This window comes from Myripristis murdjan, chromosome 8 (genome assembly GCF_902150065.1).
Source record: "Myripristis murdjan chromosome 8, fMyrMur1.1, whole genome shotgun sequence".
NCBI lineage: Eukaryota > Metazoa > Chordata > Actinopteri > Holocentriformes > Holocentridae > Myripristis > Myripristis murdjan.
The window spans coordinates 12,272,503-12,400,227 of record NC_043987.1 but is presented as its reverse complement, the minus strand read 5'-3'; the positions used below and the strand labels follow the sequence as shown (position 1 = coordinate 12,400,227).

Here is a 127,725-nt window from a genome sequence, read left to right as displayed (position 1 = left end):
GGGAGGGAGGTGGGGGACCCCGCGATTACAGACATCTGGCATATTTCCAAGGTGACAAACTAGAAGCCACAAACACATTTCTGGGGCAGGATCCAGGATGCCTCTGAGGCCAGGTCAGACTCAGGTAATAGGGCCACCAGGCTGCAGAATTTCCCTGCCTCCATATAACACAGCAGGTCTGACTCATAAAACGTGAATTTACCTACACCCCTTTTCCACTGACCAAAAAAATCATCTGCGACTTGAGCTCAGTGCAAACAAGTTTACTTGGCATTTCAGTCCCGTGTTCTGAACCCTGCAACAGTCCTGCTGCACAAATGACTGGCCCCATCTCTCTGTGGTCCATCTCAACATTTCTTCCCTTTTTTCCTATTATCTGTATGTTTATATATATATATATGTGTGTGTGTGTGTGTGTGTGTGTTAACAGCTATGAGGGTTAAGTCGGGGGTGTCATCCTGTTTGTTGTAAACTTGTGGGCTTGTAAACAGTGATTTAGGGTTGTAACTTGAACCTGACCCACATAAGGCGCGATGATTCAGGACACGATCTCCATTTTGCATTCCTAACTTCAGTGCAACTTTAACCTATTTAGTATGATAAAATACCGATGATTCACCGTCTTTCGCATTGGACCCTGGCTTGTGTTCATGGTGCAGTTATAACAAAAGAAAGCCAGAGCAGAACACTGAAGAAAATGCTGCATTTCAGCAGGGTTTGGAAGATTGCCAAAACAAGTTAACCTGGAGGTGAAAAAACAAGGGCCAGGACCTGTGCTAATGTAAACGGTGTTGCTCGCTTTTGTTAGCGAGTAGTTCCAGGAAAAAAAAAAAAAAAAAAGTCGACGAGTGGTATTATTCTGACAGATGTGTCACGACACAGCCAAATGAATGCACACTGACCTACACTGCATGCAAATAATGAGCAAACGCAGACGTGCATGGAGCGTACCTGTTGATGCTGCACTGTATATGTAAATGTTAGAGGGATGAACTTCGGTTTACACACCTGTAGGTATAACCAGCCCCATGCTAACATATGACAAACGTTAACTGTACATGCTTTTCAAATAAAATCTACAATAACTAAACAAACACACCTGTGCATATAGACATGTTTTGCGCACACACACGCACGCACACATGCAGTATGTACAGTGTGCAATGATGCATGTTCTTCCACTGTACTGCTGCTGACATGACCCAATTAACTAACATGCACAACGCCAGAGGTACAATTCCCCACTGACCACTATGGACTCTGGTACGTACACTATCAGTACAGGGGAGCTCTAGGTCAGAACTCACCATTTTCATTACACAAATTAAATGTAACATCATGGCCATCTCTTTAAATCAGGGGTGGGGAACCTCTGGCCTCCCTGCCCTATATGGCCAGCAAGACTGATTTAGTTTGCAAGGTAATTCATGCAAAATACTACAATACAAAATAAAGCATACAAAATATATTATTTTTAAAATCCAATGAGAAAATGGTCAACACAGCAATAACTAATTTCTGAGATAAAAGAAAGTGCAAAATGCAGAATTGAGAGTAGTATACTTTGTGCTTTTTTTTTTTTTTTTTTTTTTGGCAGAAGCTAACAAGAAAACAACAGTTGGACCTGTGAGGTTTATATTAAAGGGCTTTTCCTTGTAATTTTATTTCTTTATATTTATTCATTTCTCTACTGGTTTAAAGTAATTATGACTACATACTGTGTGCTGTGTGAGATACTACCATAAAAGAGCACAGCATACTTGTGAGTGTATTTATTTATTTGGTATATATTTTATTTCATTTTATTTTATTTTGTTTTATTTTCACATGTTTACTTGTAGCCTTGTGATGGATTGATGTGCGATATGTCCAGGGGGTTTCCCTGCCTTCCACACAGTGCATGCGTGGGATACATGGGATAGGTTCCAGACCCTAATGACCCTGACTAGGAATAAGCGGATGGAAAATGGATGGATGGATGTTTATGTGGCAGTTTCTTTTTCTCTCATGTTTCTTATCTTCTTCCTATAATGTGTCCAAATAGTCCCTTGCAGGATGAGTCATGCTTGCATGATTGGGCATGGAAATGAAAGAATTCATTCACTGATTCATTGTACAAGACAATGAAGTTTTCTTTATTCTTCAAAATGGTCACAAGAAGTTCAAATTTGCCTTGGCATATTTTTAGCAAATAATAGAAACAAACTCAAGTGTACTAAAAACATACACATATAAACTTTAGGTTACACTTCTATAAAACTAAAAAGTGGGTCAATTTGGTCCCAACAAGAAACAAAACTGTACAATTCAACATGAACTATTTACCAAAGTCACCCAAGTTATTCACTTCTTATACTTAAGGAAACTTTAAGAAATACATTTCAGCTTCACTTTTTCTTTTGGTAAGAGTAGGAATGACAGAGATAAACAGGTGAGAAAAGAGATGCCAGTCATTTTGACAGTCAGTCCAAATGTATTGCAACGTCAGCCTCTTAGGTTTCACAAATGGATTAGAGATCAGTTTAGGTTTGTCATCAGCTTGTCGGGAAAAAACTGTGAAACTCTTAAGCCGAGCAGCGTGGCCAGAAAGTAACAACAAGAGATGAGGGGATAAATGTACACCAATCAAATTCTCTCCATTACTGCAGTTGCTCAACCACAGCCAAACTGGTCTGAAGCGGCTGGCTGAGTGAATAGGGGCAGGGAGTGGCCTGGCCCCGATTCAGCTATGGGCCCACTCTAGCCCCCCTCTTCACTCCACTCCCTCCCTGCTTCTATCAGGCCTCTCTGGATCATGCACACACACACACACATACACACACACACACACACACACACACACACACATAGGAGTCCTTGTTGACCTGCAGCCCAAACTGCATCGCCTCTCCAAACAGCAGGTTGACTTACAAAAATGATGTAAGAGGCGTGGGCTTGACATAAATACCACGAATTCTGCTGTCTGGGCATTCATTTCTGCTGTCACACTGAAACATCTGAATAAGCTGATGAGTTAATTTTCCAGAATGATCTGTAACTGCCCTGTAGCATTTATAACATGATGACAGCCTATGTGAAAGCCCAACAGATTCCTAATCTCGGATGGTCTCTGTGCAACACTAGGCGACAGGAAATGGGGGCAACCTGAGGAAAAATGTAGAACAAAAACTAATTAATCCAACAAGGTTCTATCTCCCACTGAAAGTAAGTTAATCCTTCAACCCCTGACCCACCTATCACTACATAACCTTTTTTTTTTTTTTTTTTACTTTTTTTCCACAGCAGTCCTACATTGTGATATGTTATGTGAAAAATCTACAGTAAGATGCCTCAGATGATCTCTCCCCACCTACACTGCAGTGCAGGGGGATCCCCAGTGCAAGTCCTCCTTCTCCCTCTCAGCAAAACAGAAATGCAAATGCAGCAGTGAACCTGCTGCTGACTGGCACAGACAGCCAACCTGGTCTAGGGTGTATTATCCGCAATGCCAGGCTCTCGCCGTTATGTAACGATGGCTCTTATTAGAAAGTAGGTCAGCGGAGAAGAGAACAGGGTGAGCGAGAGAGAGGGAGGGAGGGAGAGAGAGAGATAGAGAGAGGTGCATAGGTGAGAATAATCAGGGTGAGGGAGTCAGAGAGCGAAATTGTCAAAAGAGAGCCCGGGAGGAGAGGGAATGAGAGATGAGGGAGGCCCAGAGGGCGCAGGGAGGGAGTAGGAAAACATGGCAGGGAGTAAAAACAAAGAGCTGCCTGTGTCATTCCCCCATGGGTTTCCTTCCTGTTGGGCCAGAAGGCCATCCACCAACTCCGAAAAACAGGCAAAAATCTGCTTCGTGCACCACCCCGCTGTGGCCCCACCCAAACATACACACATACACACACACACACACACACGCCCCACCTGCACCTCCCTTATGGCTGTACAGAAGTGATGTAAGAGGTGGGGGAGCAGGTTTGACACAAATACCACAAATTCTGTTGTTTGTGCATTCATCGCAGCTCTGGCAGAGCCCACTGCAGCTCCACCCAAACAATGCAGAGCCATCAAACACACTCACCCCCACACATACACACACACACACACACACAGCATCAACCCACACAGACACTTTCTCAGGTGGTGATCCTCTGGTTTAGACCTCCAAGGACTCCCAGGGGTGCGCAGCAAAATGAGGAATAGTTTAATTTCAGTATAGCTTGAGGCTGTGTTCTTTTACCAGCATTCAACAGCAGAAATCTGATGTGATACTTAAATATATTATTTTAATAGCTGTAAATATAGTTTTTTTTTTTTTTTTTTTGTCTTTTTTTTTCTTTTTGGGGTAATTTTCTGGTATTAGTTCTGCTAATTTTCTGGTAATTTTCTTTTTTTTTCTTGCAAGTGCTATTTTTTTTTTCTTACTTAAATTACAGTCGCCTCTTTCCCATGTTCTTGAAAGAAAGAAAGTGAATTTGCTCAGGTTTCAAAGTGGTTAATTTAAAAAACATTGATACGACACAAAAATATTTATGAGTGCTTATTCTGACATTATGTTTTAATCTCACCTCTATGAATTTATTGAATGTGACACCTAGACAATTCCATAATTAACACAAACCAAAGTATCTTTTTTTTTTTTAATCACAGTCCTGAAGGCAAAATCACTTCTCAAGAAGCGATAGAACATCAAAGTTTGAAAACCCCCGGTCAAGTCCAGAGAGACACAGTCTGGAGTTCACTTGTCTGGTCTAAATTTAGTGGTATATTTACATATCAACACATCCAGTTATGGGGCAACAGTTTTTTTTCTAAGGTTACCAAACTGTAGTTACAGACAGCCATCACCTCCTTCTTTTTGGTATGCTATGTTCCCATTCTTACAACAGTCAGTTGCATAATTTCAAAGAATTCTCAGTCGCGGTTTCATTATGATAAGATGATCTGCCACGCACCAGTAAGAATCTCTGTTGTAGCTTCTGGGGGATGATAAAGATAAAGATATGCTTGTAGTTTCAGTTTTATTAAGCCATGGACTGTAGTGCTCTGCTATATGGTGATTTTTAGTGTGCATTCAAGACTGCGGTTCTAACTTGATGTGATGTTTAGGGCAAAAAAAAAAAAAAAAAAAAAAAAAGAAAACGTGGTTATATATTTTGCTCTTTATTACTTTATGGTTTAATGGTTTACCATGAGGAACAAAGAGCGCTGAAGTCACTGGAGAGGAATGTGTTTACAGTGTGACGATAAGCCCTAATGCAATCATTGCAACATTCTGCTAAGGACAACAATAACAACGTGCAACGTGAGCTCTGAGGGAAGTGTGCCGCCACCGCCACTGCTGCTGCTGCTGCTGCTGCTGCATTGGAGTCATAAACACAACTGTGATAATCTCATTCAAATATTGACTTTATGACTATCAAAGGCTTTATGATACACATCATAATGAAGCATTTACTGGTAATGCACGGTGAGTAATTCAAAATCACATGGAGCTACGTGCAAGCGCTCAGATATGAAGTGGTTTTGTGTGTGTGTGTGTGTGTGTGTGTGTGTATTCATCAAGGCCACATCCGTACTTCTAATTGTCATAGATCTGTGAAATTGGAAATTCCTTCTACAAGATTTGTTTAAGAGCAACATAGTGCTACTGTGGCATGAAAAACTTCTATTTCAACATTTTCCTTTCTGTGTTTTGTATGTGAATTGCAACACTGCATGATCCCAGAGTCCTGAGCATACTTCATCACACAAAGAGGCATAAAAGCTATTCAAAATCTAGCTTAATACCTAAGCATCAATAATAAAATCAGCCGGGTGCCATCAACTCTTTAGTAAAGATACAAGGGCTTTCAGCTAGAGGCGCCTTACACTGTTTTTATTTCAACTTTGGCTGGTACCATGAACGCATCGCATTCCTATAGGCAGGCATATCTCAAGGCATCAGAGCTGTGGAGTGGGTTGAAAAGCACTGGGGAAGGTATTACACAATAACAGGCAACCTGCTGCCTTTAGTTATAGTTGAGTAATACACGGCTGCCTGTGTTACTGTGGGAGCTGGGCGGGTTTGTTTTCTTTTCAGACGGCTCAGTCAGGGGGCCCAGGGCAGTATAGATCCATGCACAAGACACATCGTGTACCTTGGCTGTGTGTGTGTGTGTGTGTGTGTGTGTGTACGTGTGTTTGCCCATGTGTGTGGTATGTATGTCTCAGTGTGTGCGAGTGAGGGGTGGGTTCACTCACGGCAAATTACCCTCCCTTGCTTTAGCTCTGTTTTTGTTTTCAATTCCTCATCCGTAGCTAAAAATTAGGTCAGTAGTCACATGTGATGTGTTTGAACAAGAGGAGCAAGGACACACAGATGCGGAAAAAAACACACACACAAGACAGAGGCAGAAATTGTTAACCTTTACAGCAGCATACTTCTACCTGCCATACCACAGGCAGCCCACAACGTTGAAAACCAAAGCCTCACCCTTTATTTGTGGATTTTTTTTTTTTTTTTTTTAGGACAGATCATCACCTAATGCAAACATCAATGATCTTTTGTCTTTTCAGTCAGTGCCTAATGGCAGTTAGCTATGAGTTATGTGCAATGTTGACTTTGGAAGGACTCCAGCCTCTCTGACCTTTCAGTACGTCTCAATCCCAGGTGTTGTTGCTGCTTGGCAGACTAAACCTCTGATATCAGTGTTTACAGACAATGGTAGTGACGGGAACTAGGAAACGACAAGCAAGCGAACAAACAGAAACAGAGATAAAATATCCTAATGGTCTTATTTAGCACAAAATCTATTGAAGAAAAAGTTCACCATTTAAAAAAAAAAAATACTCAGCGGTGACTCCTGCCTTAGTCACCGTTGCTCTGCAACAAGCCAAAGAAATATGATCAAATAGGAGCAACGCCAGGCCACCTCACAACGGTCCTGACACAGAAGACCTCACTGAAAAGTGCTGTGCAGTGCAATGCTTTCACATGCAATCATCTGGGGTAACCTTATGCCTCATGATGTCTAAGAGCCATTATTTAAACCAAAAATAGGAATTAGTCAATCAGCCCTTTGTGGGTTTCCACACAGTGCTTAAAGGCTGCACGTTGCATGCAGCGGGCAAAATGTAGGTCAGCTCCTCCTCTCTCTCCGACACGGCCCCGCCTCGCTCCTGTGCCTCCACAAAATGCGTTTTCAGGCAGCAGAACCTCGGGTGAACCCGCGCGACATGGCAGAGCAGCTGCAGCCTGTTGGGCTGTGGGGTAAAGAAAAAAATAGGGGGTAAGGAGGTACAGTAGGGGTAGTTGTTCAGGGGTAAAAGTGAGGCTCCGGCAAAGTAGGGCATGCCAAAAATCCTGGCTTGGCCCTCCTACCACGTCTCCGTCTCTTGCCCTCCCTCTGGAAACAACCTCCCCCCTCCCTCCCCACCTCCTGTCCTCCCTGACTTCTGAGGAAATCTGCACTCTGCTCCAGGAATCCTGACCATATACAGCAGCCTGTGGGATCACACACTGACAGACCAAACTGTAGTCACGTTTCTCGCGCTGGCTCTCTTAAACGGCTGGCTGCAGGAATGCGCTGTCGCCGTGGTGACACCTCTTAAGAGCGGCCGTTATCTTTCAACGGGCGCCGATTTAGTTTCCACCTTACGTTGATGCAGCGTTGATGACTGTCTTTAGGAGGGATATGAGTGAGAGAGAGAGAGAGTAAGAGAGAGAGAGGGAGGGAGAGGGAAGGAAATAGAGAGAGGGCTTAAGAAACAAGGCCACCTTTTAAGGAGACAAAAAACAAAGGGGGTATTTGATATCTGTTTCAGGAGTGGGATGGGGTGAGAAAGAGAGAGAGAGAGAGAGAGAGAGAGAGAGAGAGGGAGAGAGAGAGAGAGGTTGATGGGGTGATTTTTATTTTCAACTCGGACAGGAATGTGAGCGGAGCCTCTCTTTGGGGGCCCCTGGCAGCAGCTGACTATGTGAGGGCGTGGGCGGGTGACTGCAGCCTTCCGTTATGAGTCTGCTGTCCGGGGCAGTGTGTCACTCTGCCTGCTGGGGAAAGCACACACACTCGCTCCATCACATCACATCACCGGCGGATCACACTCAGGCCGTTAGACTATGAGCTGGATGCCTGACAATGATATTCACATAACAGAGGACGTTCAGTCATCGCTGACGCCTCGACAGTTCAGCCGTATGAAAACACAGAGCGAGAGGAGGCTGGGCATGGCTCGGAGGGCAGCTTGATGAGTCACTGTCTTTAAGACAGTGACAAACCTACAAACCAAATCCAGCTTCTCGGTTTGGGATAATAATGATGTCCTAAAGACATAAAATGACACTTTCTTAAGCTAATGTTAAATAACGGTTAAGTTATGTTATGTTAAGTTAGTGGTCTGGGCTCTTTGTTGCATGTCATGTCGCTCTCCACTGAAGCTGTCAAATAAAGCAGAAATGCCTAAAGAACTGTCTTAGAAAAAAAAAAAAAAACATGCACTAAGCAATGTTTCCAAGCGCCCATTAGATTCAAATGACAAAAATCATGGGACAAGTGTTTAATTTTTAATAACTGTGAACCATGCAGAGTCAGATCATTAAATTAAATGCTTATTCAGTGTTGTGCCAGTTGGGCCTAAAGATCCTCTTGTAAAATGGACATAATGCACCTTTAAATGCAACTGCAATTATATGCTAGGGTGTCAAATATAGCTGTGTAAAGAAATAATCGATGCGGTGTCACAGTATTATTGTTCACAATGCTGTAATATTGTAGACTTTTGTATATGCCTATGAAACGCTGATGCATTTCATTTTCATATGACAGCTACATTTCAGTGCACTGCATTAAATATCTGCTTTGTGCTAATTTTGGTTTGATAAATTAGAATGGGAATTTTAAATGACATTGAATTGTCTTATAGCGTGTTTTACATTTTAACAGTCAATCCAGGTGTTATTGCGATGTATCGTGATACAAATCGTATTGTAACCCGTGTATCGTGATACGTACAGCATCACAGGCTCCTTGCCAGCGCCCGGCCCTAGCAATGAGACCGTCTCTCTGACATTTAAGTGGCTATTTCCCAGGCTGATGTTTGGAAACAAGGCCAAGTCAACACTGGGGCACTTTACTGTCCCACCGAGATTCAAAACACAACACACAGCCTCCCGTTTCAACCTGAAACTTGACCCGTGCAGCAATAAAACAGGCATTAATCACACATTGGGAGCGATGACAGAAGTGTCACACACAGCAGCAGGGCGTCAGCATCGCCGCGGTTTACAGAGGAAAGCAGATACGGTGGGAGGACAGAGCAGATAAACCTCAGAGAAGGGTCTCCCCGTGAGACAAGTGAGATATGATATGGAACCAGAGAAGTTAAAATGCATTCAGCGTCCCGTTATGCAACTCCTTATAAAAAGACCCTATTGTATGTGAGTGACTGCACAGAACAGTGCTATCTAATCCACAGTGGCCTTTGCAAATAAAGAGAGCTTGTCATTGGGGCTCAGTCACAAATAAATGCAAGCATTCAAAAAGAAAGTACAGGGCCCAGTCAAATCTGGTTTCTTTTTTTTTTTCTTTTTTTAATTCTGTGTTTCACAATTTAAGCACATTTTGTCTTCAGAAATTTTTTTTTCCTGCTCATTCGGCCACATGGGTATGTTCCTTTAAATCACTTTTGAAAACTTATTATTATCATAAGGCCTTCTTATAATTTTTCTGTCTTATAAATTTTCTGTTCTGTTTTATGCTTATTTTTAATCTTAACTACTGTGCCAATCTGCACTTTATTATTATTTTTGACATTGCACTTGAGTTTTTGCACTGCTGGTTTTGATTAGTGCTATCCAAATAGCGTTTATTATCATTATCATTATTATTATTATTATTATTGTTGTTGTTGTGCTGTGAAATGCTGAAATGCTAATAATGGGAGGGAAAATCCTGATTTTTAAAAATTGCTTGTGCTTTTTGGTAAATTCCGCAATAATGCACATTTGACAGTTAATTCCATTGTCATCATCAAATTCTGCAATTCTGTTTTCTGCATGACAGAAATCACAGGGCCCCGGCTGCAGAAATCTTGCGTGACAGCTTGTGCTTTATGTATATCATGTGACAAACAGGCAGGCTCCTGAAGCATCGCATTTAGTGTTTTTATTTCATTTCATGCTCTCATATACAGATGCTATTGCTCCCTCCATCAAGGTGCTACAAATACACAAACGCCGCTACACACACTGAAGCACATTATAGGCGTCCTCACATACATCCTCTGCTCACGCTGTCTCTTTGCCTGTCTTGCTTTCTTTCTCCCTCTCTCTCTCTCTCTCACACACACACACACACACACACACACACATACACACACAGACCTACAGAGTGTGTCACAGTGTAACTGACTCTTCTTTGTGCACAAAGCAGTTCAACCTAGTTTCTTATCCAGTTCTATCCAGTTTATCACAAAGTAGGAAACACCAGGCCTCAGGTGAGTGAGACCTGAGAGGCCCGTGAGCTGAGCGTTGACATTCCAGAGTGCCTTGTGTAAGAGCGCTGCTGGAGATCAGGTGTCAGAAGAAAGACTCAGGGACCTCTACCATTTCCTAACAGGGTCACAGGTCAAAGCTCTGGACAAACATCACTGTCCAGGGAGGTCCCACTTCAGCCACGGCCAAACTCAAGTCCAAAACCATGCACATTTTAATAAAGTCAAACCTGTGTAACCTCCTTCCCAAGTCACGCTGTACCAGTGCCAAGCGGAGACCGTGCAGTTTTAAAGGACAGATTCAGCAATTTTCAACCCAGACTGTGTTAAAATATTTATTCACATCATTTATAACCATACATAACCTAACCTCACTACTAGCTTCAGTGACAACACACTTGCCGCTCTGCTGCAGCTTCTCTCTAGCCTTCAGCACCATCCAACAGAGCTCTGGTTTTCAGCTTCAGAAAACATTATAAATGTTATTTATAAAAATCATTGCAAACAGGGCTTTTCAACAAGTTTTATTTAACCTCAGAACTTCTGACTTCTGAACTCACATCACCTCAGAGTTTCTGCCTTGCAAGTTTCTAATCTGTAACAGGAGGACGAGAGGCTGTGTGTTATCGTAAATAACATCACGGCTGTGATGATCTACGTCAATCTGCTCACCTTCAGCTCATCCCTGAGACCAAATCACAACAACGTTATTTACTATAAAACAAAGCCTCTTGTGTTCTATTTCTTAATTATGCACTGATATAAAAACTCAAGATATTGGTATCATATGAAACTAGACGACCTAATAAAATCCATTGGTACCATGTATGTCATGTTTGGCACCAATGCATTGTCATACTGGTGCAATACTGGTACCCAATCCACATGGAATATGTTTATTTTTACTCCAGCTTCACCACATCGGCTGTCATACCAATAATCAGTGAATTTTGCCCTTCTAAAATCAATATTGGTTTCAATAATCTCATACCGGTCAGGCACTGATCAGAAAGCACCATTTGCAACCTTTTTTGTTGAGGGTGAAGAATTTCAAGATGTATTTGACTGGCATGTCAGTTTCACGTTTTCAAAAGAACATTTGCAATGCGTTTCAAAGCTGAAAATGAGTGCCCTGTTGTGATTGTGTTGGAGGCTAGCCGGAGCTGCAGCTGAGACCCAAGTTTCTTGTCACTAAAGCTGACAGTGAGGTTGTGCTATGTACCGTTATAAATGATGGCACACAGCATTTCCGGTAACATGACCTGGGTTGAAAAGTACTGAATCTATCATTTAAATTCACTGACTCGGATTATATATCAGAGGAGCAACTTGTTATAAAAAGGCCTGGAATTGGAGATTCTTTGGAGTTATTTTTGTGCCCACTGGAGCTGAAGGCATCCCTGTGCAGGTGCACAGCCAGTCCTGTTGACTGACATGCTGCAGGATATGTTATCCCTCCCAAAGCAAAGATGGCTTCCTGCCACAGACAAAAGAGCGGGCCCAGAGCCTGGATTCCACGTAGGATCTGGTTTATTGTGCCAACCGGTCATCAGCCCTCGCACAATGACAGGCCTTGTATCTCCGTCCATTTCTCCTTAGCTCGCCCTATCTCTCTCTCTCACTTACTGCTCTTGTGCTCCTCTCTCTTGCTCCCTCTCTTTTTCTGTGTTTGCTGCTCTCTCTCTCTCTCTCTCTTCCTTGCTCACATAAACTGCCCCTCGCTAGACTCAGTCATGATCTCTTCAATTACCTCTCTCCCCTCACTGATTACACAGGAGAGGAGGGAAGAAAAAAAAGCACACAGGCAAATGAATTGGAGTGAAAATGAATGAGGCACCCCATTGAGGAAACTCTTTCAAGAAATTAAAGGGGAATTAATTGTGATAATAACTCTCCTGTCCTGGCTGTACTTCTCAGGGCGCAGTTAGCGTACTCAGCAGACCCCTGAACAGTCATCAAGGCCTCGGGAGGAGCAGTGAGGAGGGAGAGTCGTATCAGGGTCACTGTTTGGCTGATCCATCCAGACGAGAGCTCACAGGCTCAAGGCCGATGACATGAAGTAAGCACGGATGACATTCATAGCCTATGTACTGTAAGGATAAAGTTCTGTTTACACCAAAAATATGGTGAGAGGAGAGGGGGGGGATTGGGCCTCACACTCATGCACATGTCCATCGAGGTCAGAGAGTTCCTCACCAGCCTCCACACAGCCAGGGCGAGAGCTAAAGACTATCTAAGGACTACCACCTGCTAAGAGACAAACACAAACACACATAACACACACACACACACATGTAACACACACCGGTGGCTTCTATGTTTAGCCGTGCACTTACACTTCAGCACTTGTTGTAATGACCGAGCCGCGTACCACTGAACCTTTGGTCTACTCCATAAATGTCTCTGATGCAACCTTTACTTTAAAAAACAAATTATTTTGCTTTTACTTTCACTTTAGTTACATGACAGCGTGTATTAACTGGTAACCATAACCACAATGATTAGAGACTGCGGCTCACTTTTTTTTTCTCAGTAAAAAACCCCAACAGGAACTGAAGTGATAATGCATGTCGACTCCTGCTGTTAATGCAAATGATCAAAAGTAAAGTATCACAAATGGGCTGCAGAATTGAAGCAAAAATTAGTAAGAAAATATGATTTTGATGCAGTCCAGTTGTGTTGAGTCTTGTCTTTTCACCTATGATGGTATAACACTGCTTCACAGGAGAAACACAGCTTCTCCTTGGGGAATAAATGATAACATTAACAAACTTTACATACATGGCACTTCTCAGAACTACAAAGCACTTCACAATTACAAAGTGCTTCACAAAGTGGTGATAAAACAAAGGGTATGCACAGTATTTCAAAGGGTTGTGATTAAAAAAAAAAAGAACACCAGTGGGACATACATTACAATACCAGCACATGGTACAATAATCACAGCCTGAAAGAGTCCTTTGGGCGGGCTACTAAAGGTTAGGCAAGTAAAACGAGGCGAGCGATAGGACATTACCTCTGCTGTCTAAGCTTTGTTAAATATGAACAAATGACCCGATGTGAACATGTGCACACACCCACCCACCCACACACACACACACCTAGGAGTCATTAATGATCAAGTCAAGATCTTATCTGCATTATGTGACAAACATACATTAACAGAGGGAGTGTAGATGGGATCAGTTCTCTCATAAAATCCCCCCCTTTCTCTCTCTCTCTTTCTCTTTCTCTCTCTCTCTCACACACACACACACACACACAGTCTTACACATCCCTTAAGCTTCTGGGAAAGACACACAGACTGTATGTGTGGCGTTTTGCTCCGGTGCCACGTGAGTTGGTGGTAAGTAGGCCAGTCAGTAAGTCAGGAGTGGCAGGGAAGGAGTGCACAAACACAGGCTAACTCCATTACCTCATACAGTGGATTAGTGTCAACAGGTCCATCCATCTGTCTAGGCAGGGCCGGCCTGGCTCAAGTGACTGTAAGGAGAGCAGCGAGGGCTGGTGTTCCTGTGCACCCTGGTAAAGCTGCCTCCACACACACACACACAAACACACACAGAAAAATCACACACACAACATGCGTACGCAGGGCACATGGACTCCAGGACAGTGAGTCAGGCCAGTAAGGTTACACCTGTAGCCTTCATTGCTGAATTAGTGCGAACAGCCTGGGGACAAAAGGAGCACTTCCTGTTCCTTGTATAGAGTGTCAAAGGACGAACTAGAAGACAACAACAAAAGGGGAAGGGGAGGGGGGGGGTTACTTCCTGGTGCAATAACCTTAAAAACAAGCCTTCAAGTGTCTGTTGACTGCTGACAAACAAACACATATACAGGAAATGAGCAGCAGCAGCATCTCTTGCATTAACTCAGCGAGACCCAAACATCACTGCAAACGGATTAAGAAATGCAGAGGTAGACCATCACCTTTGCAAATATGTTGCAAAAAAAAATGCAACAATGAGATAAGCGGCAGAACAAAAATGCATTAAAAACCATGTTTCAAAACATCAAATCAATTTTAGTTGTTTTTATTCCTTAAAATATGACCAGAAACCCTAGCCACACTAACTATGGCTGAGAGGACACTAAAAGGAATCTGATGCTGAGAGATATGATTATTTACCATTTTGCTTTCCAAGTATGAAATATTTTGCTGAGTATTCTCTTTATTCCCCTTTTTAATAGCTATGTTGTGAAAGTGCACCCGATCTTATTGCAACAGTTTGCTCTCTGTCTGATTGTAAATCTCTCGGATGATTTCGTGAGCCAAGAATAATGAACCTGCCTTTGACCCACTGCTTTTTTCACTCTTGCATAATTTGCTGACAAGGATTATGGCCGAGGATTGTCTGCCAAAATATGGCTGGGGTGCAAAGCCTAAAATTACTGCCTCCTGGAGTCAGATGTCTCATTTTTTTTTTCCTCAACATCCTCAACAATGTGTACTTTCTGGGGAATGTCATCCACACCTTGGACAAGATGAGAGAAATAAATCCCAACAATTTGGTTTGCATGATTTGAAACAAAGATTTCAGGAGGGTTCAGGTGGCTGGCGAGCAGATGGTTTCCTTATGTTTGGGATTCATGGCTGAAGCCTGTGAGCTGCCTGTGCTGACGTTTCTCAGCAGCAGCAAATGCAAACAACTCTGCTCGTTTATCGTAAAAAAAAAAAAAAAAGATGATGTGGGGAGGCAGAGTGTCAACAGCTGTTTGGCAAAAAAAAAAAAAAGTAACAGCACAATCAAGCTAGAGGGCCAACGTTGAATGTTGAGATAGACAGACTGGGAGAGAGAAGGAACTGAAGAGGCAGAAGTGGGCTATAAATGTACACTGTGACAGCAGAGGAGTCAGTTTACAGTAAGGGCCTCCACTCCTCCCCTCCACTCAATCCTTCCTCCTCTAATCCAAACACCTGGAGGGGGAGGGAGCACGGTGAACAGCAGGCCCCATGTGAGTGGTTGCTCACATGCAGTCGGCACGCAACGTGTTACAGTAACACCTTTACTGGGGCCAAGGCGGGCGGTTACGTAAAGCAGTCCTGGAGAATACATACACACACACACACACACACACACACACACACACACACACACACACTCTCTCTCTCTCGCTGTGCCCGTGCATACAGAACCACATCCTGCCAAGGGCACAGGACGGTGTGGTCGGGCGAGCAGGTGGGAGAGGAGAGAGAGCGCATCAGCTGTTGTTTGCATTTGGCGTTTCACTGCTTATATGCCGCACAAAAGTGTGCCGTCACAAGTTCCAGCACCAGTTGAATCACTCCAGTAAAGTCGGCTGCCAGCACGACATAATGTGTGAGCGGCTCACATTCAACAAGCTCATTTGGAAATGCATTCAGAGGAGGTGACTAATCCCATTGAAATTTTCACAAAGTGTGCAGAATAGGCTACATCGCAAAAGGCAGATGGTGCGTCGAGCGTGATTTAAAGTAACTTGTGGCAAAAATTGCTCCTGAAGCATTGGATTTTGCCGTCCCAAGCCAAGGTTGTGTTGTGATAGAGTTGCCCGGGGTTAGAGGGATCAGAGAGACAGACAAACAGAAAAAGAGACTAGACCAGAGATAAATACGCCCGGCTGCATTTCTCAAAGGCTTTACTAAGTCAGAGAGACGGGTTAAGCTGGGATTTCAGTCAGTCAGGGTATGTGGGTCACTGAACCTGCAACTCCAGGTTTGTCAGGACCACTCAAACCGCTGGTGATGACAATTAGCTGTAGAGCACCAGTTCAAACACTGCTGTGCACTGACCTTCAACCACAGGCGTGTGCAAACACACACTGGAAGAGCTCAACCAGTGAGCCTTTGTTACCGCCTGAGAACCTATGTGAAAATAATGTCGGGGGCCGTTCACTTTGTGTTGTGATGTGTTTTACATCAGCTGCTAATGTCCTGTGTGTGTGTGTGTGTGTGTGTGTGAACAAGATAACAGAGAAGCCTCGAAATGTGATTTGGCCTCACTCTCCCTGTTTTCCTAGAAGCCCTCCCTCTTCCAAAAAAAAAAAAAAAAAAAAAACTTACTGGGACTCGTGGCAGATTTTCTTTTTTTCCTCAAGTAACTCCTGCACAGACAGCTTCTTATTAATAGCAACTAAAACATGAACAGTTGGGACATGTTTAGACTGAGCTTGAAGAAGAATCTGCCATGCAAAGAAAAAAAAATTAAAGATTTCAGAGCGATGGAGTCAACAGGGATTCTCCTGCAAATGAACAGACTATGCAAATGTGCTGCATCTGGACTCAACGGCAGCAGCGAAATAACCAAAACGTGCAATTGTTTGCGTGAAATGGGAATTAAAATATGGTAGACAAGGGACAAAGGAGAGAGGCGAAATCTAAAAGTAAAAGCTGTTCCTCTTTTGCGCGCTCTGTTGTTGCACAAGTAGGTTATCAACATATATATATATGTCAGGGAGTAATAATGGTTGCCATTGTCCGTGGCGCAACAGGCAGAGCAAAGGATATGGGTGGGTTCTTGGTAAAATGGAAAAAAAGCAAAGCTCAGAGAAAGGAGAGAGAGAGAGAGAGAGAGAGAGAGAGAGGAAGGGGGAAGGCCAGCACGTGAAGGCAGGGAGTGTGTTGTCTGGGATCCATGTGCTTGGGCCAAGCGTGTGACTGATTGAAGCTGTACACGTCAGAGCATGACTCACACTCGAGGAGGGTTGCCCCCCCCCACTCAGCTCCATTCACTTACACAAACATACACACACATGCATGTATAAAAGGCAGCTAACACAGACACACATACAAAAGCGCACGCAGCTCCCTGCACACATACAGATGCACACATATTCACACACCTGTAGGCGCAAAAACAAACACACAACGCTTGACTTATTTGGCACATACGCACCGCAGAACCGGAGGAGCCAGGAAAGTACGGAAAAGACATTAACCTCTCCACCAAGTAAATGAGGAAATAATGGTAGGAAACATGCTGAAGTAACTATTCACTCCCTGGTAACCAAAATAGAGAAAATGTGTCACAGCCAGCAGTCAAATAGGTCACCGCAAAGCCTCCTCATCTCAAACCTGGTGCACCAAAGGACATCAAGCCGCCGCAGCACAAAAGAAAGTTAATTTGACAGGACCTATGGAAATTTTGTAATTGTTGCTCATGTTATTTGTTTTAATTGTACAGTCCTTTTGATGCAGGTTTCACGGGCTTTGATGTCATGACACTCACTCGCCACAAAAGTGTCCAAATGTAACTGCAGTTCAAGTAAAGAAAAGGAAACACACACAACTATGTGAGTTATGTGCTCTCCAGCTAACAGCAGCAATATACAGTGGCATGTAGTAAAACCAGTAGCAAGCGGAGCAGCAGCAGGGAGGGTCAAAGCTTAGCTTGCACAGATGGGACGGGAACCATGAATGAGCTGATGTCAGGCAGGAGCAGCCGTAAAACAAGGAAGAGAGAAACTGCACCGATTTATGATGACACACTTCTGTAAATAATGTGATTACAAATTCCTGTAACCATGTCACACTTAAGAGGAAAGAAACAGCACCAATTACGGGCCAGAGTTTTATAAATAGAGCAATAAAAAAAAAACTGTACCAGCTGTACACGTGAGCTTTCAGTATGTGGCAGGTGAGTGTTCCTGTGTGAAAGCATGAATAAAAAGGAAAAGGTTAAGGATAAAAAAGAATCCCTCTCCAGCATTGCCTTCAGAAACGAGGGAGAAAGCTGTGAATAACTTGTGTGGGCGGCAGAACATCTGTAAATTACTTTGAATCTGCATGCAAGCACGTAAGTGATCCCTTACGTTTTTCCTTAGATTGTCCATTAAAGGAAATTCAAAGTTAGAAAACCCATTTTCCACCACACCATGCAACACTGCTCATGTTTACATGGGCCCTAATATACCACTAATACCCAGAAAAATAGAAAAAGTGTGAAAAGGCAGCACATCCCAAATTTTCAAGTCAAGGAGGACAAAATACTCACACTTGACTTGACAATTTGCTACCTTTTCCCACTTATCGGGTTTAGCACTCCACTTTTGTTGGGGCGCAACCTTCTCTTCCAACAATCAGAATAATAGCCCAGTCAGAATAAAAATGCCTCATCTAACCACCTCAGCTGGAGGAGACTGGCCCGATCAGAAGGAATTTTCAATGGGGTTGAAAGGGGTGGTGTAAACCTCTGATAATCCATTCAACAGGTAAACAGCAGATAATAATAACCATGTAAACGCTTCATCTGATTGCTCTTTCTGTGCATGTTTGCCCCATGTGGGGGTGACGTGACGAGTCAGAAAGGGACAAGTGGCTCTGATCCAGCCAGTTTGTATTTTTACAGTCTTATGGACAACCTGATGGGAGAGCAACCACTGGCAAACATGACTTAGCCTGTAGTATGTTTAGATTTCTGGGAGACTGGATGCTTCCCTGCAGGCGGAACCGCTTTGCACATGTCAAAATGTTATATTCTGATTAATTGCTTTGGGGCATGTAAACACACATCTTATCAGATCACATTATTTAGCTCCTATGTAAACAGTTATCTGGAATCTCTAATCAGAATGATTTTAACTGGGTTGAGGAAATATTGCCAATGTAACCGCAGCTAATGTCGCAAACACGGATACGAGGATTGACACTGTTATATTTATAACTTACATTAAAACCACAAGGAACAAACTACAAGTTTCACATGATGCTTTGTCACATCACTCAATACCTAATTGCCATCTGGTGAATCTTTAAATAATCAGGTGCAGATAGGCAGGTTCATACTGCATTATATATCCAACACAGATGCACTTCAATAATAACAATAATAATGATAATAAATAATTACAATTCTAACATACAAAATTATGCATACTAAAGTTAACATTACCCTGCACCAGCTGGCACCCAGTAGAGAAGTGTTGCTGTGCGCGGCGTATTTTCATTTTCATTTTTTTTTTTTATGTCACAAACATATTCTATTGCAACACTTCATTGAAGCTACATCACACTTGTACATTCAGACGCTACACACCCTTGTTTTGTGGCTGCAAATAGAGAATGTTTAGATGTCTTGTGCATAATTTTGTACGCATTTCCCTTTAATTCAGCAGAACATTTGGTATCTTTGGAAACATTGGGATCTCCACTAGAATTTTCAAGTGTTGTGAGTTTGAACAAAACTTGGCCGCGCAGCAGTGATGAATCCACCAATACGACTGGCAGGGACGAAGAGGTTAAATTGAAGTAGAGAGTCACATTTAAACCATCATGCATAATATGCATGAGTGTGTGCACATTTAGCACAGGCTATCTGTGAGAAGATCTAGGTGTGCATGTGTGCAAACAGGCACGACTGCCACTTGCGGCATTTGCTGCTTATGCTCGACTGTGTCAATCTGAGTGTTTGTGTGTACACGGGGTCATTACGTGGACTATTCTCAACACAAGCAACCCCAGCTTCCTCTTCTGAGAATGGGGAAGGAGGTGGTGTTTATCAACAGCGTTCAGGGCCAACACTTGCAAACCGGGCTTTGAGCTGGCTTTGTTACAGGTTTTTACAGCCACTGGCACATCTATTTAGGATGTTGAAAACAGCGCAGCAACTCAGTGACCTCAACACGCATACACAGACTGTCGACACATGCCCGCATTCCTCTGGCTCTAAGCTGTAAAAACAATTGAATGCCATTCTCTTCCACAGAGGGAAAGAGCCTACCAGGTGAGGCAGGGGACAGTTGGCTGTCATTAGCTTTACAAGCCCGATCTTTGTTGCCTAACAGATCAGAGGAAAGTGTTGCCTAACAGATTCATGGCTTCCTCATCCCCCCCGTGGGCCTGCAGTCAGTGTGTGGTTATGAAACCACCAAATGATAAAATAGAGATGTTTCTGCTATGATGTGGCTTTTTCCAGTATATAAACTCTCAGGAAGATTGTAAAATTCCTCTAATTTCTGATGGTAACACCTTATTTGGGTAGTCCAGTGCTGATACTATAATAAAAAGAGACAAAAAGTAGATGCTCAGTAAAGTGCCACTTATCTGACCTTTAATCTGATCATTAATCTGACCTTAGAATTACCCCAATCTTAAACTTAACATCAGCCCTAAGATTGACCCAGACATATCAGCTTTTCACACTGCTGCATCATGTGAAACACAGCAGACTGTTTGGTCACATGTTATAATGTCTTGATAGTGATTCAGTGTGACCCCTTTAAGTCATCTCTATGCCAAGATGTTTGCCTAAGTCTGTTACACAGTGTTTGCCCTGCAGTTGTACAAGCTTGGAAGACCACCAGGCCAGCAAAATCCAGGTGAAACCGCAGGAACGGGCTACAAGAAGACCCCTTGGAGGCTTCCAGTAAATGGGCCTCTTGTGGCAAAAATTCCCCGTCATGATGCCATGGTGATTTTTTTCCTCCAAGCCCAGTAAGAAAACGTGCAATAATGAATCATGCAAGTTCATGGCGAGTAAAGTCAGAGGAAGGTTGGAATGTTTTTTAGCTTAGTTATTACAACCTATTTTTATGCATTCAACTCACTGAACATCCTCTCCTCTGTGATGAGTTTCAATGTTGAACACACAAGGCAAACAAAAAACTTTCAATGCAAATAAAACCAAATGACCAAAGCCAACCACACCCACATGCCAGTCTGCATGCTGCGTCAGTTTAGAGGAGTTTTGATGCGTAACACTTAGAGCCACATACTAAACTTAAGATTCTTTGATGGCACTAACCACATTATTTCAATACTATCGAGTATCAAAAAATTTGGAACCAAATGTCATTCAATATCAAATTTCAATACCTAAGGAGTAAATCCCATCAGTGTCATTAAGCCAATAAGCATGCAGCATGCTTGTACCAAGATCTAATAGTGCTGGTGATTGGCTGTCTAACATTACATGTCACAGAGGCATGAAGGACAAACACTACCTTACATGTTAAGTATTGTTGACGAAGTATCAAAGTCAAGGTACTGGCACCGCAATCAAAAAATTCTAGATGACACCTCACCCAGAAAACACTCCTCTATCTATGTCTATAAGCTGTCTATAAGTGTAACACTGACCTTGACTACTTGTCACACAACTGTACTGTACTTAGTTGCACATAATAGTGACTTGACTTTAAGTTGCATTAGCACTGAACTATCCAAACAAAGTGTGACCTCACTATGTCAAAGTCAGATTTATTGTATGAGCTGCACCAACGCATTGATATGGTTTTTCCTAGGAAAGCTTGGAGCATTCCAGGCACAGTGGAAACAAAGGAGAGATAACATCATACACCCTTGTTTTAGTATGCATGTGCACACACAGGATCTGATGAATTTATGCAGTGTGTTAATAAACAAGGGTGAGTGCTTATATTGAAGTGTGGCCTGTTCGCTAGAATAGGGGTGACTGTGTGAGTGCGGGCATATCTAAGGGGGTTATCAAGTGCACGCCTCCCGTCACGTTTCTCCTTTATCAAACATACACAACATCTGTAAATACAATGTAATGTTGCTTGTTAGACTTCAAGCTAGATTTAATGAGACAGCTGACCTTGCTTGCTTGACACACTCAGCAGAAATATTAATCTAAACACTACTAATAAGCTGTCAAGATCATCTTAAGATTGTGATATTATATTTCGGATGAGAAAAAGATTTCCAAAAACAAAGCCTTTGTGTGGAAGTGATGGAATGGAGAAACTGACATCACAAGCTGCTTAGTATTTAACTGAGGAGAGCCGTCTGCGACTTGCTCAAACACTCTGAGGTCAAGAGAGGCAAAGATCATCGATTTTATTGACATCTAAACCCCATGGCTCATCAATCCTCATTAGAGACCTGCTCACCGATTTCCTGCACAAATCCAGATAAGACCTTGAAGTTCTCATCTGGCCTGCAGAGCAGCGCTCCAGAGGTATGTTCCAAAGATAACACCATTTTGAATTTCTGAGTGCTCAGGGCAGCATCGACATTATGTGCACTTCCTCGGCTACATGCAGCTCACACACACACACACACACAGCCGAGCTTGTGGCTGGACATCACAGACATACATAATACATGAGAGAGTATGAAGAGGAGAGCGCAGCGTCCTGTTTCTCCTCCAGAACTGCTGACCTGTGCATCTCACCCACAGTAGTAGCAGGGAGCTGCGGCGTGGTGTGGTGAGACGAGGCCTACGCATCTAATGAATCCAAACCCGTATCCCTGTGCTGAGTATGCGTCTACTGCAGTCAAGTGCACTGAGTGGGTAGATGGGCCGGCAGCACTCAAAAGAGCACGCACTCCTCTTTTTTTAAAGGCTGTTGTGAAAGGAATCCTCTAATGCGCCAATCATTTGATCAAGTGAGCGTCTGCACCAGGTGATGGGCCTCATGGTCTGCTGTCATATTTCACCTATTTAACGAAATGACAAAGAACTAAAAAATTGAAAAGCATCAGTCGATCCCATTCTGACACAGAGGGAGAGGTGCTGGCAGAAAGTTGCACTGGGGGATCGACTGAGAGCACCCCAGGAGGCCAACACCTTCATACACCCTCTCCATTAAAAATCACTGACAACCTGAGGCTGTGGAGTTAATAGGAAGCAGGCAGCTGGTGCTGCACTGTATCGCTGCTCAAAAGGCCTCTTCAGGTGATACAGCTGCAGAGCCATTGTTGTAAACTCCATGTGGGAGGCCGGAGGTGTTAAAGAGCAGCTGCAACAGAGCCCTGCCAGTGAGGGACTGCTGCATCCATGAGGCCTGTGGGTGTCAATACACACGTCTGCTCACAATACGACTGAGCACAGCGAGCTGGCGCCATCTAGTGGTGACTCTTCATCTACCTCTGCTAAGCGAGCTTACTTTGAAGTAAATGGCATCATGTAGGGGCTGTTAGCTGCAGGTTCACAGGTAAGAGGAGTGCCCCAGTGTCAGTGTTGGTCATACACCTTCTTACCTTCAAGAAGCAGCCTTCAGCTCCGACTAGAGAGTGACTTTGAGGATGTCGGCGGGTGAGGAAGAGCTGGGCTCCCGGTGTTAGCAAACAGTTTCCTTTAAACGCTGATTTTATGAAGCCCTTAAGTCAGCAATTCAGTGTCTGCGAAAACCGGTTTTGTAGTTTGACACTTTGGGAAATGTCCACAATAAAGTAGCTGGTTGTTATTCATGAGCTGTGACTGTCCTCTTGTGTCTGCAGGTGTCAGCTGCTTCCTGCAAAACTTTCAGCTCTCCACTGCTGCCGCCAGAGGATGACTTCCGGTGCATTCAAACAACAACAGCAATAAGTAAACTAATTAAAAGTAATTAGTTAGGTACCTAGTTATCAGAGCAATTTCTTGAGTGGAATATCAAGGCTAGCTAGTTGAACCTGCAAATAAAATGCTATAAATATAATTTCTACATTTCTATAAATATCATTACCATATTGTTTTATTGTTAGTGTTTCATTCAGTCCCATTGCCACAGGTGTATAAAATCAAGCAGCTAGCCATGCAGTCTGCCTTTACAAACATTTGTGAAAGAATGGCTTGTTCTAAAGAGCAGATGGAGTGGTGTAAAGCACGCCGCCGCTGGACTCTGGAGCAGTGAAAATGTGTTCTGTGGAGTGACCAATCAGGCTTCTCTATCTGGCGGTCTGATGGACAGGTCTGGGTTTGGGGAAAGCCAGGAGAACGTTCCCTGCCTGACTGCATTGTGCCGACTGTAAGGTTTGCTGGAGGAGGGATAATGCTATGGGCCTGTTCTTCTGGGCTCGGCCTCGGCCCCTCAGTTCCAGTGAAGGGAAATCTTAATGCTTCAGCTCACAGAGACATTCTGGACAATTCTCTGCTTCCAACTTTGTGGGAACAGTTTGGGGAAGGCCAGCATGACTGAGCCCCAGTGCACAAAGCAGCTCCATAAAGGCGTGGCTGGCTGAGTTTGGTGTGGAAGAACTTGACTGGCCCACACCGAGCCCCGACCTCAACCCCATCCAACACCTTTGGGATGAACTAGAACAGAGACTGTGAGCCAGGGCCTCTCGTCCAACATCAGTGTCTGACCTCACAAATGCTCTTCTGGATGAATGTGCAAAAATTCCTACAGACACACTCCAAAATCTTGTAGAAAGCCTTCCCAGAGGAGTGGAGGCTGTTTTAGCTGCAAATGGGGACCAACTCCATATTAATGCCTATGGATTTAGAATGGGACGTCATAAAAGCTCCTGTGGGTGTAATGTGTGGATGGCCTGATATAGTGTCCATGTAGTGTATATATACTTTGTGTGTGCATGCATATATATATATATGTCTGACTGTAAATGGAGAAATCTGATTGGATGAACATTGTGGAGAAAATAGAAGGAAACACATATAGTTCATTGGACGTCAGTAGAGTGGAGGCGGGGGAGGGACCTGGTGATTGTGATGGCACCACTCATGGTGACATCATTACCAGCCACCTTAGACTTAAATGTTCAGGTCTATAGATAAATATGTGGAAATTACAGGCTTGAAAAATTGACTTTATTAGGAAGATATCAAACAGTGTGACAAGATATGACAGATCTCAAACACTGAATTAGTTTTTGCTGATCTTCAAAGCAGTATCTTTTGTTTAACAGCCACAGTATTCTCTTCACTGATCACAAGAAAAAGCAATCTTTAATGAGATCATAAAATCATATAGTATAATCAGGGCTGAGCTGCCAACAGACATGGTATGGGAGTTGAGAGAGTCAAGCACGTGGGATGGACTGCATCACATCACTGCTGCATCACAACCCCAGATCAGCTGGGACAGTCTGAGTACCGGAATGAATGAGACATCTATTCCCTGCTTCAGCTGATACCATACCCTTGAGCAAGACACCCAAAGGTTCTAACAATCGGCCGAATGAGAGTACAAGGCTGTGATTTTTTTACCAGGTGTTTGCATGCATTTGTGCAAAAGTAACCCTTCACTCTTTGCAACAACTCTTAGTGACAATGTGAAAAAAAAAAAAAAAAAAACTTGTCAGTGTTCAAGGACATCATTGAAATGATCACACTTAAGATCCACCTAAATCCTAAGATTTTAGCACCACTAACATTCAGGCCTCTTCAGTCTGAATAAAATACATTTTGGAAGAAAAGTAGTAAAAAAAAAAAAAAAAAAAAGTCTCAACATAGATATTTTAAATATTTTCATTTTCCATCAATCACAAAGATTTCTGAAATTACACCTACAATAGTCACAGATTTATGAAAATAAACTACAGTTTCATTTTTTATTTATACATTTTTCCTACCAGTCAAAAGACAACTCAAACCACAAAGTGAAGCAACAGATCATGTTAAACAGAATGTGCACAATTAATCACCAGTGGGAATAACAGGAACCGCAGTGAAACAGCAGTGGGAAATAAATTCAAAAACACAAAACCTAAAACGTGACAACTAGAATCACATATTGCCTCAAAGCTCTAACACTGAAACTCTACTCGTCGGCATCAATCTCATGCTGGATCGCTGCTCGCACATGTACGCCCGGCTGATTGTGTGTGTCCTCACCGAGCTGTCCATCAAAGTCACTTCTGCAACCATGGTTACGCAGGCTCAGGAATGCCATCCTTCCAGTCGGGGCTGCCGCCGTTCACATGATGACTATCACAGTGACACTGGCGGAGCGGAGCTGAAACTCCAAGGAACATTGTGATCCTGGTGAGAACGTTCCCACCCACGTCTCAGATGGCACTGGCACGCCAACGCACAAGTGGGCCAGGCTATCTCGTCTCAAGTGGCTAAAAACAGCAGTTCATTAGCTACTGCATGTCCTTCATACAGAATTTGACCTCATTCCCTTTTAAACACACATGGTATTAATGGTGCTCAAATGCATTGGGAAACTGTCAGTCATTTCTCAATGCCCTTGTATTAATAGGTAACTGCTTCTGGCATGCGTGCCTGTGTATGTGTGTGTGATTTAATATGAGATCTGATATCACTCTCAAAAGCTAAAAATCACTGATGATACCTCGACATGCATCCTTACTTCTGTCATGTGCTTCAATCCTGTGACCATTTCCAAGACACCCCAGGGAAATCGTTAAGGAATGTGTTCAGTTTTCAAGATTCAATAGTGGGATTCACAAAGAGTTTTTCCACCACCAGGAATTAAAAAGGCATTTCTGTTCAAAGTGTTTTTTAAACGCAGCTCTCTCAGTCTTGACTCAGAGCTTCTGACGTGTGCATTCTTCTTCATAAAGTGCCATTGCATCGTGTCATCAGTTATCACGGTTAGTTCACATTTTCATCTCTTCGGTATGCAAGAAGCATGGGGTCATTTTGGAGGACATGCTGAACTTGATATGCTTTCCCTCTTTGCTTATAACACGTGTTAAAAATAAACACTTTTTCTATTAAAATCCTTTCAGGTTAGTCCGTTTTACACGTGTAGACTTTGCTTGGAGTCCAGAGGCATTATTTTGTGTATTGTCCAAGACTGGAAGTGGCTCTCAGTGGTTTTTTCTGGATCTTTGAGAACTGACGCAGAACAAAGTCAAAGTTTGCTGTGGTGGACATGGCGTAGAAGACATTTGCTTTGTCCGGTATGAGCAACTCTGAAAAGAAGAACATGTGTCGATTAGTTGTCAAAAGTGAATACTGTCATTTATTGGTGGTATTTCAGCTATTCTTTTGATAGCAGCACGGCAAAAAAAACCCGTGAAACAAGTTTGTTTACTGACCTCTTCCCTGGGAGATGACCTGTGAGAGGGTGAATTCCTTGCAGCTCATGTGTTCAAGGTGATGCTTCTCCAATGCCCTCTGGATCACCTGGGCAGTTTTGTCCTGGCTGGTCAACTATGAAGGACAAAGAAAGTTACAAGCAAAATTAACACACAGACCTACAAGAAGCAGGAAGTCATTGACGTTGATCGTGTTTCCTTGTTCAACCTCTAAAGTTCATTCCAACCTTGTATTAAGATCTTAAAGGGAAACTCCTTGTTTGCACTACAGAGAATTATTGAGCGCAAATTTCGCCCCCAATCAAGGACTACAACTATCCATAAAAGATATACAAGGAAGGGTGCTCTTGAATTTAAAGTATTTTTTTTCACTATGTTCTCAACTAATACAAATCAAGGAGTGTCCCTTTAAAGAGTTAGAGCAAAGTGCATGATCCCCTAAGCCCATTCTAAATGGTCTAGTGCACATACGTGGACACAAATAATCGATTTAGTCACTCTTTTAGCTTACAAACACATCTCAAATACTTCCATTATTTATTTGCCCCATTTAAAATTTGTCTCTTTAGATACTTAAAAAAAGCATTTTCAAACCCTCGGTATAAACTCACCAGGATGCTCTTATACATGTTGCCATTGTTGCTGCCCAGGTCCACGCTGACTCTGACTATGCAGGAGTCAGCCACCTGGCGATTATAAACAGGTAGGGAGGTCATGGACACGGAGCGCTTGTGCTGGGAGGCCAGGGTTGGTTTTGGCCGAGCACCGCCGCAGGACGTAGCTGGAGAGCAAAGAATGAGCTGGGAGCTGGAGGAAGAGCTGGAGGGAGAGGAGGAGTCCGGAGAGGAGGCAGTGGATGAGCCACAGGAGGAGGACGATGAGGAGGAGAAGGAAGAAGAGGAGGACGAGAGGGCTTCTGATACGTTGTTGCAAGAGCTGGACAGGGACTGTAGAGAGACAAGAAAAAATAAGCGTTATAGAAGAGAGGGAGATGTGAAAAGACAGAGAAAAGGGGGGAGAAGCAATAAAGAAATGAGGTAAACAGAAAATTAGTGAGTGCCACTTGAAGCATGGCCAATTATAGCACTTTGGGAGCTTGTCCGTTCAAGAAATTGATTTTTCTGCAGGGAACGACTAAGGTATCGAGTCATGCTACAGCAGCAGGATCTGTGCCTCATCAAATAAACAAGGACCTGCTCAATGCAAAACCCACTTGTCTTGAACACGAGCTAGAGCTGATCCCATCGTGAGAACCTGTTCCGATGGGACATTATATAACTGTCCTGCATTTGAAATGAAGGCCATTCAGTGTATTTTGCTGCTCATTAGAAATGCTTCAGGGTTTGTTTGACTGCTTGAAGGGGATGTTTGTTTGTGAAGTGTAAATAGTGGATGTTTTGCTGAACACAGACATCCATTGGTGGAAGGCACGGCATGACAAAGCTTTGAACAAGGACACCACTGATGGCACAAATGAGGACAAGGGATGGACATGGAAAAAAAGGATATGACATAATGTGACACACACACACACATACACACACACCAGCTGGTTACCTGCAGTCTGATGGAACATGTCGAATTTGGTGAAGACATGTCCTCCATCTCAGACCCGCTGGATCCAGAAGACGACACGCTGATCTGGTCAGCAAGAAGCTTCTTAGATCCTTCGTTCCCTGTCAGAAGGCTGAAGACAGAGACACAGCTATAGTGTGTGCGGAAGGATCAAATACATTATGCTTAAGCTTTACTTATAATATTAAATCACAGGTTTATTACAATGCACCATTTTAAGGTGCACTATGGAAACTTTGATTGGATAGGAGACCATTTAAACTCAAACTGTAAAAAATGTGGAATAAGCACAGAATTAATCAGTCAGGCCGATGATGAGAAACCATCACATTTCATGCTTAGTCCACATTTTTTGTCAGCTCAGTCCGAGCAGTCCTGACATTCAGCAGTTTTGTTAAGTGCACCTTTAAATAATTAATTAAACAAACAAATAAGTGCATTAATGTCCTGGGAAGTCTGAGTGCACAACTGGAGCATGTGCTTGTCTCTTACTTTCTTGTGTGTTGCATAACAATGCCTCTAAACAAGGGGACAGCACATAGTACTCCAAAAAAACGGAGTCCTTTCAAGTGATGTCATAGGTAACTCAATTCAGACAGAGGCCTGCACAAATTGACAGCCACGGTCAGCTGTGACTTCAAAGTGTGTCTGTTGCTTTCAGGTGTGTCTAAGTGCATATAATGTACATCCTGTACTATGCTTGTGTCAACAGTATGTAGATTAGGCTATAGTACATTACTCACGAGGAGAGTTTCTTTGTGAGCGTGCGGTGGCTCCAGGACGTTGGAGAGGACAGATCCACCGGAGGCTCCAGTTTTCTTGACAGTTCGTAGCTGTAACCAAACCAAAGTAAATATTTGCTACCACAGCTTTACATTTAGCTTGCTCAGTCCTGGGGCACTTATAGAGATAATGCTTTTTTTGTTTGTTTGTTTTTTGATGACACCATTGGTGTTTACGCGCTCATTGCTGTGGTGTTTTTTTGAATTGCACTTCCCAGAGATCACTTGACAATCAAACTGTGTGGCCACTCAACCCAGTTGCATATCAACATTTAGACTTATAGCCAATGTGGTGGAGCCTGTGTCAACATCACGTGACATTACTTCAGCCACTTTGGTTTGTACGTCAGCCACCAAAACTACCTGGTAAAAGCTAGGAAAAGGTCATGGTTAAGGTTAGGAAAAGGTTTCTGGTCATGGTTAACGTTAGCTCGCTGGTTAAGGTTCACTAACTGGCTGCCACTGTTGCTTGTGCCATCTCCACGCAGCTACTAACGAGGTGTTTTTTGCTTGCTTTATACTACGCCATGAAACCTGGCAGTGATACTTCAACGTATCGTTGGTTTACAGAAACCTAAAATGCCGGTAGTTTTCGTGGCGACCAGGCTGGACAAGTACTATGACCACTTTTTTTTTTGGCAAATTGCTAGTTTCTTTGGTCTTTTCTGTGTGTTCAGGCATGATGACTGCAGCTGCCCAAAGCTACATTAACTACCCAGTTCTTCAATTTATTCCAAACAAACCACTTCCTTTGTGGCAGAGGATTCTAGCTGGGAAAATCTACCCAACCCCAGCAGGTGTTAATAATAGCAAATGTAGCTGAAGTAAAAGCCTTCATGTAATGGGGATAGGCTGAGTCACTCCAGTGTTTTATGAATCAGTGAAACAGAGAGGCAAAACATAAATTTTGTTGGATGACAATGTCACAGATTATTACTTTAAAAAATTAATGAGAAGCCACAATGGTTTCATATGACAAAGCTCTGACTCTGGCAGTATTATATCAAACATTCAAGCTGATAACAAGACAATAAATTATTAACTGCCACTGTTCTGCACCACAGCATGATGGCATATTGTGATGAATTTAAATGTTCCCTGGCTACGTCTAACAATGTCGATTTCAGCGGGACATTCATTATTCAGAGAGTGTTTTTCTTAGGAACCTACACACCTTTATTTGTCCAAAGCAGAAAATTCTCTTACAAAGCACATTTCAGATTATTCAACTACCTGTTACTAGGACTTAAGGAAGTTACATTCTATAACCTGTCACAAGTATCTCTCTGCTCATTGAATTACAAAAACAGGGAGATTTAAAAAAAAAAAAAAAAAAAAAAAGAGGTGCACTCCTGTGATGTTCGTCAAAAGAAAAGTACAAAGGGATGTGTCTTGGCATGTTGACACTTGCTCCACCTCACCTCTCCTGGTCAGTGAGCAGCTTGTGTCCCTGCAGCCAGGCAGCGATCCTGGGGTGATGGGGCAGGCTGTACTGGGAACAGGACGCTTGGAGCAGCCGAATCTGTGACAGAATCTCAAACTCCTGTAGGGAGAGAGAGGGCAATAAAAAAAGGTAAACCTGAGTGACAGATCACAGGTCACCTGTGTGGTTATATAATGTGCCTTGAGCAACAGAACACAGTGATGCTTTGAACAAACCCTGAAGCTGTAGTACAGGCTTTCAGAGAAGGAAAAATGTTTCAGAAAATAGGGCACAAACAGCGCTGAAGGTGCTGGCCTCTCCCGTTAAGCATGTCAAGTGCTAAAGAAAAGGTGTCAAAGAATGGACTGTGAGCTCTATTTAGTTGGCCAACACTAACATACACACCTAGCCACAGGACACCCACAGAAAAGAAAAAAAAAACAGTGGTGATAACATGACATGAACCATTTGTTGGACACCTTTATAATGTGTGCTTCTTGCTGTAAATAAAATGAATCAATAAAAGAAAATATGCAAGCTGACAAAAAGAGGAATTACTTACCCTCCTCCTCTTCTCAAAGTTTATGAGCCCTCCCTGTCAAAAGAGCACATAGTGAATATTTATTTATTTATTGAGACTACAAGATATCTGTGACACCAGACAGTGAAAAACACTGCACAGAGAACTTAGGCAAAATGGAAGCAACACTACTGTGAGGAGTCCTCAATTTGTACCAACTGAAACCTTATTTGACAGGGAAAATAACATTTACTCTAATATGTTCTTTGCTAAATGTCTGGTTTAATCCCAAAAAAACTGATTGGAAAGTGTTAATATCTACTTTAAAGGAGCACTTCAACCAAAAAACAAAGAAGGGAGAAAAACTTTTTTCCCCAGCCTGAGTGCAATCTATCCACCCAGAAGGTTTCTGTGTGGTTTAGTGAGGTTTCCGATCTGCTGCAATCTTCCCTGTCTCCCAGCACCCCAATACAATGGGACTGGATGGATATTGGTTTGTGGAGTTCAAATAATCAGAAATCCACCTTTAATTTCTTAAAGGAGGATAGATACAGTTTGCTGGTGTTCCTCAGCAAGATTGATTGCTCCCTTGCCCCCAAGGGCCGTAGATTAATTGTCAGGTATCTGTGTTGTCATTTTTGTAAAGAGCCAGAGCTGTTGAGTTTTTCACATTTTTCACACTTTGAGCTCCACAAATGAATACCCATGCAGCAAACCAGATAGAATGCAATAGGGGTTAGTCTTTTTTGTATTTCAGGTGAACTGTTCCTTTAATTTTACTTCAGTGGCAAACCAGTGCATTACACAGGAATTCAGGTGCAGTACGTACCTGTACAGTGTCTGACAAGGCGGTGTCCAGCATGGTGAGGACAGTCAGATACGTGCCCAGGTAGGGAACCACTCCACTAGACGTACTCTGCAGAGACACAATACACACACACACACACACACACACACACACACACACACACAGTTCATTGGCAGCAGAAGTAAAGCTTTGCAGGGAGCAGAAGTTTCCATAAGTAGCAGTGGCGTAACACTAGAACACCACAGAATCTGCTTAGCTGCACTTTTAGATTTTTTCTGGCTTCGAGTCACATTTGCAAGCAATCAATTTTCTGTGTTATTTTCTTCCATAAATATTCAGCTGCACCAAAAAGCATCAAGAACAACTGGGTTTGCATGAGAGAGTGGATTTATGTATCAGAGCAGCAGCACTGCAGGTTCATGTTACGGCCCAGGAGAATGTGCATATGACTCATAAAAGACCCCTGTCTAGTCTATTATTACTGTCCTTTAATCCTGGTAATCTGAGGCCATTTGAAACTGGTCAGAGACATTGGAGAGGGCTAAAGATAGGTTTGAGTCTCTGCCATGCCAGGGATCCTCCTCCCTCACTGGAGGAAAATCAGCGTCTCATGTGGTTTTACACAGTTGTATAATATGGCAGGATCGGGACTCTGCATGTGACTTCTTGAAAGCTAAATCTAAAACACGCCTTATGCAAACTATAGAGAATACCAGAATCCTCCCTTCCTTCCTTTTTCTTGAATAGTAAAGGATTACAAGATTAGCTGAACAGTTTTTCTATGATGGCCATGCAATTCCATTTTTTGTATTATTTCAGCTGTATATTAACCCATTTTTTTGTAACTGAAGATTACTGCTCAACATTTGGGCTGAACAAGACCTCAGAGACTTGTAGCAGGTTTCATCTCGTGTGCAAAACATCTCACCCTGAGGTACGACTTACCATCTGTCTAGGGATTGGACACCGCTTGGATATCTTCGGAGAAATGTTATCCACATTCGGTTGGCCTCCGTTCTATGAAAGTGGGTCATATAGAGCTATATTCAGCCGAAGGTTATGGGCACATACAGGGTCACGTTGTCAAATCAATGAATCAGTGTGTGTGTGTATGTGTGTGTGTGTGTGTGTGTGTGTGTGTGTGTGTTTGTGTATGCATACATGCAAGCACACCTGCCTCTGGAGGGCTTGACATAAAAAGGATCAGGTCTGGTTTTGGTACACAGTATGTGGGTATATGTGTATACACTGTTGTCTGTCTAAAGCAATACAAAGTAAGGGCTTAAGTATGTAAGTGAGTGATGTTGTTTACACAGATAAAAGCTTCCTTTACAAAAGGAGTGCCTGAAATCTACTACAATGCAAAGTGGAACAGAGGAGAACAATAAAATAAAAAGGTGCGAGACACTTGAAAGCATTGCCTGTGGGTAATATGTTTGAACATATTAGTGGAAGTTGCCTGGATATTGAGGACAAAATGTACTGTTGACGAATGAGTCCTTTCACTGTAACTAGACACAAGGCGCCTCTGATGCAACTTGGGAGGAGTCTAAAAAAATGGAACAACCTCTGTGTGCCTAAGGACACTAGCTTCCTATTAACACTGTTAAACCATTTCCCTATAAACATTAACTTGAAAGTAGAAAATCTATGCACACTGAAAACTTGGCAAGAGAATTGTTTCCAGACATTCAGTGTTTAACACGCAGAACATTCTTTGTATTGTGTTCCCAAACTATAGCTCCTGCTCTGGTTAAGTATTCTTAGAGATTAAACATTGATAATGTTAACACTGTAAAACACAGCATTAAAATTAATCTGTATTTTATGACACAGTATCTTATGACATTTATATAAAGGATATTAATCATATAGAATTACGATGGCAAAAATCTACAGTAATAGACATAAATATGTACATAATTTCATCTGAAATGCTTTATAAAAATAAGGTAATCAATCCCTTAAGCACGTGTTTATTCCATCTATTCGCCCTTCTCACCTCAACCAGGATCTCTCTGTTGGTCAAAACACAGTTCTCATCAGGGAAGGTCTCCCACAGGTTATCAAAGGTGGCCATGCTGTCCCTAAAACACAGTTTAAAGAAAAAAAAAAAAAAGAAAAAAAAACATCTGTTTTAAATATACAGCTTTTTAGGCCAAAACAGGCATTTTACAATTATGGTTAATTATTATGTACAGCAGCATGACTGAATTTTGACTCCAGCTACTTGGCCCAGTAACAAATGTTTACAACATCCAGAAAATTATATGAGGCTATATCTCAGACAGCCTTGACATTATAATTGTTCACTGGAATGTCATATATCAGATGAATTATGGGACATCCCAAAGAGACATTTTCTCACTTGCACCTTCAGTGACATTAAAATTTGACCTGATGAGGGTTCAATGCCCTCGTTAAAGGATGATTATGTAGAATTCAATAAAACAGCCGCAGAGACAGGCCAAATCATTGCCTTTTAAATGTCAATGACCCTGCCAGCTATGTTCTTGTGCCTACCTGCTAACAGCAGCCCAGGTCTTTCTCAGCCTGTAAACTGCATTAGACTGAAGGGCCGACAGGATTGCTCTGAGAGAAGAGAAGTTCTTCAGCTGGCGACACTCCTGTAGAGCAAACAACTGATCAATATTCATTTCTTTCTATTCATTTCAAGTGAAACATTTCCGTTACTCTGCTTTTTTGTGGTTCCGTTTAGATTCCTCCAAAGTGGTTTAATGATTCGAAGTCACAGTCACAGCATCTGGGCTTCCTTCAATTAGAAATGCTCAATGTTAAATGCTTATTTTTGTTGTTACAAATACTGGAATAAACTGAATTAGAAACAATTCTGACTGCAGGGGAATAAGACGACTTGCCAAAAGTTGCTGTTAAAGTATACCCACAATGACTCCCCAGCAAAGTGGTACACACCTCCACTCCCATATATGAGGTGTCAGTCATGGTTGTATAGCCATTAGCTGCCGCATTACATTACTCCCAAATGCATTTCTGTGTTTGCAAATCTTGCCAACAACAGCTGATGCCAAAGAAGCACAGCAATTTGCCCAGTCCAAATCAATTCTTGAAAGACTTCCAGTGGATGCATTTTCTGATGTGGCTATATTTCATGTACATGCTACAATAATACTAACTAACTTCCAGCTGATGGAAGTTAGTTAGTATTATTATTCACATTGTTTTAGCTCATTTTTGCATAACAGTTGAAAGGAAACACACCATGCCATGCAGAAATACAGTCAGTATTGGAATGGAGAGTAATTACTGGTCATTATATAGCATGGCTGACCTGTGCTACTCTGATCCATTTCTCAATGATGCGGGCCCTTTGCACCGGCGTGGTGGGCAGCCTGCGGGAGGGGCTCGGGCCTGGGCTACCAGCGGGAGGCTGGCACAGCAGGGAGGTGATGACCCGGTTAGTGACAGCATTGAACTGGGCAATGGTGGCCCGGATGGTGGGAGACATGTTTTCTTTCTTGTCTCTCTGGGACCACACACAGCCCATACACTGAAAGGGCACCACTTTGACAAAAAGAGCCTGGAGCAAAGAGACAATTAATCAATAAACTTTTGATTTTTTCAGCGAAGTGTCCAACTGCCGTAGCTCCAAGTCTGTTAGCACAACATGGGCAAGGAAGTGTTTTGTGTCACTTACAGAGTCCAGTCGGGTAAGCTGCTCTGCGATGGCTGAGACAGAGAAATCCATGATATCACCTTGATCTGGAGAGCTTTCACAATCTGAACCTTCGTCACCAGAACCCTCCTTGTCTTGTTCCAGATCTGCCTGGGCAGAGATACCATTTGTCTCGGCTTCTGAAAAAACAAAGATGGAGAGGTGAACAAGGAGAGGGCTGACGTTAATCATTGTTATCTACAATAATGCTGACGGTATGGTATGCAGACTACTTCAGCCAGATGGGGATACTGATGAATTAATCGACATCTGACACCAGCGAACAAAAGCAGCAGTAATTCATCATGCTTTTGTTTCAGAATATATTAAAGATATTAAAAACCAATAATACTGAACGCTAAATGTACTATATGTCTAAAAAAGAGGGAACTTTATACAACACCTTTCCTGAATGCTGATAATACTGTCTATCTCAACTGCACCCCCCGCCAAATATGAACACTCATGATTGGGTTTTGTGGTGGAGGTTCACCTTCTTTCTGGAACCTCTTGAGCAGCGTCTCAGCTTGCCCGGCCAGGGAGCAGAAATTGGGCTGGACGCGCATGTTGTCGGCCACAGCAGAGCTGATCCTCAGGTGGTCCAGCAGCAGCCTGAGCGACAGGTGCAGCGGAGGATCCCGGAAGTCCTCACTGTACTCATCCAACCATGTCTGGACAAAGGCCAACAGAGGGCTGGGAAGACAGAGGTACCATCAGTACATTTAACACTTTAGCCATTTAACCAACACCCTTGACCAGAATGAGTTACAATGAGTGAGCAGGTAGGGGATCAGTGTGTTGCTCAAGAACACCTCATCAGGACGCATCCCTGACCAAGAGGGATATTGTGTGGATTGAACTTGAGACCTGGTAAAGAGACTGAATCCAACCTCTAACCACACCTGTCCTGGCATGAGGAAGTAGATGACACCTGGATTAAATGACTGCTTGCAGTTTGCAAAAGAGTTTCCAAGCTGTTGCTACAAATAAGAACTGTTTTCTCAAATTGTTTTTTCCTGGTGAAATATACCTCAAAAGATGTTTAAATCAGGGACAATATTAGTTGTGTTTCAACTGTCTGACAAACTTGAACAACAGGCTAAGAATATAATGACAAGATGAATCGAGGTTTTACTGTTTATTGTTTATTCATTCTAAGCTGCTGTGTAATGTGTCATCAGTGCCTAAAATGTAAATGTTCATCATTTCATATAACTGATGAAAGTGTAAATGTCTTCATTAATGCAACTTAATATAAGATGACCATGGGAAAAGTAATCTACCCACCTCCTGTAGCATTCCGTGTTGTCCAGGTCTGAGGCAGCATTGTCCCTATAAGGAGTAAACAAAAACACAAGTCAGGCACAGGACAACAAAAATAGGCCACTCAGCTCTTGACTCTTCAGGCTGTTTTTTGACATTATCCCATGTCCCTGCCTTGCAGCTGTACTGAACCTCACCTCATGCTAACCACAATCTATAACCACTTTGTGCATAATTGTTGTTGTTGTTGAAAGACCCAAGGTAATGAGCACCTGCTAGGTACTTATTATTACATCAAAGATGGCTAGAGATTGTAGCTTTGTCAGGGAAACCAAGTACAGAAAGGCCATGACGCAACACGGTGACTTGGCATGTACAAAAGTTGTTTTTCCAAAGCTAGCAAATGAGAGATTCCCTGCCAGATACGCTCCAACAAATCAACATACATCAAATCTTACTTGATAGTGAGATTACCATGAATGTGTAGGAGAACTGTACTTTCAGAGATGGGGTAAGATAACCAGAAGAAAAGATGAAATTACACCAAAATGTCACCAATATCCGTGGTTGAAAGAGATACAGAAACCCAGAGTGAGAGAGAAACAAAGAATGCAGAAGAGAGTGTGAATGGTAGTGCAACTGTGAATTTGAATGTGAATGAGTGTTTCACTTTGAGCTAACAACAAGGGAAATACAGTGCCACAGCACAAATATTTAGCTCATTCATTTAACCATTAACTAGAAGAGCTAGAAACTAGAAAGAGAGTGTCATACATTGGTTCAAAAGAGTAACTTCTGAGTTGTACAACAAGGTGAAACACAGACATACAACTTGGCACCTATACTGTTGACTGACATCCAGGCCTATATTCAGTTCAAAGTGACACTGTGACAGGGATTTCTCCCATGCTGCTTTACCTCTGGAAGAGCAGCTCTATGAGCACTGAGCTGCTGGTGAAGGTTCTGTATGTGGAGAGGAAGATCTTGCTGTAGTCCTGCTCCTGGCAGCCGGGGTCCAGTAGCTGGCTCACCAGTAGGTCCAGAGGCGCGGCCTTCAGACGTCGCACCTTGCTGGTCCGGTACTGCACAAAACCGCTGCATGGTTTCGTCTCACCGGGGTTGGGGGAGGAGGAAATGGGCTCCCGACGCAGGGTGATCCCATACACTGCCCCATCCTCAAACTCCTCACCCCACTCCTGAACTGGGTTCTGGGTTGAGAATAATGTCCTTTAGAGTTTTATTCTACTTTACACCTCCACTAACACTAAGAAATGGGTGCTACCCACAGCCCGGAGTAGCCCTTGCCCTGGGAAAAGGTCAGCTCCACAAGATATAGTTATGTTACTGGTCACAACACAAGGGTCAGAGGCTGGACCATGAGCAGGCAAAAATAGCAGCAAGTCGCCATAACCAAACAGCAAGGCACACAAACAAGTGACACTACACCCCACTAAGCCTCTGGGGAATCTGACTCTGGGTGAATCTGGGTAATATGAGTCACAGCAACAATGTAATAAGTGTCCCATAGTCATAAGCATCATTTGAAGCCTACGATGACCACACAAACAGGTTAGCGTGTCATGATTAGCTGTTCAGGTGGAGCAAATCATCCACTTGTTATTTTTTAGTTTTACCTATTGAGCTGTAAACTCAGATTTCCCAGTATTTTGCACCCTGACATGAAATTTATGTTTATGGACAAATACGGGATTATCAAAGGTTACTGTCGCAAGCAAAATGTTCAAAGAAATGCAAAACATTGCCTAAATGTCAGCATGCTCTCACCGCCGCTGCTGTAGCTGAGCCGAGTGAAACTGTGGACTGAAAGCTGTCAAAAAGCCCTGTTAGTTTAGCGCAAAGTGTTATGATTTTGATAAAACATAATGATCCTCCAGCGCATTTTCAGACAAGAGATCAGACCTTGTTTGATCTCGGTAAGAGCCACCAGTGTTTTAGCTTCTCTGCAACACTCAACAGCACTTGACTCCATTATTATGTAGAGGAACAGGATTTATTGAGGACTTTGTTCAGGCTTTGCTGTTCAAAAACAGGATTATGTGCGGTATGATGAGACAGCAGCTGTGTTGCATAATTTTAAAGGCTGGTCAAAGACAGTCACTTGACCATATGTGATTGTAAATAAGCACTGAACTCTTCATCCTCTGTAAGGGCTCGCTTACTAAAGATCAAAACTAAAACTTAATTTGCAACCATTACATTCATCAAGTAACCCCCTCAATAATAATGATAGAACAACAATTTCTTTTGGAAATCTTTGTTCCCATTTTTAATTTGCCTTTTCATTATGCCAGTCAACCACCTTATGTAATCCTCTTTGTCCTTGTGTAGTCAGTCCTCCATTTCAATACACCCCCCCAATCCATCCCTCCTCACATCTCCATAGCAATCAAAGTACCGCTTGTTTAGCCCACTACAACACCACACTTTTCATCCACAGAGCACTGCACATCCCACTTACAGTCATAACTGCCTGCTTTATCATCCATAGACTGGTTTCTGTTACATTTCAGTAATAGTAATTGGTGTCAATGTCAGTTTTTGTGCTCCCCTTCTCTCTCTCTAAACTTCTGTATTTGGTTTTGCATGTATAAGTACACAAATGTTACAGAGCTGGTCGTTAGGAGAAGGATACAATACATTACAGAGAGTGGATGCAATAGGGGGCTGGGGATGAGTCTCACTATAGTTATTTACACCATATACAGGACGGGGAAAAAGGAGCATTAATTGCACTGTCTGCTACTGCTGCTCCATGTCACATAAACTCCATTGTCCTTCACAAAAACTAGAAGATCCTAATAGCTTATACACAGAGGGGGAAATTGTGCATTGTGTCCAACTGTGAGTTGTTCATTGTCAGCAGGGCCGCTAGTGGCACTAAGCACCGGTCACAGCCAAGCAAATCAAAAAATGTTAGATAAAGAAAAGTTAGAGTGCATTACTCTGTCACATGGTAATGCTGGAGGTTATATGTGTATGTTTATGTCATTCTGGTTGGATAGAGAAGTAACAGGGTTCTACAGTTTTAGGATGAATGAAAAACCAGATCTCATCTGTAAGATGACTCCTCTGCCCTCAGCCCACTGGACCAAGGTGCAAATAACACTGACAGATACTTAACTTGGGTACAGAAATGTAAATAAACACACAGGCACATAAATATATGCTGCAAAATGAGCTGCAGTTTCAGTATAGCCCATGCATACAAAATGTAATCCCATGCAAGTTACCGTGAATATGGTATATTGCAAATAGGACACCATATTAAGGTTATTCAAAGGGAGTAAAATGAGGCAATAAAAAGTTCAAAAGTCCTGTGAAGTGGAAGCTGTAGAAGTGGGACCTCTACAGTTATGGTCAGCTTATATACCACAAAGTGAACAAATGCAGCACTGGATACAGCACTTAAAATAATGTCAGCAACACACATAAATCTCATCTTTCACAAAATAGCTAGGTTTTGGCTTCTTGCACTTTGCATTTTTACTTCAATTCATCGACACAGACGCCCTGACTGAGTTTGTGGAAATACACTGAGCTACAGGTCAAGCTTATTGTAATATGTGGGTTAAATTTAAAACTAACACTTTATTCTTTAATCCATTTTTTCAATCTCTTACCATTGTCAGCTCCCATTTTCCCATCTCGTCTGGTCTTCTACGGTGCGATACTTTCCATCCTGGCAGGAATTACTGTAGTTAAACTGAAAATAAAGTCCAAGCTTGCGAGATAATGCATTTAAGGCTGCATCTTGATATAAAACAACTCCTTTTAACGTCGCTTACTTGGAACTACATTCATAAGTGTGTATTAAAAATTACAAAGACGGTTTAATCCGCTAAAACTATTCGTTACATTTTTACGTCCGCATAGAAATGAGCATTTTATCACTTGCAAGCTAGCTAATGTGCCTGCGTGCAAACGGCGACGGGGCGTCAATGGATGAAAATCGCCTCTCGGTGCAAGAAAATGTTTTTTAATCCGCCGATACTCCCTGCGGAGTTTCCACGCAGCGTGTGGAGCCACTTGACAGGCTGACTGAAACTCATACGGCTTTATAGTGGGTGGAGGCTGCCCGCTGGATGTGTTGTGGACCGGGAGGCGCAGTGAATGGGTGGGAACTGCGGTCAAGTGAGTGCGAAGCTGGCCGCCGTCTGAATTCCGCTGCGCCGACAGTAGCGTCATTACGGTAAGGACAAAACTCAATATAATCTCGTTCGTTTACTCCAGTTTTGCTCCTTAACTCACAATGGGTTTGCACTGTGCTTTTCAAGTTCAACCTGATGTAATTATTATTTTGCCAAGAGGTTATCAGATAACTCTAATATTTGCTGTTTGTTGCCCCCCTAACAGTATTAAAGTGGAACCATCTGCACCTGTTTGTGTAAAGTGCAGAATACATTAACCTGTTAGTTGTGTAGCCAGTCTGGTGGGTTTGTTTTATCTGTTTTTGGGCTTTGATTAACTATTTTTGCATTGTTTCGGAGACTCCTCCAATGCACTTCACTATATGGTGTCTTATTAGATTATGGATCAAGTTATAGAAGAAAAAGCCATTCCATCCACATTATTGGCTTAGCATTATCTTTGTCACTCATTTGATTGGATCAGTGCATTAATATATTGTGGTTGGATGATGGATAACTACTTGCATAACTGTTTAAATTGTACTATTTCACAATGTTATGAGAATTATTGTATCTGTAAATGATCAAATTTATAAGCAATGTAGCACAACTCAGTACACTCAATGTAGGATAGTGTGGGTAAGTTAAGTGTGACAGCAACAAATTTTTTAGTAGCTTCGTTAATAGTTATGGTTTCTAACTCCTAATCTTAGTATTAAATATAATAAAATATATTAATAAAATATTTTACATCCAATCTTTGAAGAATCTCAGTTCAAATTGGCCTCCAAGTCCAACAAAAAAGCACAGATCCATTTATCTGACTTTGACCTTTCACAGAAATTCCTTGATATTCCAAATTCCTCGATTGGTTCGTGCACCACTGTCACAGCATCCACCTAGCAAAGTCTTACTCTATCACCAATACAAACTTGGTCACATTTTCCTGCACCGACTTGGAGAAATCAAAATCAAAATCTCCAAGACCAAGATTATGAAGCGGATAAGACTTTACATTTTAGCACTAGCATTAGTATGTTGTTTCCATCATAATCCTAAAGGGATTACCATGGAATATCTTAATGATGATAATTAGGAGAGCAAATGGTCTCAATAATGTACAGCCACACAAACAAAAAAGCCACTTCAGAATATATATAAAAAATAAAGGCTAAGAAAAAATTCACTAGTGCAAACCAAGAGGATATCAGATTGGGAGAGAAACACAATTTTATTTGAAGGGACAGGTGGATGAGAGAGGATGTTGAAAGACTTGTGATGGTTTTATTGGTTTAAATTTCTAATGTACACCCACTAGTGCAGGATGATGTCACCATTTAAGACGGTCTGTTTCACAGGAGACAGAAGTCATGGAAGGTCACGTCATTGGGACTTTAGGTTAGAGTGGCTGCACCAGGTCATTAGACAATAAGCATGACCGGTTTCATTCATTTCTGCTGTACACACATTTTCCCTTCGTAAGCTATTGCACATGCTCATTTGCACATTTCCTATCCTCTCAGCAGCTCTGCATTGCATGTCTAGTCGCTCCGAGGGCTGAGATAAAAATCTGCAATTCACATGATCTCACTTATCAGCTGTACTGTCATGCTATCTGTGATATAGATCACAATAGGGGATGGTCATAGGATCCTGATGCATTAGCTAAATTCTTTGAGCAAGTCATGAGGCTTGTATTTCAGTAGGTTTACTAACGAGCCTAACCCTAACCCTAACTGCCTGGACTGCAGGGAAATCAATTACAAGCTGAAATTTAAGCTTTTCATTGATATTCACACCTATAACAGCTTTAAGCAATGTCCCTCATGCAGGCACTCCTTTGTCTGGTCAGTAACAAGATGCATCATCCCTCCTAGCTTCACCTACATCAAACCAGTCTTACAGCAGCAATGGTCTGCCAAACTTTCACATTTTGCCCTTTAATAATACACCCTGTAAACAGAACAGTGCCTAATTGATCAAGTTTGAAAAAGCACACCAGTGGTATCATTTATTTATCCTATTCGCCCGATGAGTACAACAACAGAAAATAAGCTAAATTTCCAAAATCACCCACAGGGCATATTGCTTGGAGACCCAGACCTTCAAGGGCCCTAGAATAAACATATGAATTAACTATAAATTTTAACTCTCATGCAAATTTATATGCAATATCTCAGCTATCTGTTGCGCTATTGTTTGCTCAAGCTGTCTGGCTGGGTGGGCTGGGGCAGATGCTCAGTGTGCAGGATCAAGTGGACAGATCACTGACTGTCCTGTAGTAGCAGATGCTTAATCAGGACATGGTCACCTACATTTTAATCAACTAATAAGCCATGGATTAATCTGTCCTTGTTTGTTGCCATGCCACCAGGCTTTGCAGATTCTCAAACACAGTTGTCCTCTGGGACGGTACATTCCAACCCAAACATAATTTAATAAATCACCAGTGAACAAAACCTCTTTCATATTTTTCTTAACCAGTCATGAACGTTAACCATGATGTCTGAGCTTTTTTGACTGTCTCTCTGAGTAGCCAAGACCCTTACCCAAGCCACCAGTGTGCCCTCGCCTGTCTGTGTCTTTGTTTTAGGCAACAACTTCCTGACCCACTCGGTGCCAGCTTTTCCCAGAAAGCGAGAGCGTTCTTAACTGGTCCATAAAACACTGCTGCTCTTTCCCAGTGTGGAGGATGTTGGTGTGTTGATATGCGTCACCGTCACGACAGATATGAGCTATAGCCCTGTCCTGTCCTTTCAGAAAGAAACAAACAGCCAAACATCACATGCTCTTATTTAGTCAGAAACACACAAGAGTGTATGAGAGCTTGTGGACAAGTTGCATAAACAGAATATAGGATTTCATTATTTGGAGCTTCAGCTCCTCATGACCCTCAGTAGGACTAAATAAGTATGGAAAATGGATGGATGGATTAATTAGCCAGAGCTATTTAAATGGTTTTCTCACCTAGTCAATTCCTAAACCAATCACTTTGACCCTGCACTGATGTGTAAAATGATGATTCTGTGTGTTATATCCCAAGGTCCATATTCACTGTTTTGTCATCACAGTGGGACAAAGCCTGAAATATGTGACAATGACACCGGAGCACTGACTTTAGATTTTCCTCTGAAGTCTTGGCACAGATTTAATTTATTTCCAGGCAGCAACTTACGCCATAGCTTTGAATCCACTGACGCCTTCAGGTGTGGCACTTCCTTTCAGTCTGTTGAATTGAGGGCATTATCTATTAAAACAGGCAATAAACACACATGTGAAAGCGTCATAGATAGATTTATATGACGTTCATAAAAAAAAATATATTTACAAACTGTCGAGGATTAAATTACACAGTAACAGACTTTTTTCCAACACGTGCAAATTCAAGACTGACATATGCAAATACATTTCCATCCAATCACATAACAGAAACATAACAGTAAAAAAAAAAAAATGTGCAGGGTTCCTGTTCTGAGAGACTATTTGCTATCCATTTCTTCAGCGCCCTCTTATAATTTCTCTCTGCTTGGGTGAGTCTCAGCGCTGCTGTTCACGATGATTCATGACCACACCTAGACCTACTATTAAAGAGTCATCTGTTAAAGGCATTTGTATCTGTACCAGGGGTTTTCAGATTTTTTTTCACAGTTCAGACTGCCAAGTTGACTTTATGTAAGCTTTGGGCCACCATTTGAAGAGATTTTGCCCCAGAGATCCTGATATGAAAGCTGTTTTTGGTTTCTGTTGAGTATTAAATGGTTTAGATGTCTACATTGACAAATAGACTTGAAGTGGTAAGACAAACATAAAGATAAAATACCCAGTCAATAAAGCAACAATTTCAAGTGAATTAAATGATAGTGAAATTAGATATTCCCCATTTTGCATAGGATAACATGGAAGCCCCTCAAACATCTTGCTTTGAAAACCACTGGCCTGAGGTTGAGTTGAGTGAACCTGTCATGATTACAGGATCTTGTGAGAAGCTTTTGTATTTGAGGATGGTCTGTTTTGATATATAACTTGTCAAAACTTTGAAGTCAGGTGGCGTACCATGAAGTCCTAAGACCGCAGCAGCCTTGGTTTGAATCCGGCCCAGACACATTACTGTGTGTCATCCCCCTCTCTGCCCTGTCCTTCAGTCTCCCTCCACTGTGACTGTCTAATAAAGCAGAAACACACTAATCCATCTTTAAAATCAGGTTAGAGACTGCTTCCAGTTATTTAGTATTGCCTCCTGTTATCATGAATCTTACCAAAAGTACATTATTTAAAAAATGCACATTCTGTTGGTAACACACACTTGCAACTGTGTTTTTGCACACACCAGCTTCAAAAGCTCTCCAAGTAGTGTAAGGCTCTCGAGCTGCAGTCCACTCAATGTTTTCAAGCCTTTTATTTACAACATGTTGGTGTTCTGCCATGGGGCTCCCATCAGGGCTTACACTCTCCATTTTTGCATTTATTAGACTAAAGCACTGGGTTTCTCATGTGATTGACACTAAAACCATCCGTTGTGTTTGCTTTTTAATCTTTTCTGTGTCATAAATATTTCTTTCGTCTGAGTGGTATGAGGCTTCATGACATGATGTCCTATCAACATTATATCCTTTATTATCATTTACATATTACATTATAGGAACAAAAGTGTAACTACCTGAATCTTAGCACCAGCCCTGGAGGAGCACACATAAAGTCTTTAATAGTTAAAAAAAAAAAAAAAAAAGTATCCTTGGCTTGGACAGAGAACCTGTCTGTTATAATTTCAAAAAAGAAGTGTGCATTTTAGAATAATGAATAGGTTATTAGGTGTAACTGTATCTTGTTGTCTTTAAAAAAAAAAAAAAAAAAAAAAAAAAAAAAAAAAAAAGTTTTATGATTGATTTGTATGGAGTAATGGGCATTAAGTTACCACAGCCCAAGGTTTAAATGCTATCTGACATCACATAGTGGTGGTTAACGAGAAAGTGTTTTCTGAAAAGGAGGATACAAGGAACTCACTGCACATGGCAGGAAAAAAAAAAAGAAGCTCCAAACGCTTGAGTCAGTGATCCGATGGAATGGAAGCGAGCCATACGAACTCGTCATAGAGATGTTTCACAGAATGCAGGCTGGAGATTTAAGAGAAAGGCAGAAGCACAAAGGTTACAGCTGTGGTGAGGAATGTAGACAGGCAGTTCTTTATCTACACAGAGTGAGAGACAAATACCTTTTTGAAAATCCTAGCATTCATGAGCCTCATGACTAGGGAAGACCTTCACTTCTGGAGATACATTTTATGTTCTTTGGTTTTCTGAATTTGGTTTATGCCTAGACTAAAAGTTAAACTGAATAGTGGTTTCATTCCATTATTCAGCATGTACATATATATAATTTATATTTTATCTTAGAGTCTTGCACAACTAAGCATGGTTTTGTCCTCCAAGCAGAGGAAAAAAAACAGTCCTTTTGATCCTATATCAGTATCAAGGAATTTATTTTATAAGCCATCGTGTGCTCCATTTCTTTTCATGGGTTCTCCTCAGACAAAAAAAAAAAAAAAATCATGAAAGATAAGACCATCTTAAAAAGTGGATGGGTTTGGAATAAAGTATGAGACTAAAACTATGCAGACTGTGGGCTCCAGTAAATTGGATGACTGAAAAGGCAACCTGAGGCTCTGAGAACCTCTGAATCCAGCACATTAATTTGAACAGTTTTACATTAATTTGAACAGTTTTTCCACAAATGGAAAAATAGAAAACAAAGAAATATTACTGCTAATAAAAATATTTGTGCTGAATTAGGTGGAATTCCTTGCGTTTAAGAGGTTGCATGAGCTGTGATTTACTCATCCCACTGACTGCCAGCCTCTTGGTTCAAGGGAACATTCCTCTTGCTCTGAGGGAAAGCCTCTTTCTTTTGCTTCACATAAACAGTTAGACTATGCCATTAACATACTCAGGTCTTTAAGTTATTTGCCCTATTCACACTTGACAAAAATCTTAAATATTCCTCTTAAATTATGGACAATGGTCCAAACTGATATTACAGTTGCTGGAAAATATTCCACAGTGATATTCCTAATAAGCTGGCCATCATTGTTAGGGTTGCCAGGGCCACAGTGGCACACATCAAGTGCATTCCATTCAGACTCAAGGACTACAGCAAGCACTCAGGCCACTCAGGCATTCTCCAGGGAATGAAAGGAAACCCTCACTAGCCAATGAACGTCATTACCCCTTGGGACTGCTGACGCAAAACCACTACTAAGCAAACAGCATCCTCTGTGATTTAACTCCTGAATTAACACTCGCTGTTTGATTGCAAATAACAGAAACTGAAGCCGCTCTGTGGGAACATTCATGATACTAATAAGTTAACTGTGTGTATTACTGTTATTTAGTCATTTGTACCGTGTTCTGTGTTCACACGAAATTTAAGGTGTGAGGCTGAGAAACTGTCATTGAGTCTATACGCTGAGAGAATAGGACCTCTGGCAGAGGTGCGGCATAATGAGATAAAAAGCAAAATGCAGGTCGATCCCATGATTACCCCTCAAGAGGTTTTGTATTTTGTGAACCACAAAAGGCTTGTTACCATGCCAAACAACACAATGACAGTGATGTTATACCAGTCACTGAGAGGCAAGATCACTGGGATTTTTTTTTTTTTTTTATACACACACCCTCAAAAATGAGATGATTCATCTCAGGGGGTTAATCTTAATGAATGAACTTATATTATTATTCGATTGATCACTGCTGTTGAAACTTATCCTGGTATTTCCTGTTTTGTGTCCCGCTGTGCACAGCATACAGAAATATGATTATAATGTAGCTAATAAAGAACAGGCCCTCTCTTTGTTGTAGGAATAAGTCCGCCTTGAATTGTCGTCACACAACCCCTGAACCCTGTGTAGTGGGACATTAAGGGATGTTTAGATATGGCGATTCGGGAGGATACAGAAGGTGTCTGACATAATTCTAGCGTTCGTAAAACCCTCCTTTAATTGGTTAAGCAGTGTCCATGGATCACTGACATGTTGGAATATAGGAACATTGTGAGGGAACAGGATTTGAACAGGGTGCGCCCAATCCTGTGAAATTGCATCATATATTTGGCTATTATACCCATCCCGCTACAGATAGAGCACCATGTCAGACACTGCAAGCTGAAGACATCCAGTCAGCTCTAGGAAACCAAACCCATCAAAGCGAAGAGTAGTATTTTTTTTTTTCCATCACCCAGGGGTATTGTGGTCTTTACACCAGGTTATGCATCTTTGTGTGTTTGGCTTGTTCACAGACAGCTTCTGAATGGGAGCCCTGCCACGTAATGGAGAAAGGGTTTACAGCCACTACTTCACCTGTCACCTTGGTGCTTGTATGGCTGAGTGTAAGGTGTGCTCTCATTCACTTGGTAAATAACCCTGACGAAGGCTGAACACTGAAAATATGTTGGCTTAGCAAAGTTAGAATTCTTCCAGTGAATAAACTTTATTGAGTTTTTGTCACAGATGTGTTGGCTCGGCTCTGGTGAAGTCTGAGGCTGTAGTTGTTGGAGTTGTTGGTCCATCTATCCTTTGACTTGTCTGTGATACTTGCAACATTTAATAGTTTTGTAGCTTCTGTGACTGATGCACATTTAAAAATTTGCCCTCTTTGGAACTTAGTTGCCCCATTTCACTCAAGGCTGACTCAGATATATAACTGGTGACTAGGGATGAGGGGAAAAAAATAATTTCAGTTACAAATCACAACTTTTTTTTTTTTTGACAGTTTTCATATTGCGATGCTGAACCTGAATCAATACTCTGTCCTTGTTTTGGACATATTTTATTTTATTCAAAGAGGGAAAACCTATTGCCTCATAGTGCACAATGCTTAACCTGTATATTCGACTGACAGCCTCTAATAATGTCTGAAGATGAAGAATGATTCAGCTGTTCAGTGCAGTATTTCAAAACAAAGTAACCCAATACTGCAGAATATTGTAAAAGTGAATCACAATACTTACTTAATCACAGTATTTACTGAACTTATTGATTCGGCATCCAGGTACTGTGAATCATATCAAATGGTGTGTCCCTACTGATTCCTATCCCTAGGTGATGATATCAGTGAACCGTCACAGACAACATGCTGCCTCTTTGATGGTCTGCTGATATGAACAGTTCTTGGAAGGATCAGGGAGTGAAAATGCATTATGTGACCACACTGATCAATGTCAGATAGACCTTCCCTGCAACTGTCAGAAGACACATTAAGCCAGCACCACAACCTTCATGCACAGTAACAAAAGCTTCTGCTACCCACATGCAAAGAGACCTAAACTGAGCACTGGGTGGGGTGAACAAGACATAAATTACATTAGAGTAAGCACTCCATCTCATGGTCAAATGTAGAATAGCAGATATAGCATGAATGGATACAAGTTAAGGTGTTCAGGATAGATAATACAGTATAACTTATTGCACTCCAGATCTTTTAGCTTGCATTAGCTTAAGAGGAACAGTCACACACATTTTATGTACAAAACTATTTTTTATTTCAAAAAACAAACATGCTCAACATTAACACCAGCATCAAACAAGGACTGGACATCAACTGTCCCACTTAAGTCAATTACATAGTCAAGTTTAGCTTTAAATCCTCTTTCAATCCTCCACAGGTTTGCTGATAAGGTTCGACCATATTATGAGATGCTTAGGCTATTATCAGATACTTATCTTATGCAAGACTCTATAACTTTGTCTACAAGGCCTTGACAATGCATGACTGTGATGTAATGGCTTTGGTAACAATACGGTTAAATATTTATTCAAATGTTCCTTAGCTCTCATAAGATTACACATTTAAAACAAAATTACAGCAATAAAACAGAAAAGATCTTTGCATACAGTTACAACTTTAATAGATTAGTTTCTCACATTCATGTAACATACTCAAATACTAAAAATACAACATGCTCAAGTTAAAATGCTTCTGTGATAACCAAAACTTTACAACACACAGAGCATATTTAGATGTTTAGTGTGTTCAAAATACAAATGAGTTCTGTTCAAAAGTCTAAAATGCTAAAAACTGCATGGTTCTAAATTCAAGACCTGAACACATGAACGTTGGACTGAGCTTATGACACGTTTGCAGCAATGGATGACACTAACAATTGTCTTTTAAGGCACTTAATAACTGATGGTATAAAGTATTTGCTTGAGCCTGTTTTCTTTAAAAATAATAATAATAATAAAAAAAAAAGGTATATTTAACTGTAGAGTACCCATTCTATGGGTTTTAGCTCAAAGCCTCACCTCACTAACACACTGTTAGGAGCTGCTCAATCAGCAGGCTCTGCCTTGTTCTTCTTATTCAGGAGCTTTCGGAGGCTCTCTGGCATCAGGTAGGGCCTTTCTGGGCTGCCATCATTCCTCTCAAGATCTTCCACTAAAAAAGGGATGAAATGAAAAGGGAATCAAACTAAAGCAAACTTTAAACACATCAAAATAAAGTCTATGCATTTCTTAGCATAATAGAGGCATTCTGCAAAGCAAAAGCAAGGTCCAAAGGAGGCCATGTTAACATTACAGTCAAGCTTCACATTTAATGTTTATAAGTAAATTGTAAGTAGGACAGCATTACAAAGTTACCTTTGCTTGTTTCCAGTTCCACACATGTAGAACAGAGAAAAAGTCACACAGGAAGGTAACAGACACTTGTAGCTTTAATCAGTATCTTAGACTACGACTACAAACATGCACACACACACACACACACAAAAAAAAACAAAAATCAAAACTAAGAGCTACCATTTAGGCAGTTCAAACCCATTAGCTTCATGCAGTGGAGACTCACTGCCGACAATACTGTTTCAGAAACCATCTGCACCACCAGGCACATGTTTTATGGCAAAGAGGCACTGAATGCAAATGCTTTGCTCTACGGTCAAAGGGTCAGCGTATGATAGTACCAGGCTACTAGCCTAGAGAGAACCACAAGTATTCATATAAAATCACTTATGGCTTAGTAAGACCAGTGAATAGATAATAACAGTGCATTGATAATACAGTATAGTGAACACCTGGTTTTGAGTGCATCCACTGTAAACAATTCAATAACTTCAAGAATTTTAAGTTCAAGGTGCGAACATTAGACCAAGACTAACACTGTAAATTAGGCACATACTTGGCTTCGAGTTTCTATTGGCCAGTGGCAGTGATAGAAACTCCATGTTGAAAGGCAAAGTCTAAAAATGTCAGTGTACCCTAGTAAAGGCCAATAACCACTTCATGACATTTCCAGAATATTAACTGTAAAGTGGCAATTCAACAGTTTGGGAACGTGTCCAGCACTACCATCAACCAACTACAGACATCAGAAGCACAAAATCACCACAGGCGAGGACACGAAGTTGTCAACACGGTCAACTTTGTAAACTATACCCCTTGTAATAGGCCACCTTTGAGATTTGATGGCATTAATACTACATAATATCCACATATTTCTGTACACATTTGAAAGCCCTCATTACTGGAGACATGCTTTACATTCTGTCAAGCTACTTTAACAACTTTTTTCTACATTTCCTTGTAATGAAAGACAAGGGTGACAATGTTGTGATTGCACTGGACATTAATAGGCCTAGGCTTAATAGGATAGGATAATACTGTCACCATACAAAGGTAAGTACCATGATACCAAATTTGAGTCCTCTGTTTAAGTGCCTTTGGGCAACAACACTGAAGCCCAACCACACTAAGGGTTGCTGTTCTATAGCTAGTCCCTATGTGGAGAGGGAAAAGCAAAAAGAGACTTTCCTTGTAGGGATCAATCAAGTATCAGATTAATGCTGCCATTATTTCCTTTGTCTCCAGACAAGAGTCATCAGTGTTAACGTGCACTTGACAAAGTGGCACATTTGTAGTGCATTATGCCCATAACTTGGTGACAAATGTGCTGGAAATACAGTGTGCCAATGGTGTCTTTGCCCACACTATTCCCCCCAACTAAGTTGCTTCCTCCTTCTCCTGCATCTGAGTCTGCTGTTGCTTCAGCTGGACGTCTTCATCTTCTGGCTGATGAAGTGGATCAGAAGATGGAGATGGATCCTCAGCTTTGTTCTCCCACAAAATCTCATGGAGCGTCGAAGACATGTAATAAGGCCTCGCAGCCGACCCGTCATTGCGCTCCAGGTCCTCGCCTTATTGTGTGCATGTGTGTATGTGCATGTGCGTGTTAATGGATATAGCAAGAAATTATTTATTATTGAAATCATGACAATAACGTGTCAGAAGGACCAGCAGGAAGGGGAAGTGGAGATGGTGAATTGAAGGGAAGTGCAAGGGAGAGACAAAAGAGAGGGAAAAAGTCAAAACAGCAAGCAAAGGCACCCATACGCATTTCAGATTTTGCAAGTTGCAACAGTTCAAAACCCAGCACCAGTAAATAGCAAGATAACATAAGCCACAAGCCGCAGATTGTTAATATCAAAATGGTGCTTAAAATTTGAAGTGAGGCACGAGACTCATGCAATATAGAATTAGTGACAGCCCAACACCAAAAGTACAGTAATGAGGGAGTTCAAGTAGTGAGGAAAGTTTTGATTAATTGCATCATTGAGCAAGGCATTTGAGTCCTGAATGATACATCTTGCCAAAATTCATATTCCTTTCCTAAACACAACATCAGGTCATTTGTCTCTGTCTTGTATGCATGGATATACATCTGGCAGTATCAAATATGAGAAGTGGACTGAGGAGGAGCTACTTACAGAAGCAGAGGAAGAGTGTGTCCACACACATGGCATAAACACTGAAGAAACCATGGGCGATGAGATAGGAGCCAACCACCACAGTCTAGTGAGGGCAACAAGAACAATACATTTCACCCAGAATAAAAGATATAAATCTATTACAGAGATTAAAAAAAAAAAAAAAAAATGAACAGGACTGGTGATGGATATAAACAAAAAGCTGAAATCCCAAGAAAAACAGTAGAGGTGAAATAAAAATCCAAACACATCCCTCAACATTCAGGACAATAAATTACCCCATAAAAAGTTCCCCTGGATTATAATCTTTACATAGGGTCCAGGACAAAGCTTCATCATTCTTTCTGAGGTAACAGTCAGCTCATCCGTCCCTGATATGTTCAGTTGTCACGCTTGCAGTCTGATATTTCAACAGACTTACCAGGATGGGGACCCAGTAGTAGTGGAGACTGGGAGCTGTACTCTCAAAGGCTTTCACTCTCCCAGAGAAGAAAAAGAAAGCAAAGACTCCTGGTGTGGCAAAACAAAGACAAATCATAAATCATATTTTCTAAACAAAACTTAACTTCTAAACTTTCCCAACTCAAATAAAACATTCAAGCATGAAGGATAAAATGAATGGAACAGACAAAGTGACTCACCCACAAGCCCCACAATGAGCAGTTTGCCCAGGAACAAGAGGAAATCTGTCACCTTGTCCAGGACAGCTACCCTGTGAGAGCGAACAGAATCATCATTTTCTCATTTGCAAAAAAGATTACAGTTGTATAAATCATGAGTGAAAAGTAAATAAATAAAATAAAATCATTCATTAATGTCGCATTCATGCATTTACACTTACCTGATCATGTTCCTCATTAGGAGGAAGAAGGCATCTCTGGCTGAAGTGCAGAAGTTTTTACCATATATTGCCACCTACAGGTGAAAGGCACATTACATTAAGGACAAATACTTCAAAATGTAATGTGAAGTCATACAAGGGCAGAGCGGACAAAAGTTCAGCAACCCACACACCATAATGTAGGCATTTCTGTTGAGGAACTTGATGAATTTCTCCAGACACCAGAAGCAGCACTTTAGGCAGCAAAGCAGGAACTTGGCAAACTTATTTTGGGCTCCTGTAAGAACGAAATACAGAGACGTACAGAAATATTTGAATTATCCAAAACCAAAACATCCTGTTAGATATGCATGTTCAGAGCTTAAGCAAAACAGTTCAGAGTCAGGCAATATTAGTGGGTCAAACAGGTGCTAAACAGAGCAGGTTTGCTGCACAGGAGAAAACAACAAATGGCAGACAATTAAGAAGAAAGAGGTACTGGATCACAAATGTGGTATACTGTTTTGTGATTGACAATTTGCTTTCTACTAGGGATATCAATACTAAAATTGATATTGTGATATGTGACCAGATATCATCTAGGATTTTGGATATCATAATATTGTGATATGGCATTTGTGTTGTCTGTTCCTGATTTGAAAGCCTGCATTAAAGTAAAGTAGGGCTGGGCAATAATCAATATTATATCGATATTGTGACGTAAGACTAGAAATCATTTGAGATTTTGGAAATAAGACAAAAGCGTTTCTTGATTTTAAAGGCTGCATTATTGTACTAGATGAAGCTACAGTTGTAGCTGCTCTGTTATTTTCCTCTATCTGCTTGGTCATCATATTCACATTAGCAGTGATGGTGTATCAAAACTATCGTTGTGTGAAGACTTTGTGAAAGCAACAATAGTTATCCCAATGATACTGTCAGAATTTCTATAGAGGTATTTGGTATTTGATTTTGTCCATATCACCCTGCCCCACTTTCTACTGACTAACAAATAGTCAAAACAGAGGCGTATATGACTCTGTGATCAGCTTAGGTCCGTATGTTACGCTAAGTATGGACTGTAGTCTACAATATCTAACAAAATGCTACACCTAACAAAAGTAAAAGACCTTTAAGCTTGTGGTCCAGATATTCCAGCAGCACCCTGATGATCTGAATGATGGACAGGATGAGGGAGCCAAACGCCAGAGTTCCTGTGTGATACCTAACACAGAGAGAGATAATGGGTGTTAAATACATAGCAAATCATGATAGGATTTCATCAGTTACATTCATTTTTAAGATTTGGAAACATTTTTAGATAATCTGCCTGTGACCCAAATTAACAGATACCATTCAATTCCTGGTGTAACATCACTTATACTACCTTTTGTCTTTCTTTACCTCACTTTTATGCTGTGCTTTGTTATCTGTGTGTTTTGTTTTTTATTCTTACTGTCAGAAGTCAACAGATTCTCCTACTATGCTTTATTAGAAGCAGACAGTGATTGTATTTTGTCAGTTGTCTGACATTCTGTGTTGTTGAGTGATGTGTATTGCCCATTGTTGGGGGCTGTATCAACCATATTGTGCTCTTTTTATTACATTTAAAAAAGATGCCAAATTGCACATACTTACTGCATGTTGCATTACATGTTATACATAACTGAAAGAGAAACTATGCATAAAAAAACAACAAATCCCACACAACTGAATACAGCTTGTATAAAAACATCATTCAAGATACTCGCAGCAGATTAACATGGCAAATCCTCCTTGAACAAAAGTAAACATACACACACACCTGAGAGATCTCCCCAAGGCAGAGAAGATTGGGAAGGCTGGCATGTCATCAGGCTTGACAAAGGCCCAGTAGTAGGAGGCAAAAGCCCCTGCCAGGGTCATCTGTCCCAGAGCCGTGACAAAATTGGCACACCAGAAGAAGAGGAAGACGTTGTAGAACTGCAGACCGATCAGGTACTTGTGGTAAACAGTTTCTCCACCGTAGAAGGCAAACAGGCACTCTGAGTCCGGGCACTCCGCTTTCATGTGAGAGGTTGTGAAGTTCTAAACACAGATATAGATTATATAGAGATGTGTACACAAATTATGATGATTTATACAAGGTGTTATCTTGGATTCTGGGGGAAATTGACAATTTGCTGACCAATAACATAAAATCAAAGAAAACTCACAGCTGGGTCACATGTTTTCCTCGAGTGCACACAGTCTGTTTCATTGAACACTTTGTAGATGGGCTCATTAGAGGTGGACAAGAAACTGATCAATATTGTCAAGGACTACAGTAAGAACTTCTAAAACTACATTCATGCAACATCCTGCCATTATTTGTTTTTGCTGACCCCAAATACTCTTTAACAGCAACACAATGTTTCACTCACATAATTAGACACATTCAAATCTGGAAGCTCCACTGCAGCAACTGGGGGTTAAATGCCTGGCTCTTGAACACCTCCACACTCACTGCTGAGCAGCAAGAAGCTGTTAATCATTCGATTTCCATGCCCATTATCCCTAAACATGCGATTGCATCCATCCAGTCCCAAGTCCATCTTCAAATGTTTTGCTCCAGTCAGCCCTTATAACAACATTCAAGTCTTGAACAAAGGAAAGTGCAACTCTAGGTTGAGAGAATAACAGACAGCAAAAACTGTCAAGATTAATTAAGAAAAGTCCTTGTTACACGGTAGAATCAAAAAGCCTGGGGCACTCTGATACAGTGAAAGTGCTTCATTTCTCCAAGAGTGAATAAAGCTTTAATTTTTCAGTTAAAAAAAAAAAAAAAAAATCAGTTCAAAAATTAAATAACTTTCAAGAGCACTGACTGTATTATGAAAGGATACACAGCAGTAACTGCCCAGTAGGCGATGACCATGGCCAACAGGACAAAAGTGAACAAAGGGTAGAAAAGGGAAGACATCACATGCCCAATGGCTCTATAAACAAAACAATAACAGGAGTGGTTACACACAGCTAAAGTCAAATTGGGAAAAATATCTATCATCATTATGAGTTAGATTTCAATTACCTCATCTGTGGCTGTGCCATTAACTTGACATTTCAATCCATTACTATGAGTCACACCAAAATTATTTTTAAATCATTCGGGTGATTTTTCCTGAGTCATTTAACATTTAATTTCCATTGATCTGTTTTTCCATCCCATCCAATCTCTCCTCTAAATGTCTCTCAGTACTACAGCTCTAATGTGAAGTCTAACCTGCTGGCCTCTTTGATAAGAGCAATGGCAATGAGGATCCTCTTCCTGAGGAAGATGAGCAGCAGGATGATTATGACTTCCACGATGGCCAGGATAATCACTGGGGTGGGCAAGAGAAAACAATGATGAGGTAACACTGTGCAGTACAGAGAGGATTCAAGTTCAGTTTGATTATGTGGGCAAGCTGGCCTAATTTTGTAGCAAAGCCATAAAGAATCTGAGTGTAAACATGTGGGAGTGTGTACAGATGTATGTGCTGTGTACTCACTGAAGGCAAGCCAGGTCTGTCTGATCTGCAGGTACACTGAGAAGTCTGTCTGGAAGCCCAGATCCTGCAGTGTCACATTAGCACCCGCCTGCCCCTTCAGGGCAGCATACTCCATGTAGCAGTGGAAGATACCTAACCAGCAACACACAAACCACAAAACAGAAATATATGTATTGTTAGAGTGGCAGTGATAGTATAGACAGGGATGCTCTGAGCACAAAAGTGGTGTGTGTAAAAACAGAAAAGGAAATGAAATAGTATTCTAAAGTAATTTTCTCTCAAGTATAGTTTTGCTTGAAAAGTGCAGCTTGAAAAGAGACACACAAGGGACACACATGGACACCTGTAAGATTTTCTCTGCCCAGTGTAAAATGCTTTCAACATGAAACAGCCTATGTTAGCTAAATGGCATTTAACAATTTTAGCAACTAATGTTTGACTATTATTAATTAATTAATTATTATTATTGTTTGACTTTTTAAGCTGCATTGATTTGGATGTGATTTACGGTTTTAAGATTATAAAATATATTAAAAGTAATGCTTTGTAACATTTAAAGTATATGCTGCCATGCTGATTTGATGTCAGATAGGAGTGGGCAGTCTATCAATGTTACATCAGTATCATAATATGAAATATGATATATGCTGTCTTTCTTTGGTTTAAAGCTACAATAATCAAACCTGATGAGGTAGGATTTAGGACTGTTTATATTCAGACAAAAAGTGTGGAAGGAAATTACTGCAGAATTAGAGGCTGAATAGCTTACAGTAAAAGTGATGAAATTTGACAAAACTGCCCGAGTTTCCTACTTAACACCAACTGGAAGAGAAAGTCTTTCTGTTCCATTTTCCCTACTAAGTAGCACACTCAACATTCAGACATTTCTGGGATGCAGCATCAATACTGCTCATTTGAGGAGAGAATGACAGACCCATGACCAAGTCTTGGGAAAACCTATTTCAGCCCTTACCGTATCCTATGACCAGTATCACCATGACGATCATGACCCAGACCATAATCCCTGCCAGGAAGCGCAGCAGGACAATGAAGAGCAGGCTGGTGAGCATAGCAATAACCAACCCTCTAGAGGGAGAGAATGGGGTGTGAAAAGAGAAGCTAAGCAAACAATGTGGGCAGTAAAAATGGGTGATATGATTTCATGCTTTGCTGACAAATTGCAGTGTTTTTTTAGTTTCACAGTTCTATAGGAAGTGAATGTACACATTGCAGGAGGTGGAGTTTGATGATCAGGGGCAGTGACTTACATGAGGATCCAGTACCAGGACTGTGTGTAATCCTCAAAGATTTTCATCACGACCTGACGGGCTTCCATCACCACAGTGGCATTCCTGTGGGAAAGATTTTAGTGTCTTTATACTGCAGTGCACAGTGGCAGTCAATTGGATTTATCTCCTGCAGGTAAAGTACAGAATAATACAGGACAGCCATTTTCTAATATCAGTTATTCAATATACTGCAGTATTTTGTCTTCATCAATCATCAAAATGTTGACAGTGACAGCATGAAAGCTTAATTTAGTCTTGTGTCACAGCAATGCCTTGATAGACTCACTTGACTCCATCCACTAGATCCTTGGCGTCTCTCATCCTCCCAGTTCCATCATCAAAGTGAGAGTTGTTTCCCACAGTAATTGCCCCTCCTTTCTGACCCAGGGCTGGGAAGCACCTACGAGTGACTGAGAGAAAGCGGAAGAAAAGCCAACTTGCTGAAAGAAGAGCTGGTCAGGGGTCAGTGGGCAAGCAGCATGCATGCTCAGCAAACCCTTCACTGGATAGTCATTTTAAAAAACAGCAAAAGTGACAGTTACAGTATGACAGGCTGTGCAATGAGTAATGTGGACAAACTAGAGCAAATATGCTCTGCTTCACGAACGTCCCTGTGATTTTTCGATTGAAATTTCATTCTCCAGACTTTAATTTCTTGACTGGATTTGAAAATTATGGCATGTTGAGCATAATGTACTGTGTGCAGATGATGCCCGGGCAATAGGCCTATGAATGTTGTGTAGGCCATACAATGAGTTGAAGATAATTCTTCTCAACAACATCACAATGTGAAACAACACAGTCAGAGTCTACCACTACCTAAAATATGTAGCCAAAGGTGATTGCAGATAATATATTGGGCCTATATTGTAATCTGACTTCTTAACCATTTTTGTTCAATTCCCAATATTACTAGAATATAAATTCTGAAGTTGAAAGTATAACTTAACTAAGTAAAATTCCATACTTTCCAGATTTTCCAACCTGAATAGGATCTAGGCAAGTAAATAATAATAATAATAATACAATTAAAAACAAACAAACAAACAAACAAACAAAAAAAACTATATGAATTATCTGTTTTGGTTTCATCATGCAGAATCAGACAGGAATAGTATACATGCAGCAACAAGGACTAAGTGATGAAGGATGGGGAGAATATTGCACAGATTAGCAGATAACTCACAGGGCTTGCTGGGGGTCAGCATGGCAGGACACAGACCTTGCCTCAGGATCTCTGGCACACTCTGAAAACACAGTATGTCCAAAGTTTGGATGAAATAAAAATGTATTATTTCAAAGCATTTTTGAAAACCTAAATAACTTAAGTCCAAGAGGTAGTCCACAGAAGGTTAAAACTCCAGGGTCACAACAACCCCAGATTCACAACATGGTACTGAACTCACCATTGTGTTCATCACACCTTCCTTGCAGAAGTTCTTGTAGTAGTCAAATTCCTTGCTAATGGCATGGGCCTTCAGCAGTGTCATGAACTTATCAGGACACTTCTCCACACACATCTGAGGTTGAGGCAAAAATTCCAGTATGACAGTTAAATCAAGGCCAGGAATCTTGCTGTATCAAAAGCAAGCACTGCTCGCAATTAACCAGCAAAAATGGTAGGACAAATGTAATGTTTTAGTCAACAGTGATAAAGGAGCCAACAACAAACAAACAAAGCACAGTTTACAAAGACATTAAAGGATGCGATTCGTTATATAGAGTGTGAGAGAGAGGTGAGATGTTCACACCTGTGTGGTGGGACACTGGAACTCCAGCAGCACCATGGGACTGGCACACTTCATGATGTTGAAGTAGAACAACAGGGGCTTTTTCCTGTTAAAGTAGGCAGAAACAAACACAGACAAAATTTAACAATGCAGGACACGTTGAATGAATGGGGCCTTACAAGAAGAGATGATGATGTTCAGATTTAAGTTTATTTAAAGTGCAAACTCACAAAGTTGTCTCAATATACATTACAGAAAGATAGCACATCGAATGTAAAAAGTGGTAAACCCTTGTGATAAAATGTACATGAAATAAAATGTAACCAGTTGAGTATGCAGTCACACACATAATAAAACCAAGGGAACAACAATCAAAAAATCTCTGGGGGAAAAACTTGCATGGCCAGTTACAGCTGATATGTGAGTGAAAAAGGGAGGGTACTGACTTGACTATTTCTTGACGATTTCAATTTTCCAGAGATATGGGGTGCAGTGTGAAAATGCTCTACTGCCGATTCACTGCCTGTTGACTTTTTAAATGTTGAGATATCTGGCTCAGTGGATCGAGGCACTTGCCGGTGTACATGAAACAATATCTGATAAATACTGTGTGGCCCATGTAATGATCATGTTAGTGTAAGGTAGTAACACTGAAATCTGTAACAGGAAGGCAACTTACTCCAGTGGGGTGCCAGCCTGCCCACAGAACTGGCCTCTGCTGTCTGTGGGGTAGATCACCTTCCTGGGGTCGCCCTGGGACCAAGCTGTGAGAAAATCATTAAACAAGGATATAAAACGGAAGTGTGATGTAGAGCCCGAGTGATACTGGAGTTTTAGGGCCAATGACAATACATAATATTGGAGTGTTAAAATAAAAAAGATAATAATATAGGCTATGTTTTTTTAGATACATAAACATACATTTGTAGCAAGGAATTCTCAAATTTGGCAGTCTTAGCTGTACTGTAACGGAGGTTTGATATAAAAAATAAACGTCTTAACACAATCTCCTCAGCTCCGATACCCTACTAAGTCAACTCCAGGACTCCAACTCCAACAATGGAGTCTGCTGGACAAATATCTAATAATAACACTATTTTTAAATTATCTGAAGTGCTATGCACTGCAATATGTACTGTTTTTTGACACAATGTCCATCATTTATATGCAGCAATTTGTAGTTCTGCTTTTGCTACATAAATAAAGGTATTATATATGCCAACACCGAGATTTGTGATTAGCTAATATCAACCAATAATATCGGCCAACCAATGTAAGCTCTAGTCTGGTGGTTTTGTTAAGTTTATCAGTGATCCACACAGTATAAATAAGTTACAGTTTTACTTATTCCTTTCAGGCTCCAGTGATTTTTTAATTTTACAAACCAAGTCACATTGCTGTTTCCTTACCAAGTATTCCCACTGCAATGTAACCCAATATGGCGATAATGAAGAGGATGCAGCACACAATGTCTGTGCAGCCCCTAGTAAAAAGAACAAAGAAAGGTTTGTCGGGATGCAAAATACTTTCTGTGTTTTCCTGCACATATTGAAAAACGATGGTGGTATCATACCTCTAACTCACCTGTTTTGAATTGGGCCCTTGAAGGTAGGATCATATTTCCGTGGCTCACCTACACACAGACACACACACACACGATAATCACTGAGTGAAATTAAGCAAATGAGTTTTAACGACAGAGAACATACTTGTGCTGTCACTGCTGATCATCATTTAATACAAAAATTCACCTTGACAGAGCTGCTGGATTACATAATTTTTTAATGGGAGAGTCTATTTGTAGGTTCGAGAAACAGTAACCTCCCTTTCCTCCCATTCTTCTGTCAGATAATTTCTCCCTCCGGGCAGACACGCCCAACAACCCAACAAATTCCTCCCTGGTGACTAGGCAAGCCCCATGTGAAATCAGGAACTGGAACACCATCCACTAGAGGGCGTCTTTACTGCTGCACATTTAATCATTTGAGGGTGAAATTTGAAACTGAAGTATTACCATGAACACTCATTCCTAAACCAAAGTACAATTTTATTATCACTTAAAATAATTTAGTATTTTGTAATTTATTATTTTTGATTTGCACTTGAGCATAAGGAATTCAGTTAATTTGAGTGCCATGATAGTCAGTTCACTCAAGCATTTTGTGTGTGTAGTGAGTTCACCCACACATACAAAACTACAAATCCAATTTCAGTACCTCATTTTCTGAGCTTAATTGCTCCCATGGCAAAATGGGTTTGGACACTACAATGTAGTACAAGTAGAACTGAGATATTTCAATGTCAATTCAAGAGTCCAGCAGGGTAAGGAGGAGTACAGTCTTGTGCTCTCAGATATATCTCAGTCAGCAGCAGGTTATCTAATGTCACTATTGCAAATTTCACACAGCAGCTGAAAGTGACCTAATTCTTTTTTTTTCTCTTGAATTTGATCTCTTTGCCTTTAGTCTTCACATTCATTTTTGCATGTGGACTATTTTTTACATCACTGTGCACAGATCTTTGCCATGACCCAGCATGCACACATTTACAACAAGCATGCTGCTGAACAACAAAAAAATGTGTTTGGCATGACAATCCATCTTCACAATGAAAAAAATAGTGGTGCAGGCATTCATTTCTTGAATTGTTTGTTGTGGTAACAGTGGTGTAGTGGCAGTCCGTCAGCTGTTCAGGCTGAGGGCAAGACAGCAAAAAAGGGCATGGAATGCAGCATATTCCAATATAGTTGTTAAATTTGCAACCTCAGTGTCTCCCTGTCATTGCTGCTGCTATACTCCATATTTTGTTTTGGGCCACCACTGCTGACAATGAATGAATAATAACACAGTGTGATGCGAGTGTGCTCAGTGGAGAAAAAAAACATGAATTCTGATCTGAGCATTCAGAGAGCTGTCACATCAGCAGGAGTCAGACAGGAATCTGATTCAGGACCACAAATAAAAATGTCAGATTCAGTGTGTTTTTTTTTTGTTTTTTTTTACTGTTCACACTGGTATAAAAAAAAAAATCAGAGCTATGTCACATTTGAGGAGAGGAAAAAAAACAAACAGATCTAGGCCACTTTTTACAGGCTGTCTGAAAGTAGCCTAAGTCATGCCTGAACAGACAGGCATCATTTAGGAAACAGTTAGGATATTTTTAAGTCAGCAAGTCAAAGATCTTCTACCTGAGGCCTGTATCACGAAGCAAGCTTAGTTTTCGCTGGATTAGCCAGACCTATCAGGATACACTAATCGAGATCATGGTGATCAGGGATAAGCGGTATCACGACGCTGGTTATCAACTCGCTCACTCGATCCAGGTTTGCCTCATCAGGAGCCGTGAACGCGCACGTATAAGGGGCGGGTGCCGAGGCAGCCGACCAATCACAAACATGAGCCACAAGGAAAAACGCACACCGTATTTCACGGCGGAGGTGCAGCGTATTATACTGGAAAAGTATGAGGTGGAAAAACAAGATTTACATAGTAAATCGAACACCGTGGCTGCCGCGAAGAGAAGGTAGAATGCTTGGCAACGAATTGCCGACTGCATAAATGCGCAAATTTCACATCAGTGGCTCAAGTTCACATCTGACACTGAAACCCATGCACTGCACTGCACAGATGTGCTGCGTGTATGACCGGTATAATTGAAATCCCCCATGTGTAACCCCTCAGCACAGGAATAATTTGCCCCCCCAAAATATTTAGAGCTAATTAATTGTGCCATTTTAAATGTCCCTAAAATCTAAGTCTAAAAATACTTTTGATTATCAAATTTCCTTTAATGATCTCGTGTGTTTTCCTCTCCTACTGAGTGTCAGCTGTGTATAGCAGGCAGCTGTTAGCCAGGCTGAAGGCTGCTTCACATTACATACATTACATTACATCCTTTCTCTCATACAGAGAGTCGTCGGCAAAATCTAACGGGTTTGATCGGTCAAGGAAAATCCTTTCACGCCGTAATGCTCTCCGGGATCCTGATTGGACAGGCCACGGTTTGGCAAACAGCTGATTGGCCAGGGGGCAGTGCTTTATGTAGGATTCAATCCTATCCTGAAAGTTAGCCTGCCCCGGAGCAGGCTAGCTTTCAGGATAGGATTAGGACAGGTTTTCTATCCCGATCAGAGGTGAACCAGCTTTGTGATACAGAAAATCCGGAGTTGAGCCTGAAGTTATCTCGCTAATCCCTAAATCCCGCTTCGTGATACAGGCCTCTGGACTGGAAAAAACAAACTGCACTACTATTGCTCAAGTACAGGCAAACAAAAAAACATTTTATTAAAAGTAACAAAGTCAGTGCTGCACAACCACAGTTCTAATGCAGAACTATAGATTTCACTTGAAAATACTAACATTTGGAAATGATAGCTGTCTTGGCAGGGCTGACAACCTCCCACAGACTAACAATGGACCCCATAACGGGGGAGGCAACCATTTGCCATGGAGAGCCGAAGAGTCTGCAGGTTTTCATTCCAACCAAAAACTCCAGCAGGTGATTTCACTGATTACCTCACTTTTAAGCAGAGAGGAGGAGCAAATCAGTGAATTCACCTGGTGGGGTTTTTGGTTAGAATGAAAACCTGCAGACTCTTCGGCTCTCTATGGCACATGGTTGCCTACCCCACCAGGTGAATTCACTGATTTGCTCCTCCTCTCTGCTTAAAAGTGAGGTAATCAGTGAAATCACCTGCTGAAGTTTTTGGTTGGAATGAAAACCTATGACTCTCGGCTCTCTATGGCACATGGTTGCCTACCACTGCAATATAAGGACATGCTACATACTGTATATGTACACATGTATGGCATCCTGTATAGCAGCATGTCCTGACACCTGAAGTCACTGAGTCTAGACAGAGGAGTATGATATTCTCTGTGGCGTCTTGGCACATTAATAATATATGTGTTCGACATGATAATGCTGCAGCAAGCATTTACCAGACAAGCTCTCAGAGATGCATAAGTCCTTCTAAGACAGCTTCCTCTTGGAAAAAGAAGCTAAGGGAGCATGAGTGTAGAATTTCATGAAGCCTGTGTTTATCACTCTTCATGATAAGGTAACAAAATCTAGCCGAGCCAAGGTCAGCTTTGTTTTCCAAATACAGTGCATAAGGGCCAAAGTGTGCAGGTTTTTATTCATGACTACACCAGGTGAATTCATTAGTTTTCACACTAATTAACACACCTTGTTAGAAATCACCTGTGCAGTTGTTTGAAATGAAAACCTGTGTGCATTCAACCCACTATGGCATAGGCTACCTCAGAAATACAATGACAAGAATGTATTTTTGTAGCTGAATACTCAAAAGAAAGAAACATATTATAGACTCAACATTTGAAGAGAAACGACAAAAGAAAAGGTGCCTTGTTAACCTTTATTTAGTTATAGAATCCCAAGCCAGAGATATGAAAAGCAGTCATTCAGTGATATTTTTCTATTTGAAGCCTATCCTCACAATGATTAGCTGGCAAACATTATCTGCCTTATCTATAGCATGGTTAACATTTGTGCAAGACAAACTGTTGATAAAGTGCTGCCTGCACTCCGGCACACCTGTATAATCATCAATGCTGCCAGCAGCAGCAGGTTGAACACACACCCATTCCCTCTATGCCATGTTGACAAGCTTATACTGCTGCACTAGTTTCACACAAAAACAAATCACTTCACACTTTAGCAGCCTTAGAAACTGATCCCTTTCATTCAGCAAGGAGAAAAGACAAACCTTAAGAAGAAGCAATACAGATACTTTGTAAAGAGCTATTCAGGAAACAACCCTCAAGGTAACAATGTTTCTCAGAAGAATACAAAGGTGGAAAAGGCTTGTAGTCAGAGTGAAACTAAAATCAATGTGAAGAACAGTAAGTAGTTACCATGCTTTCCAAAATACTCTCCGTCCTCAGTCATCCTTAAACTCCTCTCTGGGCCAAATGTTGAGATGAACACTCTCACTCTTTCCACCTTTTCCCCCCAGTCCTGTTTTCCGTTTCACTTCCTCCTCTTTCCAACCGGTGGTGTATATTTTTATAAATGGTGAGGAGAGAGGGAGAAACAGGTATTGTGTAGGGAAAAACCTGTTCAACCTGTCCCCGAATAACTGCAAACTGAGGCAGCAATGCTCCACCTCAGACTTCCCCCTGTGTTTTTCCTCCAACAGCTGCCTCTCTCTAGTCTCTGGTCCACCTGCCCATCTCTTTCTTATCTCCTCCTCCTTTCCCCCTCTCTCAACAGACTTCTTGCCTGTCTTTCCACTTTTATTTCTTGCTGCTATTCCTCTGCCTCTGTTCTTGTCTCTGGAGAGCCTTCGAAACAAGCAGGTATCTCATGTACAGGGAAGACTCGGAGTGCAGTTGAACGAGGCGTGGACACACAAATAGTTGTTATTTGACACACTGACCCCTCCCCCTACTGTTTAAAGGTGTGTGTGTGTGTGTGTGTGTGTGTGTGTGTGTGTGTGTGTGTGTGTGTGAGAGAGAGAGAGAGAGAGAGAGAGAGAGAGAGATGGCAGACCTGGTGTATATTAGGAGGAATACCAAGTAAAACTGCACAGATGTTATCAGAAACATGTGTTTGGGGAAAACAAGGAAGAATCTGCCTGCACGATTGCTTCCAGTGGTGAGTGGGATTTTAGAGTGCTGTATAACTGCGGTAGAGAAGGAATTTTGAGATTCAGGTTCGCAAGATCTTTTAATCTGAAAAACTGCAGTCAGCAAACAACATTACCTGCAGTGGCACACACTGAAAATTCACTCAGAAATGCATCTTTTTTGTAATGTTTTAGCCTATGTAGCACTAAATGCATACCTGTAACTACTATAGCTTAGGCTTCAGGCAGGTCTCTTCCTGAAGTAGTCAATTATACCTTCATTTGGGAGTAAAACAGTTTTAAAATATGGGTAAAAATTCAATTCAATTCTGAGCAGAGCTAAGTGTGTCATCTCACGCGTCCTCCCTCCCTCTTGTGGGGACACTGCAGTATTACACTGGATGGCTCACATTCACAGAGCCATAAAACACCCAAACCAAATCCAGCAAGTGAGCCCCTTTTTTTCTGCAAGAGCTGCTTTCAGAGTCGGTGTATGCGTGCAAGGGAGTTCTTGGATTGCCCTCTGTTGTCTACATTCAACAGTCAAACTCAATCGGGGAGTGTGTTAGCTCCTATTCATTTTAACAGAAGAAAACAAACACTCATACAGTACACAAATGGACTGAGTGTCCCAAATTCTTTGCACAGATGCAGACAGAAACATAAGATTCAGCTGAAATGACAGAAACTTTCCATCTGTTCTGTTCTTTCATAATGGCCTGCATTACAGCTCACAGGAAGGCTCTACAGGAGCTCTGGTTTGGCCATAACTAATTTTCCATGCACAAAAACAGTTGTTTATTTTCAGTGAGCAATTTGAAGCCAAGGGCTATTTTCTAGACATTTAAGTTGTTGCATAATGCTGGGCAAGACACAGGCACAGCTCATCACCTCGACAGCCATTCTTACTTCACTCTAATGTCCATTCATGTTGAACTGCAGCAGATGAAAACATTTGTTTTCATCTGCTATGGTCTGTCACACAGGCTAGCACAAAGACTGACATTAAGTTTAGACAGATGCAATAGCTGAATGACAATTTAGTGACAATGCAGTGAGCCCCACCCATCTGGTACTCTAAACTGGCTACAACAAATGCAACAAAGAATTACCTGCCAATACTATTTTACCCAGTCTATACCATTCATTTTAAAGAGAAGCAATTTCATGTTATTTTTGCTTATTTCTCGGCATCTATTGTTCTTTCTTGAAAATGATTAAGATCAGTGTGAGTGTGCCAGAGGAAGCGGAATGGGTGGCAGTGGGCAACAGTTTTTAATCTGTTAAAAGCATGCTTTCCAACGGATCTAATTCAATTCCAATGAAGCATCACCGTCATGTGGCCTAGATGCCCTTCTGAATTGACTAAAATAATTACAAAGACAAATAACATTTCCTACTAGGGTACGAGTTTTGATTGAATCATAAAATGTCACACTATTTTCCTAATGATTCTTTCCAAAGACACAAATTTTAAGAGACACAAACTCTATTGGCAGTGACAAATAAAGTGGATTTTACTGATAATTAATTATAAATCACCTTCAATCAGGAAAAATTACTTATTGGAAAGAATACAGATATCAGTAAGTTTGTATGGAGAAACCATTATCAGTGGGCTAGATTTAGTGCTGACAGTTACCATAATCATATAGACATGCTGAAGGTTTTATCAATGTTTTATCAAAAGGCAATATCACTTTAAGAAAAGCACATCGTGTATTATTTTTTTCTCTTTACTTTTCTTAAGGGACTGTATACTTTGGACCTTTTCTTGAGTTTCCCGAGCAGAGTTTCCCTGTATTATCTTCATGCCACTATCCTTCACCTCCCCTGTCCAGAAAAGTAAGCCATACTTCCTTCATCATAATATTAAAAGAATTTGTGTATTAAGTTGTATAGTACTGTTGTTTAGCACCAAGCTGAAGTTTGCAAATGGAGGAGGAGGAGTTATTTGATTGATGTGATTTCTAATTCAAAAAACACTCAAGCCTGACAATATTTTGCATCATGTATTGTCATGTAAAAACTTTGTAATTCCAGTTCAACCCCTAATGTATAAGTCTGACCTCTTGGGCTTTCGAGGCACTTTCAAAACCCACTGGATAGGCTCGGATATGCATTGTGGTCAAGCTCAAACCATGGCTGCTGTTTTAGCTCCTGGCAAGTTGGCATTTTGAAGATACAAGATTTTCACCGGACATCAATTATATGAGGCAAGACTATGATATCATGGCCAGGCAATGCATAAAGCAGACTTTAATACTATCTAAAAGCGGCAGCCTCCCTCCCTGCTCGTCTCCAGCGTCTTTCATTACAGTAAGTGGGTATGGAGTGGTGAGGTCCATGTTTAAATAAATTTAGTATATTTCACAAAGGAAGTAGTATCACTACACTACAACATCAACAAAAATAGTTCCCTTCCTTTGCTTTCACATTTAGACTAAAGAGCAGTCACACTATTTAAACTGTAAGGAGTTATTACATCATTTTACAGTGTACAAGAAATGTGACAGCATAGTCTGGGAGGAGCAGATCTCATAAGCCAGAGTGCTGACTATTAGAGAGAGAGATGGCAGTTGATGACTCATTCAACTGCTGCTGATAGTGTGGTGAGAATGAGAGAAAGGATAATGTTTGTCTTGTAATAATAATTGTCCTGCAATAAACAAGGTCTGTTTCCCAGTTGTCTCTGTGTCTGGTCAACAACATGAGCCTGTATTCATTGCAGATGAACCAAGGAGGTTGATAACACCAACAATAACCCAGTGAACTGCCACTGGGAGAAAAAATATGGGGTCAGATACACTCATAGGTTTTATAGTCTGACTTGCTAAGGTCTACCATTTTGAAAGGCAACCCCTTGAGTCGATGGTAAATTTGGTTCTTGCTGTCTCTGAGCTATGTATCACTAGGGTCCTAAGAAAATCTTACAAATCCAAATACACTGACTGTCATATTTTTAATATGAGGCGTTACATTGATTATCAAAAGATTGGGAAAATTCTGCCAATCTGAAGCCAATCAAATCCTCCCATAAATAAATAGGTAAACAGGAAAACATGATGGTCAAGCTAAAAGTGAGGCTGTATGACAAGCTGATATGCTGGAGATACAAGGCTTTCATGTGACAGCAACAATATTGCACAGTGTTTCATCAAAACGCAGTTGTAACACTTCATCTCAGTCCATCTGTCCTGCGCAATCCTCTTGACAAAAAATTAATCTTCACAGTGTGCGCTGCTGGTTGAGCCCTTCCTGACCTCAGATCAGTGTCTGGGTGAGACTTCCCCTCTTCTCCTGTCTTAAGAGATGATAAATGATGAGCTCCTAACATCCAGCCCTTATCTCACATGGTACACCTGGTGCAGCTAGTTCAGTCACTCAGACACAGATGACAGAAGGCACTACAGTACATTGAAACAGAGATCCCATTCATACATCATTTTGACTTTCCTATCCAGTGCAGATATACCATTCACCACCTGACAATTTCACAGAATCGATCTGATTAGAAAGGCTTTCTACTCACAAAAGCAACTAAACAGAAACCAAGCATAACAATTTGTAGTCTAAGCATTCTTGTTACATCGACCTAAATACTCAGAAGCAAAGTCCTCTTACACTCTTGACTCAAGTGCATGAGAAGATGTTGAGGAACATTTACATTAAATAAAGAGGTGGTCAAAGTGTGTGCTTTCCCATTAATAAGGAGTGAAATTTGTGTGAAGGAGGGTCAGCAACATCAGTCAGGTTCAACAAAAACAGCTACTGGCTCAGGAAGGAAGCATGATTGTCCTACTTCTATAACTATGCATCCCAATTACAGTACATTTTCCTCTGCAAATTCATTTTGCCTGCTCTTAACTTAATAACCATCCAGTCTCACTCCACTCTAAACATGCCTCTGTGCTCCGGACTGCAGGGTATAGTTGGCAGAATCACCAGCAAGTTAGCAAAGTCACATGACTGTGTTTGGGTTATATGGCTGAGATCAAGAATATTAAAGTGGAAAAAGTCTGGTTTAAACCACTAAGACTTTCCTTCTTCTGTAGGGTATGGCTGTTAGAGACTTGTCAGGAAAAACAAGACACTTTGCTTGGGCAAAAAGATAGATCTTGAAATACAGCTAAAAAGCCTGCAATTCAGCAAACTCGAAACAGAGATCAGAGAGACTCCAGATCAGGTTTCAAGCCACTCTGCTAAAAATGGCTTATAATTACACTTAATCTACAACAGGGCATGGCTGTGGACTGGTTTTGATCCTGTCATTAAGGTTTCTTGGTATATCTCAGCCTGAAATTACTAAAACATGGATTCTACAGTGAGTAAGGGGAGTATTCTACACAATGAAATGCTCTTATTGTGAGATAACATGTTAAGGACAAGCTTATGAATACAGCATTGGATGTTGTTAATACTGTCAAGTGCTGCTAAAGGAGAACAGCACAACACATTCCTCAGAACTGCAAAATGGACAAGTGGTAAACGGACAAAAGGCAAGATACATTATGATACACAACCCCTCTTATTATAACCCAGCAAAATTATTCTACAAGTCCTCTGACTGTGCCTTTCACTTCAAGCATTTACAACCTGCTATGAAATGAAGACACATGTTACTGATAACAGCAAAACCGCAATAGCAACATTAGTTTGGATCATCCATCACCTTAATGAATGTAAACAGAGAATCTCCAACCTCATCTCGTTTTTAGCTGCATTGCCTTAAGTCTGAGTATGCACTGATCATTTGAAAAATATTGGTACTTTATGTGAAGAGATGTTTTGCTGAATTTGAGGCTACTGGCATCCATGCTTCCTCATTCCATAGTTAGTCCTTCAGTGCAATTGCAGCCAAGTCACTATTAGTGACTCCCATGGGCCTAAATGCAATTATGTTCCTCCTGCCATTCTTATAATTTGTCATCTTGTCCTACGTTATACTGTCTCAGTCCCTGACATATCATAAGAACTTTGGCTATCACAAAAAGGGGTACATACAACACTGTAGTGCCAAGTGGGAAGGGTTAAAAGGACAGTTGCTAATGTAAATCAATTAGCCACCATAGGACAGAGAGAGAGGAAACGGGTGTATACAGCAGACAGGAGGAAAGCACTTTATTAAAGCCACATTATGACTGCCAGAGGATGGAGGAGAGAGGAAGACAGCCATCAAGTTGCCTCATCCTATTTTTCATACTTGCTTGACAGCAGCCTGCGCAAGCCAAATAAAGTCAACACAAAACAGTATACACAACAGTATAAAGACCTGTACAAAATATCTCCAGGTTTTTTTTTTTCAGGATTTTGTTGACTGGTGTGCATAAAGAAAAGGCTTATCAGAATTAAAATCACTACAATGTTCTTCGCTTTTTCTTTGAGTGAAAATTTTCTTAATTTAAATTCATTTGACTATTTGCTGCTTAAGAAAGGGAAATGTGCCATACTTATTATGTAACAGGGCGTGTCACTACTAAAATACATTTATAAAGGATATGTGGGGTAAGGAGGGCGTGTATAGCCTAAAATTACAACAGCACAGTATACACACTGGCAATCCCATGACAACTTGAGATAGGCCTACTGTTTTCAACAATACAGACAGACTCCACATGATAATACTTTAATGACTTTAAACTAGATGTATATATAGGCTATCCCTGGAATTGGATGATTTTTCAAAACATGAAAATAAAATGTATAATATATGACCAAGAAATAGTCTATGCTTATGAGGCTTATCTTATGAGGTATTTTCTAATTAGGCATGTTCTATACATAGCTGGCCATTCTTGCCTGCCATACCAATCTGAGGAATGTCGCAGCAACTGGACAAGCAAAATTTAAACTGAGACGTTGTCTACCCTACCAGTTTGTTGGCATTTGAAATAACAGCTTGCTTACTTTCCATTTCGTGACAGACAAAACGCTTTGCTAAGTTTCTGCCGTGTTCATATGTACCCACTAGACGGCACAACAAGTACAGGAACCGTTAACTGTTAAATGTTAAGATAACGTTACATTCTTCATGCAGTTGTTCAAGTCATTTTGAGGCGCGAAGGCAAAGCGGACCGCAGTGGGTAAAGTGCCATACTGGAACAATGAGACCAAAATAAGAGGCGTTAACATTTTCTATCTTTAACAGAAATACTCTGCTGAATTACTGTAGTGGCCACGCTAGCTATCAGTTTGCCCAAGGAAAAAAAAAAACGAAACTAATGTTGTGCCACTGTGACTCTCTCTCTCCTTCAGTGATAAACTACCGTTAGAACAGATGAAGTGCAGCATGTTAGTTTAGGGGCTTTAAATAATTACCATATTTCGGTTTCTCCTCCAGTTCCATGGTTAAGGAGATGTCTTCTGTTTCAAACAAGTTCAAAAACTGACGGCTAAATCATAGTCCCAAGTCCTCCCGGAGTCTGTGGTGTTGTGAGTCTGTCAGTTAAAACAGTTCGCAGAAGTCAGCTCCAAATCTCCAACTGTCCTCGTAACATTTACTGAGACATTCCTTGGAGAGGAGACTGCTGGCCAATGAAAGTGGAGGAAGCTGTGATTGACAAGGAAATCGACGAATCACTGACCGGAGGCGGGAGTTTGTATTCACAGAGCCTTTCTAACGGGACAATGTCTAATTTTCCATTTAGTCTAACAATAACGAACATAAGGATAGGGTGATGATAGATGATAATAACAGTTAAATTTATTTATTATCTCTCTATTCAACTTGCTCTAGTTGATCTAATAATGTATTATAACGAGGATACAGACAATATGTCATGCCCTAGTGTTTCCCTTGTGTTTTCCCTGTGATCCCTGCCTTCCTTGTGCTCCCTGACCGTTTCTCTGGTGTGTGTGCGTGTGTGTGTGTGTGTGTGTGTGTGTGTTGCGTGGGCGTGTCTGTCTCTCCCTTTAACCGTGGTTCTTCACTTTACCAGCACACCTGTCCTGCATCGGCAGCTCACCTGCCTCCTCAGTTCTACAGTATTTAACCCGGCCTTCACTCCCAGACGTCGCCGGGTCGTTTCCATCCTCCCTCCGCGTTTCCTTGTCTTCTCCATGCTACCCTCATTCACCTATTTCCAATTCATTTCCTTCTCAATAAACCTTCTTAAACTCACAATCTTGTTTGTTGGAGTCCTTCATTTTCTTCCATCTCTGTCAACACGTAAAATAATATCTGCAAATTCCAAAGAGGCTTTAGCCTAATAATAATAGCCTATATAACATAATAATATGAGTAAACAAATTTTTGTGGTGACATGCGGTTTCATAATCGAAAATGTGGGCGACTACCAGTGACTGTGCTGCATGGATTTTACCGAGTCAAAATATGTCTTCCCCGAAAAGCCTGTTTTTTTTTTTTTTTTTTTTTTTTTTAAGAGTCGGGCAACCCTAGCCTGCAAAGCAATGACAAAGCATTTTATTGAACTAATAAAGTACGAGACAACATTAATTTTAAATGCCATCTATTCATTCATTATTAAAGCAAAACAACTGCTTGCAGGCTGGCTGGTCTGACTGTGACTCCGCGTGACTCAAGGTGAGAGCTGGCAGGTGCTTGAGGGTGCCTATAGTAATAGGCTATGTACTACAAAGCTGTGTAACTCTAACTTCACATACGAGCTACAGAATTTGTTTGAATGTGCCAGAAAGACAGAAGAATAGAATAGGATATACTTGAAAAGTCTCAGACTGTGTTAATCTCAGCTAAACATTGGGTGTACTACACTCAACGTGAACTAATATACACCATAAGATGTAAAGCTGTGATGGAGATTTACTTCGTATGATCTGCTCTTACCTGGAAGACTTTTGGAAGTACATCATTAGAATAACCTTAGATAGGGCTACTATAAAACAAAAAACAAAACAAAAAAACAAACAAACAAACAAATAGGCTAGAGTCTGTTCCTAGGGTCTGGATTTTGGGAGATGTACAAGGACTTAATGTGGACAATAATAATAATAAAATACTTTACATTACAGCGGGCACAGCATTCTACAGAATTGGAAATCTGAGATCCCTCCTTCACAGACGCAATGGTTAAATGAGTTAACATCCTATAATACTCCTTAAAAGATCCTGTAGGGCCTGTAGTGTGAGGAGGAACCCAGCAACATATGAGAAAATATAGTGCTCTCTTCCATCATTACATCTCCTCGGCTAGTGAATTAGACCGAAAACCTGCCCTCCTGCCCCCTACTTAGTGTTGTACTTTATTAATATATAGAAGAACTTCATGCCTTACTTGGTTGTATATTATTTTCTTTATTCTTCAACAGTGAACGAGGGAGAGATTTCCAGCATAGCAGGGTTGTGGGTGGGGACTAGTAGGGATTGCTTATTTGTTTGTTTTTCTGTGTTTTTTTTTTTTTTTTAAAGTATTATTTACTTTCATCCTCATTATCCATGTGTGTCTGTCTCAAGAAATTTTGCTTCAATAAAAAAAAAAAAAAAGACTCGAAGACTTATTTATAGCCTGCCGAAACGGCATGGAAGTTGTACACTGATCAAATAGCATTTGGCATCCAGGGTGAGTGGTGGAATAAGACGCAATACAATACAGGACAAAACAGCTGAGACCACAAAGCTCCATCAAGACCACAAAGCTCTGCGTGGCACCGGCTTGGAGAGAGATGCAAGCCTCCCCACTGTCTTGTTGACAGACTGTTCTCACCAGCCTGCAGCCCGTAGCCTTGAACATCCTCATTAATTATAAACGTATTCAGTTTATTAATTCAGAGAACAAAATTGGGCTATCAAGAGTTTTAAATTGTGCAGTGTCGCAAGTGTGTTGATTCCTGTCCTACACCTGGTTATAATGACTTAACAAAAATGTTATTGAATGCCGCACTCTGCTGGTGCCGGTATGCCATGCTTACCATGATAGAAAAATGATAACAGTAGAAAAGGCATTTGGATATTTTGGGGTAGAAAGGTCAACCTTGATCATCCCATAAAAATGTTTTCTTTGTTAGCCCCACAATAATAACAGATCCGGTGATAAATCTGTATAATTTACAGGCTGCGTCATGATGCAGACAGGACAACTGGAGGAGGAAAGCAGGACTCTCTGGGATGACAGACTGGCCCATTGTCTGGGCAGGCTGGCCCAGATTTGGGGTTCAGTCCCAGGGGTCCTGCATGGAGAATGAAACACGAACCACAAACACTCACTGAACTTCACGCCCCTGCTAATGAACCAATCAGAAGCGCTTCTTTGGTTGCCAGCCTCAAGTTAGCTGAAGCGGTTTCCACCGGCGGCCATCTTTAGTGATGATGGAGGGACATAAATAAAGACTTCCCCATAGCAACTGTATCTAGTGCCATGAGAATGAGCACTCTCTTAACCCAAACAAAATAGTTTCTTTTTAAAAGTTTCGTCAGACGACCAAAATTTCATTACAGACGCATAGTTAAGCGGCGGTGGCACACTCAACATGGCGACAGCTCGCAGCCATTTTGGCTCGGTGTACGTCATGACGTGGTGCCTGTTTTGACGTTTGCTCCCTGTCAACCTGAGAGGCACAGAAGTGAAGCTAGGACACGGACTAATAATACGGTCAAGCACAGGTAAATATTTCCTTTAAGCAACACTTATTAACATATTTCCAGTATTTTCAAAAAGACAGTGCTCATACAGTGCCGTTATGGTCGTTCGGACATTATCTTTTTTCATACTCAAGTTACCAGCTAATGTGAGCTAATTGGAGTATTCTAACTACCGTAACATACTTGAAGCTACATAACTCAACATAGGTAACAGCTAGGTAGCTTAGCATGCCATTAAACCAGCACCAGTTGGTTCATCTCTCAAAGGTATTCCTTCCTGACAGGTTGCGTCAATGACAGCGAACAGCGCAACAAAGCAGTGCATTGAAAGTGAAGCCACTGCAACAGGACTTACTTTTTATAGTAACTCTTACGTTAGCTGTTTAGTTAGATAGTTGTAATTGTGAATGAGTGTGGAAGTGAGCAGTTGTTGTCATCACATTTATCCAGTTATTCAATTTGTATATGCTTCAGTGTTAGGTTGCTCCTGTCTTTTGGTTAGATTACTTTGAGATGACTTACTAAATTAATGTTTTCCTATTTTCTATTCATCTTCTACAGTATTTTTCGTCATGGCATTGAGAAGTGCTGCATGCCGTCTGCTGGTCAACCCTCAGAGATGTGCCATCATCTCAGCCTCCAGAGCACAGGGAACTGCAGCACCTGCTAGACTTGGTAATTACCATTACATGGCAGCCATCACATACAACCTTGTCTAACTATAACTAACAACTGGTTTTGGGCAGAAGAGAATTTAGTAATGGCATGTGCATTTTTTTTTTTAAGTGCTGGATTTTTAATTTGTGCTAATTGTATCTAGTGATGTCTAAATTGCTGCATTTGCTGGCATACATTATTGTGCAATATGGAAAACTGCCTCCACAGACTCAACAGAAAATTGTCTGAGCTAGATAATCTATCACAGTAAATATGAAGTATGAAATATGAATTTGGTGTTGTCACAGTTTCTGTTTTAATTTTCTCTCATTGGGCCCAAGTTGACGTTTTACACATCAGTGAGTGCATTGCCTTACATTGTGCTGACTGTCAAGCATCTGACATTCAAAGGGGAGAAATGGAAGACTGTGTTTGTCAACCCAGATTGCAGTTAACTAACTTCAGTTTATATGACACCATAAAGTTTAATTACAGATGCATTGCAAAACAATTGGGGGAAATGTGAAGAAGTAGAACTAGACAGTTGTAAATCGGCTTTAACTTTAAATGACATCGGTATTTTATTTTTAGCAATTTTAGATTTTTGTCAGGGTTTTAGTAATGTGCCATTCATATTCAATTTTAACAAGTTATTGCTAGAAATTGCAATTTTAGGCAATTAGGCAATACTGGCAAGTTCTGTAATAACTGGCCATTATCTGTGTTGTATTTCCACAGATGCAGAGAAGACTGAGCAGAAGTCCAAAGCACGTAGGTGTTGAAATAGGCTGCTAATGTTCAAAACTACAGTCTGACATTCTGAAATTGAAGTACAGACTGAAACATACTGTGAACTATGGGTTGACGGTTTTCTATCTAACTGTGTGACAGCCAAGGTCCAGTTCAACTGGCGTGATGCCCTGGAATTGGAGGGTCAGCTGACTGAGGAAGAGGTCATGATCAGAGACTCCTTCCGGACCTACTGCCAGGAGAAACTCATGCCCCGCATTCTGATGGCAAACAGAAATGAAGGTATGTCAGAGTTAGATTCTCATATTCACCCCCCTACACACATGATTTAATTCCTCACTTGAGTCTGCGATCAGTTTTATAGAGTCTATGAACTGTCAGCAGTTGAACTTTTAATGCATCTGACAGCTTGTTTTGCCATTTTCTTTCAGTGTTCCACAGAGAGATTGTGTCAGAGATGGGTGAGCTGGGTGTCTTGGGCCCAACCATCAAAGGTCAGGCTTATTCAAACTCAACCCCATTTACAGCCATGTCCTTTTGTTTTAACAAGTGCACTGCTCAGTGGTCATTACATGTATGTTACAGTGGCAATACCACCTCCTTTCGTATCCTTTTGATGAGCTAAACAAGATACACTACAGATCTGGGTTTATTGTGCCATGTTATTGTAGGCTATAAAGTTTAAACATAAGTCTCTTATGAAACAACCAAACTTGTCTAGAATTATGTAACACTGTGTGATGGACTTTGGTCATCAGCACACCATTGGCAAGAGGGTTGTTTGCTTTTGAGGAATATTTGTGTATACCTTGCTAAAACCATTAAAACATGAGGCTATAGTGTTTTACTGTATGACCAATTTACTCTCTGCTTTTGCTGACACTTTGGACTTGTCTCTCTTGTTCTGATATAAAGGTTATGGCTGTGCTGGGACAAGCTATGTGGCCTATGGCTTGATTGCAAGAGAAGTAGAGAGAGTGGACAGTGGCTACCGATCTGTCATGAGTGTGCAGTCCTCACTGGTCATGCACCCCATCAATGCATACGGCACAGAGGAGCAGAAACAGAAATACCTTCCCAGGCTGGGTAAGGAGAAACAGATTAGTAGTATACATGAAATTTACCATGAATGTAAACAGTGATAATAAACCATTTTGGTGACCTCAGTTCCTTACACTTGATTAATAAAAAGTGAGCATGGAGTAATTATTTAAGTAGAGGTCTTGGGTCAGGATGTTGTTGGGCACTAATACTCAAACTTTATAAACCTAATTAGCAGTGACTGACATCTCTGTGAAACATTGCCTGATTTGTCCAATGTTCTGACCCCCCTCTTAATCCCGTGTCACTCCCAGCTCGTGGGGAGATTCTGGGCTGCTTTGGCTTGACGGAGCCGAACCACGGTAGTGACCCCGGCGGCATGGAAACAAGAGCCAAGTACAATCCATCCAGTCGCACCTACACTCTCACTGGCTCAAAGACCTGGTAAGCAGACTGAGTTGAATTCTTGAAGTAGTGGGTATAATTAATGATAACAGAAATGGTTTCTGTGAAAGGCCTCATTGAAAAGCCTCTCAATGGAGGAAAAACTGTTTTGAAATTCAAAATTTACTCTAGTTTGTGCACCAGGACAGTATCAAGTTGTGCATAACATTGTTCGAAAGCAATAGAGACCTGGGAGAAGGGACTCAGTGGGAAATATCCTTTGATACCAGTGTAATAGCTCCCTATATATACCAAGTGGTTTGTATTGCAAATACACTCCAGACTTTGATGACAGATTTAATAATACAGTTTTCATAATAATACATTTTATGTATATTGTTTTGTAATACATAATAATACATTTTTCAAAGCTTGAAACCTAAAACAGTATGAATCAAGGTATTTCTCATGCGTTACTGCAAGAGAAGAAATGTGTATGCGCTCAGACCACTTTTATTTCAGGGCTATGTTTGAGCAGGGTCGAGGGGTGTCAAGAATGTAAACAAATTCATGGGAAGAGTGTGACCTGTTAGATGCAGCAGATTAACAGAGAGAGTTTCTGTTGATAGTTACATCAAGTGCCACTGTGGTTGTAAGTGTTTAGTCAGTTTAACAACCACAGTTGTAAAACTGACCGAAGGGGAAATGGTTATATTTGTCACCAGGTACTCATCAAGCTTATTTTTGGAAGCGCACATGACAACCACAAACAAAACCTTTTTATTTAATTACCTTTCTTTTAGAAAGGTTTTGTTGTTTTTTTTGCCATAAAATATATTTTGAATTCGAGTAGCGTCTCTATCTTCAAGGTCAAGGATTGTGTTGTTTCCTAGGACACCGCACAACTTGTTTACACCATGCCATTGTTTAGGCTAAGCCTTAGTTGTCCACTTGGTGGAGCTCCTCACAGTTTAATATCAAACTACATGAGACTTTGTCATTTGCCTAGAGTCTATATTCATGACCTTTAAGAGCTGATTTTCAGGGATTGACTTGTCTCTTTAATCCACCTCTGATTTGGTCCTCTGGCATCATAAAAAGATGTCTTTGACTTTGAACATAGTTTTAACACCTGACTTAACATTTGGAGGCTTGACATTTGGGAAAGGACTTGAAACATTATGAATCAAGACATTTATTATGCAAGAAGTGTGTGTGGGCTCAGAGTACTTTTATCTCAGGAGGGCTATTTAAGAGCAGGGTTTAGAGGTGTCAAGAATGTAAACAAATTCATGGGAACAGTGTGGCCTGTCAGATAGGGAGGAGTAACAGTGAGAGTTTCTGCTGATAGTCAAGTGCCACCAGGGCTGTAATTGTTGAGGAAGTGCATTGTTAACTAGAGTAGAGGTGAAATGGTTGCACTCATCACCAGTTAACTGGCAAGCTTGTTATTGACTCTCCTTGATTGTTACTGTTCACACGTGACTGAAATCGGTTTTAAAGTAGATGGGATTGCAGGGTACATCACAACCATAGAGAAACCCTTTTTTTATTTACTTACCTTGCTTTTGTATAACTTTTTTATGTATGTCATAAAATAAATCATTGGGCTTTTCAGCTGCCTCTATATTTTTAAGTTCAAAGATGTTGTTATTTCCCAGGACACCACAGTGCTCACCATGACATTGTTTAGACAGACCCTGCGTTCCAATACTCATACTATCATACTATTTAGTAGGGTAAAAAAAGATTTAGTGTGTCCCAATACATAGTATGTCAGATGCAGTATGCCAAGAGTACCAGGATGTTCTACTATATCCGGTCAGATTTCGCAGTATGGATTTCAGCATGCTGCTCTGGCCATTCTGACCCACAATCCTTTGTGCAGCGGACGTTACGTTGCACTGACTGAGCTGCGTGTACAAGCCATGCCCACATACGGACGACAACAAAACACACATATAGCACAAAACTCGCTCAGTGACAGCAGAAGCGACAGGAAGACAGAAGATAATAAATATGACAGAGGACAGCGCAGTATGAAACAGCAGTGGCATTTTGACAACAACATTCAAATTTGCCTAGCAATAACTTGTTAAATCTCGAAGTAAGCGAGAGGGCCGGACTTCAGGGATGATGTATGTAGTGTGTCCCAATAGTATGCATATGCATGCATATTTCATACTAAACTACATACTTTGTAAGGGCAGCTGCAGTACATACTAAAAGTAAAAAGTATAAGTATGCGATTTGGAACGCAGGGTAAGTGTTAAGGCTAAGCCATAGCTGTCCACAGGGTGGAGCTCTTCACAATTAAAATATAAAGCACTTGACATGTCATTTGCCTAGGGTGTTTGTTGCCATTAGGGATGGATTTTTTTTAGGGACTGAAGTTTTGTCTCTTTAATCAGCTTGTGAATTGGATCTCTGCCATCATGGAAGAGTGACACTGAGTATGCACATTTCAGCTGCTTATTCTGTTAAGTCTGAGAACATAAGATGTTTAACATGCACAAGTAAATGCAGGCTCAGCACGCTGTGTTGTGATAGTTTTTTGACATAGTCCTTATTTTTGGTGTAAGTAGACAGGCTTTCCATTGCATTCTCAGTTGATTCTTTTTTTACTGTTTAACCTTCAGGATTACCAATTCTCCAGTAGCGGATATTGCTGTAGTCTGGGCCAAATGTGAGGATGGGAAAGTTCGTGGCTTCATCCTGGAGCGTGGCATGAAGGGTCTCTCCACACCTAAGATTGAGGGAAAGTTCTCCCTGAGGGCGTCTGCCACTGGTATGATCCTCATGGATGAGGTGGAGGTTCCTGAGGAGAACCTGCTGCCTAAAGCAACAGGCCTAGGGGTGAGTGTAGTGGACTGTGAACACCGTAGAAGTAGCTTTGTGTTTGGAAGGATGCTCAAGTCACTGTCAAACTTAACTTACCATAAAATCTGAGTCATCTGTTCTACACAAAGTAGAATGCAGTCACAATCATCTATATGGTCACGTGTATGTGCTAGACAGAATTAAATACTGTGGAATATATACTGCACACAGAATCAATTGCTTTTGCCCCTGCCTTCCTGGGTTCCAGGGTCCTTTTGGCTGCTTGAACAACGCCCGGTACGGTATCGCATGGGGCGCTCTGGGTGCTGCAGAGTTCTGTTTCCACGCTGCTCGTCAGTACACACTAGACAGGTGAGAAGACAGGGACTGTGGAATGGCCTTTAGATCATGTCTGTGCTAATGTTATGACACCAGCTGAGTCATTCCTGTGTATTCAGTATCTTAGTAATGTCATTCTCATGGTAAGGATAAAATGAAATTGAATGTAGTCTGTCTGGACAAAACTTTTTAAAACTTTTAAATAATATTGACACCTGACATGCTAGTAGGCTCAGATAATTTAGTGGCTCAAGATTTTCCTCAATGCATTACATCACAATTACATGTCACAAATCTTAATTTACTGAAATTAAAATTTGTTAACCAGAAAGTACACAATTCTGGTTATACTATATGATTTTTTTCTAATGTTACAAGTACAACTTTTGTTGTAGTGGAATGAAGTATTTGATGATGAACTTGAAAATAAAGTTATTTTGGTGTCTTCTAACCCAGAATCCAGTTTGGTGTGCCACTGGCCAGGAATCAGCTGATGCAGAAGAAAATGGCTGACATGCTGACAGAGATCACCATTGGGCTACAGTCCTGTCTGCAACTGGGAAGACTCATCGATGAGAAGAAGTAAATAGAGCAGGAATTCCTAAATGAAATGTATTAGCTATGTCCATGAGATAAAATTAAGCACTGTTATCTAGTTGTGTGCAGCTACATCAAAATACTTTAGTGCAACATGGTGGTGTAGAGAGGAAGAGAGACCAACCCTCAGTAGGAAGGCTCAGGTTCAAGCCTTGGTGCTCAACAAGTGTCATACAAATGTTAAAAAATTACTAAGTCTACTTCAAAATCTTTTTGTAAGAATTTCCAGCAACTCTGTGATCATGCATATTCAGAGCACATGCAGTGAGAACGTACATCAACCAAAGTATCACAATTTGATAGACCTGTAACTGAGCATTGTTTTTCTCATTTGCCACACTTGTGTTTCTCAACAGAGCAGCCCCAGAAATGATCTCCATGCTGAAGAGGAACAGCTGTGGAAAAGCCCTGGACATCGCCAGGCAGGCCAGAGACATGCTGGGAGGAAACGGAATTGCTGATGAGTACCACATCATCCGTCATGTCATGAACCTGGAAGCTGTCAACACTTACGAAGGTGGGAATGAGTCAGTCTGGGCATGTTGAAACTCGGTGTGTGTACAGACACTGAAGAAGAAGGGACAGAGTTTTTATGATTTATTTTCAATATAAGATAAAAAAAAAAATACACACTGGTCTGGTGCTTTATAGTTTGTGACTTAGCACCAACTAGTAGCTGTATAAGAAATCTCCGGGAATAAGTGCTTGGTGGCATGGTGTCTTGATCGAAATTTGCCAAACTGAAAACATATCCTACATCCTCATACCCTACTCTGTTCTGTGTCAGAAAACACTTGTAATATAGTATAAAACTTCACTTTTATGTGGCTTGTACAGGTCTGTTTTTAAGCAGCTCGTGTTCTAAAGTATTACCAGTGCGCCAAGGCAGACAAGTGCTCATTGCTGCACCATCTTATACTGGTGTATTTCCACTGGCGGACCTAAGGGGCAGAAACAAGCACTCATCAACGGAGTTTATGTTTTATATTATATAGTTTATATTAATGGGAAACCATGAATGGGATGAATTATATTCAGGCAGCCGTTAATATTCCAGGGTGGGGCACCCAAGTATAAGTATGGGAAACACTGGCGCAGAGTATAGTGGGTGAAGGCTGGTAGATCTACAACAAAATATATTTCATAACTTTAATTCAACTAAATTGTTTTTTAGTTGAATATTATTGTGTAGGAATATTTTAATCCCACCAATGTCACACCTACACAGTAGTACATAGTATTAAGACCTGTTTGTGAATCATACTGTGTTATCTCCTTTTCCAGGTACCCATGATATCCATGCTTTGATCCTGGGCAGAGCCATCACCGGATTGCAGTCTTTCACCGTGGGCAAATAGATCCGGCCTCATATTGTGTTCCTGTTCCTGGCAGATATCCAGCTAACAGGAACCTCCTGTCAGAAATATCAGTCTCCTGTCATCTCTGTAATAAGGCACAGCCAGTTTTCAAATCACTTTGATGGATTGTCATCTGTATTATGGCAGTGTTTTTTTTTTCTCTCTTAGGATGGTAAAATATATATTTGAGAGAGAAATAACAAGTCTGTCACTGAACTTGTGGACTCTTGTGGAGTGTAATTATTCAAAAACAGATTTATCAACTGTAAAGAGGGCTATTTTTCTACTCTCAGTCCCCATACCGAAGCAGTAGTTTAAGTTTCCAATTTCCTAGAGTCGAACAGAGGTTAAATTCATTTAACAGAATGTCAGGGTCATTCACGCTTATGACAGTAAGTATAAACAGTTTTGAATGAGGTCATGATCTGTAGTTAGGTTTGAAAATGTAGAATCATTAGCTTACTGATGTGCTGTGGTTATTGACATAAGCACAGTAAACACAACACTACTGTAATTAGAGAGCAGCAGAAACTAAATACCCCAACTTGTTTGCTTGTGAAGCCTCTTTTTTTTTTCTTAAATATTTCATCTAACTATGCTGCCGTTTTCATTTCATAATTGGTGAAGGGTAATCTTACTCAGCTGACCCCTCAATTACTATGTTCAAGTACACAATTGTGGAAACTGTTAGCACTTTACTGACTCTATTCATCAGATGTCATCATTTTGCATGGTGTGTCAAAGGTCAAAATTGTTCATCAGCGCTTTTAATAAATAAAACTTATTTAAACACTGCAGTTGTCTGTAGGGACATATGGTGGAAGTTTAGCCTGTTGGTAAGGTGAGCCACACCTTGTTTCTAGGCAACCATACCCATAGTTGTTGTCATCACAGATTTAAGAATAATTTCCCTGAATTTGGGATGGCAGAGAGCACATGGAGAAAATGGTGAGAGAGCCTGGTCTAAAGCAAACATTTTTTTTAATCTAATGTTCATTTTTTTTAATGAACATTAGAGGTTTAAAATATAGTAGTATGGGGGTGTCTAAGGTCCAATTTAAGATCATTTTAGCATGTTTGAGTTGCAGTGTGAAGCAGTTTTGTCAAAATTGTGGTTATGGGGTAAAATATGCTGGCAGCCTCAGGGCATTTGAACTATTATACAGTCCCACATTTACACAGTTGGGGTCAGAAAGTTATGTTGACCCAAACTGTGTATTGTTATAACGCTGAAGGTGAGAAACTCAAAATGTTCCTCCAAGTCACACACACTGCACAGGTTAACAGCTGAGTTACACCAGCTTGTGCTTTCAAAAGGATTAATTATAACAATGTCATGTTGGAGTAATATTTCAAAGTGATAAAAGTTAACTTATAAAATTCTCAAAAATTGAACATTTTGGCACTGTTAAATTAGATGTGAAGCTAAAAGCTGTCAGTCTTCCAGTAAGTCTGTGTTGTAATGTTAATTAGGATCAAAGCAGGCTTGCTCTTTATCATGATCATAGACTGAACCACTACCACACCATCCTTAACATCAGTTCTCTAACACCAGTTGTCATTTATTTCCTCATCAAAATACAATGCTTTGTCAATTGCCATCTGGTGGTTTAGTGAGGATTTTACTATAAATCCTCATCTCACTCTAGTGTAGTTTGACCTTTGCTAGTCATATTAACTCTTACCATAATCACGAGTATTCAATAAAGTAGATGGGAATCAAGGCTTTAGTTACTAAAAATATCGCATAAAATGTTATCATTAGTGTGTTTTTCTGTGTTAGCCCTGTGATGGACTGGGAAACTGTCCAGGGTGTTTCCCTGACTTCCACCCACCCGCCCGCACCCAGCACTTTATAGTAATAAGCAGGTACAAAAAAGGATGGCTGTGTTAATGCTTTATTAATGAACAAAAGCTCTCTACACTGAGTTGGTGCACAAGCTAAGTCGGTTTGCCCTTATGATTCAAAAATAAGTTAAAATAAAACACTGAAGAGGGCCACAGATAAATGAGAACAAATAATAATTGTCATTCCATTGACTATTGTAAATATTCCAGTATTATCTTGCATCACAACTGTATAACACTTAGATATGAAATTAGATACTACCTTTTACATAACAATAAGCATGACTTATTCCACTGGAACGCAAACTACGGGTACACACACACACAAGCAACAAAGACCACATGAACTGATGCAACTGTTGTAACTGTGATGTAACAGTTGTGTGCCGTGATGATGGTGGTTACAGATCCGGTGTCTACGGGCTACAACAAGGGAAATAGAAGGAAAAAAATTCAACAGCAAAACACTCTCAACATTGATCCGCCCTCTTTGTTTCTCTGTCATGGCCCTGGTGTCTGCAGCAGACCTGTGTTGATGGCTGACAGTGTGTGGCTGACCTCCTGCAGGTCCGAGCTCAGCTGACTGCTCCTCTCTAGCACCTCTGACAGCTCCTGCAGACTGGCCTCCATCCCGCAGCTGTGCTCCTCATAGCTGGTGAACATCTGCTCCTTCACCTGCTGACACACTTCATTCACCTGGAGGAGGTGGACAAATCATATTTCATAGTCAGATTAACCATATCTCCATTAAAATTGAGGAAATCGTTGCCTGGCTGAAGGCTTTTTTTTTAGATATCCTGCTGAAACAAGCAGACAAACTAATTAATGTTTGAAAACATAGCCTCCTACTCATATGTCATCATCAGGCTGACTGCCTTATCACAACACCCCAACCATTACCTTACTAATCAGTTTGCTCTCAAAGTCGGCCATGATTTCTTGGTCCATAGCCCGGCTCTGGTTGATCCTCTCTATCAGGTCCTGTGCCCTTTTCCCAATTTCCTCAATACTCGAACTCACAGGAGAGGAGCACTGAGCCTCAGCGTCCCCCTCAGCTGGCATCTCACTCATCGGCACATTATCTCTCTCACTGATGCTGGAGACGTTCAGGAAGGCACTTGAGTCCACACTTCCAAGGAAGAGGAAATTTAGTATAACAGGTTTTCCCACCCCTTGCCCTTAGAGAGCATTGGTGAAAAAAACTGTAGTGTTTTTTTCTAGCTTTTCCCTTATGGATGGAACAACTTTAGCAACCCTGAGCGATCAACATACACTAAAACAGACACATTATGTAAGATCACCATATATTCCATGTAAAATATTTTGCCTAGTCATTTAAGTGGTTAGAAAAAGTGATCAACTGTCTCTGCTTGTGTAAAAATGTGCTAAACCACAAAACACCAGCAACACTCAGAGACAAGTCTACGGTAAACGCACCAAATATTCAAATGAACTTTTGTCAGTTTAGCAACAGAGCACATGGGTTTTTGTCTGCAAAATGTATGGAGCAGATGGCAGATGACTAGATGTTATACTTTGAGATTACATAACTGAGCACCTGTGCTGCCTGTGGCTGTCATCAGGGGTCACAAATGTCAGAGTGCCCTCGGCTGGGATACTCTGGTTCATGACATCCTGTCCTGTGGTGGGACGCTGAGAGCACAATTACAACACAAAGCTACTCTGTTTTATATCACCTTAAACCAAAAGCAGGACCGGAAATACACACTTTTAAGTCATTTTAGGGGGAATAGGAGTGTAGTCCTAATGAAAGCTACGTGTTAATAAAGAAATTACGGCAGTTTTCAGGGCTGAATCCCCAGTGTTACCTCAGCAGGTGTGAGCAGCAGGTGGTGCCCGGGTTTGGGGGTGGACTGGCAGCTTGGAGCAGATTTCCCTGGGAAACACAGTGCCATGGTCTACAAAACAGGGGAGGCTCAGTCACACTAGCTATCCAACACTAGTTGAAGTGTGGCTTTTCGCTGGAAAAATCCAAACGTTACAAATAAATCAGAGTAAAAAGAAGCGAGAAGAACTCCGTGTGCTTCGTAATAAACTTTTCTACTGCGCCAAGGGGAAAAATAAAATAAAAAATGAAATCTTTAACCGTTGGCTTCATTTCCAATCTTTACCTGTAAACGTTTTCAATGAAATAACGTTAAATAGCCTATATTTTTCAAATAAATTCTTCAAAGCTACCTACTAGCTAAAACAAAGGCTTAAGCGTCAGTCTGACTTTAGCTAGCTAGCACTGTTAGCTTGGTTTAACGGTAGTGACTGAGGCCAGGTAGTTATCTTCGTCATGAGCAGTTAGGCTAACAGAGTTTGAACAGTTTGTAACTAAGACACTTTAACCTCAGTTAACCTGTTCATAGACTGCTTATTTAATAACTATCATAAATTATTATCATTAATGATGTATTAAATACATTGTCTTTCACTGGTTCAGTGGCGTAGTTACCGATCAGGAAAGAGGAAGGGTCCGGCTGCTGCCTGTAGCGCTCCGCTACCCCGCGGTTTGTTGGTTTGTTTAAATTTTTAATTTATTTTGTTTTTGTTTATGAGTTAAAGTTAGGGTTAGGGTTAGGTTTAGGCCAGCTGGACCTTACTGTAACAGGATGCGGCTGTTCAGAGAAGTAGGCCCGCTGTGCTCATCTAAACACGCAGTTCGCTGTTTGCAGCTGCTGCGGAGAAGACTTAGAGCACCCCTGATTTAAAGGAGGAAAACGCATTTGCATGTAGTGTGTGGTGGCTCCGAAATGAATGTCTGGCCATTTCAAAGTTAAAGCCAGAGTGGGACTACCTCACTAACTGAATGATATGAAAGAAAGTCACAAATCTCTCTCTCTCTCTCTCTCTCTCTCTCTCTCTCTCTCTCTCTCTCTCTCTCTCTCTCTCTCTCTCTCTCTCTCTCTCTCTCTCTCTGTGTGTGTGTGTGTGTGTGTGTGTGTGTGTGTGTGTGTGTGTGTGTGTGTGTGTGTGTGTGTGTGTGTGTGTGTGTGTGTGTGTGTGCAAGAGAGAGAGAGAGTGAGAGAGTATAACTTTACCTGCTGCTACTGAGGAAAAATCCACCACCAGGCTGGTTTGCACAGGGTTTGTTTTGGGCAACAGGAGCACAGAGCACTGCCAGTGTCAGTCAGTGCAAAACCAGGTTATATGGGCTCATATGACATTTCTGATCTCTGTCAGTGCTGTTATCAGCTTATACTGACTTTGTCGCAGTGTCAGGGACAAGTGTGGTGTTGTATTACAATAACTCCATCAAAAACAGTGCAGACATGGTCTTTGCCAGGGCCATCCATGCACAGCGATAAGTCCTGACAGAGCCCAGATATATTCAATACAGTTGAATTCAGTTTTATTTGTATAGCATCAAATTATAACTATATCGGGCCCTCAGCTGAGCAACCTCATTGTTCCTTGAATTTTGAGATTTAATCAAAGTATGATAAAGAATTAATTTAAGGTGGAAGCTGCAGACAGCCAGTCAGATATATATACATATATATATATATATATATATATATATATATATATATATGTATACATGAACATAAAATGTTCATGTATCATGCAAAGTCATATTGCGTAGTATTCCAGTTAAAATGGGATCAGGTGCATAAATAAGCCACAGGAAAATGCACATACGTCATTGCAAAACAGCATGCATGAAAAACAGTGCATATCTATGTCTACTTGAGCTCCACACAAACACACTCACACTCACACACACACACTCACACACACACACACACACACACACACACACACACACACACACACACACACAATCAGGTCATCTTGTTTCAATGTAAATATGCATAAAAGTACACATCCGTTCCCTTTTTCCCCCTTCCTCTCTCTCCCTCCCTCTCTGCTCCAGTCAGTCCACCTTCCTGACAGTAAAAGAACACTGAACCCCTCAAAATGTCCTCAACGCTGAGCAGATAATCTCTGGGGGTTGTCTAACAGTTTTAAATCCATCAGGGCATGAGGGATATGGGGGTGGGCAGGCCACTGGATGGATAAAGACCTCCATCCTCTCCAGCCTCATTGCATGTCTGCCACCGCCGCTTTGAAGTGGGGGGATTTAAAGAGCCAGCAAATCCCACGTTGTACATGATGCCCAGGCGTGTTCTACATGGTCTTACATAAGGAAATTGCTTTTCTGTTTTTTTTTTTTTTTTTTTTGACCAATAGCTTTTCTTGTTTTGTCCATGTGTAGATCTGACTCGCTGTGACTAATTGTGTCCCAAATGAGTTGATGGGATGGTCTGTGTGTTTGGTCTTGTCTTTATGGGGTGATGGTGGCTGGGATGATGCTTCCCTTGTATGAAATGAACTGAATTCTGGACAGAAAGCCCTCCCGCCCACCTTGTCCCTTGGTTTCTCTCTCTCTCTCTCTCTCTCTCTCTCTCTCTCTCTCTCTCTCTCTCTCTCTCTCTCTCTCTCTCGCTCTCTCGCTCTCTCTCTCCCTCTCTCTCTCTCTCTCTCTCTCTCTCTCTGACACATCCAGACACAAACAGCAGCCATGGCACTCTAATACTCAGTTAATTAGGAGGCTTTTCATCTCAGTGATCATTTGGATTATAAACCACGAGTCATAAGTTTTGTCAAAATGATTCATTCACATGATGGGACTTCACGCCATCAAGTGACAATCTTTTTTATGCACTACATTTAACAGGGACAAACACACTAATCCTCTGGCAAATCTACCCGTAATATAAGATTAGGAAATATCTGGGATTTGTGGTGCAAAAAAACCCTCAGTAGGATAGGTTAAGGCACATTTTGGATATAACATGATGCAGCTGGACATGATGCTAATCTTTTTTGTCTCACATTCTGAATTCATATCTGTTGCTGTCAAAAGAGAATCTCCCTTTCTCATGACTTTAGTCCAGAGAGCCAAGGAGAAATGTTTTTGGGAGACATGTATGTGCTTTTAGCAGGAGGGGGTTGTTGGGGACAATTAGGTTGTGTTCACTTTCACAGCAAATTTGAGGATTAAAAGGTGCAGTATATGTTTTGTTTTTTTCCCCATCCATCATTAGGCCACTGATTGAGGTCTACAGAGGCTTATGATATTAGTAAAATAGGCTAAGCGCTTGATTGCTGACATACATCTGATTGATTACAGATGAATGCAAGTAGCCCCTCTCTCTCCACATGAGCAGTCGTGTTAGAGTCGAAACTGTTTTCTTGCAGCTTCTCGGGGCAACAAGAGAGGAAGAAAGGGCACATCATGGACAGCTGTAGTCTCTATAAGCCTGAACAGAAGCGTGTAACAGGCTTGTTGTGTGTCTTGTGTGTCTTAGGCCAGCGGTCAAGTCAAGTGGGCGGACCTGGCAACTTACAACTCCTGGCAGCAGCCCGCACCTATCATTCAGCACCAAGGACAGAGACTGAGGTAGGCGGACGGAAACTGGCGCTACTCAGCCTCAACTCCTGAAGTCGGACCTTACATAAGGACAGGAGTGTCTTTATAACCCGTTGCGTCTGTTTTGTGCTACTAAAGGAGGTGCAGCTACCATTGATGAACTTGTTTCATTCAGCCAAACGGGGACAAACATGCACTCAAACATGCTGGTGAATTTGGTGTCGCGAAATAAGGTAGGCAATCTGTTGAGAGTGTAACTTATGATCTTCCTCAAGTTGGTTGTATTTAATTGTGACATGCACATGACTTCCACTTCTTTCCCTTGCAGACCTTAATTGGGATTCCATCAGACTTCTCAGATAAATACGCTTATAATGGAAAATAAATTGCTCCAGTTTTGAGCGTCGGAAAAGTGCAATAATTGCTCAGTGCCTAGCCATGAATGGCTTTAATATCACCGGCTGGAACTCCACTGATGAAGCACTGGCTTACCCGTACTCCACCTCGATAGAGGACCCGTTCTACAAGCAGTACAAGCCCGTGGTGAAGGACCTCATCCCTCTGCCCAAGGCGGTGCTCTATCTGCTCATGGCTGCGCTGGTAGTTGTTGGAGTTGCCTATGCTATTGTTGGACATCTCATCAAGGATCTGGCCATTGACATAGCAGGTATGGTATTCCTTATATCCAACTCCTCAGATAGGTTATGAGTATTAATTCAGGTTCTGTCCAATTTATTTCTATGGCACTTTTCATGCAAATTAAAGCAGCCCAACTTGCTTCACAAATAAAAGTTGCAATCAAATACAGCACAAACCATTAAATACATGAGTTGTTACAGAAGCACAAGGTAAATTATATGATATGTATTATATTATGTTCATGTTTATTAGGGTCAACTGGTAGTTTATTATACATTTAGAGTGAGATCTAATCTTGCACTATTTAATTACTGGGTATGCAGCATCATTGCATTAGTCCTAGACCACATCAGTAACAAAATAGAAAATGTAGGGATTATCATTTCCCATATTTCATGTATGATTTCTGTTTTGGTACTGAAATGAGACATCAAAGCGTATGGCGCACAATGGCAAAGCAAGGTCAACTGTATTTACAAACAACAATGTGGCTGATAATTACATTTGAAGGAAGCTTTTGCCTTTATAAAAGCTAAAGCCACTACACTTTAACTGGCAGTGGCTTCATATTCTTTTGTTATTAATTGTAATTATATAATCACCTCTCTCCCTTGTTTCCTGTGCAGACTGCATGCTTGGTCCACCTGGTGATGAAGACAAAGACAAGGAAAACAACCTGCAGTGTGTTGCCCCCAGCCATCCTCCTCCAGCACTACCGCTCTCCCACACCAATGCCTTCCATGTCTGGGACCAGGACGACGTGGTCATTCCCATGCCCCTTGACGAAAGCCCCCAGGGCAGCCCGGTGCTGCTGGCTGCCATCCCCTACATCCCTTCCTTCTTCCCTTCGCACTCTCACGGCCACACCAGCCACAGCCCTCTGGCCTCATCCAGCAGCCCAGGGCCAACCAGACAGGAGGAGATCAGCATCCCAAGAGAGTTCTGATTTTAGGAAGAGGAGTCATGGTTGTGCACAATTGGACTATGATCATGAAAGGCCTTGCTATCTATAGCAACAAAGTGCTGGAACTTCAAAATGCCTGCTGTTTTATTCAGGGCAAATTGAGGAACTCTGTGTTTAGGTTTGACGGCAAAAATGCTGCAATGCGTGCTGGTATGACTTTGACATTTCCTCTTTATGGGGGCAAAATGTGATTCATGAGATCACATGGTTGATGTATTGCCTTGAAGAGACTGCTGTAACATGTACAATTTGTAGAAAACCTCAGTTGAACCACTGTGTCATGTTTCTCTCCTTTGCAATCAATCACATTTTCAGCGATGCTGGGAAATTGAATGCACTGACTGACTATCCCATTTCTCTCTCTCTCTTATGTAACATTTTAAAAGGCCTCTCAGACTCATGAAATGTGACTAAAGACTATTATCTGTATTGCATACCCATCATATCAATAGAAAAGACAAAAGGACTGTGAAAAACAGAAAGCTGTGACAAAAAAGATGGCAAAGGACCAAAAAAAAAAAAAAAAGACTAGATTACCAGGGGAAATGACTGGTATTTTTTGTGTACTAGAATCTCAGTAAAAACTGCTGTATGTGCCATTGTGTCACATATAAATGAGGTAAAGACAGTGGTATATTTCTGTTACTGGTACAGTATATCTACTGTCCTTCGCCTTTGGGAAACATTGATTTTCTAATCAAAGATAAGCCAGGGGCTGTAATATGAGAGTGGAGCTGTTTTTAAATAAAAGTTGCATCTGTGGCTGTGTTCTCAAACTAAAAAAAAAAAAAAAAAAAAAGCACGAGATTGAAGATTAAGAGCACCCTACCAAGCTTGTAAGCTGCATCTACTACTGTACCTGTAAAAATCAAATTTGTTTTAAGGATAAACAGACATCAGTTATACACTTTCTATACAAAGAGTCCAGTTGTTTTGATGTACTACATATATCATAACCGGGAAGACTGGAAAACCTTCATCAGCATATTTCTATATGAACACATTGTTTTTGTACAGTAAAGCTACGCTGTTGCAGGTCATTTGAGTACCTGTAGTAAACCAACCACCTGGCCTCTACACAGACTTGTTTAAAATGTTATTTCTAGACATTGGTGGCTTAGCTTAAGAGGGAGACTTAGGGAGTTCCAGCATTTCAACGAACCAAGACTTAATCCTGCAGCCATTATCACAGGTGTCACACTCACTCATGGATTCCCCTATCTGGCACGCAGAGCCTATCCACGCAGCTTACGGCTCACAGGCATGTGGCAGGTTAGGAGCATGAACTAGATTCCCCTTTGTTACCCTCTTACAGTACCTTCTATTCTCGGTCCTCACATTATATAATGTGGGGGTGGAGAACTGTTGAAATCACCAAGTAACTAATTTTGCAGGCCTGGTGTGTTTGTGTTCAAAATCCCTTTCATTTCAAAACCCACTTCAGAGTGTCTGGTCCTATTGCATGTAATATGAAGATTTTTTCAAGCACCTGGATGGCAGAGGTAGACACAGAAAGAGAATATTCTGGCAGAAAGTGAAACTACAGGCACAGGTGGCTCATGGGTGGTAGTGTGAAATTCACATTCAGTTCTGATATACACACACCAGTCCTTGTGTCAAGAGATCAGTCAAGCTGTAAAGAGAAAAAGGCTTAAAGACAGTGAATTTTGTAGCTGTCATCCAACTAGCAAGTTGAAGGTAACACAGGGGGATGAAACATGATGAGTGGAACTGTGTTTAGTGAGATTTGAGATGAGGACTCGTATGTCTTAGGGAAATTAAGATTATGGAATGGAGAAGTTCTCAAAAATCAATTAAGGAGGAGGAAGGATTACATGGGGCTAAAATGCAACTTCAAAAAAAAAAAAAAAACTAGCACTGTGAAAAAACATATTTCCATTACAAGTTACTTCCTCCCTACATTCTCACAGATTTTGTCAATGCCTAATCTCAAGTACAAGACTTACATTGAACAACAAATTAAACCTGAGGAAGCAGCAATCATACAGCATGTTCTGTTTGATAACTTCATAATCTGTTCTCTCTTTCTCACGAACTCCAGGAGTGTGGGCAGACATATGCACGCACATACATGGACAGATTACAGACTACTCAGTCTACAATAGCTTATGTTAGATGTTAGAGAGGTTGATTGTAATCTCAACCACTTGGAACTACACAAATAGCTCAACTCCTTCAAGGTGAAGTCCATTTCTCACACACTCACACACACACACACACACACACGGAAGACAATCCATTCACACGTTAGAAACCTATCAATAGTAAAGGTGCAGCATCATAATTAAGGATTATCTGGTCATTAAGGCTAAAACAAGCTGTGTCTATGTAGGTGTGTGGTAGTCTGCATTTGAAACATGGCCCATCTAGCATACCTCCACACCACAAACAAAGCTTTGACGGCATTTATGACAAGAAACACACAAGACAGATTATGTGTCAGTATATGGAAAAATCTTTATTTTACCCTTGTACCAAAAGTAGTATTTTATCCTGTACAAGTAGGCCATTTGGTGCAGCAGCCAGAGCAAAAGTATGTAAAAGACAGCTGTTCCTGGTATGTAACACATTTTTATCCCAGCAGTGATGTTGTGCATCACATCAGAGTACAGCAGCTGCTTGATTGTGGTACAGCCCTTTGATAAATTAAACCTTTAGTGCATTGTAATCTGTCTGAGATGCTGTAAGGAGAAACATCCCTCCAATACTCCGTCAGACAAATTTGGTGGAACTGGCCGAGCTGGGATTGAGGATAAAACTTCATATTGTAACCAGAAAGTCGAGGGGTTTCTCAAGATGTTGCATGGTAAAAGGTAAAGTAGGTCCATCCGATAAAAAAAGATGTATGGCTGAGTGGAATTCAAGAGTCCAGTCGACATATGGGACTGTCGTAGACCATCTGTAGGTTCACCTTGTGTCCCACCAGCTCCCTGATGTTGTTGATGCCGTATTTAATCATGGTGGGCCTGGAGGAGAGACAAGACAGCTCCAAGTGACTGAGAGTTACTGTGATGCCAACGCAGCCATAATAAAGCAAAATCTGTTGGTGTGTCTACTCTGCTTCGGACAAGTCAGAGCATAACAAATGATGGCTGGGTTTCCTGTGGAAGAACACTGGCAAACTGTATCCATCTGCCCCCAAAGAGTACAAATTCAGGGCAGACACACACAGTCTGCTGGTGCTCTTATGAAGGAAGCAGGTCCCAACAAAACTGGATTATGATGGGTATGTGTGTCATTGTTTTTGAGCTGTTCCGTTTGAGGTTTTATGTGCAAATTTGTGATGATTTCAGCTCCACAAACAAACACCCACCCAAAATATCTTCTTTTATCCATGAAAATACACCAAAACCAAAAAAAGTGAGGGATGTTGAATCAAAATCAAAAGTAGGCAGGGGAGCACTGATTCAATAAAAAAAACAACAAAAACAAAACACTGAAGCCATAAAGGGATAGAAACTTGCAAATCCCCATCACAGTAACTATGACAGGATTACTCTGTGATCCAATACAAAGTAAATTCTGCGACATACAGACTGTCATGTGAGTGCTGTCTATGTATGCACTCACACACACACACACACACACAAATCAACCTGGATCTATTCCATTTCATGAAAATAGGATAGTGAATTTTATTTACAAACAGGTATAATCTTCAGGAAAGAAAGTTAAATATCTGACATGACAGTCAGAGGTGAGCTCAGTGGCTACACAGCTGCAGCATGGGATGACGGCTCTTACGTCTATATTCTGACTGAACCACTCACCTTTAATCCCTAAAGAGAAAATCTCCTAGAGATTACCAGAAAGGTATATTTTTCATATTACAGGTGCACCCTCATTTGCAAAACCCATATTATGCTCAAATGAGGCCAGGATTCCTTTTACTATACCGTACTGGGGAAAAGAAAGTTACAGCCTCATGTGTGTGTGTGTGTGTGTGTGTGTGTGTGTGTGTACCTCTCCAGAGACAGCCCCCAGGCAATGACAGACACATCCTCAGGAAGACCCATGGGCAGCAGCATCTCTGGTCTGAAGACACCTGAGTTTCCAACTTCCACCCACTTCTTGAGCCCTGCACATACAGAGAGAGAAACAAATAAAAATTAAATTAAATATTTTTTCTTCAAGGTTTTTAGTGTTTCCCCCTCAATAAATAGTTTTTAGGAGAAGAGGAGGTTTACATGCAACTAAAGTGAAAAGATCTTCGCAGCAGGGTAAACATGTGTTACGCATGACAATACACAAAACAATTCACCCTCCTATTAACTGCATTTATTTTTCAGATGCTGCTCATGTACAGCAATGACAGAAGAGGAGAGAGTTGTGCTGACATGAAATGAATGCACCCAGTCAATCACAGTACATGGACAAACTCCCAGGTTAACACGAGCCAACTAAAGCACTGGAGCACATGGAGGTGGACTGTTCTGTACCTTCATGGTAGCTGAACACTTCCATGCTGGGCTCTGTGTACGGGTTGTAGGCAGGCTTGAAGCGTAGCTTGGTGATTCCTATAAAAGACAACAGAGATTTTGGATTTCTGTGGCTCACATAAAATCACTTACTTTCTACTAGTAGACAATACAATCAACAACACTTGTCAAAATGCACGAAAAAAGACTGTACAGTTGAATAGATCATCTATGGAGATTTCTTTCTGGATGATTCTTGTGTCCTTGTTAAGCTCCATGGATTTCTGCATATTTATATGATTTTATGCATCTGGCCCCAAGGGCATTTTCCCACTGGGACAATAAAATTAAACCGAACCCTATAAAAAGATCAGTAAAATCGATCGAGCACTGCCATGCAGCCTTCCCCTGACCTAGTTTGGTGAAGAACTGATGCAAGACACCCATGAGGTCTCCCAGAGTTAGTCCATAGTCGGCCACCACTCCCTCGATCTGGTGGAACTCAGCCAGATGGGTGGCATCCAGCGTCTCGTTCCTGAACACTCTGTCAATGGAGAAGTATCTGACGGGGGTGAATTTCTCCTGGTGGATGGGAGGATGGGGAGAAGGAGAGGGAGAAAACGTATAAATTATGACAATGCATGCAAAAAAAAAGAAAAGAAAAAATGATTGGTCTCCAGGTGACATAAGGTTCCCTCTGCAAGTCATACTGAAAGTCCTCAGGTCTCAGGCAGCAATAGCTGTGAGCAGCTGACTGCATTTCTAAATTAAAACATGACCATCACAACAGAATTCAACAGACATGGCTGGCAGCCTACAAGAGCATTGGAGAAAAGACTATCAACGGTGCTAAAGACTACAGACACGACAGCTTCCTGTGTCAGTGGCACAAACATGGAACCAATCGACCTAATCAGACTTCTCACTTTCCTTATGGCTTTACTGAACTCCGATACCTACAATAATGTTTTTACGCATCTCTCTTTTTCATGCTTTGTTATTATATATTTATGAATTAGCTGAGTTCTTGTTAGTTCTCCACTAGACCTGTATGATGCCACACCTGGTGGTTTATTTCTCCATAGGCCTCATTTCAGCAGATAGACGTGTGTATGTGTGTGTGTGTGTGTGTGTGTTGTGCATCTCACCTGCTGTGCAAGTTTATACAACATGCGTGCACTGACAGCTGTAGTGTGTGTGCGGAGGATGTTCTTCTGTGCCTCCTCTATCTTCCAGTCATACTTGTACCTGCGGGTAGATCAAACAAGTCAGAATCTGAACTTCAGCACCAGAAACTGAGAGACAGCAGGATGTAGGGAAGTATTACATTTGGCTTTCTTGATGTGGTTGTGAAATGGAGGGAAGGCTACTTTGAGGTTACACTTTTCATTTCAATGTGTTTTTTAAAGATTCCAAAAGATTTAACTTGATGAGATTATATTACTCAAATTACTAGATCCAAATGAAAATGGCTGTATCTCCTGTAACGTGAGTTAAATCTGCATCTGTAATACTTCTCCATTATTGTTTTACATTGATTATAAGTGCATTGTGACTAGACTGCCTCCAGACTATATGGACAAATCCAGCCCCCTCCATGTCGGGTTTCGAAAATCCAACATTATCACATGTCATTAAATACATAATGGCCTGACATGATGACAAGTTATGTTGTGAGACACTATAACTATGGAACTGACTTTGGGCCAAATGCGGAAAATGAAGTTGAAACTGATTTATAAAGAATTTATTAATTTTATAAGAAGAATTTTAAGGTACTGTGGGTGAAATTAAGGTCACGAAATATAAAGTGAACATCACCGCTTAGAGGCTACTGAACGTTTTCAGTATGTGCTGGATGTGTGTGATTATGTCTCACCCTTGTGAACCATAGCCTCCCTCTGAGTGGACCTTCCTCACTCTCTCTAGGTAATCCTGTGGGAACTGGTGGGCCAGAGCTGGGTCTGGAAAACAATGTTGGTAATAAATCAGGAATGACCCTTGACTTGGATACAACTACAGGTGTGATGGGGATCATAGAAAAGTAAGAGTGCTCACAGACACGGATTGATCAGAGACACACATACAGACACATACAGATGCAGACAGACAGACACACAGACCGAGCATTCCTCACCGGACAGGAAGAAGGTGTCGTGCTGGTCTCTGGCGGGGTGCTGCTGGGGCTGGAAAAGGGAGTCAAAGTTCCAGAAGGAGCTCTCTATGAAGTTGTTGGTTGGCATCTCAGTGAAACTACAGAGAGCACAGGAGATACTAGGTTTATAATGTGGACCCTTTTTGTTTCTGTAGGTGTGTGTGTGTGCGTGGAATGAGTTGGCACTGACAGCATCATCCACTACAGATGTCACAAGAATCAATACTTTGGTATCAGATCAATTCCAAAATTTGAAAACAATACCAATATCAGTATTTTTAACATCAAAGTATTAACACAACTTAATACTTCATTGTAACTTCATGTTCTTGTTCTAATGGGGAGTTCACATTATTGCAGAAAATAACATTTGTACACATCTCTTCTATGCATTTCAACCGAGGCCGATCATCCGCTTATGTGTGGACCATGGTGCTGCGTTCAAACTTTGTTGAACTTTGACCCCATTGAGCACTGAGCTTTAAAGGCACAGCCGGTGACAGTGAGGTAAGCCTACATGTCACTGCTGCCAGTCCCAAATCTAGCAGAACCTGATTGTATGTGTTTTTGAATTTCCTAAGCTGTACAATCATATGTATCTGTGTGTAGGACAGCACTTTGAGGGAATACAGAGACCACACACACACAAAAAAAAACCTGTGCATGGCAGAATGTCAGCCTACAGATGAATCTATCAGTTTTGCAGTATAAACAACATTTTTCTGGCATAGGGATCTCTATCATGTTAATCACAGCCACAGTGGCATTAATCATTAGTAACAAACAACAAATAACCAAGCCTTGTGAATCTACATATATGATAACCTTTTTGACATGACAGATTAGCCAAATACATTTCAAGGTAATTTTTCACCTTGTCTTGAGGGAGTGTGATGGTGGACCAGTGATCTTTGGTGCTATCAATATAGAAATAAAAACATCCCGCCAGTGCCCATTATGCACACATAACACAAGAGTGCTGTACAGGCAGCACATAGAGCGCATCTCCTATAGTTTCTGTATGTTTTTCTGCAATAACGTAGGCCTTCATTAACATTAAGTCTTAGCAAAAGGTCAATTATAACATTATAGCCTGAGCAAAAGGTCAATACTGCACTTGCAACTCAGTGTTCTTAACCTTATGTAGCCTTTAAATATGTTAAACACAAAGTCTCCTCTATTTACTTGTTAATGATGTTAAAACAAAGTGAAGGAGAGTGTGCTGAATGTGATTTCTGTTTTTGCCATGGTATCAAAACAGGTATCACAATACTTTGAATTTCACTGGTCATCATATTGTGACATGCACTGCTACTCACCCCATCTCCAGGAAGATCTGCCTGAACTGTGTTCGCACCTTCATCAGCGGATGCAGGTGGCCACAGTCAGGGGCGACGCCCATTGCCTCAAAGTTATAAGGCTTAAATTTCTTCTCTTTCCAGCTACCACTGCAAAACAGCATAAAGGAAAGTAGAATAGAGCTGTTAAGGAAGAAACTGAAAAGGGGAAAAGTTAGGGAGGGTAGAAGTGGTTGTGGAGTGTGACAAGGATGAGGGCTACAGAAGGCAGAGGGCTGTGGGGTGAACAGGGGCACAGCTTCAAAAATCAGTCTGGAAAAGATTAACTACAGCTTCCACTTGGATGGCTGAGACTTCAGCTTGTTCAGGGGCTCAAGTACCCGTGCTTATTTTCAGTAAGTAGGTTTCCCATGATCAGATAATACGAAATAACAACTTTCCTGTGCCACTTCAAAACCAGCAGCTTTTGAACTTTTCATCCCAAGCTAAGATGTTTGACTACATCAAATCCATGATGTACAAAAAATGGGAAGCAAAAAAAAAAAAAAAAAAAAAAAAAAATGAATTTCCATTTTTTGGAGGAGGGGGGTGAGGGACATCTGGATACTGCTTTTAGCCAAATCCCCTCTATGATATCATTTCATGTAAGCCAGACAAGAGATTTTTTCATTTCGCTGACATTTTCATGTCCCCTGCTCTGCATGACAAAGGTATAAGCTGCATTATGCGGCGGGGCACTATTTATTTATTTGTGTATTATTTTGTTCTTGGTGTATTTTTTATGTATTTCAAATCAAATGCCAGACTAAACAGATCAGATTACATTGTTTGTTCCACCCTGCCTTTAGGACACAGCCCCTTCCTTTGGACTTGGCCCCAATAATGGGTGAGGTCTCTCTGCGTCCACTGTCTGAGGCCCTGCACACTGTCACTGACTGACAGAGGAGGGCAGACTGGACAACACACCCTGTAATGGCCAGACATCAGAAAAATACAGTAGTATAAATATCTAAACTAGTATACCAAGTAGTGCACATCTGTATTTGCCACCGTCGTTGGTTCAGCAGTTTATAGCAGCAGTGTGTGCACAGAGGAGATGTTTCCTATGTGTTATGTTCAGAACTAAGACCATATACACAAAGCTAATCCAAATGCTGAGATGTCTCTAGGGATCTGAGCCCTGAACTCACCTGGCAATCATCTCTGGAGTGAGCTCCGTCTCCTGTTTGGTGATGGTGGTGCTGAAAGAGTCGCCCTTAGTGATCCAGTAAGACTTCACTGTCCTAAACAACACATAAATAACATAATTACCTCTTACAGCCATAGATGTTATTGGTGACTACATACCTTATGGATTATATATGAATATACCTGACTTACAACTCTCAGTTTACATTTATAAATTTTCATCTCTGTAAGGCTGAACACAGTCATAAGGACAATGTTGCTATACACTTGAAATAAAAGCAGTTGGTGTGTTTAGGTGGACTGAAATGGACTGAAACATGCTGACAACTATAAATCTCATTGTAACCCATTTACTGACTTTGTTTGCATTCTGATCAATTAAAGTGAAGATATTCTTCATCTCTAAAATTAACAAATTCAGTATTTCAGGTACTTTAAATGGCAGTGAAACAAGAGCCTGGCATGCAATTTCATTTTAAAGTTTTGTTGATGTTATTATCGGTACATACTCCAAATTAATTTGAAATGTTAAACTGATCCACATTTGGGGTTTTTGACAGGTTATTGTTTATTTGCAAAAACATTATTTTCCACATTCATGGTCCCATTCTTCACGAACCTTAAATCTAAAATGCACGTGGCTAAGTATATTCTGGATTTGGTTGTTAGCCTAAAAAAGTATCCTGGATTGATACCAAAGTACATATTCCTCCAAAATCCTCTTATTCAGACAACAATGTCGTCTAAATTGGTACAGAGGCCAAAGATCTGCTAAGCTGCTACAACCTGGTGCGCTCCTTAGGGAAAACAGAAAATGTTGGGGGGTGCTGAGAACACAAAGTGCGGTGGTTGTGAGGTTTTCTATGCAACTAATTGGATCTGAACCTCATAGCTTGAGGGTCTAAATCCTCCGCCGACAGACATTCAATAAACAACGCACCAAAATCACTGACCACTTCATGACAGCAGTACAGCAGTTTCACTTGAACCAGACAAATGAAGTCGTGCCGCTGGGCCGCTGCCATTTAGGCCACAGGCAGATGAAGCGATAGACGGCTGATACATCAGGCCACACCGACCACATGTTTTAACCTGGCCGTTATACTGACTGGGAGGCAGACTGGATAGCACTATGCAAGAATTTAAATAGCTTATAGGGCTGGGAGATACAAAGTCAAATGTCTTTAACCAAATACCTCAATAGGAATGAATATTAGTCCTTCTAAAAGATATTTACACACAAGATATTTTGGATAAACAGTCACTAGTAATGTGGATATGATGACCAAACAGGTAGAGGCAAATAACACAGCAGATACAACGGTCTAAGCTGTTCACACTACTGCATCCCTTTAGCATAATGCAGCCTTCAAAAGACAGCATTTGTGTTATCAAGTGAGCACCTCCAATCGCTAATGTTTTAATCCCATGACACTTCCAGACAGCTCAGCACTAAGCCGCAGCATCCCAGCACCCGCTCCTAACACCAAAACACAGCCACAGTCACCCACACTAATCTGTAACCACGCTTAGGCTTAAAACCCACTGGACAATATTACACAATAATTTCTAAGCTCATTATTGGTCCTCACAACAAAAAGCACTGGGAATGGCTTTGGCTTAACCATAAACAAATAAATAAATTAATTGAACAATGACAATAATACAGACAGCTGACTATCGTGATATTTCTCACAATGCTGTATTGACTCTTAAATGTCTTGTATGGATATGCATTGTTTGTGCACTTCATTTTCATAGGATGTTACGATATCTGCCTTTTAGTCCCTGTGTTAAATAATGGCATTGTACCATTTCAGTATTAATTGATTGGAATGGGCATTTTGAGTTAAAACAGTTTGCATCAGTTTGTCACCTGATTTATCTTATGTGATCTTATGTCTTAGGTGTTATGTACTAGGTTGTATTTTAAGTTTACACACTTTCAGGCACTTTGGCAGCCTGCTGCAGTGTACTGTGCTATAATTCGTCTCATGACCCATGTGTCGTGGTACATGCTTGCCAATAGCCAGTGCTAGGAACATCTGAAATGTCCTGCTCTGTAGTTCAGGAACCAAAGGACAATTACTGGCAATTACTGGCTCCAGGGATGGTTTACCTGGCTGTCTGCTCAGCACCTCAGAAACTGAATTCTATCAACAAACCAAACATACCAAATACTGGACAGTGAAAAATCCTCTCATGCCCCAATAGCCGTTTTTCTTTGTCAGTCAGACAGATTTAAGACCCCAAATAGTCTGCTTTTCTTTTCAGCCAGAGCCACTGGATGCTCTGTCCAGCTACTCCTGAGGCTGCCACCGTGTCCTGATGTAAACCCCCTGACCATAAATTCCTAAATCCCAGAATAACAAGAGGATGTCCCTCCAAATCAACAGCACCCGGCTTTGCATGGACGCACCCTCGATTTCCAACCTTACTGTTTTTTTGTAGCTTTCAGTGAAACTAAACTTTTCCTTTCACACATCTCTTTTCCATCTTCCCATGTCAATACAGTCCAGCACTGGAATATCAGGTCAGACTGGTGATGATGATGCCTAGTTACGTTTCCAAATCCCTTGCTTGCCTGAACTGCCCTAAATTGCTCCTCTTGTACACAATAATATATCTTTCCTGACATGCCCTTCTTCGTATACAAAAACACACATCATATATGTATAATGAATATGCAAATTTGACGCTTAGGGCTAAGTCTCTCCTCTCCTCTCCTAAAAGCTGAGGATTCAGTTTATTTTCAATAACCCTGAATTGCTGTTGCCAGGGACTTCAGCTCTTGGATATGCTGCTGAATGCATCACCCTCGGGCAAATCAGGCTTTATATCTCGACTGGATTCTTTATGTCTGAGGAAACATGGGGCCTCCAAACCACTGGTTCAGGTTTCACAGTAACGCCAGCGTATTTATAGGCTGCTCCAACAGTGGATCCAATCTTATATGCCTCCACTTTCACATGTTTTTTTTTTTCCAACAGGGCTTCTTATTCTACATTTTCCTAGTTCCTCTATGTTCCCCGCATAGGTTGAGAAACACAACTCAAACAATACATTCTGGATAGAATAAATGACAGTCACAAAGCTCTAAAATCAGCCATACAGAGAATGGGATTTAACTCTAATCCTAGTCTCATTTTCAATACATCCACTGCTATTTGCTCAAGTGTTACTCAACCACAGGGCCCTAGAGAACTAAGAGGAAATCCTTCATCACTGACAACTAATGAACTGATCGGCAGTGAAGGAGCACTTAACCACAGCTTGTTCTCTATTCCCACCAGTTTGTTAAACCGAACCTCACCCTGACTTACAGAGGTCAACCACCCAGCCACTTTGATGGTGACACAGCCCAGAGCAGCACTGTCTTGTTCTGCCACAATAAACCAGCTACTGCCACCTTCTGGTAGACATAAGCAAGCATGAAAACAAGCATCTCTGACCTGTTACTTAGTGATCCCAGACTACAATGTATCAGAGATTTCACCCATGACACTCAACACCCAATGGCAAAAGGCCAAAGCAACATGTCAGGAATAAAACTAACTTGTCTTTTTGGAACACAGAATCCTGCAGTTCTCAACTCGGTATCGGTATCAGCACTGAAAAAATGATATCTGTGCATCCCTGCTGTTTATTGGAATTATTATGTGCTGCTCATTTCACATTTCAGAAGGGCAAATGCTTGAACCTCAGCCCTCTGCTTTACGCTCCACCCCACCTTACTGTTTATTTGCGAAAGAGCAACACTGGTTATTCTTTAACTCTGACATGCTGGGTAGAGAGACTGAACCTGAACCAGAAACTTGTGAGTTCAACCCCCAGCAACAGTCAGTGTCACTGCCCACTCGCATTAAGTCTCTCTTGGTACAAACATCAGCTCAATGTCATGAATGTAAAATGTGATGTATCAGCCATTTACATGCACCTGACCAGTCATAGTTTCACCTCTCCACTCAGCACTTCTACTCTGAAAACCTTCATCATGACAGGGAAATACAGGCTATAGGATCCATGAGTTCATGTACTAATCAAGTGATCACTGATCAGGTAATACAACAAGATAAAATTCAATATTAGTTCACTATCATGACCCCTCTACAGCTGTTTACATCCTTCCTTTTTCATCAATTAAAATGTATTATAACTTCACTGGGAACACATGAGCCTCCAGAGCACTTTTGTTCTGATGTGTCAGGAAAACAAATCTCAGCTCTTACACTTCAGAGAGCAGTTTTCTCTTCTTCAGCTCATTCTTCTCCTTCTCCTCCAGTTGAGATGCCTGGCCTTTCTGTACCAGGAGCAGCTTCTCTCTGACCTGGTCCTCTATGCTTTCGATCTGAGGACAAACAGAGGCACACACACACACCCAGCTAAGACTAGGGACAAACATTGCTTGAGTGCTTGAGAAGAAAATGATAGGTTGATAAAAGGAACACATACTGCCTTGAATATCCTCGGGCCACCCTCATGTGCCTTGTCCACTCGGATCCACTTGTTAGACATGGCTTTGCTGAAACCGACCTTCCCAAAGGCTAGTTTCTACACAGAAAAACAAAAAATATTGAAATTAAAAAAAAAAAATAATAAACACAGCTAAACATTGGTGGTACAGTAGAATTTGGGAGTCCATTCTGTGGTGCAAGTAACGTTTTCATTGATAATTCAATTTCTTCGATAACATGGAGAAACGCTGTCAGGGACTAATAAATTAGTTGAGGCAAAGGCACACATTAAAAGTAGAGATGCAGCAATGTGAATTTTTCAGGCTGATATGGAAATCAAAAATCTTCCCACCGATGAGAGCGAATACTGACACTGATGTGCATTTTTGTAAGAATGGTAATACAAATGCAAAAACAGGTTAAGCTTTTCAGACAAACCAGTCTTAAAATGTTATTTAAAGCTACTTTTAATGTGTTGCAAATTTTGCAGTTGTATTAAGTGACACAGTCCTAGGAAAAATAGTCAGACATGTATCAATTTCACAATTAGACAAATATTAAGTAAAAATGATACTGGACCAAAACAGAAATTGCTTTTAAAAGCTGACGTCAGCCAATTCTGCCGCTATATCAGTCCATCCCTGCTGTATTTAATGTCCTCTGTACCGCACTTTGGTCAGCTTGAGCCTTGGGGTCTGTACCAAACTAACTTGTTTTCGTATGTCTGGAGAAAATGATTTGTAGGTCAGGGCATTTCTTTATCACCACCTTACATCATTTATTATAATGGTATTTTATTACAAATTTTGCCTTGCAAAATTGAAAGACTGCAGGATGGCAGGACTTTTTTGGCAGGCCATCATTTGATCAACTAACTGTGTGCCCTCCAGTGCTGAAGCACATAAAATTGTCATTTGAAGTTACAGGCTACCATTTATAATCTACTACAACTCCCAAGCATCCTTGCTCCAGCACTGGTTCCCTCTCTCTCTCTCTCACACACACACACATGCACGCACGCACACACACGCACGCACTCGCACGCACACGCACACACACACACACACACACACACACACACACACACACACACACACACACACACCTGACTAGGACTGATTGATATGCTATAAAAACAAAAACACATTGCAATTATTTTGAGGTGTACTTCAATTGTGATATGAACCACGATATTAGTAGGAATGATTATTTTTGCATCATAATTTTTATTTTGACTGGGAAAAAAATTGAAATGATTTCTGCTTGGGTCTGTACCAAACAAACATGCATTCTGACATCTGGAAAAACCTGAATGGTAGGTCAGGGCATCTTGATAGCACCACTTCTTTTTTTTTTTTGCATTTATGACGTATTTGTTTTACATTTTACTTTTATCAAATCAAATACAGGCAACTGGGATATTGCACTATTGGGACATACTGTAATTTCACTAACATTTTGATTAATTGTACAACTCCTGACTAACCTGGAGGGAAAAGCATATGTTGTGTGGCAATATTGTTTTTTTTTATGACAGAGTTGGTCAGTCTGTGCATTTTGCTAAAAATAAAAATGACTGAAGTGAAAACTTTTGTTTATTAGATGTTGACAAAGTTTTCCCTTGAGAACATAATATGCAGTTTAAAAAGGCAATAAGTCACAATATATCGCAATACTAATCATATTGTGACTTAGGTATTGTGGTAATATTGTATTTTGGAGCCTCTGGTGATTCTCATCCCTACGTGGGACCCCGCAGACCTAAAGAAGAGGGAGATTTTGGGCATGATGTGTTGCTGTGGCACTCACCATGAGCTCAGTCTGGGCCAGGCCCTCGGCTGGGACGGAGGAGAAGACCCGGGCCTCATGGCTGCCCTGCTCAGCGATCTCCTTGCCCTCCCCGGTCAGCTCCCAGTGTTTGGAGGAGCGCAACTCTGCTGAGATGATCTGTGCAGAGGGACACACACACACACACACACACACACACAGGGCTGTCAGCTCTCCACAGTCTCAGCTGCTGCTCAACAACACACATGTAACTCTGTGTCGGGCTAGAAAGCAGCGAACAGTGCCAGTACACGGCCTACTTTGTGTCATGACTTCGTAGTAAATATGTTTCAGAGGTAAAGTGACAGGCGGAAGACTTCCACTATTTACGTCCTTATTGCATCAGTCACAGCGGAGTGAATGAACACTGTGGACGGAGACAGCCCCGACTTCCGCAGGGAGCTCAGCCCGGTACACTCACATCTCCGAGGGCCTGCAGGCTCTTCACCGCTCCGACGACGAGCTGGTGGTCCACCCCGAGGCTGCCCGACACCTCCACGCTGTCCACGCCGTCGTCCGCCTTCTCCAGCCGCCGCAGGAGAGTCTCTGCTACACCGGTGTCGGCCATGCTGCAGCCCTGCTAAGCCGAGAAGAGAGCGGAAGTGACGTCGCTCTCCAAAAGGTTGACTGTGCCTGGCTCGAGGACATCCCCCGCTATATCGCCTACACATTCACCAATAACAGAAAAAATATGTTTTCCCACCTACATTATTAAACCCTGTCTCAATTAATAGATAATAATAATGTGCTTTAGTCTGAACGTTGCATGTGATGGTACACAATGAAAGTGGGACAGCAGAAATATTATTTTGTTATTAATCCACTCATAAGTCTATTGAAATTCCATATTCATTGAAATAACTGCACTAATTTTTTTTTTCTTGTTTTTTTTTTTTTGTTTGTTTTGTTTTGTTTTTTTCCCCCCAGTTGAATGTAGGTCTCCTTTTTAACAATTTTTGTAACATTTCAGCATTTTAACTTGGGGAGCTTTTCTCCTGTTTGTGCATTGTCGTGGACTGCTTAAGAGACAATAAAGTTTGCTCAACAAAAAGACTGGAGGAGAAACTTTGAAAGTTTAGGTTTATATGCTGCAATAAAAAAAAATGAAAACAATTAAATATATAATGCAGGTAACCCTCCACATCACATAAAACAGGCTGGACGGCACATTTCAACAGCTGGACCCATGTGGAATAGTCTGTTTAATGCTGTATAACAGTACATTCTCAAAAGTGGATAAAGCGCATTAATTATTATTAAAATGTGGGAGAGCATCAATAATAATTTGGTCCGACTCAGGCTCACCCCGGTCAGGAAGACCTGGCTGGGGCATGATAGTTTTAGGTTTTGTTTATTAGCTTATTAAATACCATGTAATATTCATAGCCAGAAAAACAAGAAGTGACTGTGATGAGACAGACAGACAGAGGCTTGTAGAAAAAGTGACTGCCTCAGAGCCGCAGGGTAGGCTTTGCTGTCAGAGTACCATCGCTGTTTCCTTTAAGTGACTGAGGAGTCATTTACATAATAATCATTAGATTAAAATGTGTATATTTTATATGTACATTAATAGATCAGACTGCTGCAAACAGTACCAGAACGTGTTTATCTGTGCACCCCAGGACTGGTGAGGGAGGAGTTCCTTTACTTGGTATTCAAAATAAAAATCCTTTATTGATACAAACACACTCTTGTACACTGTTGAACAGAAAACCACCCATCCAACCAAAAGGCTACATTGAGCAGAAATGTGGGTTTGACATCAGTAATGTAAATGTCTTTCCAGTAATCTCCAAAAGGATTTATTAAAATAAGTGACATCACATAAGGTAAAATATTACAAAATAAGCCAAAATTACAAGCAATTAAGAAAAAAAGAAAAAGGAAAAACAAAAGGGCAAGCAGTTCTCAGGCCTTTTGTATTGTTAAAAAAATACAACAATCCTCAGTAGTTGAGAACTACAAGTGTTCGTAGTTTATGCTTGTCGCACAACACAAAAGTAGCCGTTGCTACACAACTCATAGTAGTCCTTACAGTACGGAAACCAAGTCAGAGCTAGTGAGTGAGTAATTCGCAGCATCACCCTTCACAGTTAGTGATGAGGACAGGGATTGGTGGGATAAAAAAATAAAAATAATAAAAAAAAAAGAACAATAACCTAAACACAAGACTAAGCACTGACCAGACCACTGAAACAGACCACTAAATTCAGCCACAAATTCAGCTCTGACAACTAAGAAGTCCAGACTTTTTCTTATTGTGCCCACATTTGCAACATATAAACCCAAAAGCACATAAGAAGCAAACATGGAAAAGCCATAGAGCACAGGCTAGCCACCGACTGCTTTCTTTGGAGAAGAAGGCTTGAGACACTGATGGAGGGTGCTTGGCGCCAACGGTGGCATCAACAGCAACTATGAAGCAGAGACGGATTCAACAGTCTATCTGTACTGGTAGTTCATGCCAGGGTCTCCTCTGCCATAGCCCACTGGATTGTGGTACTGGTTGGTGCCAAAACCCTGGTTGCCACCTCCCTGTGAGTTGTAATTCGACTGGTTGTTGTAGCCTGCGAAGTAAGAAAGTTGACAATTAGTGAAACAAATTCACATAAACGCACGAGACAGCTTCAATTTTCAGTCGAGGTTTGTCAAAAGGGAGGAAAAAAAAAAAGGCACACATTTTACCTGAGACTGATAACAAAAACAAAAGCAAACTGTCTTGATGTTCTTCATTTTGGCACACTGGTCTTAATTACTCAGATGGTGGGAAATGGGATTTAATGTCAGTTATTTTGCTGGCTTAATCCCATAGCAGTGTTCCAAAGCTACACTGTTCAGTGACAGTAAGGGACAGCCTCCAAGTTATGTAAGAGTTAGGAAATGCTCATTTTTTCTGTACAGTCTTCTCTTTTAAAACTTAACTTTGATTTATGCCAAGACAGGGTGTTGTGCTGTTTTTTAAAATTAAAATTATTTTTATTTATTAAAAATCTTGCCTGGTGCAGCTTCAATAGATTACTTAACCTAACATGGACCTCAACAACTTAGCATTCTGTAATCTGCAAAAATGCATGAGTCCCTTACTCACCTTCATAACTGTAGTCTTGGTTGCCTCCTGCTCCCCCGGTCACCTGGCTCGGGTAGGCAGTGCTGTACGAGTATCCACCTCCTCCCCCCTGGCTCTGGTTCTGGGAGAAATTCTTCTTGCCCTGCCCATAGCCCTGGCCATACTGGTTATAAGACCCTTGACCTGAGGGAGTGTTGGACTGGTAGCCCCCTGAGGAGCCACCACTCACACCTGGGGGACCTGGAAAGGGCGCCTTCCCTCCCTGGTGCATAGGAGGTTTCTTATTGGGGTTTTTTGCGGCCGAGGAGGTGGCGGAGTAGGATCCATCATGCTGATAGTACGAGCCATACGAACCCTGCGCTGATCCTGGTGTTGTGCTGGATGGAGGGCCACCTGATGGGGTACCTGACGCCCCAGTCCCTCCATTTGTGCCACCATTGTTGTAGTAATCTGGGAAATCAAAACAACAGCATGGGGCAGTCTTAGAATGGGCACGACAAAATGTATTACAAGAGTTTGTGGCTGTATAAACTGCAATTTGACTGTAATATGACTCTGTGCAATACATTTGTGTCAGACAGAAACTGAAGCAGACTACAAACTCCCTTTATGCTGAATGGTGAAACCACATTTATTAAAAAAAGCAAAAACATGTAAAAACAGCTATGACAAGAACTTTTTCCCTTCACAACTGTACTACAGATTAGCAAACTCATCCAGTCGTTTCTGCAAACGTTTTGCACCGATAACCTCAGTCCATCCATGCCTGATGCTGTCTGCACAGATGTGATATTGTGACTAAAACACAAAAACACTGTCAAAGTAAGACCGTCGTGTATTCATCATGCATTCAGTAGCCATGACTTCAGCAGTGATGTTGATATGACACACAAATAAAAAAAACAGCACATACTACAGAAACAGTGTGTCCATCTTTTAAAAGCACAACAGAAAATACAAAAGAAACAGCTTAATCATGATTGGAAGTGACTGATAGAAAGGCATCAAAATAATGAAATAAGGACAATTCACAGAGGATTTTTTTTACTATTTTGTTTTGAGTAAACAGAACAGAGACAGAGCCCAGTAGAAACTGGCCTGTTGTGGTCTTGACAATATCCGATGGACAGTGTGTTGTACAACTCCCACATGCCTTTCATCCTCATAATTCAGATAAAAACAAAACCTTGCTTCCAGTCCAGCAACTGGAGGCAATCTATGATAAATCAAGCCTGCAGTTTGGGCAGATCCAGGCGCTCAGATACATCCATAGCGTGAGTTGAGAGAACTGAAGGTGACTACGGCTACATGCTCTCAGTGGCATCTCATCTCCCCGAGGTGTCAGGACACAATATGAGGATTGGCAAGACAGGGCGGAAGGGCTGCTGTGACTGTATTCCCAGGGTTGCGGGCTTGGTCGTGAAGGGTGTTCATGATGCTGCTGGAACACTACTGAGTTTTTTTGTCCATTTTATCCTCTCTCTACAGCTTTGTTTTTGATTTTCTAAAGATTGGGGAAGCTCTATGTCGCAAACTCGTGGTAGCCATAGCAGTCTGAGACAAAGTCACCTAAAGAGTGAGACAGGGCAGAGAAGGGAAAAAAAATATAAATTAGATTTTTTATTTTTGTTTTGTCTGCCATAAAAGTGGCATTTGCCAGTGATTCATGTGGTCAGATTGTGTTCAAACTGTTTTTTTAGATTTCTCTGCTCCTGTCACGCTCAAGTAGGTCAGTCCTCAGAACAGGTTGCCAGGAGGAAGAAAGAGGTAGTCTTAAGAGGGGGCTTGTCAAAAAGAAATTAATTCCTGTGGCTTAAAGCAGAGAAATGTAAAATCATTGAACTGGGAACAGCCCAATAGGTTTGACAATTGTATTCTTGTCTCAAGTAGCCTGCAGTGACCCTGTAGTTTTCTGTGATAGGCTATATTCCTCAGTATTTCACAAACAAATTGGAATACCAATATAAGGAGCTTTGTTTTGTCTACCATCCTGCCTCAAGATGGAAGAATATCTATGCTGACATGCTAGCTGAGACCTTGGTTTGGATAAAACTTGAGTTAAGATATGACTCTAACTGCAACCCTGAGAAAGAGCACTTATGCAATCAAACTACAATTATGAAGAGTGAAATGAATACTCACTGTATCCAGAGTTAGCGTTGCTTCCGTATCCGTAGGTTCCGAAGCCACCTGGTTGGATGAAAGAAATTCAACAATTATTTGACACAATATAGCAATGCATCATCATGGTTATGTTACAGAAAACACTTCTTTCAGTAAGTAATTTAATAAAACTATGTTCACAGCACCTTGGCCATAACCTCCTCCATTATTGAAGCCTCTGCCTCTTCCACGGCCCCGTCCACCTCTCCCTCTGCCTCTGGGGCTGGACACATCTCCACCTGCTGGGCCTCCCATCATGCCAAACCCTGGTGTATGCTAAAAATGGAAAGAAAACTTATCATCTTACACATTGGATACAATATTCTCTCCATGAGGGCCATCACCAACATTTGCAGTGGGGCCTGACACAGATTTGAGTTGTCTGTTTTCCCTGGGTGCTTACCATGGGTGGTCCTTTCTTCTTTTTAGCTGCCTCAGTCGCAGAGCCCTCAGGGAAGAGCCGCTCCAGAGCAGCCAGGGCAGCGTACGCCTTGGCCACCTTCTTGTTGGACCCTGTCCCCTGGAACCTCTGGCCATCAATCTCAACCTCCATGACGAAGCGCTTGTCATGGCTGCCACCAGTCTCTGAGATGAGCTCATACTTCAGGCCACGGCGCTTCTCGTTCAGCTCCATTACAGGGTTCTTGCCATGTTTAGTCAGGATTGGTCCTTGTTGGCGAGCAGTCTGAGGGGAGCACAGGGAGATGGTCAGTAAGTCAGAACTTCACAACACAAAACTGCAGCATTCACTTGCTGAGGAAAAAGCCCAACCTCTCTACAGTTTCTGTAGTTGTAATGTTGGCTTACTGACAGTCAGGGAGCAGTCACATACCTCTACAGCATCAGTGGGCTCTACTTTGACTGTTCCTGTTGCAGCTGTGGTCGTTTCAGCCGGTGTGATTACTGGTTTTGATTCTTCAACAGTGGCAGCTGCTGCTGCCGCAGCCTCCTCTGGTTTTGCCGGCTCAGCAGTCTTGAGCTCCACTCCTGTGGGCAGGCCCATGTCCTGCAGGACCTGCAATTGTCCAGGAAGATTGATCGCAAGTTAAATAAGGGTAAGGAAATGTCTCAGTTTTTTTTTTTGTTTTCAATTATGTGGCAAAGACACTGGGCTCTGAGGTAATATTAAAATTTAATACATTCACTTGGGGGTTTCCTTTTATATGGCCTTTCAATGCTGTGCTCACCTTGACAGCTACATGCAGCTTGGCAGTGCGTTTGGATGGGCCAGAGGCCTCGAAGGTCTTGCCATCCACATCTACAGCCATAGTGAAGACTGGAACATGGACAGGGCCCGTCTGAGATATCAGTTTGTACTGCAGACCAGGCTTCAGCTGGTTGAGCCGCATCAAAGCATTCATGGCCTGAGGAGGCTCAGCCTTCTCCTCTGGGGCTGAAGTACAGGGAGACAAGACTGAAATCAGGTACCAAAATGACAGAGTACCACACAGTAGGAATAAACATCAACTAGCAATGCATTTCAGGAAACCATCAAAGTTATTTTAATGTTTATAGGTGGGCCAGAAAGAGCACAAAGTTTATTGTATGAGCCAACAAATACAAGAGCAAAAATTTGATGAAGCCTTGACTGATGAGCACTTACATTTCTTCTGTAGCTTTTTCTTCTTCTTGTTAGGGCTCTTGTCATCAGTTCCCTCCTCTTCCTCAATGGGCCTCTTCATTGGAGGTGCATAGGTTGTACTTGGTGGAATTTGCACTGAATCATAGGCACAAACACAAAATCATTCCATGAAAACTTGAATTGATGAACTGAGACTAAAAATATACATTTAAGTAGCAAACAAGTCAATAGTGACAATGACAGTCACCCAGGAAGTGACTGTTTTTGTTTTTCTTTGTATGCGTGTGCGATTTGATGTGCGATGTCTGAGATATTGCTGCTGGGACTTTTTGGCCCATTGGTGGCACTGTGGTGGGCCAATCAGGTATCGGTTAAAATGCTGCAACCCAGTGTTAAAATACAACATCCCCCAAGTAAAACAGACCAGCAGAGGCTAAGAAATCAAATGTAATGGACAGACAGACTCTAATCAATAGTCTCTTCCCCAATCTTCAATGGTGAGAGACAAAAATATCACACCACAACAGTCTTATTATATAAACATCGCGCAAAAAGTCAGGAAATTTGGTAGATGATTTCTTTGTTGTAACAATGCTTCTTGGCAATAAATCTTATGCTGTTGGAAGCCTGTTTATTTCCGTTTTTAAATGGTGCCACATTTGTAAGGAACATGCATATGTGGGATGAGCAGCAGAGCTGAGTATGTGGGTTGCGCCCATGAAAAATTTGCCATATCTTCTCTGCCAATGCCAAACAGCTTATTCTGCCATTGACTCTTGTTTGGTGTTTGGTGGATTGGATGATTGAAATTTGAGGAAAGAAGACATATTGGCAATTTAACAATTTATTCATTTAACAAACAGGAGCCCCGGCAGCGTGTGGAAGAATCATACGCAGCCACAACAGCCTGGCACCTCCTCCTCATGCTGGTCACACACTGCTGTGTTTGTCGCAAGTCAGCCAATGTGGTTGTGTTGGTCACTCTGGCACCAACAGCACGCCCAAGCTGATCCCACAAGTGTTCAGTGGGGTTGAGGTCAGGCGCCAATCAGGTGCCTGATTGGCAGCACCTGGGGGTACCAGAAGCTCAAAACAAGAGCCGATAGCAACAGCAAAATACGCTGTTTGGCATTGGCAGAGAAGATTTGGCAAATTTTTCATGGGCGCAACCCACATACTCAGCTCTGCTGCTCATCCCACAAATGCATGTTCCTTACAAATGTGGCACCATTCAAAAGGGAAATAAACAGGCTTTCCAACGGTATAAGATTTATTGCCAAGAAGCATTGTTACAACAAAGAAATCATCTACCAAACACAAATTTCCTAACTTTTTGTGCGATGTTTATGATTTTTGCGCACTTCTTCAGTATTCAGGGATGCAAACAGCAAGACCTGCAAAAAGAGAGAAGTTTCCGAACCTCCGGGGCTCAAACACTCAGTATGTAGTGTTAGTGTATATTTCTGAGTTGGAGAACATAATAAATTATCTTGAAGGAGTGGATGTTTACCAGTAAGTGTGACTCCAGACATTTTTTTATTTTTTAATTTAATTTTTTAACAATATGTTAAATTATTATTTCTTTTAAAAATGTAAATTACTTATCAAACAGACCTAACAATTCAACTACCAATGAATGAGCAGTAGTATGCCTGTGATAACACAGATTGAATATGAAAAATAAGCCGAAGTGATAACTCTTCTCTGAATAGACAAGCTAAGCCAGTGTGCTGCTGTAAGCCGGTGAAAATAGCGCGGAGTAGCAAGTCTTCACTTTGTTGGACAATCTATGTCAGTGCGCTGCTGTAGCTGGAAAGTTTCTTTGCTTTTTGGCTAGTGCTGTGCCGGTGCAGTTGTTATGATGTCAAATTCCGCATTAAAAATAGATTGTTTTATTTGGCTAATTCCGCGATTCCGTCCGCAATTCTGTGATCGATAAGTTGACCCCCCCCCCCTTCTAAAAAAACTCATCGGATCTGCACGATTCACACAAGTCACCCAAATGGCCACGAAAAAAGCGAGTTGCGCTTTTCGGCGCGCTGTTTGCATCCCTGAGTATTGCATGACATCCACTGGAAGCCAATGATGTTGCAGCCCAACATACCTGTGTAATCAATAGGGGTCTCACTCCGCGGTTTCCTGGGCATCTTAGAGGGGAGGGGATCCATTCCAAGCACTTTGTGAAGCTGTCCGAAAGCAGACAGCCTTAAGGCATGCTGAAGACAAGAGACAGCCATGGTTAATTACACATTTCCTCGGTGGTGAACACACACACACACTCTGTCTCATCCCACTCACCTGTGCGCTGTGTGTAATGTCTTCTCTCTGCTGGCGGCTGAGGTGAGCAATAGCATCTGTCAGCTCTTTCTCACATGGATCACAGATTCCAGAACCATCTGCAAGCAGAGGGAGGGTGACAGTTAGACCATATTATCACACAGAAAACAAGATGGAAACACAATAACACTTACAGAGGAGACATGTTTACCTGCCATGAGGATTCCTGAAGCCAGGCATTCTAAAACTCTGCGCAGAGCTTCTCCTGCCCCCATGGGCCGGTTCCCTGTGCCAATGGCTTTCTCACAGAGCAGCTCCAGTGGCTGCAAAGCAAGACAGAGGAGGAGGAGGAGACTCATTACTCAAGGATGTTATATTTAATCTAGGCCACGAATACAGAGAAATCTGAGGTCAGTGCATTATCTCGACATTTTAGTGATAGTGACGGTGGTGACTTGCTGTTTACGTAGAAAAACGCTTTATCAACGGAAATGTCAAGGTCAGTAAAAGACTCCTGTGTGGCGATGAGTGACCAACTTGTGAGCCTAATGCATATTCACAACCAATTGCACAATACGTATGAATCTAGCCTGTCAGCTAGAATTAAATCAGACACATCTGAGGGGGGAGGGCAGTTGAGCCACAGTAAAGAGGCCATTAGATACAGCTGGCACACTGAACGATGAGAGCTCCAAGGCTCTGACTCACCCAGCCACGAAGCGGAGCCCATGTGGGGACGCGGGCGCACAGGTCCCTCAGGATGCGGATGACGATGACACAGGAGCGCAGCCCGTTGGCCCTGGCCTGGGGACACAAGCAGGGAGGGGGCAGGAGGAGGACAAGGAACCTTATCGAAAGACGAAGACTTCAGTGAACATAAACAAAAGATACATATCCAAACAAAAAAATGAAATAAAAATAAAGCCACACAGACTATACTGGCTTAGCTTTGTCATTATGGTTGAAATAAACAGAAGTGTTGTACAGGGGAAGGATACTGGAGATTGAATAATGTTTGATATTTATGATAACTGTGCTTAAACATTCATACTCATGGATGTCAATCAACAGCTGACTACTTAATCAATGGTACAATTATCATAGACATGGCAAATCTGTTATTTATGGGAAAACATGGTTATAAATTTAGATCAGAAAAGAGTCCAAGTTAGCCTCAAGCTCAATACCAACTTGAAGGAAAAAAACAAGTCATGGTGAGATAATTAAAATGTGAATTTACAGTGTTGTTATAATTTCAATAATACCAAGGATGAGCGGTGAGTCGGTGACAGTCAAAAAAACTAAGCAAGGTGCAATATTCCTGTTGATTTCGTGGCACACAGAAAACAGACAGCCAGAGAGCATGGGAAGGAGTTGATGCCACATACTCTACAAGAACAAGCTGCAGAAATGGAGCGCTGATTGTTACAGAATGAGAGCCAAAGATGACACAGGCCACAATACTATGACGAATAATTACCAACATAGTTCACTACCAAAAAGAAGAACCAGCTTTCGCTACCACACAGCAGAATGGGACAGCAGAAGGTGCTCTACAAGTAGCTTGTGTCACTATGAAAATAACAAAGACTTATCACTCACATCAAAACTGATATAGAAATATTGCACCTGGATACGTATTAGTCCCATATCTTTATCCTTGTTAATTTGAGTTAGGCAGCTATTAATGTAAATGACTGCTCGGGAGGCTGTTGAATTTGGGGTCTGAAAAAGCAGCAATGAACTTCTTTAGAATGACACTGCAATAGAACCTGTTAAGTGAGCAAAGCAACTCTACAACAATGTAATGACAAAGGTTTCCTTAGAAACAAACATACAGATCATTAAGTATTACTACAGGAAATACACTTCCAAAAACAAAGTAGAGAAAGAAAAAGAAAACACATGAACGCCCAAATAAAATGACAAAAAGGAACATACAGCATAAAAAACAAACTCAAAACTACTTTTGTTTTAGAGACAAATAAAGACAAGATGCAAACCTGGAACCACTTGGCGTGGCGGAGAGACGCCAAGGCAGTTAGGCATTTCTGCCTGTCCAGAACATCCGGGGGATCGTTGACTGAAAGCGTTTCTATTGGCGGGTGGAATAAGAAGACAAGGTACAGTTTGACCAAGGGGAGTTCTGTCAGCCGGCCAGGGGGAACACAGGCAGCCTTCCCAAACCACAGGCAGGAGGGGGAAGGGGAGGGGGACCCCTCCACTGGAGAACCACCAAACGCTCTCAACCTCCCAGTTAATATGGTTTTGTATAGTCCAGCAAACAATGATTAGACTTAAAACCCACCAGAACGACAGTAAAATTAAGTGTTGTCAAGTGGGTTGTATGTTGGGAAATGTAAAATCATTAGAAATCCAGGACATGAAAGGTAAGGCTATATGGACATATGAAGGGGTAATTGGCTGTATCAAATGGGAGGTTGTATCTCCAAAGTTAATTCAATGTGTTAACTCAAATGGATGCCTCAGTTCCACCGCTTTACAAGGGCTGAGTGCTTTTTCTTTTCTGTCACAAGCAGGAGGCAGAGCCCCTCCCCTTCACCCCTATACTGGGTATACTGCACTTAGCCCCTTCCGAGACAGAGAGCGGCCAGTTGGTCAAAGGTCCAGCGTCCCTAAAAATTGACAAACTAGAAGGCTTGACAGAGAGAATCAGAATTGGAACCACAGGCAGAAGTTATCAGATGCACAAAAGGGGGTATCAAAACAAGTCCACACTGCAGCAAAACTGATGGCTTAAAAAAACGAAAACAAAAAATAACAGACCCAAACTGGGCTTCACTGTTGGCACAGGGTTACAGATAAGGTCATGATTCAACACCTGCCAAACAGATATCTAATCTTTTCTTTAGATCATGAAGAATATTAACTACTAATTATTTATTGTTATTGTATAGCTAATGTTAACTTTTGAATCACAATTTGTATCACATTTGCCCTCTCCTAAATGCCAGAATGCTACCAATACATACATATATATTTGATGATGCCTTTGTCCGTTGCTGCTTGAGTTCCTGGACTGGGGCTGGACACACGTGACATTAAGCCACGCAGAATCAAAGCGTCCCTCGTCATTATCTGTAACCCCTTGCCTTCCCTGCTAAAGAACAACATCAGCAGCCCACTGCTGGGTCCAACAACCAAACTTTCACCACGCTTTGCTACTCATTTTTGCTGCAATGCAAACCGTTCATCATCAATAATAAAAACACATGCAAACAAAGTGGTCTCTGTTTTTGTTAAATTCTCAGTAAGCCTTCATATCGCTGGTGCCTTGATCATAAAGGGGGAAGAGAAAGCCATGTCTTTACCAGTCAGTCAGTAAACTACCTGTCCTATACTGTATATTGGGCCATCAAAAATGTACAATCACATTACATGGAACTACGAGAGTGTCTAGAGAGCTATAAACATAGCACAGTTTCATTATGTGACAGTTCATTTATGTCCCCTAGCTCCATTGAAGGCCCAATAAACAATATCTGTCTGGCTTGGTTGCCTGCCTGCCTGGCCTCCCAGCATGGGGAAGGGCGCCACTAGGAAACACTGGGGCCCTTGTGGTAGCTTACCTCCTGCAGCGATCCTCTCCACCTCCTCACGGACCAGCGGGGATGTCATGTGGATAGTGAGGCTGAGGGGAGGCTCCTTGGTGTTCTTTATGACGATAGTGGCGTCACGGATGTGCTGGGTTACCACATACTTATCTTCTGTGATTGCCTATATATAAAAAAAAAAAAGTGCAGGGGGAGCATGGTTTTTAACTTTAAGATGATTTTGTCAAGCTTAAACAAAAGCATAGGCACACTCTGAGAAAAATTTCTGGGTATTAGAGCTGGCGATATGGACTCCTGTACTTGTCTGGGTTTCTATTTGTTTTAGTCATAAAAAACAACTGCCATATACTGTGTTTATTCAGGACCTGCCTTTAATTTGCACAAAATTCTTGATCAGCAAAAAAACAGAAAACACAATAAAAAGATACCTGAAAATTAAGGATACAGAGTGTAGCTTTTTTGGTCTCCTATGCATCTTTTTCACTTTACTACACACATAAGATCCTCACTCTGGAAGCCCGTAACTGCGGTGTCCTGTGTGACCCTGCCTGCAGCACAGGCCCGACTGAATCAGACCTGTTTGAATAATTAGCTGATTCTGCCCCAGGAAAGTGAATGGGATCTGACAGGAAAACCCACAGCGGCTGCCCACAGAAAAGAGCTTTTCTTCCGACAGGAGAGGCCCGCCCCCTGCTCTGCAGTTTGTCAAAAAGTGGTGGTTAAACAGCCTGATGCAATGCAACAGTGTTGGGATTTGATGTGAATACTCAATATAACCCAGTTTCTTTTAGGGACCAGTTTTTATTTGTCAAAAGATGTAGCCATACCCAGCCAATAAAAGAGACTATGTGTAACTGGGAGTAACCTTTTCATCAATTTTTTTTTAAATGACATGTATTTGCTTATAGGGATGCTGTTTTTAAAGGGCTTGTTAAACCAAAATGAAAGCGTTTGTTTACAGTGTTTGTCTAGTGTGTCTAGTGTTGGACTGTTGTGTACACGCTCCCACCTCTAGCTCCTAGATAACACGATCCATAGCGCACTAAATTAGCTGCATCACATCAGTCCTCACCTTAAGCTGCACAGCAAGGTTATCTGACACCTTCTTCAGTAGAGTGATGGTGGGCTTGTCCTTACAGAGCAGCACCAGTTCCAGATCCAAATCTCCCTTAAGTAGTAAGCCTTTGGCAACGAGGCCCACCCTCATCACACCACGCAGGGAACGGGTGGCCTGCTCCTTGTGTTCACTTTAAAAAGACACCACAGATATGGTTTAAAAGAAGGAAAATAAGCATGGGTTAGTAAGAACAGTGGTTACATCCTGGGGTGCAGGGAGCCCCTCGGAGCAATTTCTCTAACTAGTTTTTCCACTAATCAGAAGTTACTTACTAATCAGAATGACAAATAAATCCCAAAGTTAAATGAAATTATTGAAAGGGGAAAAGACTGAATATGTGCCAAGCGAATAACTGTTGTCATTTCATGTCTACCATGTGAAAATAAGAGAGTGAGGAGACTCACCCCTCTTTATCAGCATCTGTTCCATCAGATTCCGACTTGGACAAGCCCTTCTCCTGTTCATCGAGCCAATCAGACACAGACTTGAGGGCACGCTCGGTGTGGGACACCATGTTCTGTACACTTTCCAGCTCCTCCTGAGTTGGATAGATGGCCGAATGCTTGGCCATGACGTGACGGTCATCGTTCATGAAAATGCGCATGGAGCGATGTCGCATTGGAGGAGGCTGGGGATGAAAAGAGCCAACAAATAAGAAAAAATAAGCTGTGTGACTGTGAGTGGTGTGAGTCTATAAAGATGACAGGGTCCTTCATTCTCTAATGGCACAAAGCCAGTAAAACAGACCTGCATAAAAAGCACACATTCATTGCACTGTGATGTGGACTTGGAAAACTGAACAAAAACAACTGAACAGACTATCACTTTTATCACTTTTTACAGAGCTGGCCCACCGGGAAAACATTTATCAAGGCTAAAAGGATTAAACAATTTTACTAGAAGACCTAAGTAGTTGTACATCATTCACTTGTCTTTGATTAATTAAAACACTGACTATTAAGGCCTCCTGTCTAGGTCAGGCTGCTACCACCAGTGATTACACAAGACAAGAGTGTGTGTGTGTGTGTGAGTGTGTGTGCAGCCAAAGCCTATTTAGAGAAGTGCAGTGAAGTGGAGACCGCGGCATGTGTTCCTAAAGCCTGGGGCAGATTGGAATGACAAAACGCTGGCACCATCAGTTCTGTGACTGAAATTAGATGTGACTCAATTCTTTTGAACTGTAAAGAGTGATGTGTAATTAATTAACAGGGCCAGTGTTTTATGATTTAGTAAATTTGCCTGCTTACACTCTAATAAACCTTTTACAATCATATAGATATGAATGAAGAAAAGAGGGACTGTACCAAAATAGTTACCATGGTTGCTCTGAAGTCTGTGACTAATCTTCGGTCCAGTGAATGGCAGTAACCGAGGTCTTCACTGTAGCACAGAATATCAGTGTTACACACCGCCTCTGCAGAGAAAGAAAAACAAAACAGGTTAAAACTCAATCACTGTGCACATGACTCATTTAGGACCTGTTGTGAAGGCTAACACCACCGCCCAAACAGGAGTAAAATACTTCGGTTGTTCCCAGGAGACTGCCCACTTATCTTGTCGAGTGAAATAAAGCGGCCGGCACTACAACACATGCCTAACGGACTGAACACTGAGCCCTACTTTCAGACAGAAATGGGATTTGTTGTGATGAATCTGTTTCAAGCACACAGCCTGATTCATGGTTGGGAGCCATGGATATCAGTCAAGAAAGCCATCTGCTGTTCAAGTGGCAAAAACAATTGTCCGATACAATCTCACTTCAGTTCAGTACAATCAGAAAAATATACACCGTGGAAACTTACTGATCTGGCTGATTATGTACAGGGGTCAGTCCAATCACCTTCATGAATGACTGCATCTTTGTTGCCTCAAGTAAAGTTTATCAATAAATAAGACATGTGATCAGGTTTGTATGTAAATAGTGGTAAGCAAGTAGGCAGACGGGGCATTCTGTTACAAATGAACAGCCACTGTGTGTTCATAACATATACTATACATTTTTTTAAATTCCCCAATCACTGTCATAGCAGCACTGATGTATATCGATCAACCTCACATCCATCTATTTCAGTCAGGACAGACTCCCAGTGAGGATGTGTGGTGATGCAAACTGCTGTAAGCAAAAAATCAAACACAGCCAAAACAAAACAGCTCCTACATGCAGTCATCAAAACGGGGTGGGGGGGTGGGGATGGGCGAAAGAAAAATGAGCATTTATTCTTTTTTTCTCAACAAAATGCCTGCGGTACCATGATACCAAGCCCACCTCCACGTCTCTCTGGTTAACTTGTCCTCCTATACTGCCATCGGCTACAATGACAAATTTGCACAGACACATATTTTCTTGTTTTGTAGGAGGGGGTGAGATAAAAGGAGTTAAGTGCTGTCGGTCAGTGACACCAGCCTCATCAGGGGAATTTAAGACCAGACGCCATTTTAATTCTATGCTGTGTTTGACTGGGGCGAAGCTAAGAACCCCCCAAATTTCATCCATCGGCACAGCCAGACAGGATCGCCAAACCACCCACCAAACCGCAACGTCATTGACGCCAGTTGCTCGTGTTTGACCAAAAATAAGATTAGAAACACAAAACGCCAGTCATTTTTTGCATTTGGGTGACGGTTTGCTGCTGAACATTGTCAAAATGGTCGAGAAGACGCATCCAAGTCCTCACTGAATTCCCAGCTACCGTTAGCTTGTAGCGTTAGCAGGCTAGCAGCTGCTCACCAAACAATGCCGGACGGACTCCTTCCTGACGCAGATAAGTACAAAAACCCATTCACACAACACCGCTCTCGCTTCATTTTATTAATATGCAGCGTTCCCTTAACCGGCCAACAATATTTCCTGCGTTATTGTGCGGAGAATGTACCGTTAGCTAATTTTCACACTCACCTGTGTATCGTTGTGCTAAATGGACACTGCACGCCTGGCTCCCTGAATCGGCAGCAGGACTGGTTATTTCTCTTCGCACCCGCACTCCGCGAAGACCCGCCCCTACTCTGCATCTGATTGGCTAATATTAACCCTAAGCCCGCCCTAAACCTAATTTAGCCAACCTAACCAACGGAGGCAACAAGTACCAGCCAATCAGAGGCAGAGTTTGCGGAGTGCGGGTGGGGGGAAAGAAATGAGGCCAGTAGGACAAGGAAACGCCCACGATCTGCAGCACGTCAATGTTCATTGGATGACGGGTTCACGTGACTTAGAAATCGGCCAATCAGAAGAGCATGAGTGATAATCAGTAGTTCCAAGGTTTGGCCACTGGTTGCTCCATGAAACTCGGTGCCATCAGCAGCTTGGCGGGTGGTTTTCTCATGTTTACATGAACATATTGTGAAGTCTCATGTTCATTTGGGCTCTTGATCACGCTGTGTCAGTGTTTCATTACATCGCACCATGATGGTATTGTGGAGGCATGATCAAAAGTTATTGTCCAACAGTTAAAATGATTGAAGGATAAATGCAATTTTCCACTTTATTGGAATAAAATTATGCACACGAGTGAGAACACCACAGTCACACATATACCCAAACATATTAAGCATTTTTCTCGATTACCACAGATTTTATAATTTTTCTGCTGTGTTTCACCTCTTACCTACACTCTGTTTACACATACTCAGGTTTCATGGCAGTGTCTGTGTTTGATCAAAAGGACACCTGTATGTCAAGACTACATGCCCTCAGTAACTCACCATAACTGGATAGATAAACTCAGTCAAAACAAAACCCTGGGGCCTCTAAAGCCCCTCATGTGGTAGACGTTTATGGACGGAGAAACAATTTTGCAGTGTTTTCAGGAATCTTTTTCTTTGCCTCACAGATAACTTCACAGATTCTTCTGTGCCCAGATATGTCAGCTCCAAGGTCAAGTGGTCAGGCCAGTCCTGTGCTTGCTCAGAGCCACGTCTGTGTTTGTGTCATTGTGTAAATGAGGCTGCTCAGCTGACACTGGGCAGCAGTCTACTTGGTGAGTACCTCTCACTTGTACCCTGCTCCAATGAACAAAACTATACACTTGGACACTCTGAACCTGCGTGTGAGTCTGAACTTTCCCTCAACAGTATGACCATTAAAACTATTAACACATTGTATCAGGCCATAGGCTACTATAAACAACTGGAATATCTATAGGTGACATTTTTTGCAAACTACAGAGAGAACCACATGGGCTGGGTATGACATCAGGTACCTCATTTTCCTCCAGGAACACACAACTAGTCAAAGCCTTGGCCTGCCTCTCATTTGCCTCATTTGTGTGTATGTGTGTATGAGTGTATTAAGATGAAGCTGTCTCGCACTGAAAACAAGAAAAAGTGTTATCTTTCAGCCCACGCTCATCAGGGTAAAGTAAGTAAACTCGTACACTTATCTACACGGTAGACAATGGTTCAGGCCACTCAGGCCTTTGTCAGGTCTAAAACACATTAGTGCACACAGAAGTGTGTGGGTTTACTTACTTTATCAGAAAAAAGAGAAAAACCTCATATCCACATCCTGATTCATAAAATAAAGAATGGGCTGAGTATCATCACTAGGTTGTTGTTTTGATCCTGAAAATTTGCTTCACCTTTCTAACAGGAATCAATGTCCTTTGTACCCCCAAAAACAATTCCTCAGAAGATACTGACTATATATTTGTTTTTCAATGGCTTTACCTATAGCTTGAAATGTCTTACACTCAGCCCCAGATGATTTCTACATGCACACCCAAAGATGCTTGGTTGATTTATAGTTGACAGTGGGAGAGGCAGAAGAGCTGCTTCACAGGCTCCTTTCAGACCTGTACTCAGAAAATTCACTAGGTGTCACTATGGCCACACTATAACCAAATGTGGCCAGGTTGCAATCATACACTGACTTATGATTGGTTCTTGAAGCCACTTATCAGGGTCAATCAAGCTATGTTATGAGTTCATTTATGTAGAGTAGCTCTCATGGTCAGTCTGATAAGGAGTTCCCAGCTGAGTCATTGTAATGGGTGCTCCAGAGGGCTGAGAGGCCCAGTTTGTTAAAATAAGGAATCATTAATTCAAGAAGACTTAGTCATGTAGCCTTAGTGAAGGTAAGCAGTGATGCAAACAGAAATGTAGGAGCATTCAGCTCCACGTCTTATGTTAGGAACCTGTATAGAATTTTCATACAAGAGTAAATGAGACTCCAATTTAAATCCACTAAATGTAGCTACACAGTGAACGATACTGACTGTTACCCATTCACTCGA

General features: G+C 41.5%; 6 protein-coding genes across 14 annotated transcripts; 1 reads left to right on the top strand and 5 right to left on the bottom strand.

The window, feature by feature from the left end:
- Positions 1–24,901: 24,901 nt before the first annotated feature.
- On the bottom strand, positions 24,902–41,241 carry LOC115364068 (ral guanine nucleotide dissociation stimulator-like 1). Of its 2 annotated transcripts, none has more exons than XM_030058480.1 (17): positions 40,828–41,241; positions 38,105–38,394; positions 37,211–37,255; positions 36,417–36,616; positions 35,906–36,063; positions 35,540–35,788; positions 34,753–34,856; positions 34,232–34,316; positions 33,175–33,246; positions 32,251–32,337; positions 31,464–31,496; positions 30,900–31,021; positions 29,440–29,529; positions 28,679–28,808; positions 27,733–28,068; positions 27,122–27,236; positions 24,902–26,995 (listed from the first exon to the last, which is right to left on the bottom strand). In XM_030058480.1, the coding sequence occupies exons 1-17, from the start codon at positions 40,849–40,851 to the stop codon at positions 26,856–26,858; spliced, it is 2,280 nt and encodes a 759-aa protein (XP_029914340.1). In that variant the 5' UTR covers positions 40,852–41,241; the 3' UTR covers positions 24,902–26,855. The 2 variants fall into 2 exon arrangements, with proteins under 2 accessions (XP_029914340.1, XP_029914341.1); XM_030058481.1 differs by having other exon boundaries at positions 35,906–36,060.
- Positions 41,242–50,212: 8,971 nt separating this feature from the next.
- Positions 50,213–73,491, bottom strand: LOC115364020 (choline transporter-like protein 2). Of its 3 annotated transcripts, none has more exons than XM_030058427.1 (22): positions 66,307–66,771; positions 62,015–62,063; positions 61,840–61,913; positions 61,110–61,194; positions 60,452–60,536; positions 60,107–60,220; positions 59,887–59,947; positions 58,987–59,110; positions 58,680–58,763; positions 58,385–58,497; positions 57,412–57,543; positions 57,144–57,243; positions 56,767–56,859; positions 56,098–56,182; positions 55,707–55,969; positions 55,033–55,127; positions 54,097–54,200; positions 53,924–53,997; positions 53,724–53,794; positions 53,504–53,592; positions 53,083–53,167; positions 50,213–50,759 (listed from the first exon to the last, which is right to left on the bottom strand). In XM_030058427.1, exons 1-22 carry the CDS (start codon positions 66,338–66,340, stop codon positions 50,653–50,655), a joined length of 2,121 nt encoding a protein of 706 aa, XP_029914287.1. In that variant the 5' UTR covers positions 66,341–66,771; the 3' UTR covers positions 50,213–50,652. The 3 variants fall into 3 exon arrangements, with proteins under 3 accessions (XP_029914287.1, XP_029914285.1, XP_029914284.1); XM_030058425.1 differs by lacking the exons at positions 50,213–50,759; positions 66,307–66,771 and adding exons at positions 51,019–52,512; positions 73,338–73,491; XM_030058424.1 differs by lacking the exon at positions 50,213–50,759 and adding an exon at positions 51,019–52,512.
- Positions 73,492–76,509: 3,018 nt separating this feature from the next.
- On the top strand, positions 76,510–85,316 carry gcdhb (glutaryl-CoA dehydrogenase b). Of its 2 annotated transcripts, none has more exons than XM_030058796.1 (12): positions 76,510–76,596; positions 77,137–77,250; positions 77,971–78,003; positions 78,124–78,264; positions 78,414–78,476; positions 78,898–79,068; positions 79,338–79,467; positions 82,047–82,263; positions 82,496–82,599; positions 83,023–83,148; positions 83,520–83,680; positions 84,448–85,316. In XM_030058796.1, the coding sequence occupies exons 2-12, from the start codon at positions 77,148–77,150 to the stop codon at positions 84,519–84,521; spliced, it is 1,323 nt and encodes a 440-aa protein (XP_029914656.1). In that variant the 5' UTR covers positions 76,510–76,596; positions 77,137–77,147; the 3' UTR covers positions 84,522–85,316. The 2 variants fall into 2 exon arrangements, with proteins under 2 accessions (XP_029914656.1, XP_029914657.1); XM_030058797.1 differs by having other exon boundaries at positions 76,530–76,609; positions 77,145–77,250.
- A 1,139-nt stretch (positions 85,317–86,455) lies between these two features.
- On the bottom strand, positions 86,456–89,043 carry syce2 (synaptonemal complex central element protein 2). Of its 3 annotated transcripts, none has more exons than XM_030056928.1 (5): positions 88,799–89,043; positions 88,199–88,288; positions 87,928–88,022; positions 87,270–87,498; positions 86,456–87,065 (listed from the first exon to the last, which is right to left on the bottom strand). In XM_030056928.1, exons 2-5 carry the CDS (start codon positions 88,283–88,285, stop codon positions 86,871–86,873), a joined length of 606 nt encoding a protein of 201 aa, XP_029912788.1. In that variant the 5' UTR covers positions 88,286–88,288; positions 88,799–89,043; the 3' UTR covers positions 86,456–86,870. The 3 variants fall into 3 exon arrangements, with proteins under 3 accessions (XP_029912788.1, XP_029912787.1, XP_029912789.1); XM_030056927.1 differs by having other exon boundaries at positions 88,831–89,043; XM_030056929.1 differs by having other exon boundaries at positions 88,199–88,266; positions 88,831–89,043.
- A 6,770-nt stretch (positions 89,044–95,813) lies between these two features.
- farsa (phenylalanyl-tRNA synthetase subunit alpha) lies at positions 95,814–109,351 on the bottom strand. The gene is made up of 13 exons (XM_030058814.1): positions 109,138–109,351; positions 108,699–108,836; positions 106,888–106,986; positions 106,665–106,783; positions 102,438–102,530; positions 101,269–101,397; positions 99,932–100,047; positions 99,674–99,758; positions 98,943–99,042; positions 98,208–98,376; positions 97,816–97,893; positions 97,340–97,454; positions 95,814–96,342 (listed from the first exon to the last, which is right to left on the bottom strand). Exons 1-13 carry the CDS (start codon positions 109,282–109,284, stop codon positions 96,237–96,239), a joined length of 1,494 nt encoding a protein of 497 aa, XP_029914674.1. The 5' UTR covers positions 109,285–109,351; the 3' UTR covers positions 95,814–96,236.
- A 1,019-nt stretch (positions 109,352–110,370) lies between these two features.
- Positions 110,371–125,477, bottom strand: ilf3b (interleukin enhancer binding factor 3b). Of its 3 annotated transcripts, none has more exons than XM_030057565.1 (18): positions 125,394–125,477; positions 123,802–123,911; positions 122,902–123,125; positions 122,453–122,627; positions 121,396–121,543; positions 119,809–119,900; positions 118,514–118,609; positions 118,017–118,128; positions 117,827–117,924; positions 117,633–117,744; positions 115,550–115,663; positions 115,134–115,339; positions 114,779–114,961; positions 114,350–114,631; positions 114,093–114,222; positions 113,926–113,973; positions 111,805–112,233; positions 110,371–111,283 (listed from the first exon to the last, which is right to left on the bottom strand). In XM_030057565.1, exons 2-18 carry the CDS (start codon positions 123,814–123,816, stop codon positions 111,159–111,161), a joined length of 2,589 nt encoding a protein of 862 aa, XP_029913425.1. In that variant the 5' UTR covers positions 123,817–123,911; positions 125,394–125,477; the 3' UTR covers positions 110,371–111,158. The 3 variants fall into 3 exon arrangements, with proteins under 3 accessions (XP_029913425.1, XP_029913426.1, XP_029913427.1); XM_030057566.1 differs by having other exon boundaries at positions 123,814–123,911; XM_030057567.1 differs by lacking the exons at positions 110,371–111,283; positions 111,805–112,233 and adding an exon at positions 112,390–113,352.
- Positions 125,478–127,725: the final 2,248 nt, after the last annotated feature.

What these genes read in the sequence shown, in the direction of transcription:
- ilf3b (XM_030057565.1), bottom strand. An exon ending in ACAGATGCTGATAAAGAGGG is followed by an intron (nt 122,628 to 122,901) that starts GTGAGTCTCCTC and finishes GTCTTTTTAAAG; the next exon opens with TGAACACAAGGAGCAGGCCA. An exon ending in AGCTGCATGTAGCTGTCAAG is followed by an intron (nt 114,962 to 115,133) that starts GTGAGCACAGCA and finishes GGACAATTGCAG; the next exon opens with GTCCTGCAGGACATGGGCCT.
- syce2 (XM_030056928.1), bottom strand. Translation starts at nt 88,285, where the DNA reads ATGGCACTGTGTTTCCCAGGGAAATCTGCTCCAAGCTGCCAGTCCACC. An exon ending in TGCTGCTCACACCTGCTGAG is followed by an intron (nt 88,023 to 88,198) that starts GTAACACTGGGG and finishes TTGTGCTCTCAG; the next exon opens with CGTCCCACCACAGGACAGGA. An exon ending in AGAGCAAACTGATTAGTAAG is followed by an intron (nt 87,066 to 87,269) that starts GTAATGGTTGGG and finishes CACCTCCTCCAG; the next exon opens with GTGAATGAAGTGTGTCAGCA.
- farsa (XM_030058814.1), bottom strand. Translation starts at nt 109,284, where the DNA reads ATGGCCGACACCGGTGTAGCAGAGACTCTCCTGCGGCGGCTGGAGAAG. An exon ending in TGGCCCAGACTGAGCTCATG is followed by an intron (nt 106,987 to 108,698) that starts GTGAGTGCCACA and finishes TTTTCTGTGTAG; the next exon opens with AAACTAGCCTTTGGGAAGGT. An exon ending in AGTGTTCAGCTACCATGAAG is followed by an intron (nt 97,455 to 97,815) that starts GTACAGAACAGT and finishes CTGTATGTGCAG; the next exon opens with GGCTCAAGAAGTGGGTGGAA.
- LOC115364068 (XM_030058480.1), bottom strand. Translation starts at nt 40,851, where the DNA reads ATGGGAAAATGGGAGCTGACAATG. An exon ending in GAAAATGGGAGCTGACAATG is followed by an intron (nt 38,395 to 40,827) that starts GTAAGAGATTGA and finishes TTCTCAACCCAG; the next exon opens with AACCCAGTTCAGGAGTGGGG. An exon ending in CTCACAAAGAAACTCTCCTC is followed by an intron (nt 28,809 to 29,439) that starts GTGAGTAATGTA and finishes CTCTGTCTTCAG; the next exon opens with CCTTCTGACAGGGAACGAAG.
- gcdhb (XM_030058796.1), top strand. Translation starts at nt 77,148, where the DNA reads ATGGCATTGAGAAGTGCTGCATGCCGTCTGCTGGTCAACCCTCAGAGA. An exon ending in CTCACTGGCTCAAAGACCTG is followed by an intron (nt 79,468 to 82,046) that starts GTAAGCAGACTG and finishes TTTAACCTTCAG; the next exon opens with GATTACCAATTCTCCAGTAG. An exon ending in AGCTGTCAACACTTACGAAG is followed by an intron (nt 83,681 to 84,447) that starts GTGGGAATGAGT and finishes CTCCTTTTCCAG; the next exon opens with GTACCCATGATATCCATGCT.
- LOC115364020 (XM_030058424.1), bottom strand. Translation starts at nt 66,340, where the DNA reads ATGACTGAGGACGGAGAGTATTTTGGAAAGCATG. An exon ending in CAGGCTGGCACCCCACTGGA is followed by an intron (nt 60,537 to 61,109) that starts GTAAGTTGCCTT and finishes CTACTTTAACAG; the next exon opens with GAAAAAGCCCCTGTTGTTCT. An exon ending in GCTCATTGTGGGGCTTGTGG is followed by an intron (nt 53,593 to 53,723) that starts GTGAGTCACTTT and finishes TTGCCACACCAG; the next exon opens with GAGTCTTTGCTTTCTTTTTC.